The sequence below is a fragment of the Anopheles marshallii genome, chromosome X, assembly GCF_943734725.1.
Source record: "Anopheles marshallii chromosome X, idAnoMarsDA_429_01, whole genome shotgun sequence".
Classification (NCBI taxonomy): Eukaryota; Metazoa; Arthropoda; class Insecta; order Diptera; family Culicidae; genus Anopheles; species Anopheles marshallii.
Window position 1 is genome coordinate 6,997,440 of NC_071325.1, and position 142,140 is coordinate 7,139,579.

Here is a 142,140-nt window from a genome sequence, read left to right on the forward strand (position 1 = left end):
CGACAGGCGGCTAGGGACGCTAGGAGGAAGCAATAAACAAATATAAGACACAGGAGATGGTTGAGATACGGAGAAAACAAAAACTTGGACAGAACGGCTGCAAACGTTTATTGGGAACGCGGAAAAGGCAAGGCCGCCTGTTGCGCCTGTGTTGCGTGCCCTCCCGACTTCCCGAGCCGCGCAGTCAGCACGGGTAGGCAACAGCGAGGAAAGGCGAACGACATGCAACGGATGTTGAAGGTACACGCGGCACACAGCTGCTTGCAGGGTGTTCGCAGATCGCTGTGTGGCGTCGACCGGCATAAGGACACATTCAGCGGTATACTGTTTGGCAGCTCGTTGCTGGATCTCAGACCAGATCTACCACCGGCACGTCCATGCCCGATAAGATACCACCTCACCCATCGGTATCAAGTTACGTCCCCGTCGCAGCTCGCCCCCAAGGAATCCGTCTCCTCAGGAAGTTCCCGAAGCGTCAACCAAACCGGAAGAAAGTGACGGTGGCCCGCCGGTGGTTTGGGGTGGCGTAGGCAACCCGGACGCTGAATATATATATGTATGATTATGAAAATGCATCCACTGCACAGTTTGTGGTCTCCGTTAATTAACCAAACTCACTCGAAAACCCCGCAAAACCCCACCCAAAAACGCTCTATAAGCGACGCAAAACGCAGACGGAGAGGATACCGGCGCGTACAGCCGTTTGTTTGTCCAGTCCGCCCAACCACGGGGACCAGTTCGCAATCAGCCATTGATGGTTCCGTTGGGCCCATTTGCACCGTTCGTTCCGAAACCTTCCTCCCATCGGTTTCGCCATGCGTGTGGGTCCGTAACGTCGCGATCCGTTTGATTGGAACGATTCCTGCAGGTACGGTGACGGAAAGATGCTTTAAATTAACTAGACCTAGCAAGCAATTGACGAGCAATCGGCGAAGAACCAGACACTGATCGCCTGTCATCCAAGACAACAACCTCCAACGACACATATTAGAGTTTTGCATCCAGTTTTTTTCTCTCTCAATAAGTTGATTGCAATCAACACCGACGGTTGTTTGTTTACGCAGTCTTTTAGTTGCATGTTTTAGCCTAATGAAAAATAACTTATTGCATGAAGCGGATTTAAAATCTCGCTTATAATCAGAGTAAGCAGCAAATGTTCCACCTAAAGGTAGCAATGCGCACGAATTCTTAAGGTATACGAACCTACATTCAACGTCACGAAGAATTCCAAAACGAATTCCTCTTCACTTGATACAAATCTGGAATGGAATGGAAGTTTTGGGGGTTGTCCGCAAGGACCCATGCTGTCTGCCTTCAGATCCACTAGCAATTCTTCGCCATTGATGAAGATCAAATTTGTATGTCGATGTCCAGAAGACGACTTGATAGATGATAGACTATCAGATCATCTAGGAAGTCTTAGGAAGTGCCTTAGACGAAATTCTCTCGATCTTTCAATTCTTGGACGAAATCTTCATATTCAAGGCCTAGATCTTCACTATAGTAGTCTCAGATGTGATGACAACCATTGTCAATTGAAGAATTCTAGTTGAAGTTTACTATAATTTCAAAGACCTTTACAAGGATACTCTTACAAGTTCTCAAATCTTGTTGGTAAATAATATCCCAAAAATATCCGATGTCACTCCATCGGATATAGCGATGATTCAGACATCTTATCGCCGTGTAGTTAGTATTGCATCAAGAATTCTTCCAAAAGTTCCTAAAAGTTCAAGAATTAATGCCGTTAACGTAACTTCATGCTTTAAAGTTCGCTCTTCAGAGTCGAAATTCGAATTGCATCTAAATAAATCATGATAGGCAATGATATTCCAGGCCTCACCAACCGTCACTAGTGTATATTACAGAGTTATCTATCACGTCTCTCTTCTTACATCACAGGAACAGCAGCATCACGCTCACTAATTCACCGCCAACCTACTCCGGAAGAATCGTACCTTCCCGGTGCAAAACACACAACCCAGATCACGGAGCACCCAGGACAACAACAACAACAAAAAATCCTCCCGATCGGAAGCAACCGTTCGTGGTGCAAAAGCGTATACGCCCTGGGGGCGCTATTTTCACCAGCCCGCGTTTCCCCAAGCCACCTTTACCCCAGGTGCCAACGAACCGCACACAGCAAAAGGTAAATAATAATAAAAATCACCATTCAGCTTTGACAGAATAAGGCAGCAAACAAAACAAACCCCGGCAAAAAAGGCGAAAGACACTCCCGGGTGGGACTATCGGATTGGGGCGGACCGGCGTACATAAATCAATATTAACGATACACCTTAACCCATCCGGACTGGGGACCTTCATCCGCTTGTGTGGACCGGGGCAAACCCTCCTTGACGGTGGTGCCGGTGTTGCTTTACGGGAAAATTTATATGAGAACGGGCAGCCTGTCCCTAATTAGTATGTTAATTGTCAATTTATTTCTAACATGAAAATTGATTACCAACCACGAGTGGCTGGCACCGGGGAACCAACGGGGTTGCAGAAGCTGCGTAACGCTGACCGATCGGTCGACGTACCAGCCGGGCCCGGTGGCAGACACGAGACGGGACGCGACGAAAACATTGTAATAACTAAAATAATCACCCATTCTCATTGTCCGCCACTAATTTGGTTCGATTTTGATCGTTTTGCACCGACGGTCCGACGGCTGCCAGCTTATTCCGGCAGAGCCTGACATTTTCGACCTGTAACGGGCAATAACTCATTCGCACATTTCGGCCGATGATGCATGGTGTGCACGGTGGGATCGTTTGCATATTTTATGCCGCACGAGGTAGTTCGCCCGGTGGTCTGTACTGGTGTGTGAGCAAGATGACACACCGAACTTTATTTACGAGAATATTGAAGAATCGATTGTTTGAGGAAGGGTCTTACCTTATTGGGTGCTATAAAGAAGGGTTCAGCCCGAAGGTAACGGTCTGGAGAATCTATCAAAAACCTACTGGAGTTAATGGACCTTGGTTAGAGTTCCTTCTTGGGGAATTCTAGGAGATTCTTGGAGAATTCCTTGGAGATTCTCCCAGAGATAATGTAACACCTTTGCCACATCAGTCTCGCAAGTTGAAAGAACTGATAGACATTTGAAGATGCTATAAACAAACTAAGGAGAGCAAGGTGTCTCGCTGGCTATCTTCCTCAGGTATCCGGAGGACCTTAACTTCACCCTTTTGTGCCCACCTAAATACAGGCGCTTTGCTCGGCACTTCATGCTGTAGCAATCTGTGCGAGGCACTCGTCCATCATGCAACCGCAAATTGTTTCCCCATGTTCGCTTCCCTCAAAAAAAAAAAGAAAAAAAAACCCCAACACACACACACACACACGCACCAAAGTAAAAGAACAAAAACCACCGGACAACAGCGCTTTTCTTTCCCAGGATGTTCCTCCCGGGTGAGCACCGGTCCGAAAACACGGCTGCTTAAGTACACAAACCGTTCGCGAAAACCAAACATCGTCCTTCACACCGCGGCAAATTGGCGAAATTGGGCAGCGAAAGGAGAAGGCCAAAAATAATAGCACAGTTACAGTAACAGTAATAGAAACAATAAAGTATTAATGGCAAACCGATCCCGGGCGCGCATCAACCGGTACGTGTGCAAACAAGAGTGCAGCGCCGCTGGGTAGAGTTGCGCGCGAATGTGAGGGATGGCCGGGGAGGCGGGGGAAGGGGGGGAGGGGGGGGGAGTCTCTGGTGTGTTGTGCTCCCTTTCAATCTTCTCCTAGTTTTGTTTTGGCTTCGATTTAAACAAGCGTCTCGCGCACTTGGGGGCTGGCCCTACCTGTCCGTTCCCGAAGGGCGCGTCTGGGACTTCACGAAAATGGAAAAATTGATAGGACCACCCCTTTAATGAAGCCCTAATTATAGTGTGCGTCCGGAGCATGTGGCACCCACGTTGGCACGGCGTTGAAAATGCAAACCCCGAGCATGTTTGGGGATTTTTTTTTTCTTTTTTGGGGTTTTGCTTTGCATCCCCTTTTCACCAGGCCTTCCGATTTCTGTGGTGTGTCCGGAGTGGCTTGTTAGACGTACGGCTTCCTCCCCAGCGCCTTGCCCGCATTTCGCCCGTGTTTCAGCAGGGCTGCGGAAGGGCGTGCCACCATTCAACACCTTCCGCCTTTGCCATTGCGTTACCACCCAGCAAGATTGCCTGCCGAATGCTGGCTGGTGGTGCAAGTGCCTGCGCCGAAGAATAGGCCGGTTCCACCCCGCTTCGGTAACGAGGTGCGTACCGAACTGCATCCCATCATCGCGCGGATGCTGCGGCGTGCAGGTCATGCGCCGATTTCGGGTCAATCCGACAAAACCAACCGTTGGACGATGGGCAGCGATTAATTACGGTACGACCTTACGGCGAGAGTTTATCAACCTTGCAGGGATGGTGTTTTTCTTCTCCCTTTCCTTTTTTTTTTGTTGCTTTGTTTTGGGAAGTGCAGGATCTATACCATCCGCTCGGTGGTTCAGGTGGCAATGTGCTCATAAATCTTCCAATACGGCAGCCCTACCGTGGCCGCCGATGGCGCAGATGGCGCGTGATTTGCCACGGGAAGACCGGTGGACCCACCAGAACCTTCGTCCCTTTCCCACCGTACCCAGAATGACCAACCGCAACGTTTTCTGCGCAGGCTATAGTTTAGGCGGTGTTGCGCCCGATGCATGATTTATCGGTCCAAGGGAAAAAATTCGGATCGTGTATCCTGGTCACGGCACCAACACGAAGATCCTCCAATTCCTTGAGGCTTCTGCGGTCTATGCGTTGTGTGTGTGTGTGTGTGTCTGGTGGGGTTGGTAGTGCAACTCTTGCAGCTCATGATTACCCTCCTTCGACCCCCTCTCCCCCTTCCCACCGAGCGCCGATAATGAGTGAAGGCGCTGAAAAGCAAATCTCGCGCGGCATTTTCCGCCCCAAAACCAAATATTCCCGCAACAAAAAAACCCGAGTCTTGCCAACCTTTCCCGCATCATATCGTTACGTTGTCCGAACCGGACCACCGGCAGTGCAGGGCGCAAAAGAATTACGAGCTCATACCAGCTTGTGCGCCAACCCAACACCCCTCCCACCCCTTTTACAAACCAATCGATGACAGCGCGCCTCGGCAAATCGGGTGAAGCGAAACCGGGTTTCGCTTGCAGATGCGGTCAGGAACTTACCGCGGACGAAGGCGAAATTTAATTTCGATATTTATTGCCCCATCGGACGTGGAAGGGTTTCCGATAAGATCGAGGTGGGCCCGCCTAGCCGCGGCGTAACGTACGGTGCTGTTGCTCCGGTTCGCACATGAATATTTATACCCTCACCCTCGCTTGTTTTGCGCGAGCGCGCCGTGAAGCGTACCTCCAGCAATTGGGGACATGCACGGGTGAAGACAATTCACGACCCATGATGAATGGGGTTCCGTTTCTTCTTCATAAAAAATGAAAAGAACCTACAGACCCATCCACAGAGGTAAAACATCCTTGGAGTTGGTTAGATTATGCAATGGGAAGTCGTCTGCTTTGCAGATGCTAAGAGGATTCTGTGAGTCGACAATACCCCCACCAGCTAAATAGCCACTAGATGGCGCCACTGGTTAGATTTTGCGTTACCAGGCAAACAAAAAAACCATCCTACCTTGTTTGATCGATTTCGCCGTGTTTACTGTTGTGTTGCAACGCGCATCCTCCGCAGGGTTTTGGGTTCAGTCGACGACCATCCTTCCAAACGGTAGCATCCATCCACCGCGTTCCCGCCTGCTGGGTGATGGCCGGCAAGGGCAAGAAAAAAAAAGGAGCAAAGGATACGTCCGGTGGGGGGGGCAGTGCGGGCGGTAGCGGTGGGGCCGCCGGTGGCTCAAGCACACCGGCCAAGGATAAGCCGGAGGCGGAGGAGGGCGACGAGGAGGACGGTGAGGCAAAACCGAAGAAGGGCAAGGGCAAGAAGGGGAAGGGGAAGGGTGGCAAGTCGTCCAAGTTCCAGGGTGACATTTTTAACGAGGCGGCAATGGAGAACGCATACTACATCTGTCACAACATCCAGGATGTGCTGAAGTCGCGCGGATTCGCCTGGCCGGAGGGTCAAAAGAAGAAAAAGAAGGGCAAAAAGTAAGGCGGGTGGGAGGTAGAAGAAGTACACCGTGTTGTGCAATGTTTTGCTCAAAACCAAAAGTGTGTGCTAGATGTAAAAACAAACCAATTTCTGTTGGCTAGTGTGTGCATGTTAACGCCTGTTTCTAGGCAACCGGTACAACATATATATATGGCCTAGCAATTGCCATCCGCAATAGACATAAACATACGGTTAGAAGCGTAAGTCGAAACAAGCTCCAAAATAAAAAGTGATTCGCTTTGCACAAACTTTCACCCAAAACACTTTGACACAGTTTTTTTTGTCCCCTTCGGCGCGTTGGTGCGTAGTTCACTCCACACCGGTGTCTGTCGCTGTGAAGTCGCTTCCAATCCATGCACCTCATCCGTCGTGTCGTATGTCATCAATCAGCTTCTGCAATCCGGCGGAATGTCTTAAAATGAAGCCGCCCGCAGTGCATACCCGTATCAATCAAATCCCTGCAGCGTTCCCGGTGTGTCCGTTTCGATTGTGCGAACCCCCCCCCCCCCCCCCGAAACGAAACGCCGAACAGGGGAGCAGCGAGGGGAGCGCACTTGTGGGCAAAGCCCTCTTACAGATCAGCTGGACGCCTTGGGAGACGGAGCCGGGATGAAGGCTCTCGAAGACGTCAACCAGTGCCTCGAAAATCTCCGAAAAACCCGAGCATTCCTTTCAGCGGGGCAGGGCAGGTTTTCGGTGTCCAGCAGCCGGTAGTACCGGGAGGCCACGCAATCACGGACGAGGTCACGTTCGAGCTGGAGCCGGACCGGCGAGTTTGATTGACTGACTCAGCAGCTCCGGATACGATAAAGGTCTAAAACAAACACATCACCCCGGGATCCACCGGCGTACCGTTGGTCGTTTATTTTGTTTTTATTGGCCGCGCCGTGCAGCCAGCGTGCAGCGCCGATGGTTCCGGGCTCCGCCGAGATACCCCCGCACGCCACCGGTATGGGGCAAAAATGGGTTATTTAAATGCGAACCACCGCGATATCTGTCGGGTGCCTTCGCCGGTATGCCTCGGAAACGCGTGAGGACCGCGGCCAGGACACGATATATCCAATTCCAGCACCCTCTACATTCGCTGCACAGCATGCAAATTGATGATTAGTAAAATAAAATGGACGAAAGAAAGGGGGCGCGAAAAAAAAACCAGCAACAAACGGGAATGTAAAACGAAAAGCAGTAGGTGGTAGCTAAATGGAACCAGCGGATAATGCGAATACTGCCAGCGCATTCGCGATCGATGATCGAGTTTGTGTGCGAGAAGACTTTTTTACGTTGTTGTTCTCCTCCCGCAAACTTTAGGGTTCATCTACACTTAATCGGGTTCATCTTAACCCCCCCCCCAAAACAGGCCCACCAGTGTCACATACTCCCAGGTTCCAGCCTGTCAGACCGTAGAATGCTACCGAACAGGCAGGTATCTCTGGTGATTTGATGCTTTCTTGTTTGGGGGGTTTTGGGTCCGAATTTTGCTTCCCAAGCGCCATCACCTGAATGCTTCTGCCCAGCTGGGCTGTGGGAGTCACCCAGGCAGGAACCGGGCATCAAGCATGGTAGTCCGTGATAGATGTCTCATGGACACGCATCCATCCATCCCGGAACGCGGAGATGTAAACTGACTGACTTGATTTCGAAGTGATACGATCATCAATCATTGCCAGCGAGCGCAGCGGTACTCCGTGCGCGGGAGATGGAGTGAGCGATAAAGGAATGGAAACGAACAACAAGCGAGCCTCACTAAACCAACCGTCCAATCTCGACGTCACCTGACGCAAATCGAGCTGACGTGGGCGTCATATTAGGCTCTCTTAACCCGATCGTTCCTACCTGGAACGATCGGAGATCCCGAACGCCGTTGAGGCAGTGGTCCGGTGGTTGTGATGCTACCGGGACGCGCACACCCGGACTCAATACGAGTGGCCAGATTGGAATGTCGACTATCATTAGTTTTGTGACCGGTGATAATAAATAGCGATCCTAACGCGATGGTACACCGTGACCAGATGTGGCCAGCGGTCACGAAGCGGTTCGCGAATCGAACCGGACGTCGAGTAATGAACGGTAATTAAAACGTGCAGAAATTGCCCACCACAGACGGTTGGTGTGTATTTATGCGCGATAACTACTGGAGCGCTATATCAGTACGTTGCTGTCCAGGTACTTCGCTGATGAGGTTGATATGATCAAACTGCATTGGATGGTGGCGTGGGGAGTTTCATCTAAACTGGTAATCAAACGTACTTAACATCCGTTCCAGCGGATCTCTCTTGCAACTTTGGTGCCAGTGGAGTTGGGTACAATGAGTGTCTAACTAGACACTCTACACGATCGGTACATGAAGGATAGTGCGCAGTGAACGTACTGTCAAAGTCGACTACAAATATATCTGACACGACCAAGTAGTGTTGAAAACATATCATTTAGATGTCTAACTAGTTATTCTAGGTCTCCCGAGAGGTATTTCCAAGTATCTCACTATTCTTGGAACTTAGACTTAGACTTCTTAGAACCTGTAGATAGCTCATTCCAAAGTACTGGACACTGACATCTGACCGGATAGCTCATCCACAATGTAGACGACCATTCTTTCCGCGCCGTTGGATCTTCATCCACACACTGTGCGCTGGTGGAAACCCTTAAATAGGTGACAACGGTAACTCCCCACCTATGCTATAAAAGGTCCTTCCCCTCACCCCCAACGGCATCTGACGGTAGGGAATTGGCGAGAAATGGAACCCGGTACGGTATCACCGCTCCGTGCGGGGACGTATAATTACACCCTAATTTTTCAATCATCTCCTCTTCATCGTCCCATAAATTATCTCCCGAAGGTGCTCTCGGGACGTCGCTTCGGGATCGAGCGTGCCGTACTTCGGCCGCATCGTCGTGCTCGCATGGCATGAAGGTTTTGCCTTCGCTTCTTTCCTGTGTTGCTTAGTTTGGTTGCTGCTGCTGTGTTTTTTTTTGGTTTTGTTTATTGGCCGGGGCCAAGAATTCTGCACGCTCGGGTTGTATTCAAATTTCTTACGGGACATCTCACGCTGGCGAACACCGCGCAACAGCCGGCAAGAATTGGCGAAGACCTGCCTGCATATGTGCAGTGTGCCAAGGTAAGCGTCCCGAAATGGGCGCTCGGTTCCAACCGTGCCAGTGGACTTGTTAGCCCAAACTCCACATTCCCAATCCCCCCCCCCCTTCTTCCCCTTCTTCCTGCACACACGACTCCAGGTCTCCGGACGGTCATGACGTGCCTGGACGGAGTCGCGTCTTGCGAAAAGGAGGCATATTTTTGTTAGTTTTGAGTTACCTCCCGGCCTTGCTCCACCTCGCTTCGGATGCACTGGGATGTACTGCAGCGGAGTTAAACTTCCCGTGAGTGTGTGTGAGGTGTCTTGTTCTTTTCGCATCTGCCTTCTGAGCCGAGGCACTGCTCCGTTCTCACAGCGTTGTCTGTTGGTTTTGTTGACGGTTAGGCCCGCAAGGAATGAAGGTAGTTCTGGCGCTGCTCCATGGCGTCTAGATACTTGCAGGCCTTTCGCAGCGCTTGTCCTACCACCAGGCCGTTGTGTTGGCCGTGTTGCCAGTGTTTGCAGTGCGTTGCGCGAAGCCGTAAGGAAGAATTAACATAATACCACCCGGCCCCCCCCCCCCCCCCCTCTCCACTGCACCCCCGCTGGGACCTCTGGAGCTCTCGCTTCCAGATCATCTACCAATCAACACTAATCTCCACTCCACGCACCCGAACCACCCCCCGGGTCCCGGTGCCCCGACGCAAAGGGTGGTTATGTGTTGATTTTCTGCCCGCTTTGGGCCGCACGTTCATTCGCGAGATAGTTTTGTTGTGATTATTATGCTATATTGTAATTAAAATTAAAACTGATTTTTAAGGCGGATGAATCTTGTTAAACCTGTCTTTAAGCTCCATACACGCCTCCGGGTCTGTTCCCGTTTTGCCGTTGTTGTTGTCGTTGTTGTTTGCTTCCTTCTTCTTCCGGAACGCGTTCGCGGTGCGGAGGCTGGGTGGATGTTTGCTTGCTATTGATATGCTCTCGCGCCACTATCTCGCTTATCGCATCCGTTCTCTCCGGCCCGCCAGCACGTCACCTCACGTGGTCAGCAACGGCCAAACCGAAATGAAAACGCAGCAGAAAAAAAAACACACACTCACTCGCCGCACAGCGGGAGGGAGAGACAAAACCATCAGATTGAAGATTTCGAGAACCTGAAATACGATACCACCGCGCTGCGAGATGAGCCTGATTGTCGCCGTCTTCGGCACTTCCCCACGGTTCCGGCCGGCCAGCACCGTCGGAATGGGGGTTTGTGGAAAAACGCATCGCGCCACATTGGGTTGGCCCGCGTACAGCCCCGCGTGTGGGGTTTCGCCAAGCTCTGCCCGAAATGTTTCCAGTTTCCTTTCCATGTGTGTGTGTGTGTTTTGTTTTCTTTGTTTAAGTTCGCCGTTTTTTTTTTCATTGGGGGAGTTTTGTTTTTTTTTTGTTTTTGCTTCCCTGCTCTTAACGGAACCACACGAGATTTTTTGACAACATTCCTTCGAAAATACCGCGCACCATGACGCAGCGCGCACCGTTATGCTGTGCGAGACACAGCAGCATCCAGGTAGGCATGCGCTGTGTGTGTGTGTGTAGATCGAATTGGTGTTGGGTATACCCGGGGATTCGGGAAGGGTTTTCTTTTCAGTCACTGGCACAGCTGAGTCCATTCGTGTCACCCGTCACGTTGACAGCAATGCGAACTTGGTGACAGTTTTCGTCGCAACAGCAACAAAATAAAAAGCAAACACTTCGCGCCATCCGAGCCAAGATGCACTGCCCTAGACGGGCGAGAATTTTCCATTAACCCTGCGGTGAACTCACCTCCCCTCCCCCCTACCCCTTCCCCCTTGTTGAGACACTTTTCCAAGCGATTTGCGATGCAGCAACATGTGTCAAACGATCGGCTTCTTCACGCAATCGAACGGCTCCGTCCACCGGAAAAGGGCGACGGCGGCAAACCAGGCACTACCCCGTACCGCGGTGCAGTTAGCGAAACACGGGTACGCGTCGGTATTCCATTTATTTGCACGGCAGTCGAGATTTATGGGTGGCGGCTTCGCACAAAGCCCGACGACTGCGCACCCTTTGGCATGCGGCTAGAAGGTCGGTGCAAGCAGACCGCATTCGCCCGGCTACCGGAGGGTGGTGATCAAAGGGGGGGGGGGCAAGAAAAGAAAATGTGTAAGATGGTGAGAAAGCGAAGGGAAGGAGGAAGGAAAAAAAAATGGCGCAACAACAAAGCGACCAATGTATCGACTCGATCAAAATCCGAACCGAAACATTAAATCAATATATGAAACAACCAGCGATAGATCTCTGGCGGATTTGAGAATAATCATTGAAGAAAGATGGCGAATGGGGGTGGCCGTGGAGGGGGGGTGGATGGGGAACGAAGGTGCGTCTATATTCCGTACATGCCTGTAAGGTTGTCCCTTCGAGCAGCACGGATGGAAATGATCGAATGCGGTACACCCGACACAGGCACCCAATGGCTCAGTACGCACGGCAAAACCATTGCGGCATATGTTGCCTTTGATGTGAGCGACTCTTGTATTTGCAATGGAGAAAATTCGTCTACAACAGCGCTTTGCAAGAGATGATGTTTTCATCCTTTTTGCCTCCACTTACCAATGAGAGGATTTCGGGTAGACTCACTGATGCAAAACTCGCTGGTGAAGGCTGCGGATGCAATCTGCTCCACAAGTCCATGACATATGCTGAAGACATAGACAACATTGGTTTGGCGATTCTACTGTGAAGTTGGAGGATATCAAGACAATCCTCGAATCAGAGATGAGGACTCCCTCTTTAATGGCGCTAAAACCTTAAGAGTTATTAGACTGTCATGTGAAGACTTTAGATGAAATCTTCACCACAAGTCCGTGAAATATGCGGATGACTTAGACAGCATTATAACCTATTCCATCTGAAAGTCCCTGAGGTTGATGGTGGAGGACTTCTTCTTTTAGACCCGCTCACAGTTGAACTCGTCTTGCTGACATGGTCTGTTAAAAATATAAAAGCTAGGCTAATCTTAGTCAATTACTAACTAAAAACATTATTTTTATTACTTGACAAGAGACTACAAAGCCTTGTTTCGTAGCTGTACATAGTTAGGACTTTTTGTTCTAGAAACCTAGTGATATCTCCACGGTGTCTTCTTGGTGATTATACTTGCATTCGTCATCCATTGTTACTGTGGTAACGTTCCCAAGCCAATCTTCATCCGTACTCTAGAATTGTATTCCAGTGCTGGATGTTACTCCACGTTGTACTGATCCAGCTCTTTGGGGAGTGACAGATGTGAGTGTCCAGTGTCTACGCAACTCCTGTTTGCATGTGGCCACATCTCCAAGCAGCTTCTGTCCATGAGTAATCAGATCTAACCTTTAGCTATGGCGTCCGCGTCACTTACGGTTGGTTTTCCAAGAAGTGATAGAACTAGCTTTTTACTGGATGAGTGATGTGAAATAGGAGTTTACTAGGTTTGCCAACTGAAGCATCTTGATTTTGACTGACGTTGTAGTTATTTTCTTATGACTTATGAGGACATGACTGGTTCTAATTCCCTTCCGGATCAATCCTCCGTATGCTGAACTGACTATCCAGACTTCGGATGAATAAAGTCAAAGAAAGCCAGAAATGGAACACCTAGACCACTTGAGGTTGTTGTGCCGATAAAGAAGATAAAGAAGAATTACCATTTTCTGCTCTCTACAAACACCTCGCAGAAAAGAATCGTTTATAATAGTCAACTTTGAGGATTTCTTATCAGCGATCTGTGTAATTCCAGACAATATGGAAGTCCAGCCCCGAGAACTCTCTATTAGAAAACATACTCTATAGAACATTATTACCTACGCATTAGACGATAGCATTGTTGGATGCCTGAGAAATCCTCACATTCAAGCATCGTTCGACTATTTCTGTGGAAGACATGTCATAGTGAAGTCTTCTGAGCTCCAAATGTGTGATACTTTGAGTGTGGAAGAGTTGGAGAATATGGTTGAAGGTGGAATACTTGCTCTATTTAGAGTAACTTGCTTGATTTAGACATAAGTTTGAAGCGTCTCTTACTCAATATCCCACAAAGTATCAGTTTTTCACTCAATTTCTCAATTGTTAGGACAGGATATGTAACATCTGACATTTCTTTAAATTTCAAAGAGAAGCATCTTAGGATTTCTTGTCTGAATATGTTCAAAATCATTCTTTTATTGGTATTTGATGTGTTCTGAGCAATTATTTGCCGTGTCCAACTGGTTCAAGCCCTGTTATGTTTTATCGCCCAACCGCACAACACAAATAGGGTCACAAAACTCAAGCGTGTTATGAAAAAAGATTTCTTCACCTTCCAAACAGTATCGTACCAGCTAGTGATCCTTAAATTTGCTCGAGGATGCGCTAAACACGCTCCACTGGAAACATTGAACGCAAAGCGCAAGAAAAAGATTGAATTAAGCCACAAAAATGCATATAGCATCCAGGCGTTGAGGAGAACGAGGGGGGGGATAAAGAAAGCAATAAGTTATCGGTGTACTTAAGTCGCTTTAGATGAAAATGAAATGGAAAAATATTTCTGTTTGCTTGCTTGTTTTGCGAATGGAAAGAAAAACACAACAAAACCCGTCGGCCTGGTGTCGGTACGCGGTACGCCAGCGGCATTTTCGCCGTGCCCAATTGGGCTTTTCAGTGCATGCGAAATGTTGCATCTCTGCCTCAGTTTACCAATGCCAACCGGCATGGGAAGGAAGAATGTTTATTTAAAAAAAAAGCACACAAACACTCCACACAGCTCGCTTAAAACATGATCGAAATAATCAAATAATTCCAGCCGGGAGATTTATATTATCGCAATATTTTAATCCTTATTAAGCGATTTAAATACGTAAATATGTGCGCATGGATGGTGTGGCGCCGTGGCGGGCATCCGCGAAACCGATCGCGCGCTAATCGAGACGAAATGAATGTTGCATTTGCGGTACAAGGGAAAAATTGAAATTGTTCTCGCACCGGCACCACCACATACTTGCCTCCCCAGGGCCGAACATTACCCGTGGTGGTATGGTGCGGAACATGAGGCAATGCAAACAAGTCCGCCACGGCAAATGCGTGGCGCACGCTGTAAATGCCGCCCAAAACATCACCGTCACGGACGGGACGTGAGCGAGAAGCAGAGCGGCGACTGTTTACCTTATGCCATTCCATCTCCTTTCACCTGTGTCCTTTTGGGGCGCAACGGAACGGAAGGAGCTGCGTCGTCCAATCCGGAACGGAACCAGCTCCATCTGTGTGTGTGTGTGTATGCGTCTGCGCGGTGGAAATTGATCATAAGCATAAATCATTCACTCAACTCGGCGGCGGACGGAATCGGAATCGAAAAATCGATTCTGCAGCCCTTTTGTCGGCAAACCGTGTACGGTCAAGTCGGCGACGATGTAAGGGATGATGCGTTTGTGTACTTTTGTTTTTGTTTTTCGGGGGGTTTCTTTCTTCGAGTCTCCCCACCCGACAGTAAGGGAGGAAGTTTACGCGTTTTAACTGTTTTTTTTTTGGGAAGCTGTATTACACCCTTAATCACGCCAAGTTTGCTTTTCTCCACAACAATGTTGCATATCAAAGAGTTTTTTCATCAATAAACATTGAGAATATTTTTAAAATAAATTATGCTTTTTATACACAAAAAAATAAGGATCTTCTTTTTCTCAAAGTCTTTTGGAAATTGTGAAGTTTAAAATTGGAAAAAAATGAAATAAGAAAGATCTTCTAATTCTTAAGGTTTTTTGAAATCTGTCAAATTTGACATCTGTCAAAAGAAAACAAAATTAGAAAATTAAACAAAAATGATAACAATAATAATAATAATTAAATAATATTAGTAATTTAACATTAGTTATGCTATTCCTCAAAGCAGTTTGACATCTGTTGTAGTTTTAAGTTAAAAGACAAGAAAATGCAAATAAATATGCGCCAGGGAAACTTTCCTTCCTTCACTCACATTACGCGCACGCGAATATCGGCTTCTATTTGCATAATTTAGTCACGCCCGCGACCTTCAGCGTAAGGACCTCGGTGCACGCCGCGTGAACCGTTCCCGACTAACGAGCACCAACGGTGTGTCGCACGCAGTCACAAGTGCAATCACTTTCACCCGCACCGTGTGTCCGTGTTGTACGCACGCCAGGAAGTCGTTAATAAGAAGCGTGCAAGGTATGGTGAAAGCTAAACAAACAGCGGCGTGTTAACCGTTGGGGTATCGGCAAAACCGGACCGGTGTAACGTATGGCGTTTATCGTAACCCATTCTAAACAGTCAGCACTCGGATTCTAAACGCGATGTTAAATCTAAGCGTAAGTGCCTAAAGCTTGAGCGTGATTGTTTGTTTTCCGGGAGAGAAAAAAACCCAAAGCCCAATAATGAAGGCATTTTATGTCTTGCTTATAGTTTGCATACATTTAATATAGCTGCTAAGCAGCGCTTAAGAAGCGCTTATAAAGCCACACACGCGTTAAAAGCATCGACCCCATATATATATACATCCCATTAAGCCATGTTTGTTTACATAAACCCATTAAAAATGGCACCTCTAGCAATAGAAACATCCGCCCTAGGAGCTCCAAAGCCAGCTAACCCCTCAAGAACACGGAACTTCTGCAACGAAAAAGGTAGAACAACAACAACAACATAAAAAATAAACAATCTCTCCGTATGCAATTATTCACGGTACGTTCGATGCAAACACTCGTCGAAATAGACAGACGGAGGGAAGGGAGCAACTTTCGGGTTGGCGTGTCATGGACGGTGCTGAAGTTCCCGCGTGTGCGTGCCGGGCCACCGTCCCCACCGTTCATAACTGTTTTGCATGAAATTGAAAATGAAATACGTCCATCGCGTGCTAAATTAAATTCACATTTAGTTATTGTAACGTTTCACCCTTCTATGTTGCAGGTTGTGGAGAAGGGTGCAGTTGGGAGCTTTGGTGTTTTTTTGGGCCTTTGTTTTCCTTTTTTCTTTTGGCTGTTACTCGGTGGTAATTCTATTATGGATCACATTCATACTTCGTCTCCAATATTTTAGAGCACACAGTTGGCCAACTATGTGGGATGTTGTTGTGCTCTCTTCAGCTAAGAAATTTAACAAAGACGATAATGAAGGTGATTGTAGAGTAAAGTCGTCTCCAAAAACGCTGGTAATCTTTTGGGTTTGACTAAATATTCATTACTCCAATATATTGGCTAAAGCTCCTTCCAGAAGTATTTCAGGATCTTTGGACATAGAAGAAGTCCTTCCAGACTCTTTCCGGAAGTTCGATCTTTCTAAAATTATGTCCAGAACTTACAGTACTCTGTGTATAGAATAAATTCGTCCAGATCTCTGGATATAGAACAGATCCTCCCAGAACTCCTTTCAGAGCTGCTTCCAGAAGTCTTTCTGAAACTTCTTGTAGAACGATGGACATAGAAAACATCCAACCAGGACTTCTTTCAGAACATCTTCCAGAACTCAGGATATAGAATAGATCTTTCCAAAACTCTTTCCAGAACTCTCCTGTATATAGAATAAATCCTTCCAGAACGCTTTCCGGAACTTCTTGCAGAACGATGAATGTAGACAACAGCCAACCAGAACTTCTTTCAGAACATCTTCCAGAACTCTAGATATAGAATAGATCTTTCTATAACTCCTTACAGTACTCTGTACATAGAATACATCGGTCTAGAACTCTGGATATAGAAAATATGCGGTCAAAACATCTTCCAGAACTCTGGATATAGAGTAGATCCTTTCAGAATTGCTTCCAGAAGTGTTTCTGGAACTTCTTGCAAACCAACGGATATAAAAAATATCCAACCAGAACTTCTTTCAGAACATCTTCAAGAACTCTAGATATAGAACAGATCCTTCCAGAACTCCTTTCTGAATTGCTTCCAGAAATATGGATATAGAATAACATTCAGAACTCTTTCCGGGACACCTTCCAAAATTCTAAATATAGAAAAGATCCTTCCAGAATTCCTTTAGAATCTCTCGATACAGAATAGATCTTCCCAGAACTCCTACCAGGACTTATTCCTAAACCCTGGATATAGAATAAATCCGTCGAAAATTCTGGACGAACTTATCACACCATTAGCAATAGACAACTGCAATGTTTTGGTAAAACCGGAATCGTTTGTTTTGCGGATGCCTTCTTAGACATCAAAGCCCTCTGCCCCAACTCGCAAGCTCGCAGTTACCAATCTGACTCTGGATTCTTTATCTGTCCCCCGTTGCATCCCGTTGCACCACCGGGACACGTTGACTTAATTTATTCTCCCATATTACGGGGATCCTTTTCCCTCGCCGGGGTGTCCGAGTGACCAGCAAAAAAAAACAAAACAAAAACCCCGCAAACACACAAACACACATTGCAACCGAGCCAAACAGACCCAAAAAATGCATCCGGTCAAGAATTATGACCATGGCGATAAGATTCATCGCATCCTGCGCGACGCCGTCGAGTGACTTCAAACAAACAAAGCCATGTGTAGTGTAGGCACGGGGTCAAAGCGAAAAACTGGGAACCGTTTGGGGGATGGGATAACAGACCAAACCTGCAACGCTTCGCACACGGGGCGAAGTTTCGATTTCAACGACAACCTACAAGCACACGGTTTGGAATTCAAAAGGGTCGCGCCCCAACTGCCCCCCGCCTGTTGCTCCTGTTCTCTGCTTCGTTCCCACCGGGATTTGGTATCGCGACCGCAAAGATACACCGGAGATCCTTGTGCGGTTCGGTTTGTAAGAAATATTGCAGGCGGGAGGGGGGGAGGTGGGGGAAAGATGTACAGTACAGCGATGAAGATACCGCGCCATATTTGAGACCGCCGGTTGGGTCTCTGGTGGGTTTCAGGGCTTTTTTTCCCCGTGGTGTTTGTTGCTGTTGGTGCTTTCCGTTCGTTTGTCCATGTTTTCTGCGTGTGCATGTTATCTAATATTCATTCCCCGAAACGGACCTCCGCTCGTTCGGTGTCGTCTTCTTCGCAACGTTTCGACCGAAAACGGCGACGAGAAGGACCCGCGCAAAGGTTGCGCCACGACGCGAACCGTCGTACCCTGCTTTCGGAGTGAAGGTTTTGCGCTTTTAGCAGCGGTTCCGAACTGTCGCAATTCTTTTGACAGAGATAAATTATCAATTACGGATGAAAAATGTCCACAGGTGACAGGCAAGCGAAGATCGGGTCGCCGTTTTTTCGCCGAACAAGCCCGCGGTCCCTGGGCAGCTGTGGTTGGGGGGGTTTGGGCCGGGCGGACGGACGCTTCGGATCAAATATCAGCGCAGCGGTTGTGCTATTTGGAGGGCTTTCTGTGCGATTTCAATCGACGTGCAGGACACACGGATGTCAGCGAAACAATGGTCCGGCTAGTGGCAGTGCGGGACCCACCAGAATGGCGATCTTCGGAGCAGAGAGGAAGAACATTTTATTCAAAGATGCTGTTTCCTTTCCGTTTCTGCCGGAACATTGAATCCTTTCAGGCTTGGGATTGTTCTCGCTATGTCGCTCCTTCTAGCGCTCGTCTGTTTCACTCCATTTGACGACGAACTCCCAGCCAACGTCCCGAAGAAGCGACGATTGGGAGAAAACACATTCTCCTTCATCTCGTCTTCCTTCTCTTTAAACCGACAAAAAAGGAATACACACACACACACGCAACACTGTATCCTTTTCGTTCGCCCCGCACCACACATCGTCCGGCCGTCCCGTAAGGATTGAGTTACGGTCTAAATGAGAACATAAAGTGCCATAACAAGCGATAACATGCAAACAATAAAACTCTACAAAAGCACCCCGTCGCGTTGTTGTACGCGACCGCGGTGTCCGTTCCTGTCCTGTTTCATCCCCCCTCCCTTCTTCACGCAGGCTCTTCACGTAGGCACGCACTCCGGGAAGACCGCGACCGGCAACACCGAACGCAACCCAGTAGTCAAGCTCCGGTGTATAAACAGTGTGCCCGCAAGCCCGAACCGCCGGTACCGCCCCCGAGGTACTTTATGACCCACAACGCGACAAGATGCGCATTGTCGGAATGAATTTGTTTTGACAGGTTATCAGGGACATGCGGACTACGAGGGAGGCTATCGGAAGGGAAGTTCACAACCTGGAACGGTGCCCGTGCCGATTAAGCCAATGGTTGTTGCGATATTACGCTAACCATCCTGCCTGGTGCATCACTCCACCAAGTCCCTACCTATGATACAGCTCGAATATCTCAAGGATTTCTGCGTCACAACAAAAACTCCACGAGAACTATGTCAAAATCGATGTCACTGCGTGATGATTGCTTAATTAGGCCCCGCACGGCAGCGCCGGGCAGAGGGTGAGAACCCCTCCACAATTGGTAACTAGATCACGCCCGACATGCTGCACACATGCTGCTCTTTTTAGTCTATCTCATCTGCTCCATATTATCACCCAACGCTTGGTGACAAATTGAACAAAGGGCATGAGATGGATAAGGCGAAAGCGCTCTTATCGTTCCATCTCAATCTCGACAAGAAGCTGTCATCCGGACATCATACACCGACCCTGGAATCCCAAAATAAAAGCAATGCAGCGCACTCGCTAGCAGGCAGGCTAGTAACTAACAACAGCGTCAGTGACATTAATGACGCACTGTTGACGCGCAAGTCCCGTCCATCCCCGACACACCGAGATGCTAATCCTGGAACTTCTCCCGTCGGAGGGGGTTTTTATTGGGTTACGGTGGCGGTGCGTTACTGCTGGTAACGCGTGTGCGAATTCACTCCCTATTACGATTCGTTGGACCTGGTACATGAAATTGGATCCGGATGTTGTTATTTTTTCTTCTCCCTCTCTCTCTCTGTTGCCCGGGGTTTAGAGTTCACCCTAAACATGACAACTTCCAAGCGTCCCGAGTGGTTCGGTACCGGTTCTGCTTGATCTAAATTTGATTATGTTGCATTAGATGCGTTGGGTGGAGTGCATTAAGGGAATGAAAATAATTGTACCGTGTCTGTTTGCTGCTTCCCGAGGGGTGAGACACAACTGAAGTGGATGTAGCAAACAATGCGAATTGTTGAAGAATACCTAACATCCACAACCTTATTCAAATATAAAACATCAACATCACTCGATGTACTTTCGTAGTATGAAATATTACTTAGACTTAGACATCTTTTTTTCCTGAGAAACGCTTGAATGCCTTGGGTATCTTTTCGTTCAACAATATTTCCTCAACGAACAGCGAACTAGTCTCGCCATACATCTCGACTGATAAGAGGAAACCACTCAACCCGGCGCGTACAAATTGTTTCCAAATCGATATAGGTACCGAAAACAAAACAGAACCTCCGATTATTTATTCCCACCTCATCCATCGCGCTATAATAGATGGAATCTTTTTTCAAATGCCTAACCAAAAAAAAAAAGCAACAACCATTAGATCGTAAGTACATCTCATCACACCATCCGAACCGACCGTGTCGCCGTGTACCAACTCCCGGGTGCTGCCACCAGAACAACCCGAAAAAGAGCAGAAGGGTCACAAAGTTTTTCCCCCACGTTCCGTACCATCCACGAGATGGAAAATTATTTCACCCGCTACGACACCGTGTATTTTCGGGCGTACCGTGCGAGGAGGCCTTTGCGTGGTGAAGAGTAATTTGGCTATGATTTATGGTCACTTGATGCTTGAAGTGTACCGAGCCCTATCTCGGGCGGTTCGGAAAGAAAAAATGGCACCCGGGCCAGGTTTTCCGATGGGCGATTTTTCTCACCCGACAGGGGAACCGGCGCACCGTGGCGGTGCGTGTCCAATCTGCGTTAGTGCGGACGATGCGGTTCTTTATTCCCCTTCCGGTTTTGCGGTGTTTTAGGCAGTGTCTTGTAGCAGGCGGGAAAGATGATGCGGTCGGGTTCTTATCGCAGCGTCAAGATCCCGCAGCTGGTACGATTCTCCATTGGGGAGGCGGACAGTTTAATGCTGGATTACGCACCGGGATGCGATTGAACTTTCACATCTGTGAAGATGATGAATGCTGTGCCTTCAATGTTGTTGGATCATCGAAATTAATGCACTGAGGTAGATGCTTCCATTACATGACCACTTGAACTAATTCTTGTACTAATTTTCCTGCCCGTTTCTTCATAGTTGGGAGTATTTGTACTGCCTTATTAATTTTATCTTGACAAATTCTCAACTGCTACACCTGTCACATACATCACCTCCCTAATTTTGTGGTTGTACCGTTTTGGGCTTAAAATAGACACATCAAATCCACAAGTGTTCTGAAGGCCTTATTCTTGTGCTGCTCCAGTTCGTCCGGGAACTTGTCCCGACTGCAACTCGCCACAACTTCAGGTTTCCATTCAATCGATGCGAGCTGCCTGTACCCGTAACAGTCAACGCATCATCCCTGCCCGTTCCGCACCATGCAGAAGCCCCAGCAGTGTCCCGGGGTCTGCGGGGTAGCCCTCCATAGTAGTTGGTTTGTGCGTGGTGTTGCCATACCCGGCACGATGCTGATCGTTATCGTCACAGTACGGCTCCAGTTTCCCGGCCCGAAACCCAAACCCGGGGACCCAACGTTACCACGGGACTCATTGTTTTACAGCCATTTGCATTAAACGATCGTAAACTACGGTATTTTATTAGATAAGTTTTCGATTTATTTGTTTGCTCATGTTACGGTTGTCGTTCTCTTCTGGGTCTCGCTTTCCTTGGGTCGTGTTTCCTCCCCCCCCCCCCCCCCCCATCCATTTGCTTGGGCAGGTTGCCGCGTCATCCATTTCGAAGGGGGGTGCTGCGGTGCTGCTCCATATTGACTTCACCTTGCATGGGCGAAACACCATCGGCGAGGCATCTGCTGCGACGGTGCATCTGGTTTTCCAACGGTATCAGCTACGAATGGTTTTGTAGTTATACATCCATACACATTTTATTAATTGATTTTCATTAAGTCGCATCCAGCCGAGCAGGATCACAAATCAAGCGCGAACGCACTGCCTCAGACACCTTCACGTAAAGTGAGCGTTCCGTTCTGGAGGAAGCTGTTCGGGCTGTGTTGTGTCTCCTTATCCTTTGCCTTCTTCCCCCGGTCCTAAACCACATTCAACTTGATCTTTTGTTTTAACTACCAAGAAGACGTGGTGGGACGGAGAGGGTAGCTGTGTAGACGACAGCAGAACGGCAGCACAGCAGCAACGGGTTCGGACCGGTTCCGTCCGAAATTGTTCCCCGCGCCCATCGGCATCGAAGGCGGACGAAAATAGCTCCCATAATTAGCTGAGGCGCGCTTGTCACGCCTTAGGGGCCTCCGGGCCTATTGCTATGATAGTTTCCAATTAGGCTGCGGATTTCGATGAGATATCCTGAAGATATCGTCGCTTTTTTTTTTTTGGTTACATTCTCCACATCTTCCACGAGGGAAGAAGAATGCTCTTGGTTGGACCCCAAACAGGGAGCCTCCGCCAGTATCGACGATCTGTCAAACGATCCAGCTAACGAATGGTCATCGCCTAACCCGTCAGCTAAATCTCAGGAAACCTTCACTCTCAGTGAGGTACCGGGCGATGGTGGGAATAAGCTGTTTTGCATGTTCATTTTCGTACGGAGACGATGTTTGTTTGTTGGGTTTTTTTTTGTTCTGCCTCTCAGTATCATATGTCGCTGGCCGCACCGACTAATTGGTAGCTGTCCTTCGTCTTTAGGTTTCTTATTTCACTCATCAGTAGGATTATTGATCGAGTCCAGTATGTGTTAAATATCGCCCCGACTCTGACCAGTTTCGAGATAAACGATCGCATCCACCAGAATCCGGGGCTAGCGACATTTCGCAGTGTCGCTTGCGGGCCGTTTTCGGGACACCCATCGTCCGTCCGCGGTGACACAGGTTTAATAGCTTAATAAATGTCTTCGGTTTTACTTTCCCACTCGGGGCGAAACACTTTAATGTGTGCGGTGTACGCCATACGCACCAGCAACCTTCGCAAGCGGTCGCTTCCGGACTGGTTCGGGCAAACTTTTATGATGCACTCGATTTGATTGCCAAAACGCCCACCATTAACCGTGCGCGGTGTGCGTGAATCCCGAGGGCGTTGCCTGCAACGTCAAGCTTTAATTATTCGCAGGTTCGGTAATAAAATGGTGCAAAAATAAAATAAAAACCTCACCAACGACAACGCGATCATAGTTAAATTCACTAATCCAGCCGGCTGGCTACCACAAATGCTTACAGTCCTTTGCCAGCAGCTATACGCTTCTTATCTGGCGCACATTCCGCGCGTACGTGGATATACACTATACTCAGCAGGGAGATTAATAATGCAGCAATATATTTCGATGGCTCGTTCCCACTGGTTAGGAGACTTGTTTTGTGATAAAAATCAAATAAACTTAAGCACGTTCAAAACTCGGCTGCTGCGACGGACTGTCTCTGCCGGACGAGTGGAATAAAACCGGAGAAAGAGCGCGGTGGAGCAAAACTAGACAAATCGTTAAAACCGATAGCTACTATCCCCCCCCCCCCTGGTTTCACACAAACCACCGAAAGAATACTGACGCGAAAGCTATCGTCCCGAGTGCGATAGTGTGCATTTTGCATCCAGCGACGCCGTACGTTGGAAAGAGTACGCGAAACCGATTAAAATTATTGAAAACGAAAAGTTCTACCGAATGCCAGAAGGAAAGTAAGTTATAGCTGTCAGATGGAACGAGAGCTGTTTGCTTGCCGTTGTTCCTGTTTTTTTTCTCCCTTCCCTTCTCATTCTTTCGCTTCTACTCTCTCTTTCTTTCTCGTTCTCTCTCACGCAGTGTCTCTTTATCTGGGCGAGCATTGTTTTAGGGTTTTGGAAGATTATTCTTTTTTGCTCTTCCCCAGCACGAAAGTATTTCTTTTTCGTGTTTTATTTGCTGCTGCTTCGAAGCACTTCTTCGTTTGGGTCTCCTTTAGCATTCTTCGGATACCCATCCGGTACGGAAAACTGTCGTACCCTGCCGTGCGGGGAACTGGTACGGGCGAGGTTGAGGTTATGAGATGAAGATAAGGTTCGCTTGTCTTAGATTATTCTTTTCTCGATTTTTCATCTACCCGTAGCCGGCTGCTGTCGTTGCTGCTGCTGCTGCTGCTGCGGTGACTACTGCCTACCTCGCAGCCAACCACAAACGACCCAGAGAACCGGAGGACGGTGTGGGACGCAGAGTTATCTAACCTAGGTGAGGCTGGGAAGCATGTTTTTGGGCTTCCATGTGTAAGATAACAATGAGATAATGATTGAAATCAATTCCCTCCCTTCGCGATCGAGATGAGCGGTGCCCGGGCGTGGGTGTGGAGGAGGTGGAATCCAACAAACAGCCTGCGTAGTGTTGATAGGTTCGTTATTGTGTCCCATCGTTTATGGTTGATTTGATTCCAAACCCACCAACCCGTTCCAGCATCGGGAGTTCGCTCGGCCGGCAAACCCAACGGTTCTCGCCAGCGGAACACCTCACTGGAGTTGCTCTGCCTGGGCTCTTCCTTTCCGTCGTACAGCCCAACTGTCACAGATCTCGTCGTAGGCACGGCATATGGATTTCATAGTCCAGTGACTCACTGGTCGTAACGACAGACGACGACGACGATACGGCGTTGAAAGGCAACGTGCGCGAGCAATCTTCCGCGACTCCGCGCGTCGCAGGTCTTGTGGGACCTTTAACGCACGCACGCAGTGCGAGTGAGAGTGAGAGGTAATCCCCATCCAAAAAAAAAAAAAAAAACGCAACGAACGCAACGAACAGAGCAAAGCGGAAAAATAACGCTACCAACATAAATAAAACAGAAACCATTAGCATAATTCCATAATTTAAACTTTTCGTATTTTGTTTACCTTTTATTGTTAGCTTTGAATTGGTCGTTTAAATTAATTTACTTCCAAAGTCAATCCTTTAATTGGACTCGTTTATATATTTATATACACACATGTGACAGCAAAACAAGCCCTCATTTATGGGAAACCCATCGGGTTGGCGGGAAACGGGTGCCGGGGAAGGTTGCGGTTGCGCATGTTACGGGGTTACGGACCGTGGGTTGACAGCTACGAAACGGACAACTGTCACTGGTGAAATAAAATAATCTATAACTTTCGTTAAGTGATCAATTTCCGAGCGAACGGACAGGTTCCGTCGCCGTCGGACCGGTGGGAAGGTTTCCCGGAATCCTGTTGCCTGCTTTTTTCCAAACCACGGGTGTTATTATTCATTATCTGTCGGCCGGAACATTCGAACATTCGATCGAGATCGAACGATACGGGACGGTATCGTATCGAGGAACCCTTTACGGATCACGGGCGGATTCTGGTCTTGTCCCCACGGCTTCCAACTTTCAAACCTAACCTGCACCACCGCTGGAACTCGTTGCGTGCCCCAGTTGACAGATGTTGGAACGCGCACTATTAAATGTCGAGCAAGCCCACACACACACACAGGCGTGCTTGGCGTTCCGCGATCTTGTTCAACCGAGAGTGCCACACATTGTCCTCATTGCTGTGCACATTTTATTGCGAGCCGTACAGACATTACTCTACCGCACAGGCCCCGGGCCGGTAACTTGATCCATTGCCCACCGAAAGCCGATATCAATCCGATCGGGAACTCTCGAAAAAGATGAACGATATAGCTGACAGTTTGTCGACCGTAACCTGAGGCGCGCTAGCATTCGGCACGGGAATCAGACCAGCGGTCCACGGATCTCCGTTCGCAGGATCCCGAGCCTGCCGCGAAGATATTGTGCCCTCCGAAAACAGATCTGGTAGAGGCGCGGTAAAGCAAGCACCTCAAATAGTCGCTTACCAACGGACCGTTTGCGTTTACAACCCTGGGTTCCTCGCTTGGCGCTGACACAGTGCACGTAGTCCGCAGTCAGATGAAGCGCATCTCAGTGGCTTTAAAAAAGGCATTAAAATGATTGCATTAATCCTCAATCCCCGATGGGGCATTGGTGACCGCAGGAAGAAAAACCGAGCGACGTAAAGAAAACGTTAAGCCTTAATTTTTATGCGTTCCACCCATGGGTGTCGGGGACACCCCCTGTCCGACCGTCAAACAGCGCGGTCGATGACGCTGTCGACACGGCCATTAATCAGTGGCACCGTCATGGCGGTGTTCGGCAAATATACCGACCGGCATCCCCCCCCCCCGGAAGCCGGAAGCCGGGGTGGTAGAGGTGGGAAATGAGTAAAAGAAAACGATCCGGCGCGCACCATCACCCGGAGGACAGCGCTGGCAACATTGCGCACCGTCGGCGCCCGTAGTCACCGGTGACGCCGTGGCAAAATGCGCGGGTGCGCCTTAAGCCACTTTGACATCTTAATCCTAAGTGGTATTTAAGGTTTCAAATAAAAATCATGATACAAATGTTCTCACATCGGTTGGCATCCTGCCCCCTGGTAACGCTTCTCGTGCCTCCCCCCCCGGAAGTACTTGGCGCCCGCACGTCAGACCTCCGGCGGTGCTGCCACCTTGTCTGCGGTCCTGTCAGCGTCCCGGAATCGGTTTTTAATGCGACCGCGAACAGTACCGTCGTTGACGGCAATTTATTTCCTATTTATTTATCACCGCGTACGGAGCGACACCTAACGCTCGTTAGCTTAATCGCTGGTGAGGTGCGAGGGTGTAGTTGGAACTGGGGATTTCAAGCGTCGAAGTCATCCGGAGTCAACCCTCACTAGAATCTGATTCTGTACTGATTATTTTCATTGCTCCAAATAAGTTCAAATCGTGTGTTGAGCTGCAACATGTTGAAGCTATTGTGCTCAGGAGATGTTCCATCTCCTTAAGAACTGAGGTCTTCTGTACAACATCAAGAATTTCTCTAGGTATTTGAGATTTCTCACAATACATGGTACGGAAAACCCTGTGACACGATCAATTGACATTGACATATCCACAAGAATGCATTCTCGAGATGCCGACAACATCTCTGCGGGATGTCTTCAGAGCAGAGAGAGAGCATCTTGTACATCAGCTGGTAGAATGCGTACTCCTGCGTTGACAAATGTCATAAAGAATACTAAACGAGGCAAACATAACCATTCGTAAGAGAGTCTGAAGGTGTCTGCGTACGCCCAGGATATCACATATCAGCTGTAAAGTATATCAAACCTCAATGATGTTATAACTCATTGCTGCAAGATGAATATCTTGGCTGGTTCGGAGCTTATCCTCGCGTCTATCAAGATGATTTGTTGCGAACGCGCTTACACATAACGCAGGTACGCGGACGCAGCTCTATCCGTGCCCATCGTCAGAGATCTTACGATCCCGGCGCCCATCACTTTCATAAATCGTTGGAAATAGATTTTTAATTATTTCACTTAAATCTCTCGCTGTCTCCGTGTCCCGTGTAGCATGGTAAACCGCACGATGACGCCATTTACGTCGAATGTTGACGGTTTTTCGCCCGGTCACCGAAATAAAGGTTGCCACGGTACGGAACCGTTTCTAATTCATTAGAACCCTGTCAAGGGTTTTGCTCGGTGCGCGTTCGTTTTTCCGTTCCTCCTTCCTGTCTGTTCCCTTTGCTGCACGAGTTCCTGGCATGGCATCAATTTCTCTGCGCCTCGCTGGTCTGTTCGTGTCGTCGCCGGGCGCCGATATCGATCACACACTCCTACACGCACCAGCACGCGATGTGACCGCGCTCGACTGCTCGTGATCTTTGGAGATCACTTTGTTCCCGGGCGTCTGCACGGTGAGAACCGGCCGTCGGTGGCAGAAGTCTTGCCGGCGTCCTGAGAGAATAAAAATAATATTTACGATGATTATAAAAAGCATTAGAGGCATAAAATATTAACTTGTAGATTTTCGTTACAATTCCCCCTGTTGTCTCGCCCAACCTTCGCCTTCGGAACACCCACTCCCGGCGGCAGTAAACTCGAAGCCCATTTGTCGGTTGTGAGATCTATTCTTAGGAATCCCTTTCGGGACGCGAAGGGCTCTTCCTCTCGCACGATCCACCACGCTTCCACCAGCCAAGCGTTGGCCGTGTTCGCGATCCGGAAAGATCCCGGTTCCCGGAATCGGTTACAAATGGATGGCAGCGGGAAGATTTATGCTTTGTTTGTTGAAATTGATGCAAACATTTGTCGCCTATTTCTCATGTCGAGCCATGGGAGAAATTGAGACGGCGGACGGCACGGCCGTCAGCCGTCTTCCAGCAGCAAGCAGAGGCCTCTCGCTCGTTACTACTCCAAAAGCAAAAAAAAAAAAATACTGGAGCTATGCCCCACTATGCTTTGGGCGGCCTGTCACAAGTTGGCCGGAAAATGAGATTCATCTCATGCGGTTAATTACTTCATCTCGCGTCGTTTTTTTTTTTTTATGTTCCACCTCATTTTCCCTTTGGTTTGGTTCTCTCGCTTCTACTTGTAGTTTTATTGTTATCTTAATCGATCCTCAACCCTACATCTGCTATATATATAAATTCTCAAACCCTTTTACCTTTTTTTTTTAATATTGGAGCAAAAAATTTATGGAAAACCCAAAACATTCAACATTATTCTCAAAAAAAAAACTACCAAAAGTACCTCCAGAAATAAGGTTACTGTTTGGTTTTTTTATGTAACAAACACAACCTTCTTCTTGGCGCTTCTTGTTGGTGAAAGCTGACAGCTAGGACGGTGAAATTTCGCAACGCGAACACCATTCGCCATGTGTCGGTGGCTTTAGGCAGCGGAAATTGCTGGACGCAGCAAACTCCGGGACGCTCCGCAACGCCACTAGCAGTTGCGCCCCAACGAGGCTCGTCCAGAATGGTTGGGAAGCCTCCGTGTGATAGTGAACCCATCGTGCGTAATGTTGCATTCTAGCTGGCGAAATGTTGGTAAGACATTTCGGAGCGGAGTGGCGTTGGGAAAATGGGAAACCCTCCAAAATAAACAGCTCCAAGCAGTGCGCTGCACATTTCTGCTGCACGGAGCTGTTCTGCAAAACAGATTTTTGAGACGCTCCCAACGGCAAGTACAATAAGGGTGTGTTGCCGGGCGTAATTGCTCTGCGCGGCCTGAAGTTGAGGTTGAACTTGGGATTTTGTTTTTCCTTCCGTTTTGTTTTTTTTTTTGCACTCGCTTCTTCGTCTGCATTTACGAGCATAATTACATTATTTGCTTTCAACAGGTCTGCGGAAATTGGGTAATTTTTGAAAAGTGGCATGCACTTAAATACAAACGGTGGTGATGGGGGGAGGCCACCGATGCCAATCAGCGCACCCCTGCCCCCATTTCCGCAGTACGTAATGGGTGTTTGATCAGGCACCGGGGGTATCCGGCACAAGTGGCCAACGAGTGTGTACTTTTGGGACGCAATTGAATATGCTACCGAAGCTGTTGCGGTTACAGGTTTATGATTTACCGTGCCGAACCAGCCGCGCTAACGAGCAGATGATCGATGCCCCGGGGTATGGTGGACCGGGAGAGGCAAGATCAAGCTTTTAATAACGAAACCACCGGACAATACACGCCAGACATCTGCATACGTTCGGGCATGCACGAAACAACCGGGAAGCGTCTGCTAATAGGCCGCATGCGATGCGCTGAACCCACTTATCCGCTGCTTAACCCGAGCGCCAAACACACAAAAGTCAGTCTGGAGCAGCTGTGTTTTTTTTTTTGACAAGTTAGCGCCACTATTCGGAGAAAATTGGGTAACGTTTCCCAGCAATTATTTCGCGCTGTTTAGACCTCCAACTTCCCGCCAGGAGCTCGCCGTGCATTTTGTGCACTAATATTATAATGACGTATTTCAACCGCCAGCTGTCAGATGGGTGAATAAAAGGCGGAAAATGAAGCGGCGAACTGCGTTGCGCCATCAAAGTACAACAAAAAAACAGCTTAATCCATTAAGGAACGCTACGGGAATGACATTTCGCACACTAGCAGCGCTTTTTCTCTCTGTGGCGTCATTCACTAAGGAGCCGAGAAGAAGCCGAACTGCTTTCGATACGATTTGACAGCTCGCCTGCCAAGAGCTCGGCTACTAACTCGCCGCTGGACACACCGTTTATACGTGCGGTTCGAAAAGTTAAGTATGAATTTACGCGATACATCATGCGCACGCTACGCAGAGTGCCATGGTATGATTTTGATGGCTGTTTCGGTGATCGTCCCTGCAGGTTCTTTGCCTTACCGTGACCTCTGGCAGTCGCACACGAAACAAATAACTCATTGGTCTAAATCCGAATCCCCCCCCGAAAGCCCACTCGGCCGGTGCGCTCGATTGATTAATGTCCACATTTGATCCATTACTGTAGCCGTTTCGAACGGAATGTTTATTTATCGGTTTGCCCGGGGAAAATAAAGCCCGCCAGCCGCGATGGTTCTGGCATTCCCAATCCATCTCCCGGCCGATGGGCGATCGACGGTGGCAGGTTCCATCAACCGGGCCCGATTATTGTCCGACCGATAGGCACACCGTTCGCCTACCCCTCGGCGTAATGTGTTTTCGATGTCGCGCGTTTTTCATCCGGTACTCGTACCTTCCGCACCGGCGCGGTCAAACGCGGTGGCTGTCAAATGACGAAAGCAGCGGTCGAAAACATGGCGGGAACGGTGAAGGCACCGAACGGTCGAAACAAAGCGAACCGTACAGTGCGGTAAGGAAGCTAAACACTTGTGATGTGATCGATTTTTTACATCGCCGGATAGGCAAACACCTTTGGCCGGCAAAAGATTACCGCCTCGAAAACCGGGGACGGATGAGTATGTGCGCGGTCTAAACAAATCATCCGAAAAACCGTCGGACGACGACCCGGCGGGACAAAGGGCGCTGGACGGGTCGGGTCGGTCGGGATGCGACGGAGCAAACACGAACTGGCTGCGCACGACAGTGCGGTGGATATGATTAATAAGCGAGTGTCCCATTTATTTATATTTAATAAATTATCTACCTCTCTTGCTCACGCGAGCTCTCCTCCTCCTCTCTCTCTCTCTCTCTTTCCGTCTATTCTCCCATTCCATTTTTGCTGAGCACGAGTTGGTTGCGAGATGGATTCTGATGCACGCAAACAACTCTCCTGTACCACTACAGCTCCACGCTCCTGCCTAACGGTGGAGAGCAATCCGGACGACCGCTCTGACAGTGGTCGTCTAAGTGTGCATCGCAGTGACATTTGACACATTGTTATCCATGCGGCACTACAAACTTGTGCGGTATTGTCGTAGAAATAAATTACCCACTAACGCTGGCGATTGCAATAGTGCAATAGTACGCAGACGCTCCTAACGGAGCAACCGGGTAAGTGGCCGGTGGTCCATCGTCGAGGTCTCCCAGAAATGCCACGAGAAATCGTTAGACAGAACGCCACGGGGTGCAGGCGCCTTTCGGGGACTGCCATCAAGATTGTGGGGGCATTCCGTCGTCGGGTGCGTTGGTTTGGTCTCGTACGTTGGCATACCTTCCGGAGGTTGTTGGTATGTGTGTTTTTTTTGTTTCGTTTCTCTGTATATCTCGTGTAGTTTGGATACGGCGCGGGGGAGTTACACCGTAACCGGCTAGTTTTGATGCGTCTCGATGCTGTTCCCTTTGTCAGAAACAGCATGAGCTACCCCCACCCCCCCCACAAACTGCTCCAAACACACGTTCCAAGACGCACTATTGCCTGCTACAGAATCATTCTGTCAACGTTCGCTTGTTCACTGCCCGTTCACCCTCGCTCCGGGTTTTTTTTGTTGTTGTTTTTTTATAAGCCTTCCCTGCCAGTTACCTCTGGAGCTGCTGGTGTCTATTAATTGGATGAAATTTGATACTTTCGCTTCGTTCTCGCAACGGGGCCCGTGGGTTACTCCGGTTTTGTTTCTATATAGGCTCACCTCACCAAACCACCGACGACGAGAGCCCTGCTCGGAAATGGAAAGATCATCACGATCGATTTCTCGGTGAGTAGGATCTTTTCCAGAGATATATATAATTTTTTTTTTATTGGAGCTTGTTTTGTTTTTGCCTTGCATGTTCTCCCCAACCACCTCGTTCTGCTGCTCTGCTGCAGATCAGATGATACGATCACGACCTCATTGACCATCGCGCAGTTCCAGTTAACCAGGCCGCGCTGCTTCAGGAGGTCGTGCCACGCATCTCCCCGAATATTACCCAGCGAAATCGTTGGTTTCATTCGTAGTCTTACTGCAGTATTGTCGGGTGTTATTCTCAGGTCTAAGCGTGGACTTCTTTTTAAAACTATAACCAAATTGATATAAAAATTCTAGACATCTAGAGTGAGAATGATTGAGCATTTTACTTCCTCATTCTTATTTAGTCTATTCCGCTATCCATCGCCAGTCCTTGGGTAAGGTCCTTAGAATAATATAAGGTCTACGTGTAGACTAGTGTGGCGTAATATCCATTTTTCTGGAGTTGGATTAATCATTCCATTAATAACTTTGGTTTTTTTGCAAATGCTAGTAGACTGCCTAATTCTCCAAGATATCGAGTATCAAATCTGCCCATCCAACTTCAGATTGGAATCTGGAATACTCCAGGAATAACACTGGAGATAGCATCTGAGTGAACTCCCGAGTAAACACCGGTAACTCCAGTGTTATCTCCGGAGTATTGAAGAATCAAATCCGGAGTTGCCTTCGAAGTACTCGGAGAGCTAACTCCAGAGTAATCCAGAGTCGACTCTGGTATTATTTTCGAAGTTGAAACTGGTTGCATCAGCTTCGGAGACGGATTGGATTCATAAACTCACTCCAGAATTCCCACCACTAGGTATAGACGACATCTAGGACTTGGTCTGTACGACGCCTACCGAACTTCATATTCCATATCCACATCCAAATTAGATTTGATCCACATCGGTGCAATAGACTAAATGTCTGAAGGCAATAAAGTCACCATCGCCACCAACTGCCAACTGAGTCCTGCAAGTCCGAATAGGCTCCTTCACTGATTCAAGGAGATAGTTTTATGGTAACAATTGTACATGAATGATACACCAAGAACTCGTTATTTCTTTTAAGCAGACATTGCCAAGACCCTCCGTATCAGAGTGAGCAATGAAGCGACATGTCATAAATTCCTTCCACTGCTAATCATCCCCCAAACGCGGCTCTATTTCCATCGCGATCGCTTTACCCATTTACGAAACGATATTGCCAGATGCCAATGTGCCGGGTTTTATGGTCCAATTCCACGTCCGTCATCTTGCGATCGGAACGCGCACCAGCACCAGATTACAAGCAACTCCCTCCGGGCGAGATGATCTTAATTGAGGGCGGCAATTATGATAGTTTAATTTCGGTTGTGCCTTCGCCGCCCGGCGGAGTGTTTGCAGCGTTTGGATTGGTTCGCTGCTGCCGTGCCGTGTGGGAGGGTTCCGGACCCGGGTCGGTGTGCTTTATCACCCTTCGTTTAGCCCCCACAGAGGACAAAAAAAAATCCCAACATGGCAGACATGTTGTTTTTTTTTTTTGGTATATGGGGAGCGCACGCAACAGCAATAAATCCTTTTTGTGTGGCAATGGGATGGAGCGCATGTTGAAATAAACCAGGAAACACCAAGTCAACAAAAAAAAAACACGCCGGGCTATAAATGCTGTAGTATATAAGGACTTTTGTAGGGGAGGATGGGGATGGGGGGAGGTGTGTGCAGAGGGGTCTTCATGAAATTATTTCTTCGTTTGCTTCCGGGGAACAAACGGAGCAGTAAAATGTAGCCATAATTTCCTTGTAAATGTGCCATATAAAGCAGGATTTAGTGTGCCGGGCCCGGAAGAGCCCGGGACACCGTTGGTGTTCGGCTGGGGCGTGGATCGGAAGAGGACAAGAAATACCGGCGCACACACACAGTGCAAACAGCTAAACAAGCGGTAGCGCGCGTGCGGTCAGTATCGTTCACTCAAACCGACCATCCCGTGCCCGTGTACGTCCCACACGGACGGTTTTTAGGGTGGGGAGGAGGGGGTTCAGCAATGTGGTGTGAAAGATCCCATGCCACCATTCCGTTTCCAGTTGGTGTGCGGCGGAGCGGAAGGAGTAGCGTAACAGCCCCAGCGTGGCGAAGCAAGCAAAGCAACAACAGCAAACATAACATACAAAATCGTCATCATCAACACTTTATTCAAGTTTTATCTCGCCCTCTTTAACATCTCCTTAAAGTTCGCTACCGTTTCCGTGCCGGTCCCCTTTGCGCTTTACCAACCGGACGCAACGTAAAGCAGTTGGAAAGGCTGGAGCAGATAGTTTTATTTGTCTTTTTTTCCCCCCCCACTCTCGATTGCTTAAACTTCTTATGGCGGGGAGTTGCCCCCGATGACTCTTCAGCCTCCAGCATCCATCTGCACTGGGAATGAAACGCACGACGGCGGGAGGAGTTCATCTGTATCAGTCCCATTCAGGCTGGTCTATTGCAGATAATTACAGTGCGTATCGCATTGATGGAGTCAGCGCCTCGGAGTGAACCGACCCTGCTTTGAAGGAGGCAAAATTCGAGCGTTCCCCGTGTGCGCGAACGATGCTTGATGGTGACGAAACTTATCGATCGCTGTGTGTCGCGCCGTTGGTAGTGGTGGGTTCATCTGTATCCGTGCACGACCCCTCTATACCAGCGCTCGTCGTACGCAATGCCCACCGCGTGCCGGAACAGTATACGCGATGGTGGAGGAAAACGCATTGCAGCGCCGAAGTGGGCGTGGCCTACACCGACGGAATGAACACGCCGCACGGATATCCTGCAACACAAACAAACACACACTCGCACGCAGCGCCCCGAATGCGTAGCTCGTCCACGAATCGTAGACCGCGGACCCGCGACCCTGTCTGCTCGCTGCACGCAACCGCAACGAGCGGCAAACGTCGGTCAGTAACGTTCGAGTGGTTGCCGGGTACGCAGGGTCGTCGAAATTCCGTCGGTACTCTGCAACCGTTGCGCCGTGCCGTTTGTTTTGTGCTCGTGCTGAAAAGTAGGAAACAGTGATGAGTCGGCAGTTGCGGACATAGTTTGGTGCTGGATCATTGGATTTTGGTGCTTTGGGGGAAAGCAAAACCCACGCGCAGTGTGCAAGTGTTTTTGGGTAGTTTTTTTTTTCTCCTGTTTTGTTGCCTGTTGCGAGACGTGGAGAAGCTCCTAAAAAAAAACAAAGCAAAACAGTGCCCAACCGGGAAGGGTTTCTTGTCCGGGGGTGGTTAAATTCCCGGAAAAGTGGACCCGGACGAGTGGATCGTACAGACCCAAGAGAGTGCCGGCGACTGTAGTCGGGTGGGTAGTGAAGGAGACGTGTCAACTGCAGTATCAAAAACCCCACCAATCAAGCCCATCAACCAAACGCGCTGCAGCGTCGATGCGCTGCTGTCTGCATCGAGCGCGTGCGAACATTCGACGGGTGTGCTTAGGTTAGGCGGTGACAGAGGCATCATACCGCCACCGTGGTGCGGCGATCCACCCAGTTTGTGCTCCCTGCAGTGCTACCGTCGTTCCGTGTCACACCTGCCAAAATGCTCGTCCCGCCCGAGATGATAGCGGTCCAGTCGAAGCTTATCTACCAGATGAACAAGTACTGCGCCGACCGGGTGCAGGCCCGCAAGGCCCAGATACACAAAACCATCCAGGAGGTATGCCGGGTGGTGCAGGACGTGCTCAAGGAGGTGGAGGTGCAGGAACCGCGGTTCATCTCCTCGCTCAACGATTACAACGGCCGTTACGATGGGCTCGAGGTCGTGTCGCCGACGGAGTTCGAAATCATCATCTACCTCAACCAAATGGGTGTGCTGAACTTTGTCGACGACGGCACGCTGCCCGGCTGTGCCGTGCTGAAGCTGAGCGACGGCCGCAAACGCTCGATGTCGCTGTGGGTCGAGTTCATCACCGCGTCCGGCTACCTGTCCGCCCGGAAGATCCGGTCCCGGTTCCAGACGCTCGTCGCCCAGGCCTGTGATAAGTGTTCGTACCGCGATTCGGTGAAAATGATTGCCGACACGACCGAGGTGAAGTTGCGTATTCGGGAGCGCATCATTGTGCAAATAACGCCCGCGTTCAAGTGTGCCGGTCTCTGGCCGCGGTCCGCTTCGCACTGGCCGCTGCCGCAGATACCGTGGCCGCATCCGAACATCGTGTCCGAGGTGAAGACGGAGGGTTTCGACATGCTGTCGAAGGAGTGTATCGCGCTGCAGGGGAAGAATTCCGCGATGGAGGGCGATGCCTGGGTGCTCAGCTTTACCGAGGCCGAAAACAAGCTGCTACAAGGTGAATTACTGCAGCACGACTAGCGAGAAAGATCCTTACCTTCATTAGATACCACAAACCCCAAAACTACTGTTCGCGCATTCGCTTTTTGGCTGCTCAAAGATCAGTTTACTACTCTTTTTTATGGCCCTCCGTAACACTCGAACGCACCAACATACAACTCATCAAACAGATAATAGTGCATCGCTAGATCAACAGCCAAAAACAAACCATCCAAGATTAACCTCCACTTAATGGATGTAAAAACATCAATTGCAAAAGCGCTGCCTCGTTTGCCTCACGGAACGCCTGCCATATCGACTGCCCGCCCCAGAACTAGCTCTAGTTAATGCGTCTTAATATCGACATTAAAGCATGCACGACGGCTAACGCGTGTAGATCGTGTCGTGGCACCGCTCCCGCCGTTACGCGAGTTAACGTTCGTATCCACATTAAGATATCCGCGGCGCATTAGCGTTACCCTGCCCAAAAGGCAGCGCATCTCAGCGACCGCTGATAGTGGCTGGAGGGATAGGTTGGAGATTGCTTCAGAATGGGTTACTTGCTTGGGAGCGTTAGTAAGATTTATTGCCCAGTGTTTGCGTTTGCCATTCATTGGTTGGCGAGAGGTATTGTGAGACCTCAGAACCTCTGGAGTCATTCCTGAGGAGCGTTGGTAAAGCGGTGAAAACAGAAGCACTATGTTGCAGCCTTTCATACATGTTCAAGATGAAGTTTTATTCTATATTTGACAGTTTTAAGTAACCATCAAACAGAATCAACTAATTCTCGTATTTGTTGAATGTTTATTTTGGTATCAAAGTGAATATCTTGAAGAATATTTATTGGAGGATCTCCAACGAATAACCAATTATTTACTCTTGTTGCAATCTTGCCCTTACATCTTTGATCTCAATTAGTATCAATTCTCAATTCTTCTTCCCCTTCCCCTACTTCTTCTTCTTCTTCTTGGGCACAACAACCTCAAGAGGGTCTAGTCCTATCGGTTATGACCTTCTTTGACTTAATTGACCCATCGCTGGATAGTCAGTCCTGTGTACGAGAGATTAGTCCATTAGTCCAGATGGGATTTTGGACCAGTCCTGTCGTGTGCAGAATAGTTTAGTTTTGCCCCCGTCCCTCCCAACTAGCACTTAGACGTAGAGTTTGACTGCATACCCACTAATCCCCTCATCTACGTGGCTTCCAACTTTCACCCGCAGGTGGTTGCCGAAGGCGTTGCCTCAGCATCCTCAAGACGCTGCGCGACCGGCATCTCGATCTGCCCGGCAACCCGGTCACCTCCTACGTGATGAAGACGCTGCTGCTGTACGAGTGCGAGAAGCACCCGCGCGAGATGGAGTGGGACGAGAACTGCATGGGTGACCGCATCAACGGCATCTTTCTGCAGCTGATCTCCTGCCTGCAGTGTCGCCGGTGTCCGCACTACTTCCTGCCAAACATGGACCTGTTCAAGGGCAAATCGCCCGGTGCGCTCGAGAACGCGTCGAAGCAGGTATGGCGGTTGACGCGGATCATGCTCACGAACTCGCGATGCCTCGAGGAGCTGTAAGGTGGAGGGTTGTAGCGCTAAGCAGTAGGCTAAGCAAACTGGTAAGCATGGGACCGGTGCAAAAGCAGGCCGTACTCGCCTCACCTGTCCAGAGGGCACTTAGAAGCAACAGAATAATGTGAGAAAGGGAGAGAGAGAGAGAGCCGTACGTACTACTAACTCTAGCGAGGTACTAAATTATTATGCGCGTATACTATACACACTAAGCTAATTCGTCGATAACTTATATCTTAAAGGTGTTTTTAATCTACTAAACAAAGTTGGATGTTTTACCGGAGGTAGGAGTTGAATTCCACCGCCAAATGTGAACTCGTTAGCTCATCCTTTTGTTTCCAAAGTATTCGCAGACACCGACTAAGTCTGCAGCAAGCAGAAACGGAAGGTATTTATGCACACTGCTAGCTGCCTCAGTTACATCTGGCGTTCACCGTTTGACAAATTAAACCCAAGCCGGAAGCACAGCAAGCAAAACGCAGAACTATTCGACAGGGGATGCTCGCAAGCAAGTCAGAGTGTGGCAAACACCCGCACAAAGCAAACGTTCTCTTTTATGGCTTACGTTCCTTTCTTTTTTTTTTTTTCGTCCAGACCAAAACGTTCCCAGCACCGACCGGGGGTCGCTGTAGGAAGGTTTGCAAGGTGCAGCACAGCTAACGCTGTGAGTACCGCCTAGTAATCCTAGGGTCTTGGTCGCAATACGCTAAACAAAACCGAATCAAATCTACTAGCATGTAAGGGTACGTTGTAGAAAAGGGCAGGGACGCTATCGTTGTTTCGTGTACCGTGTGCAACCGGCGGCACCCGGGTTGGACACCATCGGATTGTGAAATTCACAATCTCGTGTCCAAAGGGAACGATATTGAAATAGACAAAGGCGGTAAACAATTTACATTTAAAATAAACGATTCAATACCTTTTTGTTTCTGTGCAAAAAGAAAAGGAAATCAAGAAATGCAGGGTTAGTCGGTTGATATTCTGAGGCGAAAGAAAATGTCACTGGAACAACACATCGAAAGCTACCGTACAAAGATGTTCGGATTAAAAAACATCGCACACCAGCAATAGTTCAACAGTTAAAATGCTACGCAAATCGTGTCCATCTATCGGAATTTAATGAAAAGTGTTAAAGTACGTCAGAACAAGCCCAATTGAGCTCGTTCTCAAACCATCCCGCCAAAGTGTACCAAACATTACGCCCTCCCCCTCCGCCTGCCAATTTTCCTTTCCCTCCCCAACAAAAAAAAAAAAACAAGTGACACAAAGTGTCAAAATCCACCACAAAAACAAACACGCACACGGTGTGGTGAAACCGAAAACAGAATCACAAACAGCACAACCCATTCCCGATAATTATCCGTTTTGTCTGCCCGAAATCGTGCGCCGCGCAAAATGTTTTGTTTGAAAACATTTACCATTCGGGTTTGATGGGTTTTTAGTTGATTTGGTGTCATTTTTTTCTTGTTGTTGCTGCCATTCTTTGCGGTTGGGTTTTGTTTTCATTCCGCTTTCATTTGCTTTTTTTTTTTGGCCTCCCTCTCTCTGTCAACACCGCTTATCGGGCGTTCGTTATCGTTGCGAACTGCCCGAAGCGAACGACGACAACCAAATATTTCTCATACGTGCGTAGAAGCATGGGCGCGTGTGTTAGTGTGGACAACACCCAACAGGTACCTTTTCGAAATGCAATTTTATAATCGGACGGGCTAATAACCGTCTGCACGGGTTGAAGACGCTCCGAGCGTCCGACGTGCCGCAATAAACGCTGACAGCTTCAACGGCCGTACAAACCAATTTACGATTATTGGGCTCATAATTTCTCGTGCTTCTCCCGTGCGGCCGTGTGCGTCCAAAAAGGCGTTAGGCTGTTGCCGTTTGCTAACTTCGAATAGGAGAAGGAGAGAAAAAAAAAAAAGCACACGTAACAAAAGTGTAAGTTCCCAACGAACCAGGAGAAGTGAGCGGGAGGGAGAGAGAGAAAGAGAAAGAGAGAGAGAGAGAGAGAGAAATGCGCAGCAGGTATCAGTATACGCGCGCCTAATCGTAGTGGTTCGATAAAAATTCGATATTCAAAAACCCGGGTGAAAGGTGCCCACAACAAACGGTCCGGACCAAGAAGATGTCCACCGAGGGGGGGTGTTCGGTGTCCACGTTTTGGCTAATGTGTAGACGACAGCACAACAGCCACAGAATTGTGATCCTCCACCAATAAAACGCTTAATCGGAAAGCGAACAATGTTAACACGCACTTTCGCCCATATACGTCCGCGTGTGGCGCGCGTTCGACTGCATGTGCGGCGACAGGCTTCTACGGCACACTACGTCAAACTGCTGGAACACAGGAAACAAACAAATCGACTCGAAACGGAGCCCGTAAACCGTTCCAACAAAACCCCGGGCACGTCAACGTCAGCCGGACCTGGACCATTACTCGACGCGAAGTTCATTTTAAATCAGCAAACTGCAATTTGATCTGGCAGGTAAGGGATGTGTGTACACTCCACATGTTCCACCTTCTGGCGGTCCCTCCGCATCGTGCAAACATGAGCTTGATCCAAAAAAAAAAAACCCAGGATGAAAAGCAACCACAAAAGGATAACGCTCCTGAAGCGTACAGCGTGCTGTTGCTGTTGTTTGTTTTATCGAGTCTTTAAGCCCCCTTTCACAGTCAGCCTGTGTATGGGGAGGTTATAGTTAGTAACGGGCGGAGTGTGTATACACACGGCACAAGCGACAAATGTTCCATCCCTCATTTATTACACCGGTACAAATCACACACGGTCAGCCTACACGCCGGGGAAGAACCCTGCAACGCACCGAAAAGGGCTCACGGTGCACAGCAAACAATAATGAGCGATAACAATAGAGCGGAATCTTAAATCTGCCCTGTCGAATCTTTTGCTTCTGCCAGCGTAAAGTATCATATTTCCCCTTCGGTTGTACGCTTCTTCGGTTGTTTTTTTTTTTTTTTAGCAGTCGCAGGAAGCGAACTTGTTCACCTTCGTCCCGTAATACCTTTTGTCTATCGCAGATGGATTAAATACGTCCAGTAGCGTGCGCTATGCGCAGTCCCGCTTATGGCGTATCTGATAGCATGCCCCACTCGCACTCCGAGAGCGATAAATCAATTCTCGGGTTCAGCCATCACCGCCGTGATACATGAGAAAGGAGATGTCCCCCACTCTCTTTATTTTTCACTCACAGATGCTAGAACAATCTCTCGTCTCACAGCACCAACACTCTCTTTTTTAGTATACTGCTGGTAGTGATTCGGTTTATAGAACGAATGTTATGTTTATTGTTTAGCAAATATGTTGAAAATAATGAAAATTTTCCGCGAGTACTGGTAATACATTAGACAAAAACTTTTTTAAGACACCTGCTCAAGGTATTCAACTTATCAAAAAATCACCAAAATATTTAGTTATCAAGCGATTTATTTAATTATCAGGTCTTTTTTATCTCTTTATCTCTGGAGAGTTCTTTACTATATCTATTCTATAAGGTGTACCTATGTACCTATCTTCTATTGGGTATACCTGTGGATATTCAAATAGAAGAGGACGCTATTAATGAAAAATTTTAAATTATGGAGGGCAAATGCATCGGATAGATTGGATATTCCAGCGCTTTGTTGAAGTTTAACAGTACTCAGTTAATTACACAATATTCAGTATTTCTAGTGCCACCTCTTCTTAATTCATTCTGAAGAAAGAGATGTATAGAGAGTTCTTCTCCTCTACAGAGTCTCATTAACTTGATTATTAACGACTCGATATCTAAACGAGTTGGTGAGTTGTACGGTCTCGCTCCACTAGAGATATTTTAAAGACTCTTCACCTTAGGGACTCCACGCAGGATCTGTGATATGGTCACATACATTGAATATTCCGCAGTACTTAGTGTTGTGATGCGTATAACCGAGGGAATAATTTCTTTGAAGTTCGGGGACCATACATATTATGTACTTAAGTGTCTTTCGCTCAGTATTTCAATCTGCATCTGTTGGCTGGAAGTCTGTGATGATAATGATGATGAAGGCCCTCCTCATACCCCTACATTACATTGAGATAGTCTAATTATAACTTATACATTTCAACACAGTTTCGATTGGTTGTTTGTGCTAAACATGAAGAAAGTTTGTAGAGACAACAGATTGGCCATCTGACATTAGCTCCTACCTGACATCCTGTGGTTGAATCCATCCATCTATATTATGAATCTCCTTTAATTCTTCGTGGTATGCAACCACTCTACAACAGGTGTCTTATGAAACAGTAATTGTTTGCGGTTATATACTTACTCACTGAGAATAATGACTATCCCATCAGTAATACGGCATTCTACTACAACCCTACGATCTCGTCCACTGTCTAGACATCAATAATCAACCCAAATTAAGATTAGACCTCAAACTACTCTGGAACTCACAAATATCTATAGAAAACAATTCAGAATAACTAAATTTTGGTACAATAAAGCATACATCAACAAGCAAATTTACTTCAAGACCTGAGAAACCCTCCAAGAAAATCTAGAATTATTCTGGAGATGAGAAAACACGTCATTACGGCGTCTCATATACAAATACATAACTTTTTCGATCTCTTAACCCTGCTTAAGTGCTAATGCTCCAGCTCGTCCAGCATCCTTTCCCTGGTGGCTACCTTTTAGTTCCCACGTTTGAATAAACCACCAGAACCAACGAAAACTAACCAAACCAAACAAAAAACGCAGATAGAGAACAGATAAGGAAGACACTCAAAAATGCACGCACGCGAATGGTTTGGCGACGGGATCGATTTATGAACCATTAATCAGCCAGGTGGGACAAAAACTCATGCTCATGATCATTCACGCAGATGATGGTCATCATCACACGTTAGGTAAACAAAACCCTTTCGGGGAATGGGGCAGACAAAAGCCTTTAAAAAAACAAAAAAACGTTGGACATCCACACCACGTTGGACGCTCTTCATCTGCTGGCCGGACGTGGACTTTGCGGGGTGTAAGACGATCCAACCGATAAAACCCCAGAAAACTCAAATCGACACTAAAAACAATTAAGCACGGTGCACCGGTGTCACCGTGTGCCACCCACAGCAAAATAAAGCCTCGACACTGTAAACTTGCACACCCACGCCGGACTGTCTCGTTAGGATTCGTTTTTTTTTTTTATTCCACTTCAACTTCAACGTCCCGTGGCTCTGGTGGTGAAGATTCTTTATGTGTGTCAATGTGGGAAAACGAATCAATTTGAGGTCGTGTAGCATAGCGGAGACTCCGTTTCGGAGACTCGTCTCGGTATAAACTCGTCTAGTAGTTGTCAAGCTGGTGTGTTTAGATGTCGATAGAAGACTTAGAATGCGATATTTAGAGCAGTCTGTATGCAGTTTCTAACACAAATGTTACACATTTCCTACAGCCAGTCCAACAGCCGATGTGCTGAGAAGAGATCCTGCCATCCAGACAATTCTCGTGGTATTTCAGCACCCTTTGCGCTATTAGCAGGATCTTCCCCTCCATTGGTACACCTCCACAGGTACGACATCCTCGCTGCAAGCTAAGCCAGATCCGATAGGTCTTATTTCAACGCTAGCGCATAAATATACATTAATGATGTGAAACACGAACCGGGCGACCCCGCGGGGAACGCACGCGCACGAACGCCGAACGCGATGGGAATGAAAATCAATAATGAAAACCGCACCCCGCCCAGCGGTGGCCCACCGGTTCCCGCTTGTGCTCCACCCTTGCTGCAGCCCACACCCAGCCTCCAGCCTCCAGGAATTTCCTTCGTCTGCGCTTTGCAGCGGGCGCATCGTTACCGTCGCGGAATGTATCGAAATTCCCATCGATCGCCGCGACTCGCGAGAGTGAAACGAACAAAAAACAAAAAAACAATGGTGAACTTAGACTTCGTTGTAACACTACTTAGAAGAAGGAAGAAAAAATAACAAACACTACCATGTGCCATGTGACAGTCAGCTTCATGCTCACTTTCATCCCGTCTAATCTATCACCCCGTCGAATAAACCTTTCTTGAGAAAAAAAAAAAACGCCAACGGGAGGGAAAAAAAAATCCGGGAGAAACACATTTATTTACACCGAACCGAGAACAACCCGGTAACAACAACGTCAATATGAAAACATGATAATTTCCTAATTTATTGCCACTATAAATTTAACGTTTAAAGTAAATAAAGCCAAGCGCAAAACGCGTTTCGGAAGGTTTGGGCGGTGACGGTTGGCGCTGCTTTATCTGGCCAGGCTCGGATGCAAATAAACACCTGAAGCATGAATTAATAACACGAAACCGGCGTAGATGAATGGGAGCTTCTCGATAGCGAGGAAACAATATAAGTTTAAATGAATTGATGGTAGAACGATTTGAATGATTTGATAGCGTTGCTCTCTTGTGGTCCACCCGGCGCTGTGCGCTGTTTGCGCTTTTATTTTTGTCAACGGGATGATTATTGCATGATCATTCCCATCCGCGCTTGCTCGCCGGTACGGACCGGAAGATGATTGCAATGTGACAACGGTGTGTTCGCGAAACAGCCGGAACCGGTTAGAGGTTTTTTTCCCTCCTCTCTTCGGTGCGTTTAGTATTATTGCTTCATTTCATTTCCTTTCGGTTGGTAAGAGCACACGTTTTTATAGGTTTGTTTAATTTTATTTTTTTCTGCGCATTTTTAAATGCTCATTTCGATTGGCGTTGGAATTGTGTGCGAATGTGTGTTCCTTTTTTTTGTTGCTTATTAATATTTAACAGCAAGAACTAATTACCAGCGCGTTCGGTTGCATTCCGATGGCGCAGGGCAGCGCAAGAATGAACCGGCGTACTTACAGCGTAACCCTTCCGTGCGCTTGCGGTAGAATGTGGTTCAATTTTAGCGAAGTGTATGTCGGCTGAACCAAATAGCGTAATCGGTATGCGCGAGAGATTACACAGAGAGAAAAGAGAAAGGGGGCGAGAGGGGGAGAGTTCGAATCTCATCTATCATGTGAAGCGTACCTTAGTGAAATGCTCTTTTTCGCTTTCATCTGCAATAAATAAGAACAAATAAGTAGGCAAATTCACAGTTGATATATTAATAATAAAATTCAGAAAATAATCACCGAGAGAGAGAAAATTCTCACAATACTTTACAATTCTCCAGCTGAGTAAGTTTTGTTGTACAATATTCGAGTAAATAAAAATTAAATCCTCTCATTATCTGATTCGGATCCGATTTTTCATTCAAAATGTCGTCGAAAGTCCTAATATACTGGATTATCTCGGGGACTTCTTGTGCACCAATTAGACATTAAGCGGAGGTATATAATTAGAAGCGAAATAGATAGAGGAGGCCGAATTCGAACAGAAATTTGTTTATTATTTATTCTATTATGAGGATTCTTCATCGTAAAAATGTAATTCCTATATTTTTTTCAAGGAAAACTACTCAAGCGGATGGTTTGGAAGTACTTCAAAGTATTCACCTTCAATCGAGCGTGTAAATTCTTATTAAAAATCCCATAAACTTCAACGTGATTTCTTCGGTATTCTACAACAGGGCTCGGGTCTGATATCAAAAATTGAAATGAAAATACATTCCAATAGCGAAATTAAAACTTTGAAACATTCTAGTTTCAACTAAATGATGGATCATTAGGTATCATTAGGTTATTGTTGACTGAAAGTTAGACGGATGTTTGGACTTTATAACAGAGAATTTAGTGTAAGTTTAAGTCTAAGTTTTTACCTCATATCTTGAGATCTTGAACTTCAACAATTTTCGTTTTGATTATTCTGAGGGGAAGATTCAATAAAAAGTGTTTAACATACCTTGTTAGACGACAAGGTGTCCTGTGCATTTAAGAGTTAAGAACCCCATCACACGTGTGTACCCTTTACCGGTCTTTCAATCAATTCGCACACCGCACCGTCGCTCGTCCACAGCACTCGGAATCAAATAATTAAAACCCTCTCGAACCGGGCGCCCATCCGAAACCCTAATTATGATGTTGAAAGACGACAAAACAGTCATTTCTTCGCGCGTTCCGCCACGTTCTAATTGCGCGGCCCCGGTGGACCGTCACCGCCACTGCCTCCACCCAACAGTGCGCCGGCGAAAGGATGCTGCGGCTTGAAAGGATGCCTACGGCCTACCCGTTCGTTTGCCAATGTCATGTTAAACACGTGTTTCATTAGGCGTCCGGAACGGAATACTAACCGAGCTGGGCGAACCGCCCAAAGGTGACGATGACGAGCCCCGGTGACTGGCCAGTGGTGAGTGCAGTAGGGGTTTGCACACGATAATAATAATAATAATAATGAAAACAAAAAAATGCTGTTTCGCGCAATGAAGCCATCCGACCGGGGGAATTTGACGCGAATTCCCGCGCTCCCGGTCCCGTCATCGAGACACAAACTGGCCAAATGTAAGAGCTTACTGATGGTCCCGGTTGAATGTCTATAAAATTAATAAACATAAGCACGGCCGGTGCGGGAACACGCCCGAATGCAGCGTTGTTGGTGGATCGGTACGAAGATTCTTATCTTCCGTTCGGTGAAGTTTTGTTTTCTTTTAGATTCGATTTTTTGGTTTAAATTTTAAATATTTTTTGCACATACCTATTTCGCTTTTTGGCACGATTTATGATTTTTTGTCCTATTTATTTCATTATTATCTTTTCTGTTTCATTATTTTGTGTTCATTAGTTTAAAATTTGTGTATTTGTGTTTTTTTTTCTCATGTTTCTTCAATTTTGTTCTTGTTTTAGCACATATTTATTTTGCTTTAATATTCTTCTTTATTTATCAACTATTTTATTCTTTATGTTTCATGTGTTTCTGTTCAGTTTTATGTTTTAACTTAATTTTTTTGCGTTATTTGTTTTATAAAACTTCCAATACCTTTAAACAAACCTGAAAAGCATGATTTATCTAATTATTTTTATTTTATATTTTATTATACCAACCCCTACTCATCGCTAAAATGCTGAAGAACGTTCATTTGATGCGTTTAGCTTCGGTCAGAGCAATCCAGTCCACCGGGGGCGGCATCACGTGGCAGCTTCCGTATGCACCACGCGTCATCGGGATATCAATAAAATTATTAAATGTAACCGACTCGCGACGGTACGCGCATAAACTTGTTGATGAGGTCCAATGCTTTCCCTGTTTTTTTTTGTTGTTGTTGTTTTTCGTTGCAACCTTCGGACGCTCCGTTGTGTTTCGGGTCGATTAAAATGTGATAACTTGCGCCTGTCCGGTAGCATACAAAGTTATACACGTATGATGGATGTGCGGAATGTCATCCGCTCCCAGGCACGTTCCATTCGCTAGCATTCGGACTGGTTCACTGTCGTTTCTTAGAATTCGCTCAAGCTTTGCTGGATTGTACTAAAAACCTTTTAAACTTTTTTATATTTGTGTTGAATAAAAACCTTTAAAAGAATGCAATCTAGGGTGGCTTAATTTGGTTTACCATGCTCCGAACCCTTCTACACCCAACGGCAGCGGTGGAAAGCAAACCATTTCCATTGCAAATTTTGTCGTCTGATTCTCGATGCAGCTCACAGCACGCTCGGGTGCAAAGAAACCTGCTCAAATCAACCTTTGCCATTGTTTGGTCAGCTTAATCACCCTCTCGGTCCGGTATCCGCGTCCCCCTGAGTCCCCGTAAGCCCCTAAATGTATGCAATTACATAAGCAAATGGGTTTAATAAGAGGAGATAAAATAATAATTACATGAAGAATCTTCACTTGCCGAGTACAATCGGTTTTTATAGTGAGCGTACTCTTCCCTTCTTCACTTCCGCATCCCTCCCTCTCCCCTCCCATTCAACATTCTCCTTATGTTCGCCTCGTCCTGATACTTCTGATGCGTTTTTCTCGCGAGCAGCAGAAGTAAAAACCGAAACCTCATAAAACGACGACCCATTAGCAAGCTCACAAAAATCATCAAATCATAAAACTGTGACCGTCAGCCAAACGAAACGGACCAAAAACCCCCCGTCACCATTTGTAACTTCCGCGCGCGGTTGCGTTTTGTGTGCAGCATGTTTTATTCTATTTTATTCATTTATAGCCCTCTCGCCGCACACCGGGGATAGCAAATCGGTCGCTTGTCTTACAATTTAATTGTTAATAGACTCTCCTCTTAGGCGCTTGCCGAGGAGATGTAGCAAAAGAGGAAAAAAATGTTTCATTAACAAAAAAAAAACAGCATGGACAGCCCGTGTTCTCGAGGGGTCATATCACGAGGAGCGCACCTTCATAAATTAGTGTTTGTACAGTAGGGTCCTGCTTCCGGCGGGGGAGGGGAACGTTTTTCCGTCCGCAGGTATCCGGAACAGCAGCATGCGACCTTCTTCAACCATCTTCCAGCAGTGTTTGTTCCGTCTCCGTTTGACTGCTCCCATTTTTTGGTGGATTGTTGCTGTTGCTTCCATGTTTGTAATTTTAATTTTGCTTTTCCATTGTTGTTTTTTCCTCCCCTCCGCGAGTTTTAAGCCCACCATTAGGAACGTTTTCCAGCCGGTTTTCTTTTGCAGTGCGCTCGCTTTCTTTTGTGCTTTGCTGCCCTTAAAGACGGCAAAGCATCGTACACGGTTAGCACCCGGGTACGGTCTATGGGCGTGATGGCGATGGCGATCGTTTTAAATCGAGCCCGGGCTGATATCATTATTAGTGCCGGAATGTGGCATTAATTAATGCGATTAACTACGCACTTTTGGGGCGCGATAATTGAATGTTGTTATGCTCGTACCAAGCGTGTTTCTTTCATTTTGGTTGCTGTGTGGTTTGGTTTGGTTGTGCGTTAGATTTTATTTGCTGGTAATGGTACTGGTATTTGTCACGCGTATGATTAATCACTCGCAACGAATCTACTTAATAATTTAGAAACATTTATAAGACGCCAATAATTAGCGGTAGCATCCGAAAATAAATAATATTATAAATAACAAAATCCATTTATTTCATGCTTTACGAATTCGTATCGTTTAGACGCACCTTAAGCGTCCTTTTTGTTCCTAATATCATTTTAGCAAATGTTTTGTTTTGTTTGCGAATGTCATCAAAAATGTCCCTGTTTACGAAATACAGCTAACAAAGACGAGTTACTGCCAAACACAAGCGATTGCAGAGCCCCAACGTAACTCGTTTCCTGATCTCTAAGTGATTGTTTCGTTTTTCTCTTTAATATTTACACACAAAACTCACAATAAAACAACAAAAAAACACCGCTGCCAATCGCACTGTTTTAACTTGCACTTTAAATTACGAAAGCTTTACAACACGGCACACAAGAAACGCGTTTTCAAAACGCGTGGTTGTTTTCCGAACAATAATACCCTGGAAGCAACGTAAGCAAATGGCAACAGAGACACCTTAAACACCTAGCAATATCAAGTATCACGCACGATTTCACTAGTGTAATAAAATGTTTTATTTCGGATTGAAAACAGAAACAGAATCCTCTTGAAAGAAGCACTAGCGGGAAGGAGAGCAAAAATTATAAAACACTTTTCGAATGGCAAAACAAAACAGAATACAATTGATTCCACCTAACTTACACCACCGCACGCGCGTCACGTGTGTACGCGCCCTAGTATACGTCTCACTCGTTTACTCCGCACACTAGCTCCGCTTGATTTGGGCAGTCACTGTATAGAACAACCAAAACCACAAAACTAATACAGACGCATCGTATACAACGTTTGCTTTCGCTTCGTTCGCCTCTACTAGCAACGTTTAGAACGTTTGGGCGTTTCGCCACCACCACGCACTCGTCTGCTTAAACCGTCTCGTATACTACCGCAAACAACGGGTCCGTTTAACGTGCCCGGGTTGACGGCTTGAAGCGGTGTCGGAGCGTTTTCGGCTCCGGCCACTGATGATATGGTCGACTGGGGGGGTCTGCGTGCTACTACAGCCGATCGAACGCCTTGCTGCTGGTTAGTATGTCCCGGCAGAGGCGCCACACGTGCTTGGACGCGTTGTCCAGTGCCGTCGGCGATTTGCCCTTGAACAGGTCCAGGCTTGGCAGGAAGTAGTGCGGACACCGGCGACACTGCAGGCAGGAGATCAGCTGCAGAAAGATCCCGTTCAGGCGATCCGCCACACAGCCCGCATCCCACTCCGTTTCGCGCGGGTGCTTCTCGCACTCGTACAGCAGCAGCGTCTTCAGGTGGTAGTACCCGATCGGGGCGCCGGGCAGATCGAGATGCCGGTCGCACAGCGTCTTGAGGAGGCTGAGGCAACGCTTCCGGTAGCCGCCCTGCAGCAACCGATTCTCCGCCTCGGTGAAGTGCAGCAACCAGGCGTCACCCTCCACGTTCGCGTTCTTCCCCTGCAGGATGACGCTCTCCTTCGACAGCAGGTCGAACCCTTCCGTCTTCACCTCCGCGACGAGCGCGGGATGCGGCCAGGGTATGTTGAGGATCGGCCAGTGGGCGGCCGACCGTGGCCAGATGCCGGTGCACTTGAACGCGGGCGTTATCTGGACGGTGTACCGCTCCCGGATGCGCAGCTTCACCTCGGTCGTGTCCGGCACGAGCTTCACCATGTCCCGGTACGGGCACTTCTCCACCGCCTGGGCGACGAGCGTGTGGAACCGGGACCGGATCTTCCGGGCGGACAGGTAGCCGGACGCGGTGATGAACTCGACCCACAGCGACATCGAGCGTTTGCGGCCGTCGCTCAGCTTCAGCACCGCCGCACCGGGGAGTGACCCGTCGTCCACGAAGTTAAACACCCCCATCTGGTTGAGGTACAGCACGACCTCGAATGCCGTCGGCGATATCACCTCCAGGCCCTCGAATCTGGAACGGGAATGGGTGTTGTAGCGCCGGCACCGGACCAGTGCTGGGCTGCCAATGTACGCCCGCAACGCAACACCAACTTACCGCCCGTTGCACTCCACCAGGCTGGAGATGAACCTCGGTTCCTGCACCTCTACCTCGCGCAGCACCTCCTGCACGATCTTGCAGATCTCGCGCAGCACGAGGGCGATGTTGCCCATGCGCACCTGCACCTTCTCCGCGTAGTACTTGTTAATCTGGAAGATCGTCTTCGACTGCACGGTGATCATGTCCGGTGGCACCAACATGGTTCGCGCGTATGCCTGCAGTGCCACTAGCCCGCAGATGTGTGTCGGAAGGATTCCACTGTTCAGCACCACGGCCGGCAGTCCCGCGCCATGCAGCTGGGGGGTGGTTCGGAAGATGGCGGACGGTCTCCGCACAAACGCGTACACTGCACTCGACACGGGGGATATGCTGTCCTGTTCACGGTACGTCACGTGGCCCGCCGCAGACCATGGCCAACCGTAGCCGGTACGGTGCCGTGCAGTACCGGGCAGTACCGCGTCAGAATGCCCCGGTCGCCCGGTTTTTGGTGCCCGCGGGAAACAAACAAACAACAAAACGACCCCCGTGCAAATCGTGGCACGATATATCTCAATCTCGTTGTCGCAGCGATACTGGCGGGTGTTTACTGACCCGGGTGCCTACACGGCATCCGCTCAAACACATACGCACGCGCGCGCGAATCCCCGCATCCCTTTGAACCCAACCCAACCCGCCCATAACGGGTGCACAAAAGGGCCCACGTTCACGAAGCGCTACTAACGGTGGCGACATGTACGATTCTAGGCATCCCACACCCACCGGACCGCAAGCTCCCCCTTTTGCACCCCCTCCCCCACGAAACATGCGAATAAGGTCCGCGAGGGCGTAGCCACCCTTTACACCCTTACGCCACGATGTCCGGCATATCCTGCCGTGGCCATGTCCGACCCGTGCCCACCACCGGCGGCCACGTCCTGGGATGGGATGGTGGCAACGTGGTCAGGCCCCGAACATCGCGAACGAGCTGTCTCACTCGCTCGCTCGGTCGCTTTTACACCGACAGCGGCCGGACATATGGCGCCGGGCGTGATACCCATCTCCATCAGTGCCGCTACTGGAATCTCGCTCCCCCTGTTCCATGGAAATCTGCTGATGAACGAATCGGCATCGGGTTTCTGACGTATCCCCACCATCTTGCCACAAACACAACCAACCAGGCGCAACCGAAAGGATAACGTTTTTTTTGTCTGTATTTTAAAGGAAGCGGATACAGAAAGATCTCCGTTCGGATAAGCTTTCCACCTGCGATATTATCGATTTAGATGCTGTTGTGCGTACCCAAAAAAAACTCCAAACTTTACCTCCCTATCGCTCTCCGGCAGTCTTCCCGCCGGCCAGCAAAAGAATTGCCGGAAGGTTTGCTGGTTTGTGTTTTTGCCGATTATTCCCCAAACATTCCGTAACACCCTATCCGCAGCGTTACATTTTGTCTAGCCCGGGTTCATTGCATTCATTCCCGAACGCACGCGGTCACGCGCACGCACACCACCAGGTACGGGGGTTTGACAGCGCTGGAAAGTAGGCGTGGCTTGGGCCGGCGCTAGCGAGTGTATGCGTGAGTTCATTCCCTGCATTTACGGACGCAGTGAACATTTCGAGTTTTTGTTTCGTTTTCCACAATGTGTAACTATTTTTTGCGTACTGTTTTGTAAAGCCAAGTGCTTTTTGTTCTGGTGGTAAATTGAATTGATTTAGTGTTTAAATTTATGTTGATTAAGTTTTATTTGTTGTATTTCTTTATATTTATAAGAAATTTTCATCAACAATAACAAAGAATATTCTATTTCACTCCCGTTGTTTGTTGTATTTCATTCTTTTAATAAGAAAATGGCATCAAAAAGTATAAATGTTTAATAGAAATATTTTTCAATTCGTGGTTATATTTTTATTAGTTACAGTTAAATGATTCCCAACATATTTTAAATCAGTGACTATTTTATATAATTATCTTTTATTTCATTTATTGCATACTTATTGGCTTTTATTGCCCTTTCGTTTGCTAAATTATCACACAAACACATCTTACACACCCTTTCCTTCTCAGGGATGATCTCTTCAACGGCTTCCGCACATGGCTCACACATCATATGGGGGGGAAGGAGGTGAAACTCATAAAACTAAACTTTTCTTATTGTAACACTGCTCAGCGGACCAGCACTATCAACCACTTTACCCTATTAGGGCCGTAATTACTCCATCCGAATGAGCCGCCCAAATCAACCGTCTAACCGGCTTTTTGACAGCGTTTGACCGTATGGAACACGAGTTAATGAACATTTTCGTTACTTTAGGGTAAAACAAAATATATCATAAAATGGCCCAATTGAGAAACATTATTAAACAGTAACAATAAACACCACAATTTTATTCGTTTATGCAAAACAAACCGTAAACACCTTATGTAACTTAATAACATTGCAATGTCAATCAACTCCATAATCATGGTAAAAAATAAATTAATTAAAGAAATCTTTAAATAAATCAAACTTTACAAATTGAAGAAATAAAAACAGTTTACTAATGACAAATAAATGTAACAATAGTATATGAAAATATATGATATTAATCATTAAACCACACAACAGATTGATAAATGAACTGGTAAACCGAATTTACTAAATGAACTACTAAATAAATAATAATTTACTAATTGCACTGAATAGATAATGAACGAAATAAGCAAAAAAGTACAGAAAACCTAAATAAAATTAGATATTTATTAAAAGCCCTTTCTGTTTCTATTTTCGTTCAGTTCGTAGTTAAGAGTTTAAAGAAATTAAATTAATAAATTAAAATAATGAATCTGATAAACGGGAAATGTGTCGAAAATGAGGCTCTAAGCCGCACCGTAACTGCAATCCTTTCCTTCCCTCTTGTTTCCACAGGTCTGTAGCGAAGTTGTTGCAGACAGCGGCAACATCAACAGAGATCAGCACCGGGAGCGTACGCGTCAACCACCGCACCGATTGATATTCTGGCCCGTGCTGCTAACGGACCAGGGCCCGCTTTCGCATCCTGGGCACGCACGGCCACAGTCGCTTGCACATGCACGGCCGGTGCCACATCCGATCCGTCTATCTGCCATTGGCGATCTATCCAATGCTGTCAGCCGAACCGAGGCTCATAAATCCTGACCGGAGTGCGCAGGTGAGGTACTGTCGGCAAAAGTGCTTTGGCGAATGGAGAAGCATGGCAGGCGAGGGCTGGGTACCGTGCAAAGATGTGTGTCATAGTCTGGTTTGGTTTCTAGTGGATGCTACCGGGGTCGCAACAATATCTTTCAATCATTTAAAAGAAAATGGGAGCTTTGTTGGAGAACCTACCACAAACGCTTCAAGAATATGTTTGTAGAATTAGACGAAAATGTTGATGTACTTGGATGAGAATCACCTAAAAGGATGTCTTTATAATCTGAGAGTCATGGGTAAGAACTCTTTAATGAGGAAGACCGTGGTATCATTGGACAAATCGATTCATCTCTGGAACATTCCTCAATCACAAAATAGAAATTCCTCAGGTTGTCAAATAGCCTTGAATATTCATCTGATATTCTAACCACTCTTACAAGATGGCATCACTTTGACCACATTGATCTACTACTGACCAGTATTGACAATGCGAGCCCCAACAGTCAGTCCTTTGGTATCTCAACTTCTAGTCACTTTGACTCACATCCTCAAGGTCATTCAAAATCCAATACTTCCGAGAACCTGACCTAGAATTGAGAATGCCCAAGTAGGAGGACCTTAAAGAGTGTCTTTATAATCTGAGATTCTCGGACAAAGACTCTTTATTGAGGAAGATCGTGGTATCAATGACAGAAACCATATCATATCGACTCATCTCTGGAACATTCCTCAATGAAATTTCCACATGAAATTCCCCAGGTTGTCAAATAGCCTTGGACATGCATGGGATAATTCAAAGCACTCTTACAAGGTGGCGAGTACAAAAAACCCCTATAGTAGCTATAGTCACTTCTTTGGTATCTCAACTTCTAACCACTTTAACTCCCATCCTCAAAGTCATCCAAAATCCAATACTTCCTAGAACGCGACCCGGTGATATCATCTCTTCTTCTGTTTTATGTAAATTACCACACAGAAGCAGTTTCTTGGGGCCTTCAAGACCTCTTTATGCATAAGATACTATCTTATTATCATTTCTGGAGGTAGAATTATTAAGGTATTGGAGGTATTATTTCTGGAGCGACTTCCTGGAGTCATGTCTTCAAGGATTTTCACAAAGTCTCCTTCAAAAGTATCTAAAATGAGTTTCTTCAATATCCGAGATGCTGTCCCCTTCCAGACTCCAGATGAAGTCAAGTTCTTTGAAGTTTTCTACAAAACATTGCCTTATTTTTGTGCTGCTTCAGACATTCTTGTCTATATTTACAAGCTTGAAAGGGACAGGCTGGAAGTGGCAGAGTTGGAAGCTAATCGAATGGTATATTAATTGGATCCCTCTGTTCTTGTCATCCCGCACATGCGAGTTTGTCGGAGTGGTGTCTTCACTCTCCCTGCTTGTAGAATGACCAAGCCACCTTGCTTTATGGCTCCCTATTCAAATGTGTTCCACCGAGACATGCATTGACGAGTGCGCAACTGATTACTTCCGAGTGCAGTACAAATCGGTTTGCACTTTTCCCGCCGTGTCGTGTAGTGTTTTTCACCCAAACCTCCTGTTTTCTGCCTCAGATGCTTGCTAATACAACTTCGCCTCAGCACAGCCTAGCGCCAACGATACGACAACGATCAAAATCCGGCCTCTTCCTAACGCTCTGAGGCCTTTCTCTCTCTCTCTCGCAGAGTACGCATTCGGGACCATCGGTGTCTGACAAGTCTAAAAATGTGATTTCATTTTAATTATAATTTATTCATTGTGACACGCAAGCACAACACGGGAGGCGCAACGATTTCTTGCGGCACGGTTTTCTCCCGGTTTTCCTTTTTTTAGCTCACCGGTGCACGGTTCATCGGAGTTTTCCACCCATGCGGGAAGGGGGTGTCGTTGGGTGCGGGCAGGGATGGCATTGGATGCACTTTCACCACCTTGCCACTAATTGCGTGCAGGCGGTGCGCGGGAGCGCATTATTTATTGCCTGGTGCCGTGACCGGGATCCGTGTGTGCGCGCGCGCCGGCGAATGATGGGGGTTTTCCAGCCGGAACGGAAAACTCGCCGCCGTTGTCAACGTGCCCATGCCGACGCGTCGGGCTTAATCATTCCAATATGTTTGTCAGTCATAATCAGTGCGGTTGCAGCAGCTCCTTGCCGTTTCGGCTATTTCCGTTAATTGCGCGGCGGTTTGCTTGCACTCAGTTACGATGCCGCGCGAGCAGTTTGGGAGCTGCGCCGTGGGCACGATCGGTGGGTCACAAGGGCCTGCCTTGTTGGTTCGGTTGGCGAGGTGTACATCACATCTTTTAAAACTGCACAGCGCGGCCGACCATCCCCGCCGAGGGGGTAGTTTCGACTCTCCAGCACAGGTTGAGTCATTATTTCAAGACAGGCACTGTTCACCCCTAACAAAGACATCGTCTCGCCGGGGTGTTGCCACAGCAGTTCGGACCAACAAAAAAAAAATCCCATTGTGCGCTCAGGATCTTCCGGTCCCGTGTGACACTTGCCCTCCCCCCCCCCCCCCCCCCCCCCCCACCAACCCAGCTCCTGGTTGGCATGGCGCAGGAAAAGCACACGAGGGTTATAATGGAATTAGGATATTCGGCCATCTCGTTGCCGGGACCGTACGCACAAGTGCATCTAAAATAATTAGAAAGTAATGCAATTATCCAACGTGCACCCTTCGGCTCGCTGTGTCGGCAACAATAAATCACATGCCGGTGTAATTCGATTGCGATGACATAATGAAGAGATATCGTTGGCCGACGCGATTTTTCCGAGTGCTTGGCGTGTTCGGTGGGTCGAAGCAGTCGGTTGCTGTTTACTTTACTTTCTCAGCTCCTTTAGTGGCTTTAAAAAGGACGAGCAGACAGCATTGCAAAAGTTTATTTAGTGTAACTACAATAAAATAAAGCATTTTAACCTGTTTGAAGCGAAAAAATGGAGATTCCGAAAGGGAAAACCTTGCTGAAAATGGAGATCAGAAAGGAAAAGTCTTCTTCAAGCACCAGAAACAACCTTTCCCCCACCCCTCCCACCACCCCCCACCCCAGAGCTCTCTTTGCGCCTGGTAATACACTCATAATAAGAGGGATTTGGTGGAACATTTGGGACCTTTGCCCAAAACGACCCTTTTGCTTGCAAATCAGCAAACCAAAACAAAAAAAAAAACAAAAGCAAAATAAAATGGAGGAAAAATCCGCAAGCAGTGAAGCGAAAAGCCATCCGTAATTCACTTTCGAAACCGGGCCGTAACATAAAACATTCCCTCCCTCGCCAACCCCCCGCATGCCCCTGTTGTTTCGTCCCATTCTGTTCCTAATCGTACATCCCACGGGGACTCTTCCACGAGTACCGCCAGCGTTGGATTACTGGCTTTCCTTTTGCTGTTTTTCTTTCTTCTTCTTCTTCTTCTTCCTTTTCCCCCTTTTTTTCGGCCCAAGTGCGATGACGTATAATTTGTACCACAAACAATGGAAACACGAAGCCGAAGGTTTGCGACTTAATGGGGGTGCGTGTGTGTGTGTGTGTGTGTGTGTGTGTGTGTGTGTGTGTGCTTCTGTTTGAATGCGATTTTATTCACCCCGAGGAAGGAAAAACTTTTGTTTGCAGCGCGCAAACGATCCCGTTCGCAGTCGCCGGGAGGGAAGATTATGCTTTGTCCGGCGTTACGGTAAACATTACACCCCATTAACGGGCAGCCCGCCGTTGCAGCGGGGCCGCACAGCGAACCTTCGGGGACCGCTATCCGCAGCACGGCCGATGACGGTGCGCTACAGGGGGTTTATCTACGTTTTGCGGATTAATCTCAGCGTTGCGGCACCGGTGCCGGTTTTTCGGGTGGGTGGGAAGATGGTAGAATTCATCGCAACGGGTTGGTCGGTGGGACACTTCAGCGACGCGCCCTATCACGACGAGCACCGTTTCGATCAGTTGTCAAACAAATCGTTTATCGTACCCCTGTTGGCACTCGAGAGCAACGCGTCACCCTGTCGCGCTGTCGGGTGCGGTTGGTAAGGATGCTCTTTTCTACAGGTGGCCAACCAGCAGCAGTGATTGCCTGCAAAACCGTCGGTAACACTGGTTTAAAATTGTCGTGTGCTTCGGAAAGCCTACTTTTAGGCGCATAAAATATCGATTCACATGTGCAGTGTGTTAACGTACGCAAAACGATTTTCTTGAGTTCTTCTATATAAGTAATCCTCTGGACCCTCTAGCTGAGGGCCCGGTGGTGTATCGGTAGCGGTGCCGGCCTTCACAAGGACAGGGTCGGTCCAAAATCCCATACGGACCAACCTCCTGTAGCGAGGACTGGCTAGTCGGAGTCGGACGACCTTAGAAGGTCGTTACGTCCAGAAGAAAGAGAGGGAGGAAAGAAGAGAGAGAGAGAGAGATACAGTATGTATGACTCTTCAATATAAGACACTTGTCAGGCACTTGAAAGTCATCAATATGCGAAGGTCGTTTGGGAGGAGTGTCATCGTCGTAGAGTCCTGTTGTAGTTGATCATTCTACCCCTATGTTCGTTGATATAGAATAATAGTTCTATAGGTATACATCTCCCACAACAGAGGTTGGTAATTGTTTGGTGAACTGTCAAGGATACCTCGAAAGAACTCCACACAAACTCTTTCTCAGTGCTCGCTCAAGAAATCCAGCAGTATACTTCAAGTTTAGAACCAAGTCGCCGTTAATGTGAACAGATGATGTTTTGTTAGTACTCTCATATTTGCTCCTTTTTTGCGTCTTCTGGCGCTTCTACACGCTGTAAAGTCGTTGTTTGGCGTCTTCTCGTATTCGGATCTGTACAGTTGCTGTAGTTCTAACGTAGATGTGGAAACTCTTCCTTCTGTCCGAAGAACTGCCACTCGATAAACATGTTGGATGGACGCACTGAACGTTCCACCTGCGCTGATCCTACATCAGACCCCTTTAGGAAGTCTTCTCATTGCAGAATAGCGCCTTAAACACATCAAGATAACCATAAACACTTCTGCACATCTTCTTTATCCTGGATTTTATACTTTGGCTTTCCTATTTCTCATTCATTTTCTACCCTAAAGAATATCGTACTTTTCAGATGTTCGACAATCTGAAGATGACCATCTTCATGACTCCTATAAAAAATATCCTGAGAATCCTGACTTCATTAAGAGATAAACGATGAGTTTCTGATCTGCTTTAATCCGTCCTGTAAGATCAATTTTATTGAGCATTTCATACATATTTAACCCAAAAAAAAAAGAAAAAAAGTTCGATTATGTTTCGCTTATCGGTTGCACGCGTGCGCGTGCACGCAAACGGGCGCATAAAAGGGGAAAGAATTAAAAATTAACTAAAAAATAACCGGACAAACTAACATCCTACGCAGTGTATTCGTACGATGCATACACATCCGCCTCCAGCGCGAATTCCGTTGTATGACGCCGTTCGATTATTTACAGTGTTATAAGTGTAGATTCTTTCCTTTTGCTAAACACACACACACACACAGACACACAAACATACACATACACCCGACATAACTCATCGGCCGTAAACCTAGCTGAACCGGATGCTAGTTTCGCTATCTTCTCGTCAATTTGCTAATTTGCTAGTTGCGTCGGTAACGGCGCTACAATGCCGTTGCGTAAAGCATTCGGTATTTAGGCAGGTAAAAAGTACTGGATTTTTTTTTTAAAACGGTATAATATATAAACAAGACAGTAAACGCTTAGCATGGGGTGTGGATGGGACCGCGTGCGGCCCTAAAACTTATGTGTTTTACCCAACGTGAAAGTAAGGGTTGCTTAATAAAAACTGATGCTAGTGGAGCAAAACCACCCACTAGTGCGAACGATTCTTATTGCAGGCTGCAAGTAACAAACAAAACAATTACAACATAACGAAGCGCACTCGGACATACCCTCGTACTCCTAGCGAGATGTTAGTGTGCCAAACTATTCTGGAGCTTCATATTTCCCTCGCGTGAGACTAATCACTAACCTATATATCTGGCATTGCAAATGATTGGGATATTCAGTAATGCACAGTGAGTGTGGGCAGGGGTGGCGAAGAAAAACGGACAGGGTTATCTCCTCGCACCCGCACCAACAACAAAAAAGAAAAGAAACAGAAATCAAAACCGAAACAACCTAAACAACCCCAATCTAATTAAGCGCAAATGATCGTTTGTCGCGATTTTTGCCGCGCGAAATCGTGCGCGCCTTGAACGCGGCCGCATTTATGAACCGCTGTTCGGCTTTCACCGTTTTCCGTAGCCGTTCCGGTTCGTCCATCTTCGGGCCGAGCTGGAGCACCTCGCGCACAAACACGTTCTCCGCCAGGTGCACGTTCATGCCAAACCCGAGCGCATTCCGCAGACACGTGTACTGGTGATGGGTGGCCCACGTGTTCAGCACCAGCAGCTCCCGGCCAAACTTGATGCCGATTTCCGGCGAAATGTCTTCCTCCAGATAGTGCAGCACGTCCCGGAACGTGGCCCGCTGCACCTTGCGGTCCCGCTTCGCCCGATACTTGTGCGCATCGGTGGCGAGCTTCTGGGCCGCCTCGATCAGCATCGGTAGCTCCTCTTCCAGAAATTCGTCATCATGCTGCCGGCCGAGCTCGAACATCAGTGCGAGCGTTTCGCCCGCAACCATGCGCACCTCGAGTATCGGACTCTGCAGCATGCCGACCAGATTGCTTACGGACGGTACCACACCGGTACCGGCGGCACCGCCCATCAGCGCCACAAACTCACCGGGCGGCAACAGTGTCAGCAACAGCGACCAAGCGCTCAGTGCCGCACTGTGCAGTGCGCCGGCATCGTTGCTCGCACCGCTCGGGCTATTATCACCCTTCAGGAAGCTGCCAGCGAACAGGCTCTGCAGCACCTTCATCAGCGGCAGTATCTCGCCGAGATCATCCACACCGACGAAGCACAGCAACCCGAGCGCAGCACAACACTTCGCCCGGGCATCGTACGCGGCCGAACCGTCCTGGGCCGTGCTGAGCAGTACCGGCTTCAGCACCGTCACCAGCTCCCCAATATCCTCCAGCGCCTCGATCTGAATCACCAGCAGCGGTATGATGCGGGCCGCCCACGACTGTTCCACACCCTTGCCGCGTCGCAGGGACTTTTCCACCGCATCCATCAGCGTCACCTTCCGATCGTCCAGAAAGTCCGGGATGTAGTGGTGCACCAGCACCTCGTTGATCGTCTGGAACGCGTTGATGCGCGTCTGCTGCGCCTTGTCCGACACATTTTCGATCGCCTGCAGCAGCTTCTCCTCGTACTTCTCGAACCCGCCGCTACCGGATTCACCGGACTCGCCCGACTCGATGCTACCGTTGTGACCGTCCGCTAGCTGCGTCTCCGAATGGCACGAGTACGTGCTCGCATTATCGTTCGATGTTTCATCATCGGACTGATCGTTGTTCTGTTGCCAGTTGTCGGCGGCTGCAGTTATTTTTTTTTTTTGGGAACAAACGAAAGAGAATAAAAAAAAGATCGTGAGAATAGGACTTCACAAAGCTCCAAAAGGTGCTGAAAAATAAATGTTTAGCAGTGGGGGACTCTTTTTCGCCTTTAAACCCTTATCTTATCTCCATACGCGTTCAGCTCACCTTCTGACCCGCTCTACACCGCAAATTACAACACAATTTCAACGTATTGTGTATTGTATTGCACATTTCGTAGCAATCGAAAATTGTATTATTCATCAATAAATGATTTGCGGTTTTGGCAAACATATAAAATAACATTCGGTGATTAATGTCAGCAAATGGAAAACCATCTCTAGAACCTGAATGAACTAGTACTACTTTAATAAAGTACCTAACTGAGCCAATGATGGAAGTATTATTACTGCTAACTTTATGAACGTTTGAATTTCCTCCGTGTAATAGTCTGAGTCTTGGGGTTTTACATCAAAATACTGTCAGACACGTGATTAAAACATTGGAAGAACAAAATTAATTTTGTGGATAATACAATACGGTCTTCAATATCTGAAATCTTAGCTAATTATTCTTTTAATACGATTTTTTACGAGCTATTGCTTAGACCTTGAACAACGGAAAATGCAAAGCACTAATTTTTCCCCCTTCAACATTCCTGACTGTATATTTGCCCTTGAGCACCGGATATATTTTTATAAATGCCATCTTGTGCCAATTCTACATTCTCATCAAATTGGACGTTTCTTTCTCTGACTACTGACGTTCCAATTGACTGATGACACGGCAAACGAGGCGACGGCTCGCCATCCCACAAACACCTTTGTGAGATGAAAGTAAGCTCGCGCAACTTGCAATGATGAATCGAAAATTGGCCGTGCACTGCCGCTGCACAGTTGTTCACCTCCTGTATCACCCTAAAGGCAGTGCGCAGCCGCGTGCACCAACCAACACGCAGCAAATCCGCATTCACAGGTGTATGGGTTTAGCTTTGTGAGTGTTTCGTTTCTAACACACAAAAAAACAATACCTTCACAAAGGCACCAACACAATGGATAGTGGTGTGGCCCAGTTTTGGTAATAGTATTGCTTTTTCTCACTGATAATTTCGTTGTGGTCTTGTTCTAAAAACAATGATGTATTAGTACAACTATTATAAAATTATGGTTTGCTCCAGTTTCTCCATCGCCGATCTTTCCCGCAATGGCCTTGCCTGGAAGGGGAAGGAAATGTTTGCGTACTGCACATTGTAGCGTTGTGGCCTCATGCTTACATACACACGCAACGGAACGTTCGTGTCGCATAACGAGGTCAACCGTGAGCCTAAAATGAAACACCGAACTTATGCTCAAGGACGCCCGCAGCACGCACTGGAAAGTGACACGACATCGGTAACGTGCGGTGCGTGCGAATGTATGCGTGCCTCGTGCTGGATTTTGTACGCCAAACACCAATTGTACGAAACAACCAATACACACCTGCGTGTTTTTTCCGATTTCGTGGCATGTTGGATGTGGTGCGCTGCGTTGTTCTGCGTGCCCCTTCAAGAGTAATTCTGGCTGATTGAAGGACGGGAGCCAACGGGCCTTTATTGATGTGGGTTTGATTGGTGAAACCCACAAAGCAGCAAAGCACACTATGTTTTGCGCCCTGTATGGAAGAAAGCAAAAGCGGGTGGTGTGAGTTGAAACGAAAAAGGAAAATCCCCGCACGGGGGGCGGGAGCACTCCAAAAATAGGATACAATTTTTATGTTAAGATGAAAGCAAGTGAAAGAGTGGATGTGGGGAAGCTATACCCCAGAGTCTTCTTACTGTCTTTTTTCTTCTGTGATAATGAAATGAACAATCGAAACAAAACAAAGTTGAAAGGCTTTTTGTTCTTAAGGGGTTAGAAATCGAACCATTTGCGCGGTACACTTGGGTTATGGGCCCACAGACTGCACACACTAGCGCGGCATGCTAACTTTTACAATATTCTTTCGCTATACGTTTTTTGCTCTTTATTTCTACTTTCCTTAGGGAAAATGAAAAAAGTTTTGATTCTGCACCAAAAAAAAAGCATAAACGGGACTATGTCTCTGTATCAAAGCAAAGATTAGTGGAAATAGAAAAAAAAAAGAAAAAAAAAACACCTAACCACAGCTGTTCTAACCCACCTAAAAGTGCTCACACAATTCACCCACACACACACACACAACTCGGGAAAACACACTATGCACTAGACAGTCACAGGAACGATTTTTGTTCTTGCCCGGGGGAGGTATGAATCGTCTCTGCTAGGGAAATGCTTGTTCCTTGAACTAAATGTTCCTTTTTCTACAGCTTTTCGCGCCTAAAAAGACACCAACTCCACCACTCCCTTCGACACCTCGGTATGGCCGCGTGTGTTGCGGCTGTGGTTTAATAACTACACACGGTGCACGGACGCGCGTGTATCAGCTGCACCAGTATCTATGCGATGGCATTAATCAGGAACGTCTCCTTTTTATAAGCCAGTTATTAGCACCGATTTCGACACTGGTCGCAACAAGCACCACCGCACTGGCAGGCGCTGCACATTGATCCACTTCCGCACCAACACTACCACCGACGGACGCAAACGGCACCAGCGATGAGTAATTGTCGTGGCCAATGTTATGAAATAATGAACAGTGCATGATGTAGTCCCGCACGCGTCTTCTCACTCCCTGTTGGATGTGGTGTCACGGATCGGCTGGGGTTGTAAGAAGGAAGTGGGTGATGCCAGACCAACAGAAAAATAAAATCGATCAGCGTTTTTTGTTTCACTGCTTAACTCGGTTTGCTTCTTCCCTATTCTAATGATACCCGTGATAAAACAGCGCACGGTGATTAATGGTAAAGCAGGTGAAAAAATTACGTACGCTTGGTGAACAAGGCGTGCGCGCGTTGTGTGTGCAAAAAGGAAACGCGATCCACCTGTCACATGGTTCTTTTCTTTTTGGTAGCCATTTTGTTATTATTTTCGTACCGTTTGACAGCTCATCGTATGAAAGATGACACAAGCGTCACCAGGCTCGGCAAGATTGCTAGAGCAAAAAAAAAACCTAGATGTGTAGTACTAAAAAATTCGATAAATGATTTTTATAGCCCCCCCCAACTCGAAAGGGTTTGAAGCTACCCTGAACAAAAATTGTACATGACACTATGGGCTGAGCGTAGTCATGAAGGAAAACCAAATAAAAATGAAAGTGTTTTTATTTTTTGGTTCTCGTTGCAATGGTGGTTTTAAACGGTGATTTAAGGGAAGTAAGGTAGTAAGGTAAGTCAAGCAAAAAATCATACATGTATTTTATTATTAATTTAAAGCATTACTGCTTAAAGATTTTACTCTCGGGAAGCATGAAATTTTTATTATAATTTATCTAAATATGTAGTAAACATTTATGCAAGGGAATATTCCTAATAAATTTAGCAAAGTTTTATAAAAATACGTTTCAACAAAGTTTTTTATATTAAAGATATTAAGTTAAATATTAAAAATATTGTTATGTTGTTAACTATATGATAACCATCCTGAAATCATAAATATATCAGAAGTAAATCGCTGATAGATTTATGTTTTTTTTTAATATATCCTTATTTTGTCATAATTTTCATAACCACCATTGTTTTTAACTATTACAGCCACGGAAACAAAAATTAAAACATACCTCATAAAATTTTTATGATTACCGATCCATGACCAACTCGAGCCCATAGTGCAACAAATATGGCCAGGGTAGCTTCAACCCCTATAGGGGAGCACTACGGAAATCTTTTCCCGATGTTTCTTTCATCGCGAAATGTGTATATTTGTTGGTTCAATGATTGAAATCTAAGGTTGCCTCCACACGGACCGCGGTCGCCGCGGTACCACGGCCGCCGCGTATAACTTTGGTTGTTAATTTTGAACTTCGGCACGGCTCGGCTCCGCTCGGTTTAGGTCGGCTGTCAAATCTTCCGCGCTTGCGAATGATCTGGTGCTACGTTAAGATTTGATTTTTTAAGCTTAAGCTTTCCATTGCATTTGAATGCGCATAACTGTTTTACACATTTCACAAACAAATCAATGTTAACAACACGCGCGATCAAACGCGATTTGATAGCACATAACAGGCCAAAAAGCAAGTTCTGTGTGGTGGCCATTACAATTTCCAAGAAATTCGCTTCAGCAGGTGTCGGTGTTATCACGAGATTTTGGTGCGTTTCGGGAGCATATCGAGGCTCAGGGCAGCATGGCAGTTGAGGTTCATGTGCGGTTCGGAGCAACCAGAAGCATACGGTTGAACTGTGCTAGTTAGATGTAACATTCTAAAGATTACTTTGGTAGTGGTCCGAGCAACCCATGAAGGAAAATTTGTTTGGAAGAAACTACAAGCGTTCAATTTGCTTGATAGTGATAATGTGATCTTTTTCTTCCGAACATTGCATTTGTGGTAGCATTAAGTGTTCAAGTTTGCATGCTTTAGGCCAAACCAAACCAAAGGAACACATGGAATAGCGTCGCTTGTATATGACGTGGTACACCGCCTAACGAGGGACGCTTGATTTGCTTGACCAAATAAACATGAGGGAAGATTGGTTTCCAACAATAGTGCTTCTTGGTGCTAACACAGTGCACTAGCATGCCGGACAGTTGATCGAATACAGTAAAAAGTTAAGATTGTTAGGGCAAAATGTATAACATTGTGTTAAACTCATTTCATCCTATTCTGAGCACCCGCTAGGTGTGGAGTCCTGTAAAGCCTAAGTATTATGTTCCTGATATCTACTTTTTTGTTCTTCCTTTTCCTCGTGGTCAAGCGTCCCAGCAGGTCAACTATGCTATGTATGATGGATTTAATACGAGGAAGGAGTGCAGTCAATACTTTCCACTGGAATCCAGATGAGAGTCGAACAACGATCTCCGATGTGTCTCGAGCGATTAAGCAGAACACCATGGAGCTGACTGGGTTTCTGATATTATGGGCCGGAATTGGACTATCATCTAGGCTCATTAGTTTTTGGTTCAATACAACTCTTTGTGATAAAAAGGTGTTTGTTTTGCAATCCAAGATGCCAAACAAGTACTTTAAATGAACCAAAAACTAATTCGCTTATATTTGTTTTGTTGGAGATCTCACCAGCACACTACCAGTACCGGAGGTGGTAGCATCGCAATATGTTATCTTTGAAATCGTGGAACTAGCGTCTGACATAGTATCTTTATCATTTCTTTTCAGTATTTCGTGTTCGTCGTGAAGTCTTTTTTCACCTAAACCAATTGGATTCGAATTTGACGTGTATAATTTTTGCTGATATTAATCAACATGGAGCAAACAGAGACAGGTGAGTAAGCTTGCTTGGGAAGAAGAATACCGCGAAATGCTTATTATTCGTGCTCATTGCTAGTAGGATATGTCGGCCATTTCTGTCTTACTAGACTTATTTTACTACTTTGCGGGATAGTCAGTCCCTGCTACAGGGGAATGGTCCGGTTGGGATTTTATATCGGTCCTGTCGTGTGGGACCAGCGCCGGTATCAAACACATCATCGGCCTGAGATTAATATTATAGTAGAACGACGGTTATCCGGGCATCTGTGGACCAGCTGCATGCCGGTTAATCAATTTCTTCGAATAACAGGCCCTTCAGCTTCGTACGTGCGATAAATGAAGATGACAAATCAACGTTAAAAATATTCATTTTTTTTTTATTTTAGAAGTTATTGTTTATTAACAATATGCAACATTATCCAGGAATGTTCCTCTGGAGCCAACTGGTTAAACAGTTAAACAATTTGATTTAAAGGAAAAAACCGAAATCCGGTCCCAAATAATCGGTCGGTCCTCGGGCAGTCCCCGAGGTACGCGGTTTCTCTTATACGCGGATTAGGAGATACGCGGTTTTTGGAAATAGGACAGCTGAGTTAGTTTATAGCACAAAATCTAAGTAAAAATGGTGTCAAATTGGTCTAAAATAGCTTCCTTTGTCATATAAAACATTTGTTTTTAGATGTTAATGTATTCTATAAAAAAGTATTGTGGTTTACCGAATAAATTAAGTGCAGAGAAGAAAGTCAACTATCCAACTTTGCAGTATAAACGATTTTATACTCACGGATTCGACTTACGCGGAAATTCGAGAACGCGTTTTTTTTCGGATTATAGCAGTCCGCTATAATAGCGTGTCTCGGGAACTGCCTGTAATCGATGTTCTACCGTATCTAATGCCATTGGTCCTTTCTCTTTGAACTGTCACTTCCGAGCAGCAAAAATAATCAGGCACCCGTATAATCTTTGCCCCGCTGTACAACATTCTTTACTTCTGTTTGGCATCAATTAAACTTCAGTTTGAGCTTGTATTTGCAACCGAACCGAACTTGTGTGAGGGCGGCATTGTTTAATGGGAGCGATTGCCCAAGCTTGTTAAACAGTTGACAAGTTGTTACATTATAAAAATTAAAAAAGTTGAGGATATGTGTTTGCTGTTTCCTAGTGCTATGTAGATTACGTACAGTGTTGAGCACTGTTAATAGTGGGTATTTAACTAACTTCCTGTTGTTTTGTAGTACAAAAAAAAGCAAAGCCGCTCGTATCAAGGAGCTAAAAAAGGAAGTAGCGATAAATCGGACCATTATTGATATGTTAGAGAGCTGGCGCATAAACAATACGAGCGACGAAGCACAACGAAAGAGTCCTCTCATGACTTTGATAGAACAAACGCCACAAGACGCTTTTATATCCATGATGAACGATGAATCGCAGCCCATGAATCCGATTATGTCGATGATGAGCGATGAGGCACAGCAACAGACTGCGATCTTATCTCTGATGAATGACGACGAACCGCTGCAGCAGAACCCCATCATGCCGGCGTTAAATGAACCACCAGCGGCAGACCTGAGCAGCAGTGTTGAGGACGAAAGTGATGAGGATGAGTCCGTCACGGATGTCACTGATTATAAGTCATTGTACACTGAATTGAAACAAAAATTGAAGAATGTTATTCATGTAAGGCATGCAATACCTAGGGCTCACAGAAACAGTCGTCTACAATTAATCTTTCTAAAGATTAATTTTTTTTAATTTTCTAATTTTCAGGAAAACGTCTTTTTTAAGGATCTTCTTAAGACTAGGCAGAATGATTTGCTGAAAATTACGCGTGATCGTTCCTTTTTGCTGAATCGTCTGGAAAAGTATATGACGGTGGAGGCGTCGTCGTCCGACAGTGACGCAACAGTGGTTTCAGATGATTCGGAACGTGTGGAAGTACCACCGAAAAAGCGAAAGATGGAAGCATCCACCTCCCAAGGCACCGGCTCCTCAATGAAGCCGCCAGCTGCACCGCGACGCAACAAAAAGAATATCAAAAAGCAGCAGCAGCAACAGCAACAAAAGCGGCAGCAACAACAAAAGCAACAAAAGCAGCAACATCAACAAAAGCAACAAAAGCAGCAACATCAACAAAAAAAGCAACAACGGCAGGTGCAGGAGGTGCCACAACCACAAGAACAAATCACTGAATCGGTTGTACAGGTGCCTACGCCGCATCTCACGGTTCCCCCGCTACAGCTACAGCCACAGCAGCAATTATTGCAGCAAAACGAACAGATGTCACAATCTTCACAAGACATGCTTGACCAGCTTACACCAGAAGATCAACTGTTGCTGCAAATGCAGCAGGAAAAATTAATGGACTTGATCAAACAAATACCCCAATCGCAACAGATGCTGCAAGCATCGCAATCACAGTCGCAGCAACAGCAACAACTCATCCAGCCACACCGTCCACAGGTACCTCAAACACAGCAACAGTTGATGCAGTCGCTGCAGCTGCAGCCTCAGCCACAGCAGCAGATAATACAATCACAACAGCCGTCTCAGGCTGTACAACCACAGGTGCTGGTTGACACGCAACATATGTTGCGGCAACAGCAGATGATGCAGCCGGTTCGGCAAATTCAGCTGCTGCAACCACAGCCGATGCAGGTGATGACACCATCACAGCAACCACCGCAAGGGCAGCAGTATTTGAGCAATCCTACGCCACAAGTCATGCCACAAATGAGGCAACAGCAAATAAACCAGCAGCAGATACGCCAACAACAGATCCAACAGCAACAGATCGAACAGATGGAGCTGCAGCAGCTTCAGCAGCAGATCCTTTTCCAGCCGCCCTCGTTCGTGCAGCAACCGGCCACGAGCAATGCTTACCAGTTTCCGCTCTCGATGATGTCGCAGGTGCCGACTGAACTGCTTGCCACGACTTCCTACACCGACATAGACGTATCCGGTGACGACGTATCGATGGAGGGACAGATTACGAAGGAGGAGCTCGAGCGGCATTTACAATCGCGGCAAACAATGCCACAGGTGATACCGGAAGGTGAATTACCGATTGAAATGTTTAACAACAACTCATCAACCGAACCCAACGATCAACTAAATTAATTGTTAGGCAGCGCCCCCCCAAAACAGACGTTCGACACCGAACAGATATCAAACCGGAATGTGCAAAAAAACAGATTTTGCATACATTGGAGCTATACTCCAGCGCTTGACCGATAAGTGTGTGGTTTGCCATTCGCTGAGTTGATCGCGATCGTCCACTAATGAAGTGTATATGGTTTTTGTTTTGCTTACAATTTAATGTGTTTGGCCATTCTTAGACATTACAACGGTCTGAGAGTCCATTAAACCATGTACAACCGTACTATGTCATCAGTCCTACGTATATCCCGGTCATTCTTATGAATTGATCAGCGTATCAGACGCTGGTGTCTCATTTCGGATAGTTAGATAGATAGCTGGGTTAAAGCATTATCCCCTCGTACAGAGTATGTGTACAGATACTTTAGCTGATATGTTTAGATTACAAACGAGCAATAAAGATTACCTTTTTTATAAATTAACGAAATGAATTTCAATATTTGTGACATTTTTTCTTCCTTATTTCTTAAGGAACAGTGGAAATTACTTTCTTTTTTTTGTCAATGAATAACTTATGCACAAAAGTTCAGCATGATGGCGTTTGAAATAGCTTTGTTAAATGAACCCACTTTTCTTACATTCATTTTCAACATTCAGAAACAACAATTAACATTTTGTTAATTCCATTCTCGTGGACGCTAAATTCCGATTTTGTTCAGGCGTTTTCTTCGATAAACTATATTTTTTTTAATCATTTCATAAAGATAACGCTACCTTTGGGGCGGCCCGGTGGCATGATTGTAGCGGCGTCGATCTTCACACGACCGGACCGGACCCGTACGCAGGACTGACTCTCCAGCTACGGGTAAATAAAGCCAGAAATGGCAGGCCCTATAGACCTTTTGAGGTTTTGTTGTGCCGATTAAGGAGAAGAAAGATAACGCTATCCCTCCACGCTAGGGCAAGATGAACCGTGAATAAAGTGTACCAAATCAATATAAATAGAAAAAAATTATCTTGAATTATATGGCCAAGAGTGGATATGGCATGGGGCGAATGATCAGAAAATGATCATCAAAAACAATAGTACCGCTAGCGTAGTGCTGATCCAGATCAACAAGCACGTGCGCTTCTTTAGCGCCTTGATCTTGTATTCTCGTGCCTTCTGCAGCTGATGCGCACCGTGATCCGTGTTAAGCGTGGCCTGTTGCGCGTGGTACTCGATAACCTGCACCAGACTGCCCTGCTCCATTACCAGGCTCGATATTCGCACGAACATATCCCGCACCTCCATCAGCGACTTTTCCAACGCTTCCAGCTGACTGTGACGGGTCATGATGTCGCGCAGCATTTGACGCTCTCGCTCCGTTTCCTCTAGCAGCTGCGTGACAAGCGAAAGGGGATGGCAATTAAACTAGCTCTATCAATGATACCTACGCAGCTCATGCATACATTGTCTACGAATGGTGACCTTTGATTACCGGTAAGTTGCTCCAGTGCCTCATCGTCCGTGATGTTGTAGTTCACTGTGGGGATTTAGCGTGTGTCATTTAGGTACGAGCACTGTGCTGGTCGTATCCAGCCATCATCTTACTTGCTTTCGCCTCCAGCTTCATCATCCACATGATACGACGCTCGTAGTACGACACAAACTCCTCATGCTCCCGGTACGCGCTCAGGTAATCGTCCCGGATCACCAGAAACTGGGTGTTCTTGATGCGAAACAGCACACCGGTGCGAATGCAATCGTCCCCGAGCTCCAACTCGAGCTGCTTGATGGAGCTGTAAATGCGCTGACAGAGCTGGTTGTTTTCCTTCAGCTTTTCCTCCACCCGATCGCGAATGGCTGCCGGCGTATCAGGGACAATAAAATTAGATATAGATCAGTATAGGGTTGCTGACTAACAGGTGGTGCGGTTCGTACGTTTGTCGTTGTAGTGAAACTTGGAGGAACCAATCTGCTTCCGCATTTCCGTAATATTGCCGCGTATCGTTTGGATCCATGCAGTAAGTTGAGAAAACTGAAAGAGAGGGTATATTAGATATTGGATGACTTTATATGGTAGAATAACTATGTTCAATTGTAGGTATTAGATCATACATTCAATTCGTGCCATTTCATTTAAAATTGTGCTTTCAGGTTAGTTTCTTAACATCAATTCATCGATCAGAAGGAGGAGGAACCACCACCGATCGTTTATCTGGGCCATTATCGTTTACTTGTGCGAGGCAAATTTGGATAGAGTTCACATTTCAGTTCTGTATATGAGTACTTCAAACCTTCGCACCAGGTATATCAGTCCTTGGGGAAGTTTGCAGAATTGTTGATTGATTGCTAGCACCCTCTTTTCCGCGTCTTAACGAGAATGGAGTTGTCGATTGCTAATCTTTGATCCGCGGCTGGACTACGAAAGATTCAGCAGCAACTAGGCAAAATGGGCAGTTCCCCAATATCCGCACTAGATGGCATACCCAAATGTTATCACCAACTGCGTTCAACGTCGCATAGTTTGGAAGTCTACGAGCCGAGATAAACAGTTGGATCGATAAGTGAAACAAATTAAAAAAAAAAAAAAACTTTAAGAAGAAACTAATTCTGCAAGGAATTCTACAGCCTTAGACAAAACAGTTACGAATTAAATAAAGATCTGGCATAACGCTAACCATTAACCTTCCTTATCCTTACCTTTTCGAGATTTTGGAAGATTTCCTCCTGTGATTTAGACAGTGGCGTTTCCACCGGGCCCGGTTCGTCCGCATTGTGGTTGGCGTACTTGCTTTTCTGCGGGCCAAAAAAGCATAATGAAAACACGGAATGAACGCAAGCGACTTGATTGCTGATGAAATTGCGAATCGGTTCGGTGTGCTAGCGACATTTGTTTTGTTGCACTCGTTTCAATTGTCGCCTGGGGAGGGTTAGAATACAAAAAAAAAGAAGCACAAAGCCCTTCGAACAAGACTGACCGGCTAACCCCACCAACGACCCTGGGGACGGTGCCACTAATTGACGCTAATTGAAAAACGGTTCAGCGCTGATGTCGGTATCCGGTCGACGGTAACTGGGGCTTGCAGAACCGGTTCAGTGTGGTTGGGGGATGTAGTAGGTGGCGGTCCATTCACTTACGCTTTTCAATTCTGCCAGCCGATCCTTCACCATGTTGGATGCGTTGCTTGGTTGATCGATCGGACAAGGACGTGTGATGCCGTTGCACGGTGCATTACACCCCCGTTTGCTCCGACTTTGATTGCAGTATAATCGCCTGTGTAGGTGTAGGTGTAAGCGACGCTATTGCAGTGGTTGGATCCCGTGCTCGGAGCGGATATTAAAACAAAATTCGGATGTATGCAGGGCTTCTAACATATAGAATAGTTTGAAGGTAGGGTGATTACCAGCAACAAGGTCCCACGTTTCGATCGCTATGTCTCACTACGCACGCTTATCAAGACCGTCAGGCGCGGCTATGATTCATTAAAGGAACCAACAACGAAAAACCACCAACACTGCGTGAGCCATCGAGTGGAGCTCCACCGATGTTATGAACCGGCCACACAGCGGGACTCGTACCCTACACTAGCAGACCTGCACAGAGCCGAACCACCGTTAGCACTAAGCCGCTAATAGCCACCGAGGGAGAGCACAAAACCAACGCATACACTGCACACTGTACGGGCAAACGTACACCACACATTGCTGATGTGGTCTAAGCACATCAAGCACGACTCTTGCGCACACACACGTGGATTCGCATGCTGCCGTTCATTTACTTGCTTTGCGGGGCGCTAGTCACTGCCCTACGCATCCCATCTCGTTCGTTTTCGCTGGAGGCCCCCCGTGCTCCAGTTCTTCCACCTCTGGCACTATCATCTGATCACTGCTGTGTTGGTTCAGCAGCGTTCGGCGCACACATACCGATAGCGAGATATAGCGATAAGATAATGCACACCCGTGTGCTTTCACGATCGCCGTCCGTCGTGCGGTGTGCTTCTTTCCCCTTTTATGCTCTTCCAATATCTATTTTGCCAAATTTAAGGATAGGTATAGGAAAGCTAATTGTGGCGAAGGGCACTTCGCGGGGGTTTTAATTTTAAACAAACTAACGATAAGAGATAGGTTAAATATTGACGTCCTTCGAGTTGTATTTTTCTTCTGGTGGGTTATAAAAATGTGCGCCAATCTTCCAAAAACACAGTGCCAGTTCAAAGACTTATTCGTATTTACCCGACACTAATGTCTAGCTCTATTAGCTGTTCAGTAGTTACGCTACTCACTAGAATAGACACTGAATCTCAACTGAGACGCCCTCAACAACATATACAATCGTTAATTTTGACATCATTGCTGCATCCTTCCTGCATTGGGCGTTAAAATATAATAAAACTGCATTACAACTTGCTTCTCGTAGTAGTAGTAGTACCGTCGTCTTCTTAACCACATCCTTACTGTGGAAAGGAAGGAGGGCGGGGGAGGTATGTTTATTCCGTTTGAAATTTTCTGTACATTCTTTGTTCGTATGTGGTATATTTCTTACAGTAGTTCATACAAATACCGTTCCTACTGGCTAGTTAAACAAACCGACTCCAACTACCTGCCCTGTACAGGCATAACCCTCGAAACGAACCCTTTTGCAGTAATAATTAGAAACAATACAGTTCAAGCTGACTGAAGCAACGGGGGTGATTTAAATTTGTCAATGTTTAAAGGATGAAACAACAAAAAATAATAAGATGCAATGTTCGTATTTGACAACGGGTTGTTCTTGGGCAGGCAATGCATGGTAACGTTTGGAGAAAATATGTTTCAAAAATCAGGCCCTAAAATCTGCCTAACCAAACAAATGCGTAAGAAATGAAAATGAATAAGTAACGTTTGGAAGTTTAGCTTTATCGTGTTTGTAACTAACGAATCGTTTGTTTGTTATAAAAGGACTTTCGTCCCAACGTTTTGTTTTGGATTTTGATTGCGCCCGTTGTAAGTTTGACGTTAGATACATTTCTACATTTAAAGGGATTTCCTGTTCGTGCCTAACCACAAAAAAACAACTAACTCTTGTGTAGCGATTGCTAAAACAAAACAAAATATAAAGCTTGTTTTAAACGAAGCTTAATCACAAGCATAATAGAAAAATGAAAAAAACTGCCCGTCAATATTAATAACGCTGCACCTAAGCTAACGGAAATGGAAGAATAATAGTAACTGATTTCATGCAACAATAATTCAATAAGCACCGTGTGGTCGCTTTCACGCAAGTAAATCAACAAAACAAAATTCCGTAATACTTTCGATCAGCAGAAGTTTCTAACTTCTAAAACATTCTCGTACCTTTTGTCATGTGTTTCCTGTTTCACGTTGGTAAACGAATCGCGTTCGCCTACCGTGCGTTACCGTGACGGGAACGAAAAAACAACTAAAGAGAAGACCAGTGTAACAAACGTTACTTCGTAACGGATGTGTCGTTCAGTGTCGTTTAACAATGTTGATAACGTTTAACAGAATCTCTTGTGCAGAATTTGATTTTACGATGCAGAACGCAACAAAATAACGATATATCGATGGCACTGCCATACTGCCCCTGCACACCAGTCGAAAGGCCGCAGCTTCGTACGCGCTACACGCTACTCGCGGCTTTTAGTTACCTCGGTTACCCACGCATATGCCGTACTGGCTTATTAAACATTATCTTACGTATTACCGAAATCGTCACAACGTTTGATCAATGGTCAATGCGGTCTTCGGTTCGGTCTTTCGCTGTGTTTAGCGCATTATTGATAGCCCTGCTGCAAAGGCATAGGTTTTACATTGAGTATACAGCCTGTCTGCCAACCATATTCTCACGCTCTCTATTTCTCTTTCTATTTTGTTGTGAGTTTTGCATATAGTACGGATTTCCATGTTGTGAACTAATACTTCTATCGCTTGAGACCTCAAAGTTTGGTTGATTTCGTTTTGTCTGACTTAAATCATTTTATAGCGATCTTATTGATCGCTTAAATCTTATTGTTTGTTCTGTTGTGGTGCCCAACATACTAATTCTTGCTTGTTCATTTACTCATTAGTCAGTCCCCCGTGCGGGAACAACAGATTGAAGTCAAGATTTAATCATTTGAATACGCAAATTCATGTAAAACATTAGAGGTAGTGGTATAGCATAGGTTAACATAGGCTGTAACAAAGTGTTGGAACGTGTTAATAAGTAACATGAAACCTCTGTTAGTGACCTACAATTCTATGCCACCTTCGAGATGCACCTGTTTAAACTCTACTTAAGCGAAATAATCAGGTGAAATAATTAACGGTGGCTAAATAAACAGCAAATACCTTACTTAGAGAGCCTTAAGTCTGTATGTATTGAGGTTTGGATAGAGTCTTCCTACTAATCGTTGTCAGCACAAACACCATCTTGGCGATCCGATACGAACTCACCTGGCTTGCCGTAACGCATTATAGACTGTACGCTATGTTGAGATTCATACGGGGGTAGGTGTAAAACCGGCCATACGATGCATCCAAACATCGCCGTACCCCGAAGGCTAGGGATACTGTTGGGACCGCATCTCTTCCGCAATGTCCTGAAAGCGTGCGATATAGTCGACGGTGCTTTCGCTTAACATTGACATATCCACCTAACGGGGAAGAAAAGGAAACACAGCACGATTATTATCTGCAAAATAATACAACACCGACCGCACACAGACACACGGCTTACATCCGGATCGATTGGTGGCCGCCAAGGGGACGGGAACGGTTCTAAGCTGCTCAATATCCCGGACAGCGACAGATCGTTCAGGTTCTCGTCGCCCATTTTCTCGCCACAGATTTCGTCGGGCAGCGCCGCGGACAATGCACTGCCGGACGGTACGTCATCGGAGAACAGGGTCGCCATCATGGAGGATGAGGTAGATGGCAGCGATAGGTCAAAGATGCTGAGGCTTAGATCGTTCAGCGATAGTTCCATATTCTGTTGCTTGACCGGTGTATTCAGCTTAAACGATTGGCTGATACGGGGCATGTTGGAAGACGTTGGATTGATATTATTGTTGTTCTTGTTATTGGGCAAGTTATCGACCCCCGGTATCGAGATGATGCTGGGACTACTTGATGCACTGGCCATGTTGACGCTTTCATCAGCGACCGGTTGTGGCGGCACATTGGCGGGTTCCTTCTGGCTGGGTGGTTCGACCGGTTGTGGCGCCACATTGGCGGGTTCCTTCTGGCTGGGTGGTTCGACCGGTTGTGGCGGCACATTGGCGGGTTCCTTCTGGCTGGGAGGTACGACCGGTCGACTGCTCTCACCGACGCTCGGAGTCACCGAAACCGAAGGCGCTGGTTGCGTTGCGCGTGCAGAATAGGCAGATGAGGTCACTGTAGCGGACGGTGGTGGCCGTACCATGTTTGGAAGTAAAGGATGCATTGCTTGCTGACGATTGACCCGTGATCGCCACCAGCGTGACTGCTTGTAACGGGAAGGACCGTGCTACAGGAATCGTAAAAAAACAAAAACAAACATAAAAATCTATGTTAAAATCTATGACGGTACGCTCCTAGAGCACTACACGGTACTTACAAGGTCCGGCACTAGGTGGTTGATGGGGTTGCGCACAGGCAGCATTGGATGTTTGAACTGCAAACAGTCGTCCTGCGTCAATGGTATGGCTTCATTTTCTGTGCGCTGTAATTATTTAAAGCAAAATATTAATTAGTTTTACAACTTTCATCATCCGGGCTCGGGAATTGTAAGCCAATTTTCGATGACAAATTTCCTATTAACGGTGATATGGTGACACGTTATATAACAGTTATACAACAGAAAAAAAAACGTAAATACAATACATCTTATAACGCGTTCCATAATTTTACAATACGAAAGTAAAGATAATATTCGTAAGGGAACCGTTGAAATTTAATACGATCGTACATTGCCACACTTACCTTGGGTTTGCGTTCTGCCGCATTAGCGTTAGTGACACGCTTCTTCATGTCCTTGTTCTCCAGACTCGCTAGAAACAACAGACTCTTGAGCCGACGGCTGATAGAATCGACCGGACATCGACGCTGTTCCTTCACCTCTTCCTTCACGCTGACCCCAGGATCCTCTTCCATCCTGTCGCCGGCAGTTTCCACCCCGGCCATCTCGGGAATTGTTTGTTTCGGTTTCGCTTCGTCCGCAACTTGTTCGCCCGCATCGTCCATCACCGGCTGCGCAAGTGTTGGTTGACACTCCTTCACCTCTTGCGTTACGACGGGTTCGCCCCGCACCCAATCGTACTCGAGCTCCACCTTCATCTCCGCACCGAACATGATGTAAATATCGCCCACCGTGAGATCTCCCACAGTATCCAGCGTCCACCCGTCCCGTATCCGTTGCATTTGTTCCTCCGACACGAGCGGCCGGAAGTGGTTCATCGAGGGTGGGGTCGAGTTCGATTTTCCAGCGTCACCCTTCCGTCGGTGGCACTTTTTCTTCTTCTTCACCGTCACGATCGTGGTGGTGGTGGTACTGGTGGTGACGGTCGTGTTTGTGATGGTGGTGGTCGTCGTCGTGCTGGTGGTCAATCCATTGGTACCGCTTCCCTTCATCGCTTCCTCACCCGCCGAACTTTCGGCCGTATCGGGTTGATATCGGGCGACCGGCACTATCTCACCGTCGGTCAGCGCAAACCCATCGCAGGAGTTGTCACTTTGCCGTGCGACAAGCGCATCACAGTCGGTTGGCTTTGACGGGGCGTATTGGTGCCCATCGAATCGAAGAAAGTCCTTCATCTCGGTCGACTCGTTCGAGGCGTTGGGTGATTTAAAGTGCTCGGTAAAGGGACCGTTCTGTGCCAGCAGCTGCAACTCACCGAACGGTTTCTCCTCGTTCGGCTCCTTGGCGCCGTCTTCGTACTTTGGCTTCTTGCTTTCGTTGACCACCTTTTCCGAACCGCTGTCCGTGCGCTGTCGCCGACCAGTGCCCGTGGGTCTTTCCTTGCAACCGGTCGGTTTCTCCACCACGCACAGCGTTTCGCCCGGCACCTTCACCCCGATTCGCTGCTCGTACGAGTTCAGACAGATGCTGGTGTTGCTCTGAAAGTCCGTCAGGCTGATCATCGGCCGATGAATGACGGCGTTCTGCGCCGGTATGAACCGTAAAATCGGCGCACCGCTCTTTACCGCACCCTCTTTCGTATCTGGCGGCGTAAACAGTTGTATCTCGTGCTGCATGCGCTGGCGCGTTAGCTTCGACGAAATGGTCGTGGAGGTGCGGTTCAGCTCATCCAATCGTTCCACCAGCCGCACGTCCTGGGCACGCCATTTCTGCTGAAACATCTGCAGCAACGCGGACAACCGTTTCTGTATCGTGACGGTGATGTGCACACGTGGATTCTGCGCCAGCGACTGTACCCGTCCCCAGGCCTCGGTGGTGGAGGGCTTCAGTAGTACATCCACCTTGGGTGGTAACTTGATCTCTTCCTGCCATTCCTCGAGCTGGTTTAGCTTCCGAAGCGCCCGGCACGAGGGCGTTTTGATACGAATGTTTTTACCCTTCTCGCGCACAGTGGTGAAGCCCTTGTAGACGAGATCCTTCAGCTTGTGAAAGTACTTTTTGTTCTGGAACGGCACCTTCCGGCGCATCTCACCGTAGTTGATCAATGCATACAGTTCTTGAGCTTCCTTCTTTACCTCGTCGGAAAAGTGTATATACTTCATCGCCTTTTGATTGAACTGGTAGTACAGGTTGCGCACGTCCTTCGATTTAAACACCTGCTGTTCCGTGTTGTCCTTTCGGCGCTTCTTCGTGTTCAGATAGTTGAGGATCGCTTCGAAATCCTTCCCGTACTCGTTCAGCGCTTCGAAGAACAGGTTTTTGTCATGGTTGCTCCAGACGACGCGCATCTGTTTCGGCTGGTTCGGTGTTTTTAGCAGCGAAGAGGTGGGTGGTTTCGCCGGTTCCTTCCGCTCTGCCAGCGGTGGCGTATTGCTGCGTATCGTTTCCATCCGCAACTTGTGCTTCACCCGCGCGCTAGTGCGCAACGTTTGCCCATTCTCCAGATCGCCCGACGGGTAGAAGGTGGTCACCGAACCGAGCAGCTCTTCGGCCGGCAGCGAAAACGAACAACCGCGCACGCTTTCCTTGCGGGATTGTTTGGGCAAACGGCCAGATGGGACGGCATTCGGTGCCGGTTGATCCGTCGTGCTCGGTGCGAACTCGGTGCAACCGGACTGCTCCGGTGATGTCGGCATCTCGGGCGGGACCGCATCTTCCGAACCGTTGCACGGCTCAATCGGTACCATTGTAGCGTCGCTCGGTTGTTTGGAACCGTCCGCCGATACATCATGTTGGGACGAGGTAGTGGTTGTGGTGCTGGTGGATGCGAAATGTAATGCAACTATCGATGTGGTGGCACTGTGGTTTGTAGTTTCCAGTTCCTCCCCGAGCGAACCGGTTTTGTTCGATGGTGTTGTGGTGTATCGCAATTCCTTAAAGTTGCTAATGCCCGCGAAACAGTTGCTGCTGCTAGATGCATACATTCTTCTAAGCAGGATAAACTATGACCAACGCATGTGTCATTGGGGGTAGGCAGATAGGCCGTGGTCGACATCAGCTGTTGAGCCACCGAAGGTGAGCATTCTCTCTGACTGCTAACGAACAACTTCAACCGACAAACACTCCTTTGCGTTGGAGTGCTCTTCCCGTAACACGAAATAAGAACTTTGTCTTGATGCTGTCGTGGGAATATCGGCACCGCTCCCAATATACCAACGGACCGCGCCTACAAGATCGTTACTGAAAATACGAAAATTATTAATATTAATACATTATTCTATTTTAAAAATGTACGCCCAGACTATTCTTCAGTAGATCATTTGTTTTGTTTTTGTCAAATAATTGTGTACCGATTCAGTATAACAAATTATAAGCTAATATGGCAAATGAATATTAGACAATTATACGATAAAATTGGCTTGAGAAGAACAACAACTTTAAACTGATAATAGAAAAACACATTTTCTTGTTATCTGATGAATCATAACACTGTTATTCTAAATCAGAGATAAGATTAACAGTCCAAATCCTGTCAAGCGTTAAAGCTTCGATCCATTGTGGTGGGAACTGTAACCAATGGAACATTTTTACTCCTACCATTACAAACTAAAAACATTACCATAAGAACAGGAAGCTCCTGGCTATACACTGTTCTTTTGAATACTCAAGACACCTATCACGACGAACGAAGCTGGGAATGTATAGAAATTGATATAGGTCCGGCACTCATATACGCCTCTAAGAGTTGGAAATGTAAAAACTGACGAAAAACCTTCTTAGTCGCATTCGACAAAAAAGACACTCGGTTGGGTTTTTGACTACATGGACAGATGAAGGAATATAATGGAAAACACTATTGAAAAAAAAAAATCTTTTTAGTTCGTCCTTGTGGACAGAAAAGATGTTTTCGGCCTAAATTGAGGAGTTGTGGGACGGGTCATTAGATTGGAAGACGACGGCGCTTGAATAGGAGCAGTTTAGAGATCTATTGCAGCAGGTCAAGAACGCGAAGCGGTTGTAGTGCCGAATAAGTAAGGGAGTTTTTATGACTAATGTTTGTTCCTGTTTAAGTCTCCAAAACTTCACACGAGAGTACAGAACCAGAACAGACGCTCATAACTCAACGTGAAATATAATAAGAGAATTGTACTCTCAACTCTAGGAAATTTCCTACTAATCACTACTCTTTCCAGACGCGTTGTCAGTGACTCAGTCTGAGTGAATTATGTGAATGCATAATAGTCATCAGAAGTATCACTTCTAAGCACGGTTCCTTCCGTCATTGATATGAAAGTGGTACATTTCATGTGATATCCTAAAAAAAAATATTAAGAAAATGTAGAATGCGTGTGGAAAAAACACATAAAAATTAATACAAACGCACACATTCGCCCCTCTCGCCATCCAATGTTTGCTTTGGAAAAGATTAGGCTCCTATGCTAATCTGTTTTATATCCTAAAAGTTTTCGGTTTGTGGTTGTGCTGCTACCAGCTACCAACACAAAGACCGCGCAGGTATTACGTGTTTGCATTTGATAAGTATAGCTATTGATTGATGGTGCTAGGGATTCAATTTGATTGCTGGAAGTGTTAAATTTCGGTAAAATTAAACCCTAAACCCCATCAGTATCCCAAACATGCCCTCGGATAAATGGGTACGGCGTTAAGCGTCGTTGCTACGTTCCCTTTCGAAGCAACGCACCATTGACACACTTTTCTGTCTATGCACCGTTTCGCAGGTACGCTAATTACAATTTTCACTAGATTTCATAAATAGGAAACTTCACAAAGGCTATCGTTCGATACCGTTCCCCCCGGGAAATGGCGCTAAAATTTGGCGTCCTAACAAAATTCCTACAATACCGTTCCGATTTTCAATAGAAAAATGGCGGAGAATCACAGAACGGGCTTTGGATTCGCACAGCGAAAAACGGAAACTATTTTACCACCAGATTTGCGCGTCCTGGCCAGTACTATCGCACCGTCTATCTGCTGCACGTATACGAAACGTTCAACGCGGGCAACAACACAATAACTAAAAATATGCAACGATATTAAATATTTCGAAACAACCAAAACGCAAGACAAATCCAAAGATGTCGTTCGGCTTTGGTTTTGCGTTCGCGCTCGGAATCTTGTATAGGGTATCCACAGGCGTACCGTTTCTTGGTTTGCCGTTCGCTAACCGTTGTCAAAATTGAAACGTCATAATAAACAGCGCTCGAGGGAAGAAAAACAAACAGGATGGTTCAGTTGTGTGTATTTTTTTTTTTGTGGGCCTCTGCGCTACTCGACCGTCACCGGTTTGAAGAATTCGTTTTGCTAAATAGAAAATGATCATTTTGTGCAGAAACACACGGATTTTGGGGTGATTTATTTTTCGCTTGTAGGCTGTTAATAAGGTTTTAAGGAGAAAACGGGTTTACGGTGCATAAAAATACAAGTGGCATCCCCGATTTAACTGTCAGTTTTCAAACTGATACAATTTTGCAAAATAATTATCACTTTTTAATGGAGAATGCTTTGTCAAGGAGCAGAGAGAAGTGTTATTACATTTTGAATAAACTAGTGCTACATTCTTACTTGTTTTATCTAAAACAAACGCAAGAAAAAACAAATATTTTATTCGCCACAGGGTACACATTTGACAATGCGCTTGGAGCGAAATTGAACTAGCGCGTATAAACGGCCGGTGCCTGTCAATCGTCCGGTTTCGTCACATCTCGCTCAACCGGAACATTGAACGTTTTCTTGAAAAAAGCCCTTCACTTTTAACTCTATCCTTTCCGAGGCAACTTGGTAACGCGCGTGCTCTGTGGTGTTAATTTTCGGTGACAAATAAAGTGTTAAACCTTAATATCGAAACCGAGCCATTTCGTACCGTGTGAAAACATGATGCAGGTATCAAGGAAGCGGATTGCCGCATAATTTCGTACATTCTTTTCTGGGTACCGGGAGGGGCCATATTCGTTCCATATTCGTTCTAGCAATCTACACCGCGCCCTTACGCTAAATAGCGCCCTTTTCACGATTTTTACACGGCGTCGGCCGCCTACCTGCAAATTTGGCACGGCAAATGTTCATTATTTGTCGGCAGCACCATTATGCTGGGTAGTCGGTCCATGTTGAATTTTTGCACCTTTTTTTTTCGAACCCACTGCATAATGCATGTGGTTGTAGGTTAAAATCTGCCTGGTTGATATAAATCACGGTTTTCTCTTCCGATGCTTGGAAAACGCAACATGGCTGCCTTGCGGTTTTGGCGTCATTTTGTGAGAATGCGGTTTGCTACCTATCTTTCAATAGACCTACTTCGATGGTAATGCTGTCGAATTGCCAACAATTATTAAACGCGTCAACCACGTTCTGAATCAAACGCGTCGAATTGTCAACAATTATCAAACGCGTAAAACTACCCAAGCGGAAACGGATAGTTAACATTTTAACAAGTTTTCATACATCGTACGTGTTCATACATGTCCAAACGTGTTCATACAGCCAACAAACGTTACGGGTATCGGCAAATTTTCCCCACTAAACCATCGCTTCGCATCATCTTCACGCTCAGCAATGAGCGATTTTCAGCTGCAGTCGTCGTCGTCGTGCTGTGCTACACCTTTACTTATAAACTATATTTTCTTTTTTTAGGACTAGCTGACCGGCTTTATAGTAAAAAAAAAATCCCGCGTAATTCGCAATCTAAACATCGCAGCAATCCATTGAATTAATCGAGCGCCTATCGCTGTGAGGTTCTTTTACGGATCTTCGCTTGCCATTCTCTACAGCAAGCCTGTTTCAAACAAGTCGCACAACTGCTCGCTAGACGCAAATTTAGGGAACGTTAGCAAGAAGTTAACAAACAAATACTCACTAAAAGCTAGGTTATGTTTCGAATGAGCAAAGTTCAACAAAATTTTCCACACCGAGCGGCCTGGAGCCAATTGATTCTAAGCTAGGCGAACCTTTAACACAACTTGCTGCTCCGTTCACAGCGTTATTACAATGTGGAAAATCGTGTTTGCATATATTCCCTAACAGATCGTTTCTCAACAATGCCGGCATTGTTGCTATAAAAGAAAAGAATATATTGCTAGTTAAGGGCCAGGCCGCATACAACCCGATGCCAGGGTAGCAGGAGAGAAAGGAAAAGGGATATCTGTGCGAGCGAAATGATACATGAAGTTTCTCTTTTGGTCGTTCTCATGATCGCTGGAACCCCTTGCGTCAACAGCTGCGCGCACAGACCATGCGGATGCGGGTGACTCGACCCGGGTGACACTCACTAATGTTGGGTTGGATTGCTGCGGAGCAAATGCAACGTACTGGCGCGCACACTTTGGTCGATCCTATCCCATCCCATTCTCTCTTAATGGCTCGCAAAAAAGTCTGGATCGTGGCAATGCGGTGCCGGTAAAGTATGTAATAGTATAAACGAAAAAAAAAACAAACAAACAAACATAACCTTACAACACCAACAAAAAAAAAAAAACATAGCCGTCCGATCCCCGCTCACTCTTCCTACCCACCCAAACCACCCTATTCCTCCCTCCCCCACCTCTTCCCTCTCCACCTTCCATGTCACTCCTTCGGAGAAGTTCCATCACGGGACCATTCGAGGGGGGGACGCATCGTTCTGGACGGGTGTTTTGTCGGGGTGTGTTTGTGGGAGGCCGAGCGTTGGTCTGTATGTTGGCGCTGTTGGCCATGCCGTGAGGACGCGGCCACCATCGGCGGCAGGCAGCCAAGTAAAAAAAAACCAAAAACCCACTTATCGGCCAGCAGGTGCCAAGCAGCAAGAGAGTACCGGGATACGCCCCGGGGGACGTTACTGGCGGAACTTCTGGTGCGAACAGCCCGGCACTGGCAGTAACCGGTATGCTGGGTGGGTGCGAGATAGCAGCAGGATGTACGATGCGTATTCATGACCCTGTTTTTTAACCAAACCACCTCCTGAATAGTGCATTTACGGCCTGTTACACTGTTCTCCGTCGCATGTGTGGTTCATAACAAACGATGCCCACACATTCACACACACACACACACACACACCGAGATATTGTGCGCGCATTGTGCCAGCAGTTAGCTGTACACTGTCCCTCGGCTGTATTCCAGCATCAGTGGTGCGCACGCGCTGCCATAAATGGGTGCGTGCGACGGGCAAACCCTGTACAACGGCATTCCAGAACAGGACACCCTTTTCGTTTGTGGTTTTCTTTTCCCCCGCCTCATCGGAATGCAGAAAACCCTTGCGAAGAGCAACATGTTGTACCACACATATATATATATAGGAGCTACAGAACACCCTGCGAAATGAGGCGTCGCTAGTATTACCCTTTACTGATTGACTCTCTATTATTGTATTCGCTCTAGCAACCGATGAACGAACCGCAAACGGTGGATCCGATGACGGTGACGATGGAAGTGGATCAGCAGGAACAGCGGAGCCTCCAGCCGACGTACAACAGCGGCGAGGATAGCGAGGCCACACAGGAACAAGGCACCGACGAAGCCCGCAACTCTCGTCCGTTCACTAAACGACAACTGACGTCAATGGAACGCAAAAAAAGCGGTACAGTATAAAGCATCTAGCAGTGATATTTCTCGAGCCAGCCAAGATATTGCAGTAGTACAATTTACAGTGTTTCACATCACCAGATCGGTTGACCACGAGAGTTGTAGACTTTCGCTTCAGGTGCTCTGAAGTGCTTCACAGTTTCCTTACCTTTCTCGGTTTCAATTCTCAATTTCAAACACGTTTATAAACAAGTTCTTCGAACTGTTTAGAGATCCAGATCGGATCCTGGAGATACCTTTGTCAGGTCTGCAGATACCTTGAACAGGTCCTGAGATACTCTGATCTCGATGTAATTTTATGCGGAGGTTCCTGTGTCCGGAATTGACATCCTGCAGGATCTTAAATACAAGATCACGCGCAGGATTTGGGATTAGGCATACAAACCAAGAGTTTCTTCAAGATCAGGGAATACTCCTGGTTGGAGGCCGGGATTGAGAATCCAATGCAAGAATTCGTATGCAAATCCTTAGATATGCGCCATTGAAATATCTTTAGCAAGATTTTGTTGTTGAGATATAGATCCAAGCTACTATGTACACATATTGCTTTACGATTCTGAACTGGCGTGAGAAACACTATAAATATGGTAAAGTTGATACCAGTTGGGACGAAAAGACAAAAAATACAATAGCGGGACATGATTACAAACACTGCGCAAATATGAGAGATAAAACAAAGCTATTTACATACAATCTCAGTACAATGATCAGATTGTCTAGCTCGAATGATCCCACTGTGCAAGTAAAGGCCCCAACTGTGAACTTTCTAACCGGTACTATCAACTGCTGTTTTGGGGTCTTCACCAGCACCGCCAGCAAATGATTAATACGTTTCGTTCATTTCCCCAAAAAAAAAATATAGAACGAGCACGCAAAGCGCGTCAGGTGCGTCGACTCCGCAAGTGGCTGATGCCGAAGAATGCAATCGTGGCGCTGCACGAAATGCAGGGTCCGGATATGGCCGAGTTCACCGTCAACACGAACGGCCAACAGACGAAGGCAGAGATCATCATCAACAACGTGAAGTACGAGGCAATCGCACCGAACAAGAACCTCGCGAAGGCCAAAGCCTCCGAGAAGGCATTGCGCGATCTGATCCTGACGCAGATGATGCATCTGAAGCAACAGCGCGCTACAGATCCGCCCGCTGCAGAGCCGTCCGCTGGAGAGCCGTCCGCTGCCGGGCCGTCCGCCGCCAACCCGGACGCTATGGATGGCGTCGAGGATAACGCGGAGACAACCGAACCGATCATCAGAACGGAGGATCTCCCGATGGAGCATCTGGCCTCGTTCGCGCTGCACAAGCTGTTCACGCAGTGGGAGGCTGAAGGGTTTGAGATGCCGTTTATGAAGACCACGCGCCCGAAGGTCGCCCCGGTGGTGATGCTGGTTGAGAACGCGCCCGGTCCATCGTTCTTGCCGAAGGTGCCGAAAACGGTTGCGGATCTGCCACCGAACGCTAACATGCGCAATCCGACCGCACTGTTCGCATACGTAAGCAGCCAGCGGGAGTTTTTTTCTAGCGACCGGCAGCTTGATGATATTGTGTTTTGCTCCGTTACACTTTCAGATGCGTCCGCAAATTGCATATGAAGATCTCGGTTCGAACAACGATCAGCTGAACCGAGAATTCCGGGCCGCCATACGGTCGGACAATCACCATTTCATCGGCACGGGCCGTTCGAAGAAACTGGCCCGCAAGGCAGCCGCTATCGAGGCCTGCAAGGTGCTGTTTGGCCTGGAGTTTGACGAGAGCGTGCTGAACGGTTAGAGCGCCAACCGGACGACTGGAAGACCATGCATCCGTGGGATGTATGTTTATAGCTCTATTTACTCCTATATGTAAGAATCGTTCCAAACGCAGATATTTAAAACCCGAACAAACAGGGTCAAGGTACATCGAGGCTGGATCTGAACTCAGGCACGTAATGCCGCCTCGCCATGTACGACTGTCAGTTTATTACCATTTTCTTCTACCACCAATACGTTCATTATCTCATTATCTGCCGCATCGCGGCCTACTAACTGCATGGTATGGTATTGTTCAAGTAACTCATCATTTGCTGTCAATGACATTTGCTTCCTTTTTGACGCCATTCGTCACACCGGAGAGATTGTAACAACCAACAGAGGAAGAGAAAATACACAAACCTACCATCAAATTCATCCGCATGTTTCTTATTCCGCTCCGGGCAAGACGCAAATTAATTCCATAATTAATTATTAAAACTATTACTAAATAATCGATGATTATATTAAACTCTCGCACTGTCGTTAGTTCACTTTCAACTCTGTCATCCGAATTTGTTGATTTTTGTGGTGTGTTTGTTTGGCAAGTGGTTTAGATATCTCGTTCCTAATTCTACCAAGTTGCGCCGGGATTCTTTAGTTGTATGCTAAGCGTATTTAAGTGGTTGTTATTTGGGTTTGCCGTTGGCGAAGGTTTCAGGATGCTAAACTCCCATCGCTCACCACCGAGGTAACTCCTCGCAGATAGGAGAGGAGTTTGATCAATCTTGTAGATATAGATTAGAACAACTTTCTTGATAAAGAACATGATCCGTGGTGGCTATGTGTGTCTAGTGTTATGCTCAGAATGTTTTGTTTTTGTGAGAAATACTGTCTAAAGTTGCAGGTCTCAACAATTCTTGGAGATTTATCGATGGCCATGGTTCCAGGCTGATGGATTCTCATCATTTACCACCGAGGTAACTCCCCGCAGATAAGAGAGGAGTTTGGACAATTTTGGAGATAGAACTTGTTGCCGACCCCAAGCAACTTCGTTGATGGAAAACACCTTCCACGATACTATGTGTGTCTAGTATTATGCTCAGAAAGTTATGTTTTTGTTTTTGTGAGACATACTGTCTAAAGTGGCAGGTCTTAAGAATCCTCAGAGATTGAATCGTGGGCAATATTTGGTTACTACAATTGCCGTACCTCCCTCATTCTTGAATGTCTAGGCAGTAAATGATGTAATCTTGCCGTAAACCACACAGTGACAACCAAACCAAAAGAGATCCTCCGGTCCACCTCCATCAGCAAACGGGTCTGTGATTGACATTTAGGGCCCCCTGGGCGCAGGGACAGGCAATTAACGTTGCGAAGGTGTGCAGTGTGCGTATCAAAGAAAGCATTCGCAGACGCGGTATTGACGCTGTCCGGCAAATATTTATAGGCCGTCTATAAAGCGGAGAATATTGGTAAAAACCGCAACCCCGCTGTATACTGTACTGCTCGGAATGGGAAGAGAGGTTGCCTGGTTGATAACCGACGGAGTGTGTAACGATATTTTGGGGGTTGCTTCAAACCCATCGACTCTGACCACCCTGCTGGAGATGTAATCGTTCTTTGCGCAAGAGTGTAAAGCAACATTAAAAACAACACACACACAACAAACTGGAGTGTGTTGTATGCTTTGAATTACCCGTTTGATAAGACTCAATTATTGGCTTCGACTATTGATACGGGGGAAATTATCTTCGATAAGGCATACCTGCCCGGTTCGGGTACGGAACAACCAACCGGTGTTTGGAGGTGCTGCGACGACACCAGTAGGTGACCGGAAACCGCGGGCAACCGACGGCACTCACGGGGTGGTTTTTGTGGGTGTTTTTTTGTTGTTGTTATTGTTCAATAATCCAGCGCAAACCTTCAGTAAAACGGACGCGACCGGTGCGGTAGGGTTTCAGTGCCCGTTCGGATGCTTCCACGATCAACTCGTGCCCAGTGGTGCGGTGTTACTGCGTCGTTAGATCGATCATCGGTGTGCAAGATCCTTATCGTTGGGGTGGTGCGACGTGCTTCTTCAATAAACAGACGCGAACGGAGCTCTGCGAGCCAAAGGTAATTCGGTTGAGTGGTGGAGATGCGCATATGGTTGGCGGGATACGTGAGCGTGGCTAAACCGTGGACCTATCGAAACGATAGCAGCTTGCCTCACGTCTGGACATTTCGAGTGTAATGTCCGAGAAGTTTGCGTGTGACGCTTCGGATGGTTAGAATTTAAAGATCGGTGACGACTAGTTGAGGTCTACGCACCTTCAAAACCTCTAAACCCGAAGTATTCTGCCATTACCCCCCAGATGACTCTTGATTCCATCGGGTATCCTCTAGATAGGCTGATCGGGATGAACACCTCGCATACCTCCATTCTAAACCACATTCGACAAGCTCGGCAGTACGTGCTCAGTAATGACACCATTTATTTATTCCAATTTATTCCATCACCGCTGCGAAGTCAATCGAGCGAGAACGGCGATGAAAGAGGGGAGTGAACGAAACAAACAACAACCCGTGAAAACCCCCAGAAAATCGTGGCTGGGGGGGGATTTGCACTGGGTTTTCTGTGCCGAACCGGTTGCCTTTCGACGCCAGGCATTGGGTAGTGTTCAAGGTCGGGCGAGAAAATTTAAGAGTTCGTGGCGTGCAGAAAGGTTAAGCTTCCCGGTCGGGAAGGAACCGTACCGTGGATACTGGATGTCGCTGCCGACGGTGGTGCGCGAAGTTCAACGGCTCCCGGTGGTGGACGTGCCTCCACGTCAGACAACTTTCATTTGTCCTTGGTATGATGTGCCGAGAGCACCCGAGCCCTCGGCGCCAATTACCGATCGTACGATCCTGGCGGTATTCCGGGGGGGCAGGCGAACGTGTCATTGAACTGCGAAACCCCAACTGCGATCGCGCTGTGTTATCCACCGCCCAACAAGGGACCATTGCTTGCGGGAAGACCCTTTCGATCATTGCGTTCCCGAAATCGGTTCGGCATTTGCATGCCGATTGCTGTACGTTCCTTCCCATTAGTGCGCCGGCCTGAAGGCAGCCCAAAGGCGGTGCGGCGTTGAGTGCCGCTTTTCGTAATTCCATTTAATGATATGCTGCCGAAACGTGTCCACAGCGAGGCGCGGTGCAGTAAGAAAATCACCGAACCTCCAGCCTAATGTGCCTGCAATGTTCCACCTGCCATCGTACAAGATATAACATGTTCTTGCTCGTAAACGTGCGGGATTCCCAAAATGGAGGCTCGCGTTACCTTGACCAAACGGGGCTTTTGATGGGGGTTGGTATGGCCCCGTGTATGTCATCATGTGTGCGAGGTGTTTCGTGTGGGGTTTTTTTTTTATTTAAATCTTAGAGATGTCGCGATGTCTGAGATGGCGCGATGTCTGAGATGTCGCAACAAATAATACCGCAAGTGGTCCAGTGGAGACTAAGTGGTTGGGAAAGTTCCAAGAATTGTCAAAACTCGTTCCCACACATCTTTGCCAGCGGGATTTCTGAGATGCAGGCGAGAGTTGCACTGGCCACGCGCAGGTAAATCTCCAATAAACGCAACACAGCACGATTGCAAATCCACGGATGACCTCGGCAAAGGTCCGTCGGTACTTGCACGATACCACCCCCCCCCCCTCCGCGTAAGGGCATTCAAGGAGGTAAAATACGCGGTTCTACCGTTATCGCAACACCGTTATCGTCTCAGCACCATCGAGTGACCATTTGTGGTCACACCATCGCACTACATCAACGTCACCTTCCATCGTGTCCGGCCGACGTTCCGCCGAGTGTATCTCATGCGTTCTCCTTCATTTCGTTGACAACGTTTCCCCACCTAGCCCACCCATGTAAGCAGCACGCGTTACTTCATTGACATTCAAATTATCGGCAGTAAAAGCGGAACAATTACAGGCATAACGTGCCGAACGGTTCAGTTTAAGCACCGCACTGTGTGCTCATCCATCCTGCGCGAATGTCACCTTCATCACCGCAACCGGAGCGGGGTTTTGGTTTTTTTTTCGGGATGAATGGCAAGATAACCGGTGCGTACGCCTGATGATGTAAGGCCCACCTTGGGTGCGGGAGCATTCAAACAATGGGACGTCGCCGTTACCATTATTTATGGCCATCAGATGTCACCTTCGTCCCCGTGCGGGACTCGGATTGATAATTGGGAGCATTGTTAATTGTCGCACTTACTCAACATCACGGATCGGAAATCAAAGATCAAGATTACGCGATGGAGTTGGAGTCAGTAAGCAGTCCGTCAGAGGCCTGATTGGTGCTTGGAATAAGCTTCGGGAGCGTTCGGTCCGGCAGGGATGATAGCGATAACGGGAGAAATGCTTATAAATGCACCTCTATTATATCACCCCGCCCTATCTTATCCTTCTGACCTCCTTCTACTGATGTTCGCCACGAACGCCTAGCGGGGCTGCGTCTACAACCTCGGAGAGTGGTAGTAATGGCGTACTCGTACAGCGATAGAATAAGGGCTTCGGCTATCTAAATCCTACATCCTTTTTCGTAATCTTTATTAGTTGATAATGGGAAAACGAGGCGGAACGGTGACTATCTTAATAACAATGCAGTATTAAAGGGCGGGAACGCACATCAGCTCTTCGCTCTTCGCCTTCGCTCAGAATCGGTACGATGAAAGCGATGGGAGGGTGTGATAATCTAGATTGGTCACCGTTTGAGGTCGTAAGTTCTTCAGCTAGCTGACATATATAGTTAACATCTCTAACATATCTACAGAGAGAGAGAGAGATAGAGGGAGAGAGCCCTTAGTTTATTATACAGTCGTTTAGGCTTCCAAGAATAGTAACAGCGCCATCTGGTGTAAATGTTGCAAGGTTTTAGAACACTAATATGCCGCCTGTTCCGCACCACGCCATCCAACTGGCAGGCGTTGCTGGTTGATTGGTTTGCCCTTTTCTGTGCAATCGCGTAAAGAATGCTATGAAGCCGGAGGCGGTGATAGTTTGTCCATTATCGCCAACCACTCCACTCCAGGTACGCGTGACGCAACAGCGGAAGAGATGGCACCAGGGATTAATCAGAGATACTGAGTTTATTTTTTTGCAATGTCAACAGAGATGTATTACGGCAAAGCGAGGTGACAGTTGTTTGTCCCTGTCATATACTGGGTCCCCCTCTGTGTGAAGAGCGTAAACGGTTATGGCACGTGTTGCCGCATGTTTAATTGATTGCCTCAGTGATGTTTTTCGGTTTTTAACTACTGACGCTACTTAACAGGTCGGCGAAATGGTGGCGAAAAAGATACCTCTCTGCAGGCTTAACACTTGTTGACTTTTTTTCCAATAACACGCTATCGGATATTCCGGATATTGCGGTGTGGCAGTGGGCCATTAGTGCTCTGCGGGCGAGTTGCAAGGTACGGGCTGAAGTTTATGTACTGAGGTGGAAATGGAACAACCTGGCGAATGATTTACTAACACCTCCAGCGGAAGTTTTCAAGTACCTGGCTCCGACCTAGTGTTATTGGGGTCGTATTTCCGAGAATCTAATATCGACCGTTAGCTTATATTGCGCTTTGATGTTTGCTTCTCTATGCAAATTTTAATAGCTGTGCGTTCTAGACATGGTGTCGTGCCGAGACTACACCATCGACAGGCAGCAAAAGTAAAATGGACGTCCGTGTCGATGACTTCGTGTACTGAGCTGTGAATAAACAGGAAGTAAAGCCACCTCGCCACTGCAGCTCACATCTTTATCGAAACACTTTCAATTCCCCACGGGGGTGAAGTACTCCGCTCCCTGCTCCCGACAGGGTTTTCGCCTTGGAATACGATCGCAATACGCAGCGAAAACATTGAAACCGAGAGCAATCGAGAAAAACTGCACGCACCGCAGCTGCGTCCGTACGGCGGACATTGCAAACCGACCTTGGCAGTGTCGGAAAGGTTGGCCGATGTTTTGCAGATGGCAACCCGGGCTGTTTGAAAGCAGCGCTTCGGAAGGCGACGTGGTTTTGCCGTGCGAAGCTTTACGCTTTGCGGCGATGGTGGACCCTATGGTGGCAGGGTCGCGTGGAGCGCGATCGAGCGAATCACTTCCGGAGATTTAGCAGCGCAGGCTGCCGTGTTGGAGGTGTATCGAATGTGGTCGATGGCCACCGTAAAGCGCGGTTGGTTGGTGTTGATGCATTACTTTTTTTTTTTAGAACATCAGTTAAAGATCCACAAGATCGACGATAAGTTGCTGAGGGTAGTTTTGGGCGGCATGTTGAAGAAGCGGCAACACCAGCGGAGTACTACATGGGAAGGGAATGTTCCTTCGCACGCTGAGAATCTCTTGGTGAGGCGAACTAGTTTGGCGAAGAGTAACATTTACTTGGTGAATTAAATAAACGAAACAAAAAATAACAACTCGGTAAACAGGTTCACGCCGGGATGACATTGGAAGAAGCGGTGCAATGGAGGTGCGTATAAAGGAGGGGAGCACCCTGTGCTGCACCACCAATTACGGTGTAGTTTGGCACCTATTTTGATTCATTTTCGCCGTTTTTCGTCATTAAAGCGATAGTAAAATAAATGATCTAATCGTCTGTAAATGTTTGCCGCATCAAACACCCCACACTCCATTCAACATTTTCCAATCTCGAAACATTGAATGAACTATCGGTGCGAAGGAAAAAAAAACACACACCGTAGTAAACACGTGTGTGTTTTTTTTTTCGTGCTATTTCGAACAAACAAAAAGTCGTAAATTAAACAACAACCGCTGTTCGATGCAGCAGTCGCGTAAAATTCGCCGTGTGGAGCGGGAGGGAAAACTTACAACGCAACCCCACAGCCGCCTGAGCGAAGCGTCTCCACGAGCGAACTTCCCCCCGGGGTTTTCCCTGATCGTGCGGGGTGGTGGGGATCGAGACGCGTGATCGTGGTTTCGCGACTCGCGACTGCACTTCGGTCGGATTGCGAACCGCTTGCGTTCAGTTCCGCGACGGAAGTCCGACGTGCTACACCGCACCGCTTGAGGCGTGCCTCGAATAAAACATCCTGCTGGAAGTGCCTTTTTTTTTTCGCTGAAGTTGCATCGTGGGTTGGTGGAACGCCAGGTGGTTCATCGCTCGTGGAGGCGTGCTGTTGTGGCTTGTGACTCAAAACTCTCTATCAACCAGTCGATATACAAACGGGGACCGTAAAATTCTGGCGCGCAACGATGGTGCAGACGGTGCTGAAGCGGGTGAGTTGATCTAGAATGGGGCGCGGAAGTCAAAATGGCAACCTCACGAAACGCACAACACCGCATCCCGTTGCATTCCGACCCGTCAATCTGCTGCACTATTTACAACGCCACTCCTCCCCCCACTAACAGCTGCACAACGATTGGTGTGTGTGTGTGTGTGTCTAAGAGAGAGAAAGAGAGAGAGTTGAATGGCGGGTGTGTCCGGGCAGGTGAACGGACTGTGGACGTACAATCGGAATCTAATATCTGCGAGACCGGTTGGAAAGTGCATGGAATGCACCACGCCACGCGTACGGTGGCATGCAGCTAGTTAGAAATAGTTTGCGCTTGTTAGGTGAATGTGCAGAAAGCGTGTAAGCTCGCAAGATGTGGGTGAGGGGGGGGGGGGTGGGGGGGGGGGGAGGGGTAGTAAGGGCCCTGTAAAGGGAATATGGATCACCGTATGCACCCGTGTGTACGAGTTTGAAATTTAATCGCAATGATTAAATATTTAACATGATAATGTGATCGGTATTGCATAGATTCGGGCGCTAGCAATTATTGGGCAGCATTCTTAACTCATTGGCTCCTTCATTCCAAGCGGCCGGAATTGGAAATCTCGTTCGAAGCATGGCGATGAACAATGTTTGCATGATTGCCGTTTGATTCATTCTATTTTTTCCCCCCTTTTACTACCAATTGTTAAACTCACTATAAAACGGACCACGCCGACGAGAGCGTGTACACGAGTGGCGCACCGTTGCATTGTTAACCGTTAGCTGTTGCTATTAACAGAAGCGTCCGCAACGATAAACATTTAGCAACCGTGTCGTTACAAGCCACGCACATGGCGAACCAAAACACCAACAAACAAAAAAAGCGCGTAACAAGATTTAAAGGCACTTTAAAACGCTACCGTTTGCCAAATTGTGGTACGATTAGCAGGCAATCAGCTTCACACAAGCAAAATTGCCAGCAAGTGTTATTGTTGTTTATCGTTTTCCGGGCTACACAACTCTGCAACCAAAAAGTAACCCCCCGGGAGGAGTGTTAAAATGTGTAAACAGTATATGATTTTGTCACAAAACGCATATCGCGCGTTTTGTGAACAGATACTGAAGATGTTCAGTTTGCTTCCGTTGTGATGTTTACCCCAAATCACATGCAGGACAATGATACAAATTGTGTGCCGTAAAAACAAGAACGCACCCGAGGCAGTGTTCGAAGAGCGTTTTGGTTTTCTTCATCAAAACAAAACGATTACGTACGATTCCATATTTTACAGCGTACTGCGCAGAAGACAATGTGCACGCACTTTAATGTTTGATTTAAAATTTTGCTTCCTATGTATAAAAACAACACTATCATCTCGTTTAATAATGTTCGGATTGGACGGTAATTAAATGTTAATTGCAGGCGTCAAACAATCCAATCCAACAATCCAACGCATTTGCAGTATATTATTTCCCCGAGTGGTGTTTGTTTGTTCACATTGAAGTGCTTGATGAATAAACTGTTCGATCATAGTTCTTTTTTTGTACAGTTACAAAAAAAATAGTTTCAAAAAAAATAGTTTTCCGCAATCGAAAAGGAAAAAATTGCACCAAAAAAAAAAGAATTTACAAAAAAAGTATGAATCACCCTGTGAATATGTGGGCTTATCAACAATGATTTGTACTAAATCGTATCTGTCAAACGATAAAAAAAACCCAGTAACATACAATAACAAACAGTGCAATCATTTGTTTCCATAATATGGAATAAAATTGATACCGTGTATCACTTATCGTATTATTCATACCAAAGTTTACGTTAAAGTGTGGTCCAGATGAAGGCATAAAATAACAATCCAAAAGAAACCCCTTTTTCCCAAACCTCAACACTTTGCACGAAACGCAACATGTCGGACGAGGAAAGGGAATCACTGATAACGCCCGCCATACCTTCGAACCGGTCCAACTATGGAACTGCGGAGAATGTAAATCTATATTCTTTACTAGTGAAAATATATTATTTTATATCGATTTATCTCGTTTTCTCCCTGTAGGCGCGCGACGCAATGTCAAAGTTTGTGGTGAACAATGTGGCGGGTGAATCGGGCCGAAAATTGCCACAGTATCTTGCCGGACTGGCTGCATCGGGTGGTGCGCTTGCGGCCGGTACGTTTCTCGGCTGGACAGCACCGACGGACAAACCGCTGACCCAGGAGGGCGAGTATGGGTTTCCGATCTCGGACGAACAGTTTTCGTGGATCGGTTCAATCTCGAACCTGGGCGCGGCATTGATGTGTTTCCCGATCGGGTACATGATGAAGATGATTGGAAGGAAGTGGTCCATGTTGGCGATGGTGCTGCCGCTCGTACTGGGATGGTTGCTGATTATCTTTGCGGAGAACGTTGGCATGATGATGGTGGGACGGTTTTTCCTTGGCGTTGGTGGCGGTGCGTTCTGTGTGGCGGCACCAACCTACACGGCGGAAATCGCGCAACCATCTATTCGCGGTACGCTCGGTACGTTCTTTCAGCTGATGGTGACGCTTGGCATCCTGTTCGTGTATGCGGTCGGGTCGGGAGTGGACGTGCAGGTGCTCAGCATCATCTGCGGTGTGATACCGCTGGTATTCGGGGCCATCTTTTTCTTCATGCCAGAGAGTCCGTACTATTTCGTAAGTATACCACTGCAGCGGTCATTACAAGTGAGTGAAGGATTAATTGGGTTTTTTTTTTATCTACACAGGTAGAAAAAGGCCGTTACAGTGAGGCATCGAGCTCGCTAAAGTGGCTCCGGGGCGCACAGTACGACGAGGCAGCCGAGATCGAGGATTTGAAGCAAGCAGATGAGAAGGTGAAGGCGGAAGCGATCCCGATGCTGGTGGCGTTCCGGGAAAAGGCCACGATCCGTGCGTTGATTATCTCGCTCGGGCTGATGTTCTTCCAGCAGCTGTCCGGTATTAATGCGGTTATTTTCTACAACTCGGCCATTTTCGCCAGTGCCAATGGTGGCAAGGAGATGAGCTCGGCGTCCATCATCGTGGGTGGCATTCAGGTGGTGGCTACCCTACTCGCATCCGCCGTAGTTGACAAAGTTGGCCGTCGTATTCTGCTGCTCGTGTCCGATCTGATGATGGCCGTATCGACGATTTTACTCGCTGTATACTTCCAGCTGAAGCAGGACGACCCTGCCAAGGTGGACGATCTCAGCTGGTTGGCCGTGCTGGCCGTCTGTCTGTTCATTGCCATGTTCTCGATCGGTTACGGTCCCGTGCCGTGGCTGATGGTGGGCGAACTGTTCGCTAACAACGTGAAAGCATTCGCCAGCCCGGTGGCCGGTGTGTTTAACTGGCTGCTTGCTTTCCTGGTGACGAAGGTGTTTACCAACCTGAAGGATGCGATGGGCGAGGCGGGCGTCTTTTGGCTGTTTTCGGGCATTTCACTCCTCGGTACGGTGTTTGTGTTTGTGATGGTGCCGGAAACGAAGGGCAAATCGCTGAGAGATATTCAACGGTTACTGGCTGGGGAGAAGCTAAGCACGGAACAGGCCAGTACGGAAGGCCGGGAAGAGGAACGGACTCCGCAGGCCATAGCATAAGACTGTACGCCTTCCCGCCCATACATTATTGTTTTTATGATCCGGAAGGGATTCTTTTAAGTACACATGACGTGCGGTTGGAATAGTTTTACCTCTTTTCTTCGTTTGTTTGTTTGCTTCTGAACGTCGTGATCTAATCGATGTGATAAAAAAGGGCAGCTTCGGACCGAATCGTGTATTTGCCTAGCGACGGCCAACTGGCAGCCAAATGATCAGCAGCGACTGATTGTGTGCGGTATTGTATTGAATAGGCTAAAACCACTAGGAAGATATGTATCAATTATATTGAGAGTACGTTAATAAACAATTAATTTAGAGTAACATTCTGCACTAGACATGCGCGATTGAATTACTGTATGCGTTCGTATTGCCATACGAAAGAATGGGTTGCTTCGATAGATTAGATAAAAAGCTAGTTTTTTAACCGAAAAGAAGATTTATTTTAATCCAATAGATTGTTTGAACTGTACGTAAAGAAAGATTTTACAGATACCCGGGAAAAGTTAAAAACCGGGAAAATTAGCAAAATGATCAATTTAGCAAATGTAATTCGCAATCGCAGAAGGAACTCTAGGGAGGTATGTACTTGGATCCGTTGTGTGCTAAGATAGAAGGCTATGTGCTGGCGAGGGAAAATGAGATAGCACCACAATCGCTGTTGCTCATATCATCCATCTTTACGTAAACAGTCCGATTGTGTCAAAAGTAGGCTTTGGGATTGTGCCGGGTTTTAGAATAATTTACCGGTCATCCCACAAACGGAACCACAACTAGATCAGCTGCCAGTCGGTGCGGTTGTGTAATTGAAAGCAACCAAGTGCAAGATGCAGGCTTTCCGGTGGGTTCTGGGGTACGTGATGCTTTTCGCTTTTGCTAAGGCAGGCACTGGAGATATGGCAAGATACGATCATTTCCGGCTGTACCGAGTTCTGATCCGAACACAGGCCCAGGTGGAGATGTTGCAGAAGTTAGAAGAGCAAAGTGACAGCTACTCCTTCATGGGTCATGCCCGGCAACCAAACCAAAACCTAACGATTATGGTTGCGCCGCACAAAATTGCGGAAATTACGGAGTTGCTCGCTAGGTACGAACTACAGGGCACAATATTGGTAAGTAGTTTGCTAGTGAAAGTTTCATTAAACAGATTTATAACGATGTTTTATTTCTTTTAGCTCTACAATATGCAAGAACTCATCGATAGGGAGCAGTCCACGATCAAACCGAAAGACACCAAGCCGGAAGATTTTGGTTGGAACTTTTACCACCATCTGGACACGATCAATGCATGGTTGCGGCTGCAGGTATCACGCCATTCCCATCTGGAGTTGGTCGAGCTAAGCGCGAGTTACGAAAATCAAGCACTTTACGGTGTGAAGCTAGCAAAGAATCCCGCCAACAGTGCCATCTTTGTTGAGTGTGGTATACATGCGCGTGAATGGATCTCACCGGCCAGCTGTACGTTTGTGCTGAACGAACTGCTCACCTCTGACCGGGCGGATGTACGCCAGCTCGCGGACAACTTCAACTGGATCATCTTTCCGGTTGTAAATCCAGACGGTTACCGCTATACATTCGAGGGTGATCGATTGTGGCGCAAAAACACCAAACCGTACGGGCTGTGCCGTGGGGTAGATTTGAACCGTAACTTTGCGAGCGATTGGAACGGACCGGGAGCAAGTTCGGATCCATGCCGGTATGATTTTGCCGGTGGTAGTGAAGCGAGCGAACCGGAAACTCAAGCACTGGCCAGCTATCTAACGGAGAATGTATCGAAACTACGCATCAGGACGTACTTTTCAATTCATTCCTTTTCGCAGTTGGTTATGTTCCCGTACGGCTATAAGACGGATCGAGTATCCAATTACGACGATTTGGTCGCGATCGGTCGGAAGGGTTCAGAGGCGATTGAGCGCACCCACGGCATGAAGTACGTGTCCGGTGCGATGATTGAAACAATCTACCCATCATCCGGGGACAGTGTGGATTGGGTGTACAGTGCGCTCGGTGTTCCGGTAGCGTACACGTTCGAACTACGTGGACCACCGGACAGCACGAATATGTTTGTACTCCCGGCGGTGGAAATCATACCAACGGCTGAAGAACTGTTGGCGGCCTTTGTCGCGATGCTGGGCGAAGCCACACAACTAGGATATTACGAAAGCGATATGAATAGGCAGGAACTTTAAAAGATTGTAGAGTGATGTTTGAATTAAAAGATGTAGGTTTTGCGATGTTTTTTTAGGTTTGAGAACAATACAAAAGCTGTTTAAACTCTGTCATTTCTGATTGATTTATGGTGCTATTTAAATGTCTAGTTTGTTCCATTTATCATGTCCATTATCTCGTTCTGTGATAAAATGTGCAAATAAAAACGGCAAATAGCATGATTGTGGAGGCTGCATGCTCGAATACAGCGCTGCTAGACTTTTTATATTTTTAGTACAACTTTGACAGTTGCGCACGCTGGGATGTAGACGGTCAGAAATAAAAAATCATTCCGATATTGTAAATAATTTTATGTTCAACTAGCACGCAGACAAACTTCCGTGCCGTGTAAAAGAGACAACATTTTGATTATTTTATTTTTTTCAAAAATAGGAGTCACGTTTTGTTCCCTTCCGAGCCATAGTGGAAGCTGTTTTTAGTACAGCTCATCGCAAAACAAAAACCGAACGGTTTATTTACATTCAACAGCATCCGCGAGATAAAGAGCATACGACCGTTATTGTGCGAGGATTAATACTAGTCATTCACCTCCATTTGCTGCATCAATTGTGAAACGTTTGCTTCAGCTTGGTTGGGCACGATAAGATAGTTAACGGCAAGGCAATCACGTTGCCATAAGAAGGTACGAAAATAGGCAAATGGTCTGATAGTGGCCGGGACAGGTTTTAATTTGATTGATTTCTTTCGCAGGAAGGAACCATCGAAACACTTCGTGCCTCCGTTTGCGGGATTGATTACTTCAGTCGCCAGCAAGATGTCTGGTAAAACAGTTTCTCGTTTGTTTGTGCTGTTCGCTTTAATTGGTACTTTTCTATCGATTGAAGGTGATGTTGCCGGTGACGGTGCGGCACGGTACGACCACTACCGATTGTATCGCGTCGAGTTAGCCACGGAGGAGCATGTGCAGTTGTTTGAGCAGCTGGAAGCACAGAGTGATAGCTGCACGTTCTATGGCCATGCGCGACAACCGGGCCAGCAGCTAACGATCATGGTGTCTGCCAGCAAGGTGGCCGATTTTGAGGATCTGCTCGCACTGCACGCGGTAAAGGGCCGTGTGCTGGAGCGCAATATGCAGCAGTTAATTGATCGTGAAGCGGCCACGGTGCAACCGGTCACGACGGACCCGAGCACGCTGGACTGGGAGCACTACTATCAGCTGGAAACGATCTACACCTGGATGGATTGGATTGCACGCATGCATCCCGAATGGGTGACAACATTCGAAATTGGGCACAGCTACGAGGGTCGTCCTATAAAGGGGTTAAAGCTGTCGCGCCGCCCGGCCAATAAAGCGATCGTGGTGGAGGGTGGAATACATGCGCGTGAGTGGATTTCACCGGCAACGGCAACCTTTCTGATGAACGAGCTGATTACGTCGGAGGAACCGTCCGTGCGGGAGATCGGTACCGCGTACGACTGGTACTTCTTCCCGATCGTCAACCCGGACGGTTACCGGTTTACCTTTACCGGGGATCGACTCTGGCGCAAGAACCGCAAACCGTACGGACTGTGCCGTGGGGTAGATTTGAATCGCAACTTCGCCAGCAACTGGGGTGGCATCGGTTCGAGCGATGATCCGTGCAGTTACGACTTTTCCGGTAGTAACTCGTTCTCCGAACCGGAATCTCTTGCGCTTGCCAACTTCTTGCAGGCGAACGTTGATGTAGCTCGCATCCGGACGTACATTGCGCTACACTCATACTCCCAGCTGCTCATGTTCCCGTACGGGCACACCGCGGAAAAGGTCCCGAACTACAACGATCTGCAATCGATCACGGATAAAGCGATCGAAGCACTGACATCGGTAAACGGGACGGAATACCGGGGCGGTAGCAAGCACGAAACCATCTACCCGTCCAGCGGTGGTTCGATCGACTGGGCGTACAAAACCGGCGGCGTACCGGTGTCACTAACGTTCGAGCTACGCGGACCACCGGACTCGACCGACATGTTTATCCTCCCAGCGGACCAAATACTGCCGGTCGGTCGGGAAACGCTCGCCGCATTTGTAGCGATTGTGCGTGAAGCGGCACGGCTCGGTTACTACGACAACTAGATGTTGCAATTGGAGGGAAATAAAAATATCTTCGTGTTATCGCACCGCTGTACAGCCCGAAGCAAACCAGCCTGCATATCCATTCATCGAACAGTGCGCGCACGGCTAAATTTATACTCAATTTTTATTGATTAGTTTTCGGTTTGCAAGCGCGCACAACTGTGTGAGGTGAAAATTTGTGACCAAACAAAGGAAAGGAACGACTATGGAGAAAAAGCTATATCGTATAGTAAGTGCCCGGTAACGTTACATCTGAAAAAAGACTTTAAATTGTTGTTGAAGGTGTGAAAATCATACGCCATTACATCTAGTAGGACACACTTGCTGAGTTATTGTTCTCTTTTTGATTCTAGTTTATTTTTTCTTTTACTTGTGATGGATATTTTCTGTTTGTTTATCCTATCTGCCCAACGTCTTGTACAGATCAAGACAAATTTATATGTCAATGTGGGAGTATGTAGACATTTATCAAAGTAAATTCTTAAATACATTTTACTTTCAAAATCACAAAAATAAATAGTTTTTCAAGATAATTAAGGATTGAAAAGGTTAGTCTGTTAAGGCACGGTTCAGAATCGTTCAGAATCAGATTTAGTCACAACTCAAAAAAAAAGGATAATGATGGGCACAAATAGTTATATTGTATAACGCCTGTAAAGGCAATCATCCATCCCAACATTCTGATTCGGGTCACGTAAAGCAATCGTAACGAAAATGGTAAATAATTGCTGGGTAAAAGCTGTGTGCAAAAGGCTGCAAACGGAAGCCATGGAACACTCGATAAAAATAATGTACATACACGGTCCTACTTTGTAAAATGTAGCGGCAAACGCACTGCGTTGTTTTGCTGAACGCAGTGTTAAGGTGCCTGTACACGGCATTCATGTACACTGCGTGTTGTTGATGCACAAAAATAGCGACGGTTTCCGTCAAGATAGCAATGCGCTTATGAAGCAGGAAATAAAAAGAAGTAGCTATAATAGAGAAACACAAACGCTGGCGTTAATTGCGGTTGACTTCTTGTTCAATTTATCTGCCGCAGTGCAGGCAACACATTGTGGCACGTGGCGAAAATAGCACTCATAACGGTCAGCTGGTACAGATCATTATGATGAATTCGTACGGGCAGACAGATGTTTTTTTTAACAATAAAAAAAAAACATGCACACTTTGTAGTATGTTAATGAGCATTTATGTTGTTGTCGCCCGCTGTATCCTTTGACTTTGGAAGGGGCACAAGAAGTCCGGCGGGTAGTTCGGGCGGAGTTGGTGGATGAAATGAATTTAAAGTGACGAACGACAGAGCAATGGCTGAATCAAATGAATTTAAGGTGCAGAGAGCGGTGGAGAAATGCGAGCGTTCAAGCTCGGGGTCGGGTGGGGTCGAAAAATCTTGTGCCCATCTTTCTCCCTATGGTCGGTTATATTTATACATATGCCGTATTGCAACAGAATTTTGAAGGCACATATCAAGCCGTCCAAACGTTCGCCACCCCCAATCAACAGTGCGCCGGCGCACTATACTGTCGGCGCTTAAGCCAACGTTACCACGCCATCGAACCCTAGAGGATTGACGAATGCGTATCTTCGCGTTGTACGATAAATTATATTTCTTCGTAGGAAAACGGTAAGATTATAATGAAAAATTTAAGCGGAAAAAGGTTAACTATTTTTGGGTTTTAATTTTAACGCATTTTTAATGATGTCTTTTTTTATAATGTTACATATTGATTTTTTGTATTTTAATATTTTAATAATTCTAATTTATTGTTGGTGTTTATTGAAAACTAATGAAAACTCGTTATTTACAGTAACTTTACTCAAAATTTTTAATTATTTTGTTTGTTTATTTGATTTTATTCAATTTTAATTATTTTCATGCGCCTAAATGTAGGCAACTAATTAGAAGTAGTGAGAGGTTTTTCATTATTTCACAATTTTTTTTGTGTTTAGTCTGTTGTGATGAATCTGTTGCGGCTCTGATACACCAATTTGATTCAAAATTATCTTGTGTCCTCATCCGTGATTATAGAATACTCTTGGTGCTTGGCACGTGTGTGACGTTTAGGCTCGAAATTACATACATTCCGGCGCAATTTTTCACAACATTATGGATTTTACTGTTATCAAACACCTGCCTAGTGCTCGTGCGTTACATATAAAGCTAAAGAGCTACTAGAATACTAAAAACAACGAATTCGCATTGGGATTTCCCGGAGTGCTGAGGAGCAATTCTTCGCAGCGCATATAAGAACGGTACCGCACCGCACATCGACACTGCTTCGATTGCTGATGGGCAGCGTGGTGGGTCCGGTCCCGGTTTTGGTCGCAGATCGGTCCGGTCGCGGATGTGATCCATCGTCAGTCAGTGCCGCCAGTAGTGAGCCGTGATGACATCTCTCTGCCGTGTCTGTAGCGCTCCAGCGGCGCAGCGCTGTTCGGGCTGCCAGCAGGTTGCGTACTGTGGCCGCGACCACCAGCGGGCCGATTGGAAAGCGCAGCACCGTGACCAGTGTCGCCGGTTTAAAGTGAGTGTGATGGCCCGCAGAGCAAAAGCAATGGTGCGGACACCCCACTGTTTTCCGCGGAGTGACAGCCGTAATTACGGCAAGGGTTTTTTTTCCTTCGCTCCGCTGACAAACGGACAAATTAGTAGCGGACCAGGGAAAGGGGAAAATAAAAATCACACTCAGCAGCTTTGGCAGACTGTGACGAGATACAAATAGTCTGTCGTTTTGAGAAGCAAAAAAAAACACCTCATCCAGATTTGATGCGTGGCTATGTGGCGTGTGTGAGAGTTCGAGTGAGACCATCATTTGGGTCAGTTGGTCAAGCAACCGAACACTCCGATCAATCTGGCGTGTGTTTCTTTAGCGGGTTTCGGCCAAAATTTCAGCAGATACAGTGCTGAATATCAGTTCCCTTACATTCGCGGCGGAAGAAACTCGAAAGTTGCGGAATCCTAATGATTCACCTTCAAAGAGCAGAGTGAAAAGCCACGTTTTGCATGTACGAAAATGACGGCGCAAAGTTTTGCGCACTACCACCCTTGAACTCCGCTGTAAGTCTCGCACCTCCGCCAACTCCTACCGGTAAAGTGTAAAGCCGAAAGTTAATGAATTCGCCGTGTCTCATTCCCATGCCATTCCCGTGTGGGATGTGTGGTCCTGTTTGTTGGCCGTCTCTCGCCCGGAGCCGGATTAAATCCGGGGAATGCTACACAACCCCATTACCAAACCAGATTTAGCCGATAAACGAACACGTGGGTGTGTGTGTGTGTGTATGTGTGACACGCTGTATGTGTGTACGCCACCCCGAGTGGTGGCTTGCGCGTGTGTGTCTATTTTTTGAAAAACCTTTTGTGACCGCAAACAATGTTGCAGGATGACAAGTTCTTCAATCAAGCTCTTTAAATTGCCATCATGCCTTAACGTACCGATTAAGGGCACCGCAGAAGACGCCACGCATTGGGTGTGTATGTGGATCAGCTCGCAGGGATGAATGTGACAATGTATCGGCACGCGGCAAACCCCCCTTTCGCATCGGTTGCTTGGCGGTGGGAGGCCGTGCGGCGCGAGGAAGAAGGATTATTTAATCGACTTCGTACCGTGCGGGCTCGAGTTTGTGTCTGTGTGTGTGTAATGAGAAAGAGTTGGGTGTTGGTGGATCGCCCAGACAAGCTGGAGCGGTATTATCAATTTCGTCACATCAAACCGAAGCCGGTGCCACGAAGTCTCATCAAAAATTGTGGTGAAAATTTCCTTCACACACCGGCACAGCTTGCGACCTTGCCATATATTCGGGCCGGTACAAACTTGAAAGAAAAAACAGCTCGTTACAGTGTAAGTGGGCATACTTTGTGTATGGATTCTAGGACAAGAAACACACACCAATATAATCTTAATGAAGGCAAAATGAGATGCAGCTTACATCAAGCCGAACGGGAGGAGCATAAACAAATATATATTTAGCCGATAAATACGGAGAATATCGTTCGATTTTTCTCCTGCCTTATGAATCAAAATAACTCTGTTATTAAATTTTTGGGTTAAATATTTCTCCCGCGCGTACGTGATTTTTGGTTGCATAAATTTAGGCGCAGCAATCGTGTCAGGGTCAACTTGATGTTTGGAAGTTTATTAATTTATTAACGAATGTTTCAATGTTCACAATAATTATTATTTTAATTTGCTCATTATTTAACTTAATATAAGTACTTTAAAATAAATACTTATACATAGTTTGAATTAAGCATTTAGATTAATATTTAAAACCCAAATCGCACATACGTTTTTTCTTCATTAAAAGAATAATGAGTGTTATTTTTACAACTAGATCAGGTTAGATTAATTAATTAAGCAGCGATATGACTCCACCACGAATTTTGCGCCTGCATGTATGCAACCGCTCGAACAAGAGACTTTCCAATGGTTGTTCTTGCTTTTGTCTTGGTCATGTACGCCTAGAAGTATGTAATGTGAAGCAATATTGCTAAATCGAATATATTTCGGTGAAAGTATAAAAATGTTGCATACTTGCAGGCGTTTGGAGTACGCAACAAACGTCTGTAAATTGTTTCGGCTAGCTTTTCGCCCCTTTTGTTTGCCACAGGAAGCTTTAATCGGTTGTCATTCTTTTTACCCTTCGCCAGGTGGTACGGAACGATCGGCTCGGGCGCCATCTGGTGGCAACGCGACACATCAAGCAGGGTGAGATAATTTACCGGGACGAACCGTACGCGGTCGGGCCGAAGATCGCGAACGTGCCACTGTGTCTCGGCTGCAACCGTAACTTGGTGCCACTGTTGAAGGAGTCCGGCAAGGGTGGGGAGCGTTTCCACGAGTGTTCCCGGTGCGGTTGGCCACTGTGCGGGGTGAGTTGTGAGGAGGCGGCACAGCATCGTCCGGAGTGTGAGGTGTTGGCGGGCAGTGGGTACCGGCCGAACATCCGGCCACATCCGTCCAACCCGGACCATCGCGAATCGGCGTACTGTGTGATCGTGCCGCTGCGCGTGCTGCTGCTGGAGCGCAATGCGCCTGAATGGTATGCAACCGTGCAGGGGTTTGAGTCGCATCTGAAGGAACGGTTGGCGAGTCCGCTGTACGGCGTGTTGCGGTCGAATCTGGTACCATTCGTGCGCAAGGTGCTCGGCCTGCAGCAGTACAGCGAGCAGACCGTACTGGAGGTGAGTGCGATCCTCGATACGAACTGTTACGAGATTCGGTTGCCGGAGCAGCATGTGAAGGTGCGCGGACTTTACCCGCTGGGCGCCATGCTATCGCACGACTGTCGGCCCAACACGAAGCACTACTTTGACGACCGGCTGCACATGGTGCTGGTGGCCACGGTTGACATTCCGGAGGGTGCCGTCATCCATGCGTCCTACACGCAACCGCTGCTCGGTACGGTTCAGCGCCGGCTGGCGCTCCGTCAGGCCAAGTGCTTCGATTGCGCCTGCGAACGCTGCACCGATCCCGCTGAGCACGGTACGGAGGCGAGTGGATTTCGGTGCCCAAATTGTCGCCGTACACCGAGCCTGGTGCTGGCGGTCGAACCGACCAACTATCGGACGGTGTGGCGCTGCACAAGTAAGCGCTGCTCGTACCAGGAACGGCCCGAGCAGTATGTCGCGCGCTGTGAACAGCTGCAGCAGGAGCTGCTCGCCCTTGACCGTACCGATCCGGCCGGGTACGAAGCGTTTCTGGCACGTCACGAACCAACGCTTCACCGGTGGAACGCTTACATCCTGCAGGCAAAGTATGCGCTTACGCAGCTCCTAAGCAGCGCCCGTTTGGCAAATCGGGCCACGAAAGGTAAGGGATGGCCGCGTAGAGTCACTCGCGAGTAGAGCTCTTGGTTAATCAATTCGGATCATTTCCCCTTCCAGCGCCGACGGAAGCTGCCTGCCGGCGTACGATAGAGCTCTGCCGGGATCTGCTCGCCGTGGCGGACCGGCTCGAACCCGGGTACGGCCCGTTCCGCACGAAGCTACTGCTGGAGCTCGGGACCGCGCTCGGCGCCCTCGGTGTCTTATCGGTCGGTACAGCGCAAGCATAAACCACTAGCCCACGAAACACCCGCCCCGAAAAATTCGCTTCGCTAGCCTCATAATGATGGACATTACTTCTTCCCGCAGGATCCCGAGCGGCAGGAATGGTGTACGGTGCGGACCGAACTCGTACGCATTGCCAAAACGGACCCAACGGTGGATGTCAGCAGTATTGGTGGCGGTGCGGCCGGTGAAAAGGGTCCCCTTTATTGCTCGTAAACTACCACTCGACCGTGCCCCCTGAGAAAAGTGTGTCCGGTAATCGATGTCACCCGCCCCTGCGTGGAAAACCCTACCACCCTCTGGCACCACATAGCCCTCCCCCGGGTATCCACAACGAGACATGCACGACGGAAGGTGGGGGGTGGTGGTGTGTGGTTTGATTTGCTCACATCGACAATGTGCGGTGGTTTGTTCACTTTCACCACCCAACCGGATCCACCGCAGACCGATGATTGACCGAGCTGGTTGAGAATAAATCCCCTCATTCTTTTTTCCTTTTCTTACACACACACACATTACCTTCCCGCCATGAATCGTTACCTTTCCAACCCGCAAATGGGTTTGCGTCCCGCGGCAAGGGATCGTCCGCAATCTTTTCCAGCAGAGCGATTATCGGTGATGGCATGTAATGTCCACCGTGGAAAGGGGTGGATGGGGGGAAAGATAAGGAAGGGGGGGGAGGGGTTTGTGGAAGAGTTGTTATGTGCGCTAACGTGTGAAAATTCACTTCACCAAATCAAGGACGTTCAAGGACTAACATTTACCACCGAGAATGGTGTACGCAAAGGAAACGGTCCACCGAACAGTGGACAGGACGTTATACAGTGGGCGTCATTATTATGCGGTCACTTCGTGTTGAGGAACAAAAAATAAGGACAGCGATAAGAAGATGTGTAAAAAATACCTTATACGATGTTAAAAATAATACAAAATAAATAAGCGCTTATGAACAATTTCAGCTGTTTTATTTTTTTAACAGGGTTTGTTATTTGACACCACAACAATCGCTGTACATGGTATATTAGTTTACTGCAAAAAAGTGTCGTTTGACTAACAACAACAACAACAAAATATGTAGATATCTAAACTTTTATGTTGTTTTGTTTTCAATGTATTATATATTTTTTTTAGTTATTACCATAAAAATATGAAATATTTCAGCAAAACAATGTAAAGAATATGTATTTTGCTGTATAATTTCACAAAAAAAAAAAATAAAAAAAAACAAAAATAAAATTCAAAAATCAATGTTGCCATACAATTATGTGACGCACTGTAGCTGCTCGATGGTTTTTTTCTGCTTTATTTTCATTCCGTTCGTAACCTTTAGACAGTTCAATGTGCATACACAAACGCACATTAAATCAGGTGAGTGCACACGTGGGGAGGGTTAACCGTTCCTCACCGATTTACACACACGCACGCACACGTTGAGTCGTCAGCACGCTAGCGTTTAAATTTCTCAGGAACGTTAAGGGTGAAATATCAATTCCTCACGAACGGTTTCATGTCACACAGATTGCGCTCGACACCGGTTTGGTATCGATTTCGCTGAAATTAACAGTCCCCCCCCCCCTCCTTCCCTCCTTCCCGGAAGTGCCAATGAACACCGTTCCAGGTGACGTTCGACTCGCCGTTATTACTGGTTGGCCCACGCACGCTTTGCCATCCTCATGTTGCCATCCTACGCGACCCGACACACACGGTTCAAACTTTCTGCTAAAAATAGCACCATACCAACGCTTCGGTTTTGTTCTTCCATTATTTGCCCGATTTCGTTCAAGTTTCACGCCAAAAGGTATGCAATCCGCACAACGGGTGTAATTTTATTATTAGCACAAGCCGAAACTTGACGCACTGTGCAGTGAATGTACTACAGCGGCAAATACACTGAATTATACTGGTGCATGGTTGGGTTTCTTCTTCTTCTTTCTTACCTTTACGTGATGGCAGGTGGTGTAAATTTATTATTCCGTGCAAAAGAACAATGATCTTAGCCGTGTGAAATTCGAAAGATGTTTTGCATTTGCTCGATAAGAAGCGATGTGCGCATTTCTACAGTCATGCCGTGGATTTATTTAGAAAATGAAAACTCACAAACAAATAAACAGTACGTTTTCTTTCATGTCTCGAGTTTAAATTCACACCATACACTCCAAATCCCAAAGCCTCCCAAACCGTCAGGAGGGAAAAGCAATCGTTCCCTTGCCTACGTCGGAAATTCCCGCGTGCTCGCCGGTGACAGGTATCGAGAGTGAGTACTTCTGCTAATCCTCATCACGAATTCCTGTGTGCTCACCCGCCGGTAACGCGTAACGCATTCCGTGTGCGAACGTACAATTAATCAATTTAGCATCTCCCGTGGCATTACACGCCTGAAGACGTAGGCCACCCTGAAGGAAAGTCTTAACAAGCAACAACAAACAGAACAACAAAAAAACCAACGAAAGCGAAAGCTTCTTAGCAACGGGCCAGCGAGAATGAAAGGGGGAATGGTGTGCAACAATTACTGGCACACGGGTACACTCGGTACGGTACGCGCAAACACCCGCGAGGAGACAAGCCCGCGCATAATGCGCCCGGACGCGTAAAGTGAATGGTTTTAGCGCACGCGAGAAGCGGCAGGATGCCAACGTTTTCGGGCGTAAGGATATCGCAAACACCTTCAAACAGCTACGCGACATTGAAAAACTTTTGCCCCAGCCGTATCACCGCACCGCGGCACTAAATTTGCCTCGCGCGGTGCCTACATTTAGGCGCTTTATTTGGGCCTGTTTCCGCGTGCTAAAAGCGGTGGAAAGCTTCACCGTGTCGCGCGCGAAGCAAAAACCGCACAAAAGTGTCGAAACGCTCTGGTGGGGGTTTTTAGGGGGAGGGAGGAATCTTCCACTACGCTCACCTGTGCGCTTTACCAGCTCACTTTATAAAGCCTGCCTTAATAGGCACGTCATTAAACAGGTCGTTTTCCGCCGCTTTTTTCTTCTCTAAAAAAGCATTTATACCTTGTCTTGCCTTGGTAGGGGGGTTTTTTTTTTCTTGCCATTTGGCACCACACTGGGTGTCCCTCGTTCATTTTCGGCCCGTTTGTTTCACTTTGGACGGGCGTTTGAAAGACGTGTGCCGTTCCGCGAACGCAACGCAGCGCCATCCTAGGTGCTCGAGCGTAGCTGGAGCACCGAAAAAAAAAAAATATTGGATGAGCTTTCGGGCTTTAGTGATGGGTATCTTCATCGCCATTTTTCCCTCCCTTTATCCACCTCCTCACCCTCCTCACCAACCCTTGCTTGGTTCGTTCTTGTTGTTATGGTTTTTTACGGATTTTTTTTTGTTCCGTAGCGCCAGCAATATTTTCCTTCCGTTCGCGTTGTTTACGCTCACACGGAACGGCCTGGCAGATTAAGCTCACTTCCCCCCGCCGCCCCTCCCCAACTTCCCTCCACCGTCTACATTTTGGCTAAACGGTTTTAGCTTTTTCGATGAATTTTAAGCAATAAATTTGGCCATCTTTGAAGTGGCTGGTGAGTGTATGGTGGGGGCGCTGGTACGCAAATCCTTCGTCCATGGCGATCGTTTTCATTGGAGTAGCCGGTCGTGCCCGGTAACGTAAGTGATTAAATGATTACCAGTGGAACAATGTGGAAAAAAATGGCTGTTCGCAATTGGACAGATTATATTCAGTTGTGTTGTATGCTAAAAAAGAACTATTAGAACGTAATAATTCGAGTTTAGTGATGGAATACTGTACATTCGTTAAGTGTATCCTGGTCACGGCACCAACACGAATTTAATCTCCCTAAGGCAGTTTAAAGCCATCTACGAAGCGTGTATTGGCATTTTCGATCTATAAGCTTTATTGGAAGTAAAAATATACAATGCTATCATAATAGACAATTGCCTTCATGCGATGTTGCGCACATTGTACTGCTTTTCCCTTTTTTCCGAGTAGGTGTGCGCGTGCTTTCACGTAACCATAGTACGCGTCATAGCGCCGGCTGCATATCTGGCACATCTGGACTATATTCGCATCTTCTATATTTTGTAACGCTTTCTATTCCTTCCCTTCCCCTTTCCTTTTCCCCTCTTTGCTGCTCCTCATTCTTACAATTTAATCGACATATTTTGGCAAATTTCTAAACGCGCGGCAGAAAGAAAATCAAGCAGATAATAAATAAATTCATGAAACCAGCAGCAGTTGAACACGCGTCGCTAGAAGCGAATAACCTCGACTAACCACCACCTTCCGTTCCCTCTCTCTCACTCTCCATCTCTCTCTTCTTTTACGCCCCGAATGGGATGTAAGTTCCATCGCACTTTCAAATCCATCCACCAGAAAGGGGCGGTTTATGGGCGGAGGGTGGACTGTAAGTGAAATTCTCCACCAAAGTGGGTAGATATGGGTAGCCATGGGTACGTTGGTTGGTGGGTTCGATTAGTTGTTGTGGGGTACACTTCACCCTACCCCCTCCCCCTCCCCCTCCCCCTACCCCCACCAACCCTAAACGCCAACGGGCTTGCCGTTATTTGTTTTTTTCCCTTGCATGTCCCCCTTCCTAACCCTCCCCAACACCCGCAAATTGTTCGCTTCGTTACACCACATTTTCACATTAATCGTTAATATTCATCAGCGACGACCAGCGCAAACATGGAATCTGTGACTTGCGACATTATCGTTTCATTAAGATGTTACCAACCGCCGTGCAAGGTGGATTGTTACCGTATTTGCCACCCTGCTTGGAGTTTGCTTTTGTTTACGGCGAACGTTTTGTGGCGTATTATGTCCGGATAAACAACCGAGCAGTCTGGGACGTGGTATTTCCATCTCGGTGGCTTGTTGGTATGCAATAAAAAGACCTGCCCCGCCACGCCATTAGCCGGCTTTAAGAACAGTTTAAGAAACATTCCTAAGGTTATTAGGGCTCGATTCGGCATTAACGTTCTAAACGCTGAAGTCTTCTGCTCAGTTTGGCGCCATGTTTTTTTTTGTTCATTTGATCGTCTTTTACCACTATTATTACTAATCGAGAAGCTCATCTTTGCGTGTGTTTTAACATACAATTTGTTGCGTAAACTGCTTAAAGACCTTCTGCCTGGTACATTTCCTTGCTCTGGGGCAGAACATAACAAGTTGCCCTGTTAACGCTTACCATCACGGTTGTCTTTTCTCCCCTCTCGCCTCGCCCCTCTGTCTCCGATGGACGTTCGATGCCACCCTCACCCGCTGTCAAGCACAAGCGAACAAACATTTTGCCATCGTTGTCAACTTTGTGATGTCCGACGGCACGCCTTGTTACCTTCCATTTGTCACCTTTCGTCCAGGTCCTGTCGGCGAAAACCAGAACGATTGTCTGCTGCCCGCTGTGTTGCGGTCCGCACGGGTCACGTTGCGCGATGTTCTATTAGTTTTAAGTTTTGACATCATAACCGGTTTTGGGAATAACTGACGATACCGAGCAATCGGTATCCTGGGTGACATCTCGCACACGAACGGCAAAATTTCGGGACGCACGTTCAAATCCACGCAAGTGGAAAACGGGAGGGAGAGAGAAAGGGAGGAGGGTGGGAGAAAGAAATCATCTCTACAGTCATTGTTTCGGACGTATGTTATTTTTTCATTTTATTTTAGCTCGAATTGTACATACCTTACCCTTACCCATTCCCCACCACGGACCAATTTTTCCATTATGACGTTAATCTCTGCTTGTTGGGACCGTGCAGCGTACACATTTCCCAACCAGTGTTCGTGGGTGGTTGGAAGGTTTGCTTCGGTCGCTAGATTTGCGTCTTTAGATTGTGTTTATATTCTACCCTCCCATCCCGTCTTCACCTTCCGCGCCTTCGTACACACAACAAACCAGCGATGATATGCCATTTGTCGCGTTACGTGTCGTTTCCGATGAAATATTCAGCTGAAAATCAAGCGTTGCCGTTCCTGCCAAAACAATAATCGTAACGAGTGGCAAACGACCCTGCCAGCGGTACGTCTGCCAGCCCGTGCATGTGTGTGGATGTGTTACGGGATACGAGAGCGTGCGGATAAATATAGATTTGCACAGAAATTCCTATAAATCTGACACTTAGTACAACAGTTGGGAGAGAAAGGAGGGATGGGGGGAGGGGAGGGGGTATATTTTTTTTTCCACTGCGCTGTTGTTTTTTTTTTTCCTATCTGCTGCGAGTGTTTTGCTTATTTGATGCGCGCATTGCGATACGTTCTTTGCCGCGGTTAGAAAAGTTAATTTGCGCCACATGCTAGCGCACGGTGGGAATGGTGAGTGGACATTTGTTACGAAATTAAGCAAAGTGTTGGTACTGGGAAAAGAAATTTAATGGGAACAGTTTGGTGGTTCTTACAGAAAGAACCACATTTGCATAAGAATAAGACTCTCAAGATAATTACTAATATTCGGACACCTTTAAAGCGTGGTTGAATCGGTTGGTGGGACTGCAAACGAATATTGCATTATGAGTTGCTTCGTTATGGCTAAATATTTCATACGTACCAGTACTGTTAACCGCTTAAATGGTATATATTGACTACCAGAAAGGAAGTCTCTGGTATAAGTGGAAGCACCAAGTCCTCCAAATCGTCTCTAAAGACTCGAAGTCTGCAAAATTTGCTCAGCAATCGAGCGCCGTCATTTTCCAATCCGTATTGATACGGGATTTTTTGGTCTCATCAAGCAGTCACTTTTACCAGCGCCTACTATATATTAAGATATCCACCACAAAAAAAACACCTGGAATCGGTCATATTGCTTTGCATGTTCTAGGTTAGCCATTGTGCTCCATTGACGCATGAAAGTCGTCTAGTGCATTTGGTGGGACCAACTCAAAATTATCTATTGTGAGTTCCGATGTCAACTTGTCTCAATAAGAAATTTAGTGGTACAGATTAAGGTAGAGATTGTAGCAAATAATTATGAAAAATGGAGGTAGTATGACTACTCGCGTTGTTCTCCTTTTGTGATACAAAATGGCGTAGATTTTCCAAACTTATTTTTATACATTTAAATGCATTTTTCTTCTCGTTTTATTTACTGAGACGGTGAAGCTAACTTATCGCGCCTTTAATTTTTAAATGATATTCAAATTTTTTTCTTATCATATCTCAAGCAAACAGTAAAATAAATCTCCTATGTCCATTGCGTTTTGCAATCCCACCGTGCATGCGTTTGTTAATCTACACCGTGTATGTATGTTCTATCCTCTTGTTTCCCTTCCCCCACATTGGAAATTCTCTATGCGTTTGCATACTTTTGTGTGCGTGGTAAGCGCAGTAAAGTAATAAATACTTCCTGCCGACATTCATCAAACACGATGCGTACTAATCAAGCCCGGGGTAATATTACTAATATCAGCATTGATGACATTCCACTGACGAGCGGTACGGGTGTTGTAAAGCTCATTTGTAAGCCAGATTATATAAAACACAACCTCGTTTCACACACGTCGGTTGTGGGTAGCGTTCGTTGAATGGATGCAAAATATTGGGGATTGTGGGTTTGTGAGGTTACGATATTTGAGATGTTATTCATTATTCCTGCATCCCATCAGTTGCTAGCTGAACAAGTTTGCAAGTACGGTGACGCATTTTTGCGACGAGTTCCTGGTAATGAGCTCAACTCGGGTTTATCCATCACGAACCGTACGGTATACAGTCAAATTTCATGCTGACGTCAGGAAAACCGTGCAACTCCGCCACCGTGAAGTTGATCGTAGATTGTGGATCTGCTTTATTTCACCATTTCACGATGGTTCGGTGGTTTGGGGATGAGGCGGAAATAAATTCCACCCGTCAAGTCGAGAATTGTTGAGGTCAGTACGCGTTGACCGGGTGCGCTGAAATTCCCTTCCCTGTACCGTAAAGCTGTGTGAAGGCACTCGCCTTCGCCGGACGGATCCGGTCCACGGGAAAATGGTGTCAATCGTGCTTGGTGCGAAAATCCAAACCAATGAGCCGCCAACAAGCCACGCACGATTTGGCAGTACCGTCACCGTTTGCAAGTCAACCATCTGTTCCGGCGCGTGTTCCGAACGGTGGATTTGGTCGGAATTTGTACTTACCAGACTGCGTGACTTCATTATCTTCAGCTGATATAATTTTTTTTTTGCTGCCCCATTCTTCCTTGGTTTGGTTGCGCACTGTACGGAATGTCTCAGCCGAGCAATGCGAGGTTTTGGTTCGGCTGCCGTGGCCTGTAGCATCGGTATGCAGGTCGATATCGCTATCGTGGGCTACGGAGCGCGTAATGAAATTAAGAAATCTTCACCGTCCCCCTCCCCATGATGCTGATGGGGTGGTCGCGTACAGTTGCTCAGTAGGCGAATTAATCTGCCCGTCCCATCCGCACCACCATTCCGAGACGATCCGAGTGTCTTATCCGACCATTAAAATCCACCAGCAGCACAGCTGACGGGTGCCCGAAATGGGTAAAACTTTACGGCGCACTAATCTGTCGCTTTGCCGCACCATCCCGCTGCACAGCCATCGTACGGTTTCGGTTTGATTGGCTCACGGTATGCGGCAAAACACGGAGCCAAAGTCGCTGAGTCGCAACAGCAAAAATCTTTTGCTTGAGAAATCAATGGCGATGACAGTGGCGGCTACGCGTGGCGGTGGGGACTTCCTACGAATATCTGCTCAAACTAGCTCATCTCTACAGTAGGGAAGACGGGGAGGAGGGGAGGGAGGTGGTAGGGGGTGGGAAAACTTGGACCGGAAAAATACACTAACCCCGCGGCAAATAAAGGTGCGCTCGGGGCGGGTTGGTACCAATGAAATGACACTAAAGGTAGAATGGTCGTCTTGTGCCGGTGTGCGTTTGATGAGTTTCTTAAGACCCGCGCTGTGTATCGCTGCGGGCAATAGACGGTATCTGCCGTGCAGGAGGGGATGCGGCACGGAAACCACGTACCACGACCAGCGCAAGCGGGATCGGATTGGATTTTGGCGGAGAAAAAAAAAGCAGAAACACTCATCTTTCTGTGCTTTTTACGATTATTGTGTATAAATAGAACATAATTTTCGCACGGTTCGTCCTGCTGGTAGTGGCACCGTCGGGCCCACCGAACCGTATACACCGCGAACGCAGCAAATTATACCCTTATACCCCAAAGGCATCGATCCGCCCGGTGGATCGGCGCGACCGAGGGCGTCAGTGCCGTGGCAAGCAGGAACCGTCCCGTCGGTTGATGTCGTTTGACGTTATGCAGTCTGGGGGGAGGGGGGCGGTGTGATGATGGTGACGATGATGGCTTATGTGACCGGTCGTGAGCACCCGAGCCTGGGCTGATGAACTGCGCAACGGGAAATTGAAGCTGCCGGCAGTCGCGAAGGGAGCATAAAAATAAATGGATAACACACGAAAGGAAAGCCAACTGTGGCCGCTGCAAAACTGTCAAAGATGCAGAGCAAAAATGGACAAAGAAGCGAAGAAAAAAAAAGCGGAACATCAAGCATACACCTGGCCTAACATTGGATGGCAGAAAAATTGTCGATTGCTCTTGTGGTTCTACATAGAAGCGTGAGTAAATCGGCTATAGATGGGTTTATGCGAGCACATAGATATTTGTGTGTGTGTGTGTTTTTTTTTCTCTCTTTTTTATACAAGCGATATTCAACTTGCGAGGCAATTTTGCGGTATATGTAACGATCCGGTATGACTCGGCGTCTATTTCGTGTTGCGTGCGTATGGTGGAAACTCGGAAGTTGAGATATGTTGCCTTATTTAGATATCTTATTTAGACTTTACATTTTGAATTTTTGTATATAAGTACATTGTTTCCCACACTAAACTACACCTTTTGTGACCATACTGCTGTAAAAATTGTAAATTGCGCCCGAAAGTATGCAATCTGTGGAACAAATTTAGCCTTTTTAAGCGTTTGGTAATCATTTCTGTCCGTTAGGCGCTGGAATTGTGACATGGTAAGAAGAGAGTTTCTTGGGAACACACGTGCATGCGAGTGGTCTGCGTTTTTTTTTTAATTCAATGCTTGATACCTGCCGTTTTCATGGGTACCAGGCGCCTCCATGGAAGCCGTCTCACAGCGTTTCATTTCCCAGATTTCAGAATTGAAAAAGCAATACCTTTAAGTGGAAAACATTCTTTTAAGTAGCAAACGTACATTACGTACATGAGAAAGTGGTTTATTTTGTTGTTAAATATATTACAAGTTAAGCTGACAGCAGGTCGAGTGACCGATGGCTAACGAATTTGCAGGATGGAGTTGGTCTAAAAGGTTGCAGCCTTTCTAAATTCTAAGCATATCATAAATATTGTAGAAAAGTGTTATAGTAGGTAGCAAAATCCTTCTAGAAGATGAAAACATCATCAGCTTATGAAAGTAGTATTACGGTTTAAAAATGGCTTACAGTATGGGGGATTATATTTGAATGCTATTCCGACACCATACGGACAGAGTGGTTCTGCAACATCCTAAGAAATTGCTTCTACTATCATACAGTAGTAGCGCATGTTAGATTCGGCGTATCATAAATGCCAGCATGCAATACATCAATGTTTTTCAAAAATGCACACATCGCAAACGCAAAAGCAACCCACCCTACAACGACTTTTGTTCAAATATTTTCCTTAAAACTGTTCGCAGTGCGTTGCGGTGATTGCAAGATGCGAGTGAAACCGAATGGTGGAAGAAAAAAAGGAGGATAGTTAAAACAAATTGAGACGATTTCCGCATTGAGAAGATGCTGTTCCGAACACACATTCCAGTTGTGGGATATTTGTCTTTCTCCCACGAACAGGTGCGCAAGTATTACCTGTGCTTACACACTGTCTGAATACGTCCCTATCTTGCATCTGGTGTGGATTTGTTTACTTTACCCATTTTTCGCTCGAAGATTAAATCACTGAATGTATGCATTAGCCAGGAAAAAATGTTTGCAAACCATTGCAACGAGTCGTAAGCTGTCCTGCTGCATGTTCGTGCTGCAAACAAGTGCTAAAACGTGCGGCATAAAAAAGAGGCTCTGCCAATGTTATTGCTAGAATTGTAAAGAAAGCCTTATAATCGGTTTGGTTTGTAACATTTAAAACCGTAGAAGGTTGTGCTGTGCTTATTTAACCTTTTCAGAATAGTCATTTCATATAAATCTTTAGTGTGAAGTTACATGACTGAGTCATCTGATTAGTGTGGAGTTGAATGATCGGGAACCAACCCCTAAAAAGATTCATAAATTGGAAAAGATTCTGAAAGATTCAAAGTGATTCCTGGTGAGATTCATGAGTCGCCCGATAATATCCCTTAGCGGATGTCTCGATGAGAGCCCGATAAGACCCCGTTAAAAGTCCAATAACATCTCGTAACGGGCTGCCCGATGAGAGTCTGATAAGAGCCCGATAACATCTTTTAGAGGGCAGTCCGATAAGAGCCCGATAAAAGCCCGATAACATCTCCTAACGGGCGACCCGATAAGAGCCCGATAACATATTTTGATGGACAGCCCGATAAGAGCCCGATGAAAGCCCTATAACTTCTCAAACCAGGCTGCTTGATAAAAGCCCCATAAAAGCCCGTCAATATCTCTTAACGGGCGGCCTGATAAGAGCCCGATAACGTCTCCTAACGGGCAGTCCGATAACATCTTTAAAAATATTATAAACCATTATAAATATTTTAAAATAAATCACGGCACATGACATAATCTCAGACTACCAGTGAGTTCCACAGTGTACCCTTAAGTTCCGATTATCCGTGGAAATCGGTTAACCGGTCCAGACAGTAATATCCGAATATAAGAAAAAAAACAACATAATAAAAGAGGTTGAAAAGTAAAGAAACACAACTGTTACAGCATGCGGTGCACTACATTCAATCTACGGCCGGCTTCAAATTGTAGCTCGATGAGCTAAAGTAGGGTGTACAAAATGGGCAAACACTTACTCCATTCGGATTTGATCATTTTGCACCCTTCCCCTTTTGCCCTTTTTCCTGTCCCTTTTGGGGTGAATGTGCCCCATTTGAGTGCCCATCGAAGAAACAAATTGAGTCAAGTCATCGATGCGTTGGAAAGGCGAGCAGAAAATTAACATTCTCTAGGGTTGCCTCCGGTGGGTTGTCCGATTTCTTTTTCATTTTTTTTTTGTGACTCCCGCCCCACGGCAACCCATCCAACAGGTCGTAAGCGAATGGAAACACTTGGGAGAGCAAAGCAAAAGAAAAAAAGCAAAACAAAGGAAGCGTCCGCTGTGTGCGGTGGGGCAACGTACACCTAACCGCCCGGTATAATCCCGGGGATGCAAAATTTGCACGGGGCTGGAAAAATCAGGTTCAGGAAAATCTGATACGCACCGTGTGCGTGTGTCACATTGCGCTGTGCGGCTTTTCAACTTCGGAGCCGGGGAACGCTTTGCTTTCGCCCACATGTTCTCGTTCAAAGTTTGCTTCCTTCTATTTTTTTTCCTAACCCCGGGTGCCGAATGGTTTGTGCCGTGCCATGTGTTGCATATTTCATGAGACTTTGGCCAGGAAGAACAACGGCAACACACCGTGGTGACGCATTGAAAGCGATCCGTTATTCATTTTCTTTTTGTCGGTCTCTGCTTTGCTTATAGTCGATTCCGCCATTCGGTGCTGCTAGTTTGGCTACTTTTAGCCCTTTATTATTACCTTTCTCACAAGACGTGAAAAGATGTGTTGAGTAATGTTAAAGGCGGGTGTAAAACGCACGTTGGTCAGTGTGCGTTTTCCTTTTGGCTTATGAAAAGCATGAGCACGAGACGGAGAGAGAAAGAGAGGGAGAGACTGAGTGGGATAAAGATAGCAACTTGAAGCAAGGTGAAATCTAACGCTAGGGTTTACACACAGCCCTTCAACACGGAAAAGCACTTTGGGTCGAATTTTTGCCCGACTCGTGCCCCGCGAGCAGCGAGAAGAAAAATAAAAAAAACACCTTTCTGTTCGGCTCGGCAGCCAATATACTTAACGGTCGCGGCATCGGCACACTCACCGATAAGCCGGTCCGATGGGCACAAATCAACGGGATAAGCAGATAACTAGGCTGCTGCGGCCCAATTTATGAGGCCCGTGCGTCTTCAGGAGTGGGCGACTGGGCGCCTCCATCCGTGGCATCCACGGGCAGCCGGCCCGCTGAAGTGCGTGCCTGCGTCAAGGTCAGTGCCGGAACGGGTACGATTTTCGGCGAACGCTTGAAAGCAGCGGCAGAAGTTGAAGCAGGCACCGAAATCGTTTGACCGGTGGAAACATCCCGTACCAGATTGAGAAGGGTTTTAAACGTTCTTGGAATCGATTTCGGGGAAAGGTTGTTATGGTTGTTGTTGTTATTGTGTAGTTTGATGCCTTTTCTGCTCGACAATAATAAAAAAGCAAGAATAAAAAGCGTTAACCAATAAATTAAAATCACAACCGTGTACCATGGTTTGGTTGGTGCTTAATCTATCATTATGTCTGTTTTGCCGCTGCCCGGCGAGGAGCTTGTTGGTTATTTGTGTAATCCAATTTACTACTTTAGTCCTGTTGTGTTCACATTTTGTTTCATCATCTGTCGTGATTTTTTTGCAAAGCTTTTTTTTTTATTTTTACGTTTACCTTTTCAAGTAATGTATTTCTCTACTTTTATGTTTCCTTGAGGACCAATAATTGTTACTTTACGTTTCCTCTTCTTCGATTTTCCATGCTGTTTTTTGGTCTTTCTTAGTTCGTTTTCATTCGTTTCTGTTTTGGTTTTTAAATTATTTACTTTTTTTCTATGTTTGGTTCTTTAGGATTGGATTTACTTCTTCTTACTTATTGACTTCGTTATGTTCTCTTATCTTTTATTAAGTAAGTTTTCTTTTTTATGTTTATTATGTTCTTAAAAAATATAGTTAATAAATTATGCAATGTTTGAAATTAAAAGATTTAATTTAACTTTTACATTTTCTTATGGGTTTTATACATTTTATACTATTAATAAATGGCATGCGTAGCTTTGAGCTTGCGAAACCCATTTGCAACATAAAGAGTGCTGTTGTTTATTGTTTTCTGTACCTATATTACCGTTTTTTTTAGTTTTTTTTTAATTTGTACCTTTCAGAATGCCGGCTCATTGTCAATCCGGTCCCGTAAACAAGCTTGCCGATTGAATAAATGATCAGCTTACGCGGTTCAGCACACCTTTTTCTTCCGGGTGACCCTAGCAACGCTCAATTATTATCCGCTCAGCGGCTCGTTGACTTCGTTACCGATTAATTATTTACGCTTCGCCTGACATATGAAGTGGGTAGGGAGGGGAGAGGGGGGGGGGGGCTCGTTCTCCGTGATTGGGGAGGGTCAAAAACAAAACAAAAAAACGATCCCTTATTTTTCGGGGAGATAAACGTGCCGTTTAAAGCGCTTCACCAAATGTTCGTTTCTTTCGAAACTCATTTGCGACCAAGTTCCGCCGTTCTGCTTACCAAACTTCTTTTACAGCTCAAGCTCGCATCGCTGACAGGGACAGTTTCTGGCTCCCTTCTTTAACTCGCCCATGTTTCGCCCAGCTTTCACCCAGTTTCACTTTCACTGCCGCCCATCGCAATGCCGACATCTTTCCACACAGGATATTCTATTCCCAACCCGAAATTGTTGTTCGTGGAAGAAGAATGTTAAGAAAATTCTGGCTGCTCATGGCGAATTAAGCAAAACCAGGGTACCGGACGGGGTGGAAGCGGTTGTGTTCAAATTAAAATTAATCCTTCCGACAGGTGCCAAACTTTTGAACCGAAACCAAGCCACCCTGACAGACAGCCTGCTGTGCTTACTGGCAGCAGCAGAGATGTGAGCTAGCGATTGCGTACGATAGGCTGGACGAAGTTGATGCTTTACAACAACAACAACAACAAAAAAAAAGCATTGAAACAAACGTCACAGTGGAGACAGATTTAAAGTAAAGCTAGCAAAAAGTTTCGTCTGTCCATCGTCACCTCTGATCACCTGTCCGGGTGGCAGTAGATTTGCACCGTAACAGCAATCCTAACACGCGACCATGTATGCGCAACGATTAGCAGGCCGAAAGCGTACTAACACCTGGAACGTGCCCCATCGCTTGATGGCGTTGCTCGTGTTTTGGTTCTTGTTTTCGGAGCATATAAAAAAGTCCATTTCTGTGCAGCTGTAGGAACGTGCCGCAACAGTGGGAAAGCGCTCTGGCAGCATCGCTGAAGCCTAAAGTTATGCAATTCGAAAATATGTCCCCCGAATGCCATCCGGACGCTCCGACAGGCGGAAGGGTGTAAGATAACAGCAGCCGAAAAGATGTTTGCAAAATAAAATGCTTTTCCCTCATCCCGCATCGTCATTCGTTCAGGGTTTCCTTTACGGTGACGTAGAGCGTAAAACAACAAGATGTACCCCCAACAGTGGATCCCGGTGGAAGCGCGCGCGAGTCGCGTGGGAGTTTTGTTTTTAGTCGCCATTTGGGGCTAAATTTAACCGCATGACTCTTAATCACCGTACGGCAGCAGGCAAACCTAGGCTGGTGCTGTGCGGTTGCGGTGGGTCAGGGTGTACGTCCGGCCGGATGGTAAATGCTGCGCTCGATTTCGGCCGCTTAAAACGAAACCCGTGCAGTTACAACACGGATTCCTCGGTATATTAAGGGTGAAAAAGCGGTGAAGTGGAAAGGGGGAAAAACCGGGTCAGGCGGAGGTAAGGAACGTTTGGATGGTATTTCATTCACGATGGTTTAAAAATTGTTTATTCGTCAACTCGACCGATTCGAGGCCGAGCGCAACGCAAACGGACGTTTCCATTCGCTCCCCCATGTTTTTTTTTGTGCTCGCCCCCCCACACGAGCGTTTCTGCGCATTTTCAAACTTCGCCCACAGAATAATTTCTATTTCCACATAACACTAACACACAAAACGAGGACAAAAACGCTTACTTTAACCACTGCAAACCTTTCATTCGGCATTCGCTGCGTTGTCGGAGGTTTTGTTGCGCCTCTTCACTTCGCCTCCCACATCCGCTAGAATGGCATGTAAACATTGGCATCGCTCGATATACCCCCGTGCCTACACCGGCCCCACATCGCGCTCAGCTTAAACTCAGCTGCAAGATGGCATGCGACAGCCGAAAGACTTGACGGTGAATTGCGCTACGTACCGCAAAGGACGGTGGTCAGTTTATAATCACTTTTTTTCCCCCTTCCTTTCTCCCCCACCTCGTTGTGTAATACCTTTCCTCACTTCCCTTCCCTGTTGTCGCTTTCCACCCTACCTGTACCGTACCTGCTGGAAGGTGATAAATTCACTCTCACTCTCAATAGGGGTGTGTTGGTCGGTACTCCGGTTCGGATAAATGGAAAAATTTTTTACGCCTTACTTTAATTACCAACAAACTGTCCCGTTTCGACACAGAGCGAGGTTTTTACGCATACATTTTCTTCTGTCCCTGCCCACATCGCTTTTGTTGTGGTTGATTTTTTTTCCAAATTTTATTTTGCCTCCGCTTTTCAACCATGCATTACGCGCGACCTGAAGAAAGTTTTCCTTCGATTGAATCGATTCCCCATTAAATAAAGCGAAAAACTATGGTTTGACGATGTGAAGGGGTGGAGGGAGGATGGGAAGAGGGGTGCAGAACAAGGTAAGAAGAAGTGCATGGGGCGAACGAGACGAAGTCTCACCCGCCTCTCGTTGTTGGTAGCACTTTGTTTATTTTTTTTTTCGGGGCATTTTCCCGTTCATTTTGGATTCCCGCCCGGAAAGTAAAATGTTGCCCCGGAAATGAATAGCGGCAAGATGGTGGTCGCGTGGATGGTGGCGAACAGGGCAGATTGTGGAGAGATTGTAATTGAGTCGCCTCGTTGAAGCGGGCATGAAATCAGGTTCCGGTAATGAGAAAAGTCGATGCAAACGGAAAATTTAAAGGAACCGGACGACCATGGCGGAGGCGGAATGGGGAAGGAAGTTTGCAAAGAAAGGGGCGGAAAAAACAGGAATTCCATTATGTGCATTTGTTTGAAGTAGTTTAATGGCAGTATTTGTGAACAGGTGATAAAAAGTCAGTATTCAAAACTTCAATTAAAAATCTGTTATTGTGGCAGTCTGGTATCGTTTACGTGAGCTACCCGACCTTTCCACTAGTGCTCCATGTACAGTACTGGTCATAAAAATAAGATCACTGTGTATTTTCGGATTTTTTCTGTTGATATTCGTCATCCACATGACTATTTTCAAATTGAAGTAAAAAAAAATGGAGGTTGAAGGTGGAGTCGAATGTGATTTTCAGACAGCTACAAGGCAGAACTTTCACCTTTTCCCAGAAAAATTAACTATGTTTTTCAGAATTCAAACCTTCAGAATTTTCTTCTGTACATGAAGGACTTTCGTGTTTTCACGTTGGTCCATTTCTTTCTTCCTACAATGTATTGGACCTTAACCGTACCAAGAAAAACATTCCAACAGCACTCTGGAACAACTTTCGACTTTTGGGGTGTATTTTTCTTTTGTGCAATTCGCGTTTTTGGGAACGTCTGAGAGGTTGTTTTTCCTACCCCACCGAACTGATTCATGTTGGTTATTTTATTTTTATTCTGGTCATTTTCAATTTCCGTGGCATGAGCTATTTTTCTTGCTGATTTATGTTGTTGTGGATGTCCTTAAAACTTTTTTGAGTTCTTTGTTATTGTTTTGTTTTAACCACACGATAAATATTACTTCAGCTGGGAGCGATTTCGTAAACAATTCAATTCAAGTGATGTATGATTGATGCTAGCAGCATGGAGATTAAATTGTTTCTGGTGGTCTGGCCACAGCAACCAGAACACTGACAGCTGTATGGTAGGGATCTTCGGACATTAAAAAGATGTTAAAAACTGCAGTAACACACGCAATTTTTTCTCCGAAATATTCAAGACTCTTCTTCGCTATCAGGTCGCGTAACTCCGCTGTTGTCAGCTCCAGAGATTGTTCCTGGACACGTGTTCGATCACATTTCTCATAAATAAGCTTCTGAATTCTTGGGATTCCAAACTTTCGATCAGCTATAGCCTTCAGTTATTCTTTGCAGAGGTTAAGATTAGCGATGTAATAGGCAGTTATACCTGGACATTACCTCTTAAGCATATCACGATGTTCAAGAGTTGCTTCCAGAACCCTCGATAAGTATGTGGCAGAATTCTGATAAAAAATCTCCTGATACTTCAGGCTCCATTCCTCCAAACAATCTTACAGATATAACCTCTATTATATGTAGAGGTTGCAATTAGCGATGTAATAGGCAATCATACCTGAACATTAGCTATTAAATGCATGTCGTATCTCAAGAGTTTCTCCTTAAACTTGTGATAAGTAAGTCACAGAATTCTGAGAATCTGCTCTCAGACTGCAATCCTCCAAAGAACCTTTCTCACATAGCCTCTGGCTATTACATGTTACATGTATTAAAATAGCTATCCAGATCTGAACGTTAGTTGTTAAGCACATCACGAAACTCGAGAGTTCCTCCTAGAACTCTCGGTAAGCAAGTCACAGAATTCTGAGAAATAATCTTCTGATACTTCAGACTCCAATCCTTCAAAGAACCTTGCAGGTATAGCCTCTGGCTATTATACGCAGAGGTTAACATTATCGTTGTAACAGCTGTCCGGATCTGAACATTAATTCGTAACCGTGTCACGACGCTTCAGAATTTCTCCTGGAACTCTCGCTAAGTAACTCAAAACACACCAGCGAATAAGACACTCGTTCGCGATGTTGTAAACTAATATGGTTTGGGAACAAACGGATGTAATACATGGTATCCATACTAGACATGCCGCCACTGTATAGCGTGGTGGTAGTGCGGTAAGTAATTGTTTCGAGCACTTTCGGCAATGCACCCGACGCGGATGAAGTTCATCGTTTAATTTATTTATTTTTCCACTGCTATCTGGCCGCTTCTCGCCAGCGCACACTTTGACTTGGGCACACACAAATCATTTCGAAATAATAGCCATTTTGCCAGCGAGGTTAGCAAATAAAGGCACAGGGCGTGTAATTTACCGTCCAGCATCACTCCGGTCCGCCGGTACCACGTTCGCTTTTCAAATATACATTTCTAATGAGTTTTCGGTATCATAGCGTACCGGGTTCGGTAAAATGGTACGCTCAACGAGCAGCTGTAACGGCTAGTGCGTCGGGCTGTCCAGCGCGCACCATCATACGGGCGATAATTTCCTTCGTGTTAGTTGCCTGGTATTTCATTGAAATTTTAACAGTGCTTTGCAAGAGCAAGATGCTAGGAAGGATGATTTTTGCAGTGTGGACACCATTGTGCTGCTTGATGAAGGATTGTGTGTGTTGGTGTTCTTGTTTTTTTTTTTGACGGCAAATTTTTATCCAATGTATGCAACACCCAGCAGTGTATGAAAATGGTGCAATTGCACATGAATGCAGAGTACTACAATATTGTTTCCATATCGCCAATGTAACAATGTATGTTAGATGAACATTATATTCGCCCACTCTACTACTCCACTAGCAAAGAGTTCATCCTAAACACATTTAATTTTCCCATCAAAGGCAAGTTTTTTTTTCTATCCAAATGCACACCGTTGTGCTATATTTGATGTGTTTTTATCTCTTTTTCGTGGTAAAAAAAAGGTCGCCTGCTTTTCAATCAGCCGGTGGGAGTATTTTGGACAGACGTTGAAATTAATGTTCCACGGAATCGAAATAGTATTGCAATCGGTTGAAGTTATTTGCCCCACATGATGGAGGTTTCAATTTTCAATCGTTTGCCTTTGGGTGAGTGGCTTTCATGTACATTTACCTGTTAGAAATACAAGGGACACATGCATTTTTTTGACATCCCAAATTAAAATCACAAATCACATCGCGTATACGTCAGTAAACCCGATTTTTTCCAATTAATTATAGGAATGAATAAATAAACTAAGAGCATTCCTCCGCTGGTCCACTTTCCATTTCCAACGGTGTTACTCACCCAGCGGATGAAATCAAACATGGCTGGTCGGAATCGATCAGCGATTGATTGGAAAATCCATTAACACCAAAACCCAACCCAAGCAGGGTTCCGTGGGCGTGTAATTGTTGGTGGTACGTCGGATTAGGGGGTAGCGTTGGTAAAAATAAAATAATGTGGCATGTTTGCCGTTTGACATGAGTGCTTTGTTTGTGAGCGTTATCTGTTCACGGTAGCATGTCCATCGTAAAGTTTATGACATTCGTAGTTTTCGCTCCCTTGTTTGCCAATGTCTGCTTTAAGCCCTGTACTTTATACTATAAAAATACATCCGGGACGGTTAAGCGATGTGTTTTTTTTTTTATTACCGTAAACAAGTTACAAAATCGGGATTGACAGTTTGGAAAACAATTCCCCCCCTGTTCAATCTTGCGAATGATGGTTGCGAGATGGAGTGTTCTCCGAATGAGAAGATCCCGTTTACTTTTGCTGAAAGCTTCAAGCTACGCCGTTGTTTCTTCTGTTTATTTTAGCTTCATCCCGGCCCGGCATTAAATCATGTTTTTTCCCACCCTTCAGCAGCGAGCCTTTAAGTGTTTGCTGTAAGGCAGAGCCTTACGGAAACGTATGTGACAGCAGGTCAAGATTACACTCAATCACATTTAGTGCCTGAACGACTGATTTATAATGTGCCGCGGGCGTACATTTATCGGCAGTTTAGCGAAAGCAAAGCCGCACGCTAGCACGGCAATTAAAACGCCATTGCACGGTAACGGGTTCGCGCATCGTATCGTGCCCGCGTGACGTCTACGGACCCGCACGGGTCTCGGGCTCGCTGTCATCGGCACGTAAATCTGGCCGAACGCCGACCGAAACAAGCAAAACAAACAAATGCACACCGTACCCAACCGTAGCGAAACAATATACAATTGAAGGTACCGAATCAACGAACCGAGAGGAAAAGGTGGAAAACACCACCCCCACCCCCTGAAATACAACACCCAGATGTGAGTGGGTATCTTGTTTATTCGACCTGTCATACAGCGTCCTCTCGCACACACACCCGCAACAGGTCAGTCTTCAATCGCGAATGACACCCCTCCGATCCGGCCACCCCCCCCTGCACGCTGACGTCAGTTGGCTAGAGCATTGCAAATGGTGCCGGATTCGTGGTAGCGCGAGCACCAGCTTTCGCTCTTGCGGCTGACGAACGTGGCGAGGATTTATTGTGGGAATAAATATTGCCTGAGGTTCGCGCGATCGTACTGCAGTCACCGTGCTGTCGTCGTCACCGCTCTCCGCATACCGGTGCATACCCCGAACCGTACCGTGGTGTGAGTTCATTGCTTTATAAATAGACAATTAACTCGCCGCGGCAAACAACAACAACACACACAGACAGCCGGGATCATCGTGAACGATCGTGGAAAACCACTGGATAATGGATAGCTCACGAATGGCGCGCGGTTAGTGCGGAAGGGAAGGGGAGTGAGAGTGGGCGGGAAAGCAGAGGAAGGAAGCGGAAAACACAACTCGGCACATTTCGGTTGTTTGTTTTAGCCGGCCCAGTACATCGGTTCAGCGACGTTGAATTATTGAAAAAAGAGAACACAAAATATTCGTCAGAGGGCAAATTTTATTGCGCTGCGTATAGAACAACTCATCTCCAAAAAAAGATTGCTTCGTATCATTGACCTGCTATAGAAATAACATTAAAGTCGTATCAATACCTCAAGGCAATGGGTATATTGGCATTGCGCTGTTGCGGTGATGGGTGATAAATATAGGTATGAAGTATTGGAAATTTATGATAGATGGCTAGATAGATAGCGAGAGAGATTAATGCGTGAGACATACTGGAAGGAATAGTTAAACGAGGGGATCTGATGTATATCATCACGAAAAAACTGAGCACATCCCGAACAAGAAGGCACTACTCAGATACTAGAGGTCTACTACAAGTATACAACGCGATGTCTCTAAAGAGTCGAAAGAATCTCACAGAAAGAATCGTTTATCCAGACAGTCGAGAGATCGTAACAGTTATGGGAGAACTAGTTGATACATGTAGATGAGCAGATGAAAGAATTGCTAGAGATCTAGAGAGCTAGATGCTAGAAGTCTTCAATACTACCAACTCTAGAATTCCAAAATGTTATCCTATTCGATTAGAATTCTAACTCAACCATCTCAAAAATTCTAAAAGAACCATAAGATATTCAGATAGACTAGCTAGAAGTTCTATTAACTTTGCTACTATGGACCCTTCTTTCTTTTGGATTGTCGGAGGAGAGAATCTTCATAGAGAACCCAAGTCCTTGCCAGGGAAGCCTGCTCGTATGCAGGAGACACCACACTCAGGGAACTGCCCGATTCGCCGAAGCGCCTACGGACTAACGATACTATGGATCCTTGAAAGTGACGAAGTGACGTTCAAGAGAGACTTCTGCGAATTGGATGTGCAGACTACAGGAAATATCTTTCGAAACTAATTTTTTTTTCTGGACATACGTTGGTTACAGAGAAATCACTAGTAAGGCCTAATAAAGGAATTCCACAGACAAGACCTTTGCATTTACCCAAGGACCTTTGAAGATCTGCAAGATATCGGATACTAATTTATCCAACAAAAGCACCTATTTGACGTAGAAGACGTGAGGCAGCCTGGTGGCATGATGGTAACGGCGCCGGTCTTCACACGCACGGACCGGACCAAAATCCCATCCGGACCAATCCCTCGTACGCAGGACTTGACTATCCAGCTACGGATAAATAAAGTCATAGAAAGCAAGAAATGGCAGGCCTTAGACCTCTTGAGGTTTGTTATGCCCATAAAGAAGAAGAAGACGTAGAAGAAGACGTAGAATTGTTGGAAATGTTGGTGAAATATTCCTATTGAACCTGGAGAGAAAGATATTCAAAAGCATGTCTTGATCCTTGTTATATCACGTGCAGTAGTTCGTTGTTCTGGAAAATCTTGGATAATACGAACAATAGAATTCTAAATCATTCTAAAGACATTCAACTACACACAGTATATTTAGACAACTCGATATCTGGAGAGATATATCTAGAATTCCACTTCCTTTGAAGTTTCTCCTCACAGCTTGATGTTTCAAATCCGAAAAAAGAAAACACCTGCATAAGTGACACATCTCGAAACCATTGAGTGAATCACTCATACGAAGTTGCTCAAACCGTAAACAGCACACAGGTGAGTCAACGTGCCAACGCACGAAATATTTCTCCCTTATAGCGGCAAAGGTTACCGTCTGCTTCGTCATTTCTGGCAACAGCTTTTTAACGAGATGCGCTGCAAAATGTTCCCCTCAACAGCTTGCAGTTCACCATCACCACCTGCTCAAGGTCATTTTCGCTGTGCGACCTTATCGAGCGACCACCCACACGCATCTCTCACGATCGTCAAGATCACGACACGTCGCCGGCTCGATCACAACACAGCCTGCGAAACGCTTCGCTCCAGCAAGACGCACCGGGAAACTGTTTACGTTTGGGAGAGCTTCTTCCATCCATTTTTTCCCATCGCCTCCAAGCGTCGGTAGGCCGGTGCTGGGGGTTTTTGATTTCATCTGATCGCGCCAGAGAAGCAGAAAAAAAAACCTTGAACCGTTAAATTGAGGTGAATGTAATTCAGGCAGCATAATTTATTGGGGCAACATTCTTCTACGCCATTTTTATGCCGCTGCTTCTCATATCTTCTCGCTACCACGGCCCCTCTTACGGTGGCTATCATAGATATGAGTTTCCTTTGTGTATGTGTGTTTAAGTAGGTTGACTTTCATGAAGAAAGGAAGAGGATATAATAAACAAACACCCCATGCAACAAAAAAAAAAAGGTCCATGAGCCAGGCTGGGCGAGGTATCAAGTTTTGTTCCCTTTTTTGGGTATGGTGGGAGGGGTGTTGGTTTTTTATCTTTCTTTTTGGTACTCCGGTAAGGCCCGGAGTTTTCACTTTTATTTGCACCGACGCAATTTTTGGGTACGGAAATCTTACTGTTCGTTGCTGCTACGCCCGAAACCTCACCGCGGTGGCATAAAAATTCCCCCGAGCGATGTGCCTTTGATCCCCACGCACACGCATAAGGTCGCGCCCTTCGTACGCAGGAGGAAGGATTCGAGAGTCGACAGTTTCCGAATTTCTTGCCAGTGTTTTCGATGTGTCGGTGTTTGTTGCTTTCCTTGCTATTACGCTTTTGCTTCCCTCGTACGCGCTGCGCTATCCCTTTCCAATGTTGTTGTTCCAAACCCAAGAAAACAAGGTGGAAGAGTAAGGGTAAGGGGGAGGAAAGGAAGGGGGAAGGGGGGAATCTGGCCGGTCTCAGGCGGAATAAAAGTGTCAGTGTAGCAATGTTAAAGCCATGAAACGGGCTAAGCAATGGAGCAAAAACAGGGAGAATGGTTTTTTTTTTCTTGCACCGTCTCCTCCACTCCTTCCGGCGCTTGTTTTCGCCTTGAAGTTCGGCTTGAAGTTGGCTTGAAATCGGGGTTTGACTTCACCACACACGTCGCGGAGGTCGCGCGACCGGGAAATGCTTTGGTGTAACACTTTATTCAAGTGTTGTCCGTTGTTTGTCCACACAGTGGCAGCGGCCCGCGCTGTTGCCCTAGCGGAGTTATGTTGTTGTGCGGCGATTGGTTTACCGCACCGGGCGGCACGCGGAACCGTCGCCGTCCGCCAGCGGACAAACGGCGGGCACTGTTTTCTCTGCTTTCCTTTGCACTTTCTTTATTGGACCACACTTTCCGCAAACATCGCTGAACGGTGTCGGTGGGGCTTAACCTTAGCGTTAGGGGTTGGTCCAATTACTGGGCTATCTCGTTCGCCCTTTTTCATCGCGGATGCGACACCTCGGACGCATATCAGCACCGTCCCGTCTGTCCCGGCTTTTATGTCCCGTTTTCGACCGCCCGCAAATGAATATCTTCTAATGTTATGGCATTTTTCGGGTCGGTGAGAAACAAATGAGAGGGGATAGAATACACTCCATTTTGGTAGTGGGGATTTTTGTAAAGGCATTCCCAAATAAACGCTAGAAAATGTTCACGTGTAATCATACTTACATATTTATCCGGCGTTAAAGTCGCTTCGTGGTCTTCGCCTGCTGCAGGAGTCCTCTAAACCGCAGAGGGTCGAGCGCCTCCGTCTGCCTATCTATTATCCCGGCCTTTCTGGAATCAACACCATCACTCCTTCTTAATTTGGGCCTTCCACGCCTCCTTTGTCCATGTGGACGACCTAAAAGGACTTTACGGGGTTGGGTTGTCCGGTGTCTTTATCAAGACGTGACCAGCCCACTGGAGCTTGCTGAGACTAATCCGCCATACGGCGGCTCCTCCATTGTCCTTCCGCACATATGATGACACCCCTGCTTCAGTTGAGATTTATTAGCAGGACCGCATCTTGACTGTTGCCTCGTTAACCTCCAACCAGAGGTTTTCCGCCGACTGCTCAATCCTTTGGTAAGCATCCACTACGTAGGAGGGCCATAAACCAAAGATGTCTGTGTCATCAGCGTATGCTAGGGTTTTTATTGACTTATAAAAAAATGATCCCCCATAGTTTCCTCCTCCGAGTCGCGGATGGACCTCCCTAGCGCTTGGTCGTAGAATAGACAAGCCAGCTCATCTCGTTGCCTTAGCCATCCTTGGCGCTAGCAGAGGGCCTTAACAATTTTCCATCAGCCGCATGTAATCATACAACAACTAAATAAACGATACACACTTCATCCTGCAGAAGGTTTATTCACCCCCATTCGCTGTAATATGGAGCTGGTAAGCAATATAGAATGAAAACAGAAGTAAAGTACACCCCTCATTACTGCAATGAATACAAATAACTAATGACTGAACACCAATGAAAGGAAATTGACAGAAAGTATACAGCGTCCGATGAATGGGTAAATGAGTTATTATTATTATATTTTTGCTGATATTCGTTTTCGTGGCGTAAAAAGGAAACAAACATCAATGTACGGAGTGCGCGTGTTCTTTTTATTGGGTATGCAATGCCCTTCACAAACCGCCTAAAATTATGCAACCGATGTAGCGAAAGCACGTTTACTTTTTGTTTTCAATCACTCGCTCTTCTAGTTATGATAAATCTCATTAGCAATTAACAACGTTTCGTTCCCCGAAACGGATGGCGGATGGAAGCGAAATGTGTAAACCATTCACTCCAATTCGGTTTTCCCCCCACTCCACCCCCTCCCTCCCCTCTCCGTGGGCGTTGAGTGCCGTGTTTGGTCGAGTAAGCTGCATTGTGTTGGGTCGTTGCTGCTCGGTCGGTGTTGTTTATGTGAGCATTCGAACGGATTCATCACGCTAGCGCACGGGTATGGGTATTGAAAGGGTTTTAGAATCATTTCCATAGAGAACCATTGCGAGACGGATGGAGGACGGACAGAAAAAGGTTAAAAGGGACCAAACCTTTGGCTGGGATTTTCTTTTTTCCATTGCTCGATTGCATTGCTCGAGTTCAATTCTTCGAACAATTTTAAATTAGTCTGGTGTGCGAAAGGGAACGGACCGCTTGGTGAATCGAAGCGTTCGATTCGATAGCTGCAGCCATGGCATGTGGCTTTAGCCCAGGGATGCGTTTGCCTGCGTCACGATTATCGTATAAAACATTGCCGTAACGTTACAGCGGACGGCTAGCAATGAAATGAATTTCTATCGCCATTCGGAGCTCGTGGTCAAGAGGCGGGCAAGAGTTTTGCTTTCGTTTGCTGTTCCGAACCCCATCCCGGGGGTAAGTACTACCATTGACGTGACTATCTGGCGTCTGTATCTGTGGAAGAATGCAAGTTCCAAATGTCTTTGCGGTTTTATATTCTTGCTGTTCTCGCCTGCAGATGGCAGTCTACAGCGTCATGATTTCAATTGCTTTCAATTGCACACAGATTGCTTGACGCATTAATTGTGATAAAATGTAGTTCAGCAGTCGGAACGTTTCATGCCAGCATACGGTATATACGGCTGCTCCCTTTTACTAGGTCAGTCAACCTAGGGGAGGTTGGGTGTACGCGGTGCGTTGTAAGGTGTCTTCAACGCACCTGCTCATTCGCTACACCTAATTAATGTCGTCCCTCACTCGCAAGAATGCTTTGGCGGGTTGGGGTCACCCTCTCGCCGTTGCTTCTTCATTTTTTTCTACTCCTCCTCATCCTTCTCTACCGACTCCATCTTCTCCTTCTAACTCTTCTCTTCCTTCCTCTGCTCCTCCACCTAATTCTTCTCTTCCTCTACCAACTCCTTCTTACCCTTCTCCTCCACGATCTCTTCCTTTAAACTCTTCCTCCCCTCCTTCTCTTCTTCTATCTTCTACTTCTTCTTATTCTGCTTTTTCTCCACCTTCTCCACCAATAACCCAAAATTCGCCCTTCGAAATGATCAGTTCGGTACGCTGGCCCTGACCCACCAAAGCAACCACCCTACCCGACCGTACCGGCCTGGACCTGGACCGCGAGTGGGCCGCTCGACACACCGCTCGGCAAACTGCGTTCGATGAGTGGGGATGCTATTTTCAGCGTTCCGGGGCGACCAACCGCGTTACGTAAACACGGTGCCCAACGGTGAACCGACCTGATCGCCGAAACCCGATGTACCATGGAGGTCGGTATTGCTGCCGGTGCTAAATAATTTTCATCCACCACACTGTGTAACGGTTGCGGGGGTGGAGGGGGTGAGGTCGGTGGATTTCGAAAATCATCACACACGGTTGCCTCGCGGTGGCCGTGTTTGCTTTACGCGAGAGGAATTATTTCCCATAGTGGAGGTAGTTTTTCCTCTACAACACGAGATTTTTTCACTTTTATTTCATACAAATGCTGTTCGAGCATTGTGTGTAAATTGCATTCCGATATTGAAGTTTGCTTCCTACGCTACATCCGTTTAACTATTCGACCCACGCACCGGGGAACCGTCTCACGCGCGAGAGACACCGGATGTTTGGCTATACGTGACGCAACCCCTAACGGACGATGTTAGTCAGAATTGCTGTTAAAACGTGTATTCGGAAGTAATCATCTAACCGAAAAAAAAAAGGGAATGATGCGCTTGCCCCACCCTATGGTGCAACGTTTTAACAACACGATGACGCTTAGTTGGATGCTTTAAACTCGGTAGCTAATACGACTGGCAAAAACAGGGTCCAATAAGTCAAGGTTATTCAGAAGCAGCTGTTTAATCAAATTTGGTGTTTGTTTTTTTCCCATTAGGTCAACAATAATAATAAACATTGTTGTAACCTCGGGACACCCTTTTTTCGCGTGCTTTTGTAAGATAGTTTGGGCGTTATCTAATCGAGTGAGTAAACAGTGAACCCACCGTGACCGCACTGTCACGTGGAATGTGTAATGCAAAACAGTGAAGATAACAGTCGATGTGCGGCAATTAAACGGGGCGTAGTGCTTGATGAACCCGATTGCAAGTGATCAAAGCCATCAAAGGACACTTAACAAAGCGCCGGTTGGATTTTATTCACTGTGACTCGATCCAAGCGATCAAGCAATTATGATTATGTGTTTGACATTACCATTAGCTTAGCTGTGGGCAATGTCTAGTATTCGCAGCCTTGAAGATGTTGGGAACTCAATGCTATATAAAGAAAAAAAAAATAAAATATTTAGACACGCCATTTTTGCAAACCATTGCGTTGCTTTTTTCCTGCTAAATAGGTTTATTTACCCGGTGGCTTAATAACGGTCTATTAGCGGTTTAATAACAACAATTATTTAATCATTCTTGACAGTTTGTGCGTGGGGTTTATCCATTCATTCCCCCATAGCAATAGCATTCTTATTAATTTTCTGCAAAAAGAAAATATATGCAAATGACCCTATAATTATGACACACACTGTCACGTAAACTAAAACGTCACAGACTTGGGACACAGACAGAAAAAAAAACAAATGCGTCATTTTTTTTTATTTACAAAGCTAATCATAGTGCTTACACTTAAATCCGGTTAAGTTAATATGGAAGCAATGTGCGGTTCGTATTGCTTTGTTTGATTAAACGTTTCGCACCGGTGCAATAAAGATAAGCGAATTGGGCAAATTTCGCCCCAACGCTAATTGGGCCAGAGCAAACGGTCTTGATCCAATAATTGGTTATTGAAATTTCGACCAAACCGACCGGCGGACGAAGAGTGCCTTTTATTGCAGTACGTTTGATTTACTGATCCATAAAGATTAGTGGGATAGCGATAGCAGTGCGGCCCGATAAGCGAAATTGGTGAGCGAAAGTACCAAACCGAACAGCAGTTTCAGCAGAGGCTGCACTACTAAAGCAAAATGGTTCCCGTTGGGCAGTATCATTTCGTTTAAAGTCGCTGGACGTAGCGCTGGCTTTGATTGTTGCTTGAATAGAGTGTGAGCGTTGCATCTATGAAAGAAAGGCACGTGCGGTGTGCAAAACTACATCCTTTTTTTTGTTGCTTTTCGACCCCATCCAGCCATAATGTTGCATCGAGGACAGCCCCATTCGATCGGGTCCGTGCTGGTCGTCCTGGGTACGGTGATGGCCGTTACCGTGAGCGCGCTCTGTCCAACGCCGCGTTGCGCTACGTACGACGAAATCAACACGCTCTGGACGGATCCAGACCCGGCACACTACCAGCAGTGCCGTCCGAGCCCGAACGGTACCTGGTACCTGCAGCAGATGACTTGCGCATCTGGCACACTGTTCAGCTACGATCGACAGGTATGCGTGCGGCCCGCCTACTGGACCGACTGTGCGGTCGCACCGACCGCGCCCGACGTGGTGCCGTGTGAAGCACCGCGCTGCATTACGTTCGCCGAGATCGGCACGCTTTGGGTGCATAGGCTGCGGGAAAAGTACTACCAGTGTCGACCGGTGAACGGCACCTGGGTGCCGCAGGAAATGCTGTGTGCGCCGGGCACACTGTTCAGCTTCAAGCATCAGGTGTGTGTGCATCAGGCGATGTGGCAAAGCTCCTGTTACATGGCAGACAGTGAACAGTGAGTGAAGAGGAGGTGAAATTTAAAGCGAAACATGAGGATGAGCTCCTAAATTTGCAAGGATTTAAACTCTCCTTCAACGCAGATATATAATTAAGCTTATTGTAGGATGAATCTGATTCTGATTCGTGAATCGCGGTGAGTCTCCAAGGATTAAAAAAATATGGTAGATTCTTCAAACATTCTTAAATACTGGTTAATCACATGGATCCTCATAGTAAAGATCCAGAATCTCTCGTTCGGTTTAAAGATTCATGCATGAATCACTAAGAATTGTTGATTCTTTCGAATGTAAACAAATGATTCGAATGAATCTTTTCAGAAGATTCAAATTAATAACTCTTCTCAACAGAATCATTAGGAACTCAACACTGAAATGATTCATTAAACATACACAGTAGAATCAGTTTTGATTTCGTAGTGCTTTGTATTGCCATAACTATTCGTATTAAAATAATTAAAAATCATTCAATTATAAAGTGTAAAGAAAATCAGGAAAATTTTCAAGAAAAACATTTTCATGACCGTATTAAATGTTACTTTTTCCATAGCCAGTTCAATTTATGTCTACAGTATATCGCTCTTTGCTCCGGACCGTACTTTGCTCGCCCTATAACTTTGCCAACCATTCAATTCCCTGCCAAACTCTCATTCCCCTCCACCCGCCCGCTTTGTTCCATTCACCGAACAGTCTACTAATGCACGAAAAATTAACCTGTCAATTTTGCACCGGTTAAATAATGTGCACCGAATGTGGTCGAAACAAAGTGGTTCGCGAAAAGGACGCGCACTATTTTTTTTTATTTTGAGTAGACGTAAGGCACCGTTAAACTACCAGGCGTCTCCATCACCGGGCGCCTCCATCACCGGGCGCCTCCATCACCGGGCGTCTCCATCGGTGGAATTGACCACATCGGACGGTAGAACAAAGCGTATACAATCAGGGAGCGCTAGAGAAAGAAAGAGAGAGAGAGATAGACAAAAAAGGACAGCTACAAGCGAGAACAAAACACAGCGCGTGTGTTGGTTCGTGGACGAGGGATGGGCGGTGGCGATAAAGCAGCTGCAATGAATAAAATGTTAGAAAGTATAAATAATATCTTCCGTGGATAGGTGTTGCTGCGGCTTCGAATAAAAAAGGGCAGTAACATGCGAGGAATGGCAACGAGCGATCACGGTCGACAAATGGGGTTGAACGATGGGTTTGCCCTTGCGCTCGCAGCGGACGGTGTGTCGTTCTCGAAACGGGGTTTTGCTGCGGTTTAGTTGTTTCGCGTACAATCACTCCTCAAGGATGCACCCCAGGGGAAGGGTTAGTACTTTTGATTGCTGCACGGATGAGTTTACCTCAATTGCACACGCTTCCTTTCGGGGGTGTGTGTATGTGTGTTTGCAAGGAAACATCGTGGTTTTGTTGTTGTTTGCTTGTTGTTCTTGGTTGGATTACTTTATTCTACGCGAGTTTTCGCACCATTCTTCACACGATTGCATTCGTGGGTGATGGTTTTATATTTTGCCTGCGACGCAAACCGGGTTCGGTATGGGTGGGCGAGAGAGAGAGGGGCGGAAGGAATTAAAAAAAAATATAAACGAGGGCAAGAAAGTGCATCTCCCCCCCCCTACCACACCACCTTCCCAACCCCCCCCCCCCCCCCCCCCACAACCTCACACTCGCCCCCCTTCATCCTCCCTCCCCTCTCGGGTGCGTTTTGTTTTTCACATCTCTGCTGCTCGCAGCATCAAGTATATCAGAAACGTAATAACAAACAAGCAAACGAAAAAACAAGAAAAAAAAAACGAGAATCAAAATGGCGAGCCAACCTGCAGTAGGAGAGCGAATGATTTCTATTATGAATTTTATTTCTGCCATTTGGCATCGGTTCAGATTTGGTCCCAGCACCAACCCATTTACCGTTCAAGGCTGCTTACGTGAGCGTGAGGCAATAAGGGGGATGCTACCGAAATACTACCCCACCTTTTCCCCCCACTCCCTTACCCTTTTCCTTCCACTCTCTACCTTCTCTCCATAGCCCTGTTTTCGTTTTCGTTTCCATTTAGATGTTTTTTTTTTTGGGGCCGGGAGTAGGGGCGCAAAAAAATGGACAAAATGTGCTGCTGCTTTGAATAACACCATCCACTAGTCCATCGTCGTCCAGAGGCAGCCACACACACACACACAGACACTGTAAGCACCGTGATCGGCAGCATCACCGAGACAGCCGTGGTGGCACCTTTCTTCGTTGGGTCGTGATCGCAACACGATCAGTATTACGATAGAATCGTTCCAAGCAGGGTGCAGAATAATTTTCCTTCGTACGTGGTAGACGTCCATTTTGTTTTTCGACACTGTCTTTTTTTTCGTTTGTTTGGCTTGCGCTTGCGTGTGTGTGTGTGTGCTGATCAGTGTTAGCAGCGGAAAGCGGAGCAGCAGTGGAACAATTCCATTCGAGCGTCTTCGCGTGTCGATCGACCCCACCGTGTGCAGTACTCGATAGTTTCCTGTTGTGAGCTGGTGGAGTTCCAGGAGTTCACGGCGAACCTTCATCCCTACTTGGTACCTTGCATTATCTGGATTCCGTGTGATTGTGACTGTTTGAGAACTGTTTATTTTTGTTGCCGTGTGTTTGTTATTGAGTGCGTGCACTGTTTGAAAGGGGTGTGCCCTGTGCAAGGGTGTGCAAGGGGGTTTTCAGGGGCTACGGTAGGTAGAGCGGGTAAAATGCACCGTTGTGGTGACTTTCGGCCGAGTGGCGGATACATTCGAATGATTGGACGTAGAAAAAAAATGTGTACAAATCATGTGCAGCGGATTGGTGTAAGATGCACCTTTGGTTAGCAAACCGCACTAGAATCGTTGGTGTGCGGGTATAAAAAAAACACACACAAACACAGTGACATTACACGGGAATGCCTCCAGACGTTCTCAAGAATGTGTCCCATCTGCTATCAACCTCAACAGACCACTTTTTTGGGCTAAAGATCATCCCCAACGCCCGACCAGTGTTTCGAGCGCTGTGCTGCACCCACCCCACCGTAGCTGAGTTCTCAAAATTGCAGAAATTGTTGGACATTATGGCGAAGGTTCTGCTTCTTGGCGATGCTTTTCCGAGCACGTACCGCCATCAATCTATCAATCCAACAGAAAACCTTGAGATATATACACCCGCACCGATACATCAAACCTCTTCATCTCGCTCGCTCGCTCTCTTTCTTGAACCCTACTTAACTTCTACGCCTTTCACTTTTAATGCCGGGCACGAGCACAGGTTTGAATGTCAGACCATAACCGGACCCAGCCCCAAAACCCCTGGACAAAGCCGTCCAAAAATAGTTCCTCAGAGTATGATTCTCTGAAGGGGGGGCTCTCAAAAAAAAAACCACCTTGAGATGCTTCCCTCCCCCACCCTGGCCCACTATATCCAACAGTTTTATATGCCGG

At 46.6% G+C, this 142,140-nt stretch overlaps 13 protein-coding genes across 13 annotated transcripts; 9 read left to right on the forward strand and 4 right to left on the reverse strand.

Moving 5' to 3' along the window:
• The first annotated feature begins 5,762 nt into the window (after positions 1–5,762).
• LOC128709336 (small lysine-rich protein 1) lies at positions 5,763–6,107 on the forward strand. Its single transcript, XM_053804332.1, has one exon. The coding sequence runs from the start codon at positions 5,763–5,765 to the stop codon at positions 6,105–6,107; it is 345 nt and encodes a 114-aa protein (XP_053660307.1).
• Positions 6,108–35,632: 29,525 nt separating this feature from the next.
• On the forward strand, positions 35,633–37,932 carry LOC128706965 (protein mab-21). Its single transcript, XM_053801913.1, has 2 exons — positions 35,633–36,380; positions 37,583–37,932. Exons 1-2 carry the CDS (start codon positions 35,633–35,635, stop codon positions 37,930–37,932), a joined length of 1,098 nt encoding a protein of 365 aa, XP_053657888.1.
• An 11,918-nt stretch (positions 37,933–49,850) lies between these two features.
• On the reverse strand, positions 49,851–51,032 carry LOC128717847 (protein mab-21-like). Its single transcript, XM_053811524.1, has 2 exons — positions 50,830–51,032; positions 49,851–50,745 (listed from the first exon to the last, which is right to left on the reverse strand). The coding sequence occupies exons 1-2, from the start codon at positions 51,030–51,032 to the stop codon at positions 49,851–49,853; spliced, it is 1,098 nt and encodes a 365-aa protein (XP_053667499.1).
• A 9,070-nt stretch (positions 51,033–60,102) lies between these two features.
• LOC128710126 (interferon-related developmental regulator 2) lies at positions 60,103–62,899 on the reverse strand. Its single transcript, XM_053805171.1, has 2 exons — positions 62,872–62,899; positions 60,103–61,394 (listed from the first exon to the last, which is right to left on the reverse strand). Exons 1-2 carry the CDS (start codon positions 62,897–62,899, stop codon positions 60,103–60,105), a joined length of 1,320 nt encoding a protein of 439 aa, XP_053661146.1.
• A 5,118-nt stretch (positions 62,900–68,017) lies between these two features.
• On the forward strand, positions 68,018–69,826 carry LOC128707485 (putative uncharacterized protein DDB_G0268364). The gene is made up of 2 exons (XM_053802442.1): positions 68,018–68,386; positions 68,477–69,826. The coding sequence occupies exons 1-2, from the start codon at positions 68,018–68,020 to the stop codon at positions 69,824–69,826; spliced, it is 1,719 nt and encodes a 572-aa protein (XP_053658417.1).
• A 1,039-nt stretch (positions 69,827–70,865) lies between these two features.
• LOC128718947 (syntaxin-4) lies at positions 70,866–72,962 on the reverse strand. Its single transcript, XM_053812568.1, has 6 exons — positions 72,930–72,962; positions 72,492–72,587; positions 71,730–71,826; positions 71,400–71,651; positions 71,258–71,331; positions 70,866–71,186 (listed from the first exon to the last, which is right to left on the reverse strand). The coding sequence occupies exons 1-6, from the start codon at positions 72,960–72,962 to the stop codon at positions 70,866–70,868; spliced, it is 873 nt and encodes a 290-aa protein (XP_053668543.1).
• Positions 72,963–76,333: 3,371 nt separating this feature from the next.
• LOC128718936 (protein cramped) lies at positions 76,334–80,312 on the reverse strand. Its single transcript, XM_053812557.1, has 4 exons — positions 77,733–80,312; positions 77,368–77,472; positions 76,510–77,277; positions 76,334–76,426 (listed from the first exon to the last, which is right to left on the reverse strand). The coding sequence occupies exons 1-4, from the start codon at positions 80,310–80,312 to the stop codon at positions 76,334–76,336; spliced, it is 3,546 nt and encodes a 1,181-aa protein (XP_053668532.1).
• Positions 80,313–85,704: 5,392 nt separating this feature from the next.
• On the forward strand, positions 85,705–87,673 carry LOC128718504 (double-stranded RNA-specific editase 1-like). The gene is made up of 3 exons (XM_053812130.1): positions 85,705–85,897; positions 86,765–87,396; positions 87,473–87,673. Exons 1-3 carry the CDS (start codon positions 85,705–85,707, stop codon positions 87,671–87,673), a joined length of 1,026 nt encoding a protein of 341 aa, XP_053668105.1.
• A 9,096-nt stretch (positions 87,674–96,769) lies between these two features.
• LOC128718515 (facilitated trehalose transporter Tret1-2 homolog) lies at positions 96,770–98,457 on the forward strand. Its single transcript, XM_053812141.1, has 3 exons — positions 96,770–96,847; positions 96,917–97,534; positions 97,606–98,457. Exons 1-3 carry the CDS (start codon positions 96,770–96,772, stop codon positions 98,455–98,457), a joined length of 1,548 nt encoding a protein of 515 aa, XP_053668116.1.
• An 824-nt stretch (positions 98,458–99,281) lies between these two features.
• On the forward strand, positions 99,282–100,643 carry LOC128711388 (zinc carboxypeptidase-like). The gene is made up of 2 exons (XM_053806296.1): positions 99,282–99,566; positions 99,630–100,643. The coding sequence occupies exons 1-2, from the start codon at positions 99,282–99,284 to the stop codon at positions 100,641–100,643; spliced, it is 1,299 nt and encodes a 432-aa protein (XP_053662271.1).
• A 794-nt stretch (positions 100,644–101,437) lies between these two features.
• Positions 101,438–102,739, forward strand: LOC128718571 (zinc carboxypeptidase-like). The gene has a single exon (XM_053812196.1). It carries the CDS (start codon positions 101,438–101,440, stop codon positions 102,737–102,739), a length of 1,302 nt encoding a protein of 433 aa, XP_053668171.1.
• A 2,292-nt stretch (positions 102,740–105,031) lies between these two features.
• LOC128709353 (uncharacterized) lies at positions 105,032–109,007 on the forward strand. Its single transcript, XM_053804355.1, is given in 6 exon segments — positions 105,032–105,055; positions 105,057–105,121; positions 105,123–105,267; positions 107,391–108,552; positions 108,627–108,775; positions 108,876–109,007. Coding segments are annotated over 6 exon segments (1,677 nt in total).
• Positions 109,008–138,180: 29,173 nt separating this feature from the next.
• On the forward strand, positions 138,181–138,705 carry LOC128718537 (uncharacterized). Its single transcript, XM_053812163.1, has one exon. The coding sequence runs from the start codon at positions 138,181–138,183 to the stop codon at positions 138,703–138,705; it is 525 nt and encodes a 174-aa protein (XP_053668138.1).
• The last annotated feature ends 3,435 nt before the right edge of the window (positions 138,706–142,140 follow it).

Excerpts from the sequence above, each read along its gene's own strand:
- LOC128711388 (XM_053806296.1), top strand. The coding sequence starts at position 99,282 with ATGCAGGCTTTCCGGTGGGTTCTGGGGTACGTGATGCTTTTCGCTTTT. Across the intron at positions 99,567-99,629 it reads AACTACAGGGCACAATATTG|CTCTACAATATGCAAGAACT; the intron begins GTAAGTAGTTTG and ends TATTTCTTTTAG.
- LOC128707485 (XM_053802442.1), top strand. The coding sequence starts at position 68,018 with ATGTTAGAGAGCTGGCGCATAAACAATACGAGCGACGAAGCACAACGA. Across the intron at positions 68,387-68,476 it reads AATTGAAGAATGTTATTCAT|GAAAACGTCTTTTTTAAGGA; the intron begins GTAAGGCATGCA and ends TCTAATTTTCAG.
- LOC128718537 (XM_053812163.1), top strand. The coding sequence starts at position 138,181 with ATGTTGCATCGAGGACAGCCCCATTCGATCGGGTCCGTGCTGGTCGTC.
- LOC128710126 (XM_053805171.1), bottom strand. The coding sequence starts at position 62,899 with ATGCCACGAAATCGGAAAAAACACGCAG. Across the intron at positions 61,395-62,871 it reads AAATCGGAAAAAACACGCAG|CCGCCGACAACTGGCAACAG; the intron begins GTGTGTATTGGT and ends AAATAACTGCAG.
- LOC128709336 (XM_053804332.1), top strand. The coding sequence starts at position 5,763 with ATGGCCGGCAAGGGCAAGAAAAAAAAAGGAGCAAAGGATACGTCCGGT.
- LOC128718504 (XM_053812130.1), top strand. The coding sequence starts at position 85,705 with ATGAACGAACCGCAAACGGTGGATCCGATGACGGTGACGATGGAAGTG. Across the intron at positions 85,898-86,764 it reads AATGGAACGCAAAAAAAGCG|AACGAGCACGCAAAGCGCGT; the intron begins GTACAGTATAAA and ends AAAAAAATATAG. Across the intron at positions 87,397-87,472 it reads CGACCGCACTGTTCGCATAC|ATGCGTCCGCAAATTGCATA; the intron begins GTAAGCAGCCAG and ends TTACACTTTCAG.
- LOC128718571 (XM_053812196.1), top strand. The coding sequence starts at position 101,438 with ATGTCTGGTAAAACAGTTTCTCGTTTGTTTGTGCTGTTCGCTTTAATT.
- LOC128717847 (XM_053811524.1), bottom strand. The coding sequence starts at position 51,032 with ATGTTGGTGCCACCGGACATGATCACCGTGCAGTCGAAGACGATCTTC. Across the intron at positions 50,746-50,829 it reads CTGGTGGAGTGCAACGGGCG|ATTCGAGGGCCTGGAGGTGA; the intron begins GTAAGTTGGTGT and ends TTCCCGTTCCAG.
- LOC128706965 (XM_053801913.1), top strand. The coding sequence starts at position 35,633 with ATGCTCGTCCCGCCCGAGATGATAGCGGTCCAGTCGAAGCTTATCTAC. Across the intron at positions 36,381-37,582 it reads CGAAAACAAGCTGCTACAAG|GTGGTTGCCGAAGGCGTTGC; the intron begins GTGAATTACTGC and ends TTTCACCCGCAG.
- LOC128718936 (XM_053812557.1), bottom strand. The coding sequence starts at position 80,312 with ATGTATGCATCTAGCAGCAGCAACTGTTTCGCGGGCATTAGCAACTTT. Across the intron at positions 77,473-77,732 it reads CGGCAGAACGCAAACCCAAG|CGCACAGAAAATGAAGCCAT; the intron begins GTAAGTGTGGCA and ends AAATAATTACAG. Across the intron at positions 77,278-77,367 it reads ACCACCTAGTGCCGGACCTT|CACGGTCCTTCCCGTTACAA; the intron begins GTAAGTACCGTG and ends CGATTCCTGTAG.
- LOC128718515 (XM_053812141.1), top strand. The coding sequence starts at position 96,770 with ATGTCGGACGAGGAAAGGGAATCACTGATAACGCCCGCCATACCTTCG. Across the intron at positions 96,848-96,916 it reads ACTATGGAACTGCGGAGAAT|GCGCGCGACGCAATGTCAAA; the intron begins GTAAATCTATAT and ends TTCTCCCTGTAG. Across the intron at positions 97,535-97,605 it reads CAGAGAGTCCGTACTATTTC|GTAGAAAAAGGCCGTTACAG; the intron begins GTAAGTATACCA and ends TTATCTACACAG.
- LOC128718947 (XM_053812568.1), bottom strand. The coding sequence starts at position 72,962 with ATGGTGAAGGATCGGCTGGCAGAATTGAAAAGC. Across the intron at positions 71,652-71,729 it reads GTTTCACTACAACGACAAAC|CCATTCGCGATCGGGTGGAG; the intron begins GTACGAACCGCA and ends ATACGCCGGCAG. Across the intron at positions 71,187-71,257 it reads GGTCACCATTCGTAGACAAT|CTGCTAGAGGAAACGGAGCG; the intron begins GTATGCATGAGC and ends CTTGTCACGCAG.